The sequence below is a fragment of the Neodiprion pinetum genome, chromosome 1 (genome assembly GCF_021155775.2).
Source record: "Neodiprion pinetum isolate iyNeoPine1 chromosome 1, iyNeoPine1.2, whole genome shotgun sequence".
NCBI lineage: Eukaryota > Metazoa > Arthropoda > Insecta > Hymenoptera > Diprionidae > Neodiprion > Neodiprion pinetum.
Window position 1 is genome coordinate 19,720,460 of NC_060232.1, and position 144,179 is coordinate 19,864,638.

The 144,179-nt window shown below is 37.1% G+C and overlaps 3 protein-coding genes and 4 long non-coding RNA genes across 7 annotated transcripts; 5 read left to right on the forward strand and 2 right to left on the reverse strand.

Annotated features, from left to right (window-relative positions):
* Positions 1 to 37,780: 37,780 nt before the first annotated feature.
* Positions 37,781 to 40,324, forward strand: LOC124224765 (zinc finger MYM-type protein 1-like). Its single transcript, XM_046636969.1, has one exon. The coding sequence runs from the start codon at positions 37,781 to 37,783 to the stop codon at positions 40,322 to 40,324; it is 2,544 nt and encodes an 847-aa protein (XP_046492925.1).
* Positions 40,325 to 51,839: 11,515 nt separating this feature from the next.
* LOC124218947 (uncharacterized) lies at positions 51,840 to 55,121 on the forward strand. The gene is made up of 2 exons (XR_006883257.2): positions 51,840 to 52,187; positions 54,025 to 55,121. It is a non-coding gene; the product is annotated as an uncharacterized lncRNA (long non-coding RNA).
* On the reverse strand, positions 54,719 to 57,098 carry LOC124218765 (THAP domain-containing protein 5-like). Its single transcript, XM_046625575.2, has 6 exons — positions 56,953 to 57,098; positions 56,494 to 56,736; positions 56,251 to 56,426; positions 55,901 to 56,047; positions 55,686 to 55,808; positions 54,719 to 55,602 (listed from the first exon to the last, which is right to left on the reverse strand). Exons 1-6 carry the CDS (start codon positions 57,012 to 57,014, stop codon positions 55,202 to 55,204), a joined length of 1,152 nt encoding a protein of 383 aa, XP_046481531.1. The 5' UTR covers positions 57,015 to 57,098; the 3' UTR covers positions 54,719 to 55,201.
* Positions 57,099 to 62,234: 5,136 nt separating this feature from the next.
* On the reverse strand, positions 62,235 to 66,445 carry LOC124218912 (uncharacterized). Its single transcript, XR_006883239.2, has 2 exons — positions 65,221 to 66,445; positions 62,235 to 62,395 (listed from the first exon to the last, which is right to left on the reverse strand). It is a non-coding gene; the product is annotated as an uncharacterized lncRNA (long non-coding RNA).
* An 8,762-nt stretch (positions 66,446 to 75,207) lies between these two features.
* On the forward strand, positions 75,208 to 91,772 carry LOC124218903 (uncharacterized). Its single transcript, XR_006883236.2, has 6 exons — positions 75,208 to 76,348; positions 79,174 to 79,457; positions 82,283 to 82,566; positions 85,393 to 85,676; positions 88,502 to 88,785; positions 91,612 to 91,772. It is a non-coding gene; the product is annotated as an uncharacterized lncRNA (long non-coding RNA).
* Positions 91,773 to 96,252: 4,480 nt separating this feature from the next.
* On the forward strand, positions 96,253 to 98,247 carry LOC124218908 (uncharacterized). The gene is made up of 4 exons (XR_006883237.2): positions 96,253 to 96,585; positions 96,727 to 96,859; positions 97,067 to 97,406; positions 97,484 to 98,247. It is a non-coding gene; the product is annotated as an uncharacterized lncRNA (long non-coding RNA).
* Positions 98,248 to 99,092: 845 nt separating this feature from the next.
* LOC124218725 (leucine-rich repeat protein shoc-2) lies at positions 99,093 to 109,336 on the forward strand. Its single transcript, XM_046625464.2, has one exon. The coding sequence runs from the start codon at positions 99,312 to 99,314 to the stop codon at positions 101,145 to 101,147; it is 1,836 nt and encodes a 611-aa protein (XP_046481420.1). The 5' UTR covers positions 99,093 to 99,311; the 3' UTR covers positions 101,148 to 109,336.
* Positions 109,337 to 144,179: the final 34,843 nt, after the last annotated feature.

Here is a 144,179-nt window from a genome sequence, read left to right on the forward strand (position 1 = left end):
ATTAATTTAAACAAAGAGGTTGCTGTGACCAAACGTAATCGATATACGTTTGAAGAAAAAAAGAAAATTTTGGAAGAGTGTAAAACCCTGAACTCTCGAGAACTCTGTGCGAAATACGGCTTGAATAAAAGTGTTCTCAGCAAATGGAGATCCAATGAGGAGATAATAAAGAATGCCGTCAAAACGAGCCATTCAAAAACATTGAAAAAAGTTTCAGAAACAAATGAACGTGACGCCAAATTATTCATGTGGCTTTCTGATTGTCGTTGCAAAGGCATTGCAGTTTCTGGACCAATGCTATGCCGACAAGCTCTCGTGATAAACTCTCGAATCGGCGGACCAGAAAATTTCAAAGCAAGCCACGGGTGGCTAGAAAAATGGAAGAGACGAACCCACATTAAAAATTTAAAAATCACCGGTAAGTATTATCACAGGTCACAGGTGATTGGAAATATACGGGAGGAAAAAGATCGGAGCACCTAACAAAATATGTATAGTTTTGTGTTAGTAAAAACACTCTTTTACCTTATTTCCTCCTTTTTCCTCGTAATTAAGGAATATCTTTGTGTTTTACTCGAAATGTATTGCGAAAAATTGCGACTCTTGCATTTAGATTAGAAACCTGGCCTTTGTGAGGTTTATATGTTTCATTCTATGATTGTTTTTCGGGTTATTCAAAATAGAATTTTCATTATTCTACTTTTTACTTAATTTAGCTTTTTACTTGATTCTGAACTTTCTTTTACTCTCTTTGTTACTCTCTGTTTTTATGTTCCATGAAATCTTGTCAACGTCCACATATATCTGTCAAATAAATACAAAAAGATTCAAATAAACTTTTAAATTTTGTGTTACATTCACAAACGCACACACGCATACTCACGTACGCATCCACACATCAATTGACACCACAGCGTTCACTCGATTTCGCCAACATATTCCCTTTCGGGCTGGTTCCTTAACCAGAGGTTTCGCGCACAAAAATCTCGAGCTCGGAGTTCAAGTCGGAGTGGGGGAAGCGCTCGAGTGAGGAACTGGGGAAAGTTTCTTATTGCCGGGTTTCTTATTTGGAGGTCGGACTGTATCGTGATGCGGTTTTCTGCATTGTGTTCAGGAAGGTCCCAGGAAAAAAACCTATATCGTCTGGTGGGGCCATTTTTCGAAAAATGCATTCTGAGCCAATAAATGCATTTTGCAATTGCATAATTATTGCAATATTATGAGAACGACTGGGAACTCGGAAAAATCGCTCGGAAATCGTTAATCGGGGGTTTTTGGGGATGCTGAATTCAATTCTGGCGTTAGAATTATCCGGGGGCGTTCGGTGGTGGCTCTGCGGGGGCGCCCGGGGGGTGATTGAGGGGAAAATTGCAGCGTCCATGAAAACAGACAAAAATCGTTACTCGGGGGTTTTTGGGGATGCAAAATTCAACTCTGGCATCAGAATTATCCAGGGGTATAAATTATAAAAATTTTAATTTAATATTGAATCATCAAATCAAAGGCCCTCATTTTTTGCTTTTTACCCTAGAACCTCGATCCGTGGCACTTTGGCGATTTTTTGGCGATATTATCACACATATTGGAAGACTCTGTAATTTTTGCAGCAAAAAAAGGGTCCTTTTTGAATAAAAAAAAATAATTTCTTCCTTTTTTGGTAAAAAATCAGCGTTACCGGTGTTACGGGGTAGATTGCGTAGGCTCCGATGAGCGGTAATCGGAGCTTACTCCACGCCCAGCCAAGGTGTTATTTGGCTATTGTAGGGTCCGTTCACGTCGACTATGCACTCGCGTGCTACTACTCCCAATGCAGGAAGGGAATGGAATAGAAAGGGATCGGTATTAAGGGAAGGTAAACGATTTAAAGTATATGATTGTTTATTAGTGGTCAATGCAACGGAGTCGGTCAAGGGAAAAAGGGTATGGTCTTGGTTTAGAGGGATAGGTGTCTTGCTTGAGTGCTGGGATGGATCTGACTGGTTTTGCCGGATGTAGCAGGCAAGCTAGCCGCGAGTTACAGGAGAACCTGCTGACTCGCGAACGATAAGGGTAGACTACAGAGCGTAAGGTAACTAAGAGCGTGGGAAAGGAATATGAAGTCTGGAGGACGTAACACGCCCCCCCTTGGGGAAGAACATTCGGTGAGGGTACGAAATAGAATGTTCGGAAGGAAGCGGAAGGCCATGAAACGTAGTGACTCACTTACAGAATATTACAAAGAAAGGTCTTAAAATCTAGCGCCTAGATGTTAGTGCGCGTTTAAGTGGGTTAGTGTACATTTGAATAAAAAAAAATTTTTATAAATGACATCTTATCGTACTGAATCACTTACAGAATATTACAAAGAAGGGTCTTAAAATATAGCGCCTAGATGTTAGTGCGCGTTTAAGTGGGTTAGTATACATTTGAATAAAAAAAAAAAAATTTATAAATGACATCTTATCGTACTGAATCACTTACAGAATATTACAAAGAGGAGTCTTAAAATATAGCGCCTAGATGTTAGTGCGCGTTTAAGTGGGTTAGTATACATTTGAATAAAAAAAATTTATAAATGACATCTTATAAATGTGGTGGTATATATGATAGATATTGTGTATGTTTTAAACGAAACTTATGCAACGTGCTGATGATTATATTATGGCTGCAGATTATTATGGGCAGAATAAGGCAATGAAAGAATATAATTGCTAATAGCGGAGGGCTTAGCGCCAAACTTCGAGTGGTTCGGAGCTATCGTTAAGGCTTCGCTCGGGGAGCAATTTCCGCGGCTTAGGTATGCCTAGTTCCGTCATTTCAATTTCCGATTGGGTCCGGAGCAGCGACGAAGAGCGAGTAGGCAGGTCATCGGGAAATGGTATTATTTCTAGGTGCGGGTGGTGGATGGCATGGCGCGTAGGAATTTGGGGTTTTGTACAACGCGGGTGAGGGATATGTTTAAGGCTGGAAATAATTTGTTCTGGTGATAGAATTTTAGGCTGGACGATACCTTTTTGGGCTAAGGGGATAGCGTCTACTAAACTGGACAGGTCAAGTTCGTATTCGTTCAAGCGTCGGTCCAGGTCAATTAGTCGGTTAAGTGTGCCAATTTCAATTTATTGAAATGGACGATTTTAGTTTTTCGGGGGGTAATCCAAATTTCAGCGTTAATATTTTCAATTATACGTTTAATCGTATACACTCCTTTATAGTGGTCGTCGAATTTGGATCGGGTTTCGTTCAGTAGATAGACCTTTTGACTTGCTTCGAAATTTTGGCTGTTGACGTTACGGTCGTAATACGTCTTGGAACGATGCTTTGCTTGTTGTAGGTTGGACGCGGCGTGTTTTCGTATGCTGGATAGATTAGCGATTAAGTCTAGAAGGAAGGAATCGTAGGAACGAGTATACGCGCTGGCAGGGTTCGCGTCTGTTGGGAGTCTGGCTTGAGAGCCAAAAATTAGTTGGTGGGGGGTTAAGTTAGTACCTTCGTGCTTCGCGGTGTTATAACAAAAAATTGCAAAGCGGATGTAATCGTCCCAGTCTTTACCAGCATCCGTGTAGTGTTTGATGTGCTCAGTGAGAACAAGGTGACTGCGTTCTAGCGATCCGTTAGACTGTGGGCGGTAAGCTGTGGTTCGTATTTGCTTAATTTTGAAAAGTTTACAAAGATGTTTGATGACTGTGCTCATAAAATTCTGTCCTTGGTCTGTGAGTATTGCTCGAGGAGCACCGTAACGTGTAATGTATTCTTTTGCGAATGCTGCGCCTATAGTTTTGGCGGTGGCATCAGGTAAAGGGATGGCGTCCAGGAATTTTGTCAAATTGCATTGTATCGTCAAAAGATATTTGTTGTTCGATTTAGTAAGGGGTAGAGGTCCAACAATATCTAATGCCACTTTGTCGAATGCATCGGCAGGCGTGTCCGTTATCATCATTGGCAATTTGGTTTTTACTCTGACCAATTTTTTTCTTTGGCAACTCTCGCAAGTTCTTATGGAATCTTCGATTTGTTCTTTCATACGGGGCCAAAAATACTTTTGTCTAATGCGGTTATATATTTTAGTGACACCTTGATGACCGCCGATCAACGATTCGTGGCATTCTCTGATTATTTCTTTTCGTAAACATTCGTCTGGGATGACAGTCGTGTTTCGACAAAGGATGATTTGAATTTCTAAGTCTGCGAAAATATAGGATAGAAGTTTTCGGATAACGCGAGGATCGAGAGCGTCTAAACTGTCATCGGTTATCGGGAGGGCAAGAGACTTTAGGTTTGAATCGGCTGAAGCCGTTTTCAGTTTGGACAATAGCTTGAAGATATCGTATAGATTGCTTTTATCTGAGCCTTTTGTTTTCAATACTAGGGTGAAAATACGTCGACTATTGTGCTTAGATTCAATGATATCAAATTTTCGCGGACGAGGCCTCATTACTATTTTTGGGTCAACCATATTCTCGCCGGCAAGTTGGGCTGGTATACCTTTGATCCAAGCGCAGTCTGTCGATATGAAGTGCGCATAGTTGGTTTTGAGCATCAAAAGTCCATCATTGGTATCTTTGACATTGTCCGATACTGGTATGTCGTCCAAGTTGTCAATAAAATATGCGAAACCGTGAGGGTCATTAATTTGATCATCGTTAGTGTTGAGAGCACTGTCATGGTTATGGTCAGTAATTTCCATATGGGAGTCGAATTGTTGAGTGCACTTATAGTATTCAGCGTCCGTGAGCAAGTCGGAACTGTCGTCGTTATCAGAGGTGGGCGGGAGGGGCGAGGGGGGAGGGGAACAGGAGTGTAAGGAAGGGTTCGTCGGCCTGGAAGTAGCGGGGGGGTATCTCCTAGCGAGACGCGGAGGCCCGACAGGGGAGGGCATGATGACGTCAGTGGGTGGGGGTGGAGGTGGAATCGGACGAGGTGCTGCAGGTTTAGTCGGACGTTCCGATTCCTTTCGCAGATGGCGGCGGGGGGGTAATCCAGATGTGGAAGGGACAGGGTCAGGGAGGTTAGTATAAACGGGTGGGGGTGTAATGCAGGGGCGCGCGGTGGCAGGAAGCGGAGAGTCGAGGCGGCAAACGGTGATTCTTATTTTCGAATTTTTAAAAACGTAATGGATCATTCTGCGTACCGCGCTCCATTCTAATTTGTCGAGTCCGCAACCTATCAATGGTATCGAGACGGATGTTACGCCATCTTCTTGCAAGGTTTTCCTAAAGTTAACCATGGTGTCAAAAAAAACGTGGGGCAAAGGTTTGTCGCTGTATTTGGACTTTGTAACTAGGTTATAGATTTTCCGGTTTCCATGTACCACAGAAATAACGTCAGTCACAGTCGGGTCGAATTCTCGAAGTTGTTCGCGGTTTATGAATTTACGTTCTGTCAGTTCTGAAGCGATTCCTTTTGACATTTGGCAGTCAGCCGATATGCAATGAGCCAAGTTATCCTTTTGCTGTAATAGGTCAGCTTTTATTTCTTTGATACGTCTATTACGCATGAGAGGAAAAGTTTCGCTTTCTATGAGGAAATCGCTATAAGAAGGGCCCGGTAAATCGGTGGTTGGACAAAGGTCATCGGTTCCTGATTCAGTTTCTGGGGTCTGTAAGTCATCCGAGCTAAGGGAAGAATCTGAAAAATAGCTCAGGTATGGTCTTTTATGAGGCCCAGGATTTGTTGAAGAATTTGTTTCGCGATGGCGTTTAGGTTGGTGATGTACTGGGATCGGTGCCGGGGTAACGAGGGGGGGTTTGAGCAACGGAGTTTCTTTATCGCTGAACTCATCGTCGGAGAGATCAGAGGAATCAGAGGTATCAGAGGAGTATATCATCTTACAGGGTTGTGAGATTTTAGGGTGTTTCAGTGGAGCTGGGTTGGTGGACTCGTCTGTGGTTTGTCGAGGGCGTCTGGGGTACTGATGAGTCTTTTTAGTGCGTTTTTTTGGTTTATCGCTAGAGGCTTCAGTCGTTGGACGGGGGCGTTTTGCATCTATGGGAAGAATTTGAGCGGTGTCGGGCGGTGCGTTCCTGGACAGAGCATCAGCGTTGGTATTAGATTTTCCGGACTTGTATTTCGTATCGAAGTCGTACTCTGCTAGTTCTAAGCTCCATCGTAATAAACGGGAATTAGGCTTCTTGACGCTTTTTACCCATTTGAGTGGCTCGTGGTCTGTTATTAAGGTGAACTTCTGACCATAGATGTAGGGGCGGAAGTGATTCATACTCCAGTAGGCGGCTAAGAATTCTTTATCAGGTACCGAGTAGTTTAATTCAGCGGGCTTGAGGGCTCGGGATGCGTATGCTACCGGTAGGTCGGCACCGTCTTTATCTTGACTGAGAACTGCACCTATCGCGAATTTTGACGCGTCTGTAGTGAGCGTGAATGGTTTGTTGAAGTCCGGGTGTTGTAGAATTGGTTCTTTGCATAAACAATCGCGTAAGGTTTCAAAGGCAGACTGGTGTTCGGACGTCCAGATGAAAGGGGTATCCTTCTTCGTTAAATTGTTAAGGCATTTAGCAATTTTTCCAAAATTTGGAACAAATCTTCGGTAATAACCTAAAAGGCCAAGGAACTGTCTAACATTTTTGGGACTTTTGGGGACAGGATACTCTTTTACAGCTATTAATTTACCAGGGTCAGGTTTTACTCCTGACTCAGTTATAAGGTGTCCGAGGTAAACGACTTCCTTGCGCAAGAATTCGCACTTGTCTGGCTGTAGAGTTAAACCAGCAGCGGTTAGTCGCTTCATTAATTTCCGAAATTTAATTTCATGTTCTTGCAAGTTTCGAGCGTAAATAACTATGTCATCTAAATATACGAACATCTCGTTGCCTTGTAGGCCTAGAAGGACTTGGTCCATGAGCCTTTCAAACGTGGCGGGGGCGTTCTTTAGTCCGAAGGGCATACGAGAAAATTCATAATGGCCTCTAGGTGTCGAAAATGCAGTTTTCGTGCTGTGATCCGGATGCATGGGAATTTGGTGGAACCCGGAAGCAAGGTCGAATGTGGAAAAGTATTTAGCTGAGCCAAGCTGGTCAAGGATTTCCGTGATATCGGGCATGGGGTATGCGTCGCCGACTGTTTTTTCGTTAAGTTTTCTGTAGTCGATTACCATACGCCATCGTTTATTGCCGTCACTATCCGGTTTTTTTGGAACGATCCACACCGGGGAATTATACGGAGATGAGGAATGTTTAATAAGATTTTGTTTGAGTAGTTTATCAACTTGGGATTCGATTTCGTCTTTGTGAATTTTGGGAAAACGGTATTGTTTGGTATGAATAGGCGTATTGTCCATCGTGGGGATAGTGTGATGAGATAAATTGGTGTGGCCTAATTTATCACCTGGGAGGTAAAAGAGATGGTTAAATTCTGTTACGAGGTTAAATATAGATTGTTTTTCGGTCTCATTCAAATGATCAAGATGTAAGCTGTTCTTTAGGACGTCCAATCTTTCTGACCTACTGTCAGTCAAGAGCACTGTTGCGGCACCGGGACAGGGTGTACTGTCGTCAGGGATAGGAGGATCGGATTGCAGTTGCGCGAGGTCAGTGGACTGGATGGGGCAGGAGGGGGGATTATTAGTCGGTCGCGATGTACGCTTGGCGGCAGAAACAATTAATGAGTTGCTGAGGAGAGGGCCTGGGTGCGAAACGAGGGTTTTGGCGCGGGCATCGCTGTGGTGGTTACTCGATGCAGTGGGCGTAGCGTTGGGCATGACTGTACTCAGTGGCTCGTCGAACTCGTCTAGGGTTACTGTTGGGGGTCTTATCTCTACGGCAGATTCGTTACAATTGAACGCGTACGAGTAAGTGATGCCGTTCTGGTTTTCAACTAACGCTTCACCACATAGAACATTGTTGCCTAAATCGATGCGTTTAAGGTAACCTACTTTAGTGTCTGGGTTCGCAACTATTAGTGGGATGGCTTTCACGGTACGGGCCTGTATTGTAATTACGCGCGTTTTTTCGGGCGCGGACGAGGGTTCATCGAATTTACTAAAGTGGATTGGCAATGAGGATCCAAGCATCACCGAGTTTGAGTTGAAAGAAATAGTTGCTTTCTCTTTTCGTAAGAAGGGCTGGCCTAAGATGCCGTCGTGCGGAATCGGAAACGAGTCAGGGACCAAGTGAAAGGTATGGGATTTATTATTAAAACGTATTTCCGTTTTTGCGATAGTTTGCGTCTTTTTGTCTGTTATACCAGTCAGCGTCAAACGTTCGTCGGTTGTTCGTCGTACGAGGGGCCTAACGGAACTTTCTTTGACCAAGTTGACGTCTGCACCGGTGTCAATAATAAATGTAGATATTTTTATTAGCTCGGGGGTGTCGATCGAAATTAGTGGAGGGTCAGCTGAAGCTGTTATGAGGATATGACTTGAAGATCGGAACGCTAGTTGTTTGCATTGCTCGCGGGCGCGTTCTCCCCGCGGGCGATGTTCCCGTTTAAATGTTTATTTGAGCCTGCATTGCCTTGGTTATTACGCGGAAAGGATCTACATCGGTCTACTGTGTGGCCTCTGCGATTACAATTGTCGCAGTGCAGTTCTTGGTTTACGTTGCATTCATTGTGGAAGTGGCCCATTCTGCGACATTTGGTACAATATCTTTTACTTTGCAAACGGTGACATTCCGTGATGGAGTGACCCTGGTGGTTACAAAATTGACAAGTGCTGGGCAGAGCATTAACGTGGTCAGCAGAACTGTTGTTCGGATGGAGCGCTTGGGCGTAGGTTCCGGGTTCGGTACGAGGCGCTGGTTGATAAACGTAACTACGTGTGGGCAATGACATCAGGGGGGGGGATAGAGGAGGCCGCGGTGGGCACCTGAGACGGAGGAGCAGTATGGGGGGGTAACGGCAGACACATGGGTGTAGAGGGGGTAAAATAATGTGCAGAGAATTGCATCTGACGGTTAATTAGCTCGGCTTCTTCACCTTCGGCGATGCTGACGGCAGTTTCGAAGGTTGGTAATGGTCTGATAGTAGCGATTCTCCACTCCAATTCTGGCCGAAGCCCTCTAATAAACGATCTAGAGGTATCCTTCTTTAGATCGTTCAGTAGAAGCGTTGCTAAGTCTGGTGGGTGTTTGGCTATGATCGCTGTGCTTATTTCTTTTGATATTGCTCTTATTCTGCACGAGTAATCTATGATGCGCTCATATGGTTGTTGTGTAATTCTATCTAATTGAGCGGATAACTGGCGTATGGGGATATCCGGGCGGTATGCTCGGCTAAGGGCAGTTATGAGGTCCTCGACGTCATTACAGTTAATGCCTATTAAATATTGAGATGCGGGGCCTGTAACCTTTGATTGCGCAAATTTGGCGAAAGTCATTTTATCCGAAGCTTTTATAAGAGTCTCTACGTGACACAATTGTTCTACAAATGAGTCAAAGGGCATGTTGTGGCCGTCGAAAGGGGGGATTGTCGGCAAGACATCTTTTACTGACCAAAAATTTGAACCGGTTTCGTTAGTTGGTGCCATGTTGATTTAAGCAGGGTATTGCAAGTACAGGAATAAAAATATCAACTTAATACTAAGACTTAGAATAGACTTACAGGGCGAAGGTAAACGCAAAAACAGAGTACAGCATGGTTCTAGGCAGCTGGACGCAGGTGAAACTTGAAGAGGCGATACACGTCATGCGTCGGCACGAGGAGGGTATAGATGAGGTACTCCGTGGCGTGTTGATAAATAAGTGTGGTAATCCAGGTCTTAGGGCGCGTCACGTGCGGAGCGGTCTCGCACGCGACGACTTCACCCTCTTTGTTATTACCGAGGTTTATATTTAATTTTGGTGGATTCGGACGCGAACGTCCTCTACAGGGCGTTCCGTGGGAAATGGTTGGAGGATTTCAATTATGTGGTACCAATTTTGAATGGAAGCGAGTAGAAATATTTAATGAAAAACTAAAAGGCAGCAGGGTTATCGACAAGGAAGCTTACAGTATTTTCCTATACTACTCACGTTTTCTCTCTCTTTCTCTCTCTCTCTCTCTCTCTCAGTTGCTGCTTCGGCCTCGAAGGTGCCGAAGTTCCCTTCACTCACTCGCTTACGTACTACACTACTCTATAGAGTTCGTGGCTCGAGGTTCAACACTTATTACTACTTCAAGGACTAACGCCGCGACGCGAGATGCTTTGGAACACCGCTTATAGAATTAGAGGGGTTCCCACTCTAATCGTCGGTGAATCTAAGTCTGATACTCTTCACACAGCAGCTCTGAAGGAGCCCGGGTTCCGTAGATGTCGTTCTTAGCTGTCTCTAACGGGGACTGTCTTCGCTCGCTCGTCCGACACCCCTTGGAACGTCGGGCGGCGAGCGAGTTTTCGCTGACGTTTGCAATTTCGAACAAAGGCTCGCCTCGCAACGGTCATCCTCGAAACGCGTGATTTCGCGCTCGCCTCATCCCGGTGTTGATTACACCCGGGATCTGGCGGGCGCGAAGACGCTGACGTTGCTGGCTGTCCAACTACGCCGTTGCGCTTGGCTATACCACGAACTGATTATGATAAAATATTTTATATGTACTAACTAAACCTATGCTTCCTTGTCTCTAAAGATAATAATAATGAAAAATGATAATTGTTATGATCGGTAATATGTTACAATTTCGGGTAAATGTGCGGCGCTCGTGACAGGCGATGTCACTTTCGGGTCCAGGTTCTCGTCTTAACAGGGTTGCAGGAGTCCGAATGAGCGGGAAGGGTCCATTCAATATTTGTCGGTTCGAAGGGTGATGTGTTCAGATGCGGTGTGCGGCTTAACTTGGCTATCGCACTGAATTTCCACTCGCTACACAGTTATTCGACGTCGTACGTATCGATGAATTTCAATAGTACCAAAATGTGACGGAGTTATTGGAATTGGGGACTGTTTGCAGAGCCTGTGTCCGTGGCGAGTTGAATAGGTTCTGCATGCCTGTCACAGTACCTCGTGGGTTGGAGTTCGTTTGTAACACGGCTATCACTGATTGATACGGCGTTAGAAATTTTGAGCACTGAACACTTTCGTAGGAAACATGCAGCACTGCACTGACGGGTAGGTCGACGGGAAAAACCGCTGCCACCAAAATGTTACGGGGTAGATTGCGTAGGCTCCGATGAGCGGTAATCGGAGCTTACTCCACGCCCAGCCAAGGTGTTATTTGGCTATTGTAGGGTCCGTTCACGTCGACTATGCACTCGCGTGCTACTACTCCCAATGCAGGAAGGGAATGGAATAGAAAGGGATCGGTATTAAGGGAAGGTAAACGATTTAAAGTATATGATTGTTTATTAGTGGTCAATGCAACGGAGTCGGTCAAGGGAAAAAGGGTATGGTCTTGGTTTAGAGGGATAGGTGTCTTGCTTGAGTGCTGGGATGGATCTGACTGGTTTTGCCGGATGTAGCAGGCAAGCTAGCCGCGAGTTACAGGAGAACCTGCTGACTCGCGAACGATAAGGGTAGACTACAGAGCGTAAGGTAACTAAGAGCGTGGCAAAGGAATATGAAGTCTGGAGGACGTAACACCGGAACGTAAAAATTTTTTTAAAAATTCTTCTCGAATGCGAACAAAAAACTACAACTTTCATGTAAAGTCATTTTTTTTCAGTTACTTCCAGTTTCCGAGATACACTCATTTGAAAAAAAACGGCAATTTCTCAAATAATAAATTAAAAAATCTGAAAAAATTCACATAGAGTACCTTTTAGTAGTACTTTGATATAACCAATTATGGGGCAGATCTGAAATGAGCGAAAAAAAAGTGGCCGAGTTGACGGAGAATCCCTCATATGTGGATAACATAATTACATGCGTACACAATGATAATATTCAGCAATTAGTGTATGCATTTAATTTGTATCATCCACGTATCAAATTCACGCATGAATTAGAAGAAAATAATAGAATTAGCTTTCTTGATATGTGGGTAATTAATCATGAGGGAATATTGCAAACGGATTGATATCATAAACAAACCTGGTCTGCTAAATATACAAATTTCAACTCATACCATCCGCTACAATATAAAACAAGTGTTGCGATCGGTTTATTTGATAGAAGCATTACACTCTTGAATGGGCAGTTTAGAAAAAGAAATCTAAAACTAGTACGTGATATATTAAAGAAAAACGGCTATCCTGACAAATTGATTAGACATTTACAGGAACAAAGAATATATAAACATTACAATAGTTGTAATGATTGATAATTGTGATAACAACAAGCAAAAATGTTTAGGATCAATTCCCTTCATTGAAGGCTTGTCGCAGAACATAAAAAACACACTTCGCAAAGAAAACATCAATGTGTCATATAAAATCATCAACACGTTAAATAATTTATTTACATGTTTGGATTAAAAAACACCCGCGCTGGAACAAACTATTATTATCTATAAGATTAACTGTATAGATTGTGATAAATGCTACTTAGGCCAATCTTCGCAACATTTCAAAAAAAGGATCGCTAATCATAAATATGATATCAAAACACATAGTCCGGTCGAGAAGTGAGTTTACTGAGAAAAATCGTTAGAATGGTCTTAAAAATATGGCGATTGGTGCATTGGATTCAGAATTTAAAATGATGAAACCGGTATTTTTTAATTAATCCGCCATTAAAAATTTCAATAGTTATAAACAAAAAACGAAAAGAAAAAAAGGGAGTCTCCGTTTTATAGCTATAATTTCAAAGATATAAAAGATAAATGAATTTTGAAAAAAGATCCTAAAAGAGGAGGAAATTTCCGATGAAAAAGTCCGTACTCCCGGAATTCTAGCTTTATTATTTATAATTTTAATTTAACGTTGAAAATAGGGCTCCGCGCGGCCGTTTCGGTGCCTAGGCGTCACCGCCTAGCGAAGCATGCAACACGAAACAATTTTTTTATAACATTCAATATCAATTTAAAAATTTGAATAAATTATAGTGTTATCTAGACACTTGAAGGAATGTAGTCTTACCAAAAAAAAATTTTTAACTCGATTTTCGTTTAAGTTATTTCATTGTTAATTAACTCATTTTTCGTAGACTTGACTTTTCATAAAATCACTTGTAAAAGTTTAAAAAATGGGTCTATAAATTTTTTTTCTTTTGTGAGCTCTTCTTATATAAATAATAAACAAGATTCAGTGGTAAAAGTTTATAAAAGTTTTTTCATTTGTTTATAATGATTTTTCAAAGTTATCAAAAATGGAAAAATCCGGCTAATGTTATGAAAAAATTTTTTTTTCATAAATCTTGAATTTTGGTTGTTTTTAAATTAATATGTTGCGTTTATTAGCTTGGCTGAAAATTTTTTAACGTGTATTGTTTAAAAATTTATTATAAACAAATAGACAAGTTGAATATTTTTGAAAAATTTGTTTTGGTCATTTTATTGTCTTAGTGAAATAATGATTTTTAAAAAAAAAATTTTTTCTTAAAAAAATTATTTAATTGTTTATAACTGTTTTTTTTTCATTTATCCACCATTTAAATTATTTATTAAGAAATAATTTTTTTTCTAAAAATCATCATTTACAATTGTTAATATAATTATGAAAAAAATTTTTTTTTCTATTTGAATTTTCATTGTTTATTTTATACACAATTTGTTATAAACAAATTTATATTTTCATTTTATTTTTTTTCGTTGCTTTAAAAAATTACAAATACAGCCATGTGCATCAGATTTGTAAAAAAAATTTTTCTCTATTTATTATTGAATTTTAAAATACTTTACCCCAACAAAGTTGAAGCTGTCAACTATTTTATCAACTTATTAATTGTTATAACTTCCAAACTATTGATGATACGGTCTTTAACATTCAAGACGATCTTTTAGACAACTTATTGATTTACATAATAAATTTGTTATCTCCTCAATATCTACTATGGTTCTATTTTTATAAACATTTGTTTATAAAAAAAAGCATTACATCCATCTTTAAATGATGATATCTTGTAAACTATTGAAGTTACGGCTTTTGTGATCCAAGACAATTTTATAGAGTAATTATTGGACTGCTTAGAAATATTTTTTTTATATTTTTTATTCCATTTGTTTATCAGTTTTTTTTATTTATTCAAATTATTACACGGTTAAAGGTACATTTTTTGGATTTTTACGTCACATTTATATCCATTAGCCCCTGCAGAACTTTTAACTATAGTACATTGTTCTTGCGCCACTACTAGTTGTAGCAAGAATTGTGGATGCAAGAAAGCAGGGTTACGTTGCACCAGAGCTTGTAAACATTGCCGGGGCGAAACTTGCTTAAATTCTGCGGATATTGTTGTACCGGAAATTGATGAGTTAGAAGAAGAAACCGAATATGTGATTAAACCTGGCTATCTAGAAATTATGAAGAGCATTTACGGTACTTATAGTGATGACAGTGATGATGAAGTAAATGAGGACGATCATACGGGAGATCCACCTCACGAGGTTCCTGAAGAACTGCCAAGCCAGCCATCAACATCAGACGAGCAGCCAGCGAAAAAACGACGAATAAAAAAATAATTTTTAAAACGAAATAAAGAAAAATTCAATTTTAAACAATTGTATGCATTAAGATACACTTATTTTTTTGTTAATAATAAATACTTCTGAAAAAATCTTACTAAAGTACTCCTTTGAAATTCTTTATTTCCAAATTCCTCTCAAATTTTTACTTTTTAATTTTAAAATTGCAATTACTTTGAACTGCATGGGAAAATATTCTGTTCTACGCATATTTTTCAAAATTTAAACAACAGAATCTAGAATCATAGACGTAAGTGGCAAACACAAGTAAGTATTTGCATTCTTTTTTACGCAAGTCTGATTGGGAAATTGTGAAAAGTTCATTCAATTCTGTAAATTTTTGCCGGGCTGCACACTGGCAAAAATTTTGAGATTTTTCTTTGACAAACATTAAGTAAATTCAATATTCCAAAATTGAAACAAAACAGCAAGTGCAAAATAAATTATTGGCGTTAAGTAAGAAAAAAAGGACAATAAAATCCAAAAAATGTACCTTTAACCGTGTAATAATTTGAATAAATAAAAAAAACTGATAAACAAATGGAATAAAAAATATAAAAAAAATATTTCTAAGCAGTCCAATAATTACTCTATAAAATTGTCTTGGATCACAAAAGCCGTAACTTCAATAGTTTACAAGATATCATCATTTAAAGATGGATGTAATGCTTTTTTTTATAAACAAATGTTTATAAAAATAGAACCATAGTAGATATTGAGGAGATAACAAATTTATTATGTAAATCAATAAGTTGTCTAAAAGATCGTCTTGAATGTTAAAGACCGTATCATCAATAGTTTGGAAGTTATAACAATTAATAAGTTGATAAAATAGTTGACAGCTTCAACTTTGTTGGGGTAAAGTATTTTAAAATTCAATAATAAATAGAGAAAAATTTTTTTTACAAATCTGATGCACATGGCTGTATTTGTAATTTTTTAAAGCAACGAAAAAAAATAAAATGAAAATATAAATTTGTTTATAACAAATTGTGTATAAAATAAACAATGAAAATTCAAATAGAAAAAAAAATTTTTTTCATAATTATATTAACAATTGTAAATGATGATTTTTAGAAAAAAAATTATTTCTTAATAAATAATTTAAATGGTGGATAAATGAAAAAAAAACAGTTATAAACAATTAAATAATTTTTTTAAGAAAAAATTTTTTTTTTAAAAATCATTATTTCACTAAGACAATAAAATGACCAAAACAAATTTTTCAAAAATATTCAACTTGTCTATTTGTTTATAATAAATTTTTAAACAATACACGTTAAAAAATTTTCAGCCAAGCTAATAAACGCAACATATTAATTTAAAAACAACCAAAATTCAAGATTTATGAAAAAAAAATTTTTTCATAACATTAGCCGGATTTTTCCATTTTTGATAACTTTGAAAAATCATTATAAACAAATGAAAAAACTTTTATAAACTTTTACCACTGAATCTTGTTTATTATTTATATAAGAAGAGCTCACAAAAGAAAAAAAATTTATAGACCCATTTTTTAAACTTTTACAAGTGATTTTATGAAAAGTCAAGTCTACGAAAAATGAGTTAATTAACAATGAAATAACTTGAACGAAAATCGAGTTAAAAATTTTTTTTTGGTAAGACTACATTCCTTCAAGTGTCTAGATAACACTATAATTTATTCAAATTTTTAAATTGATATTGAATGTTATAAAAAAATTGTTTCGTGTTGCATGCTTCGCTAGGCGGTGACGCCTAGGCACCGAAACGGCCGCGCGGAGCCCTATTTTCAACGTTAAATTAAAATTATAAATAATAAAGCTAGAATTCCGGGAGTACGGACTTTTTCATCGGAAATTTCCTCCTCTTTTAGGATCTTTTTTCAAAATTCATTTATCTTTTATATCTTTGAAATTATAGCTATAAAACGGAGACTCCCTTTTTTTCTTTTCGTTTTTTGTTTATAACTATTGAAATTTTTAATGGCGGATTAATTAAAAAATACCGGTTTCATCATTTTAAATTCTGAATCCAATGCACCAATCGCCATATTTTTAAGACCATTCTAACGATTTTTCTCAGTAAACTCACTTCTCGACCGGACTAACATGATCCAGACAGATCGGCATTAGCGTATCACGCATTAGTTGAAGGACATAAGTTCAATTTTGAAAATGTAAAAATCTTAGAAAAAGAGGCAAACTGGCACAAAAGGATTGTAAAAGAAATCATACACATATCAAGAAATAATACTGTAAACAAAAGAACTGATATCCATAATCTAAGTCACCTTTACGCAGACATTTTATAAATCGCAAAAAGCATATGTGTTAAAGGTCATATAAACAAAGTGCCAGTACATCAATAATCACGTAGACAAATGTATGACATTCAAACATTGTTGTTATAATTAACATTAGGAGTGTCAAAATGACAGATAGTCACTTCCTTCTGAAACATCATGTAAGCGACATCGTTAAAGCTAAGGAATGTCTAAAAATGTAAGTTTGTAATATTTTATTTTCATACGACAACCTATTAATAATATTTAATTGTGGAATTTGTGTATAATAATGTAATTAACAGTTCTATTTGTAAAATTTGTTAATTGTTAAAATTTAAGAAGCCTGATGATGGCAGGCGGGGTCCTGCCGAAACGTCGAAATAAAAGCATCATCCTTTGTGAATTGCATCTTGTCATCAGTGACTGTTTCACCCAACGAAAATTAAATGATACTGCTAAATTTTATGCTGATAAAGCTACATGGACATGAAAATTTGCATTTCACAATTTCCCTACAAAAGCGCATTTACGAAATATGATGAAACGGCTAAAACACTCACATCACAAAACAGTAAAAGTACTGTAAGATTCAATGCATTGCCAAGAAAAATTTGTGATCAGCGACCCCAAGAATCCTACGATACCAATTTACATTCGAATCTGTTCAGCCGTTCACAAAATATCATTTTTATTTTAGTTTTTGGGAATTTTTGGGATATATATCTTCAGTCAACGCCGTACGTAAGTCCGTGGTTTTGGGCGACGCGCAAACCACGTGAACGATCCAAAGTGATTGAAACGCATTATTTCAGCTATTTACTGGGTGCTGATATTCAGCACCCTAACTTTGTTTGCATTTTTCTCAAAAATGAGTGAACGCGCAAACGAGAGCGGGTGATATTCGTCATATTCAAGCCACGCGCAAACGATCTAAACTATTTTCAGTCGATTATACCGACTTCGGGTGCCAGCTTTGCGAACCTCCAACGCGCACTGCAATGGTTACGCACAAGCCGAGAGAGATAGCAAATATAGTGTCGGGCTCCTGAAATATGCCTAATTTTCCTTGACAAAAATGACAAATTTTCGTGAGTGCATCCAATTTTAAACGCATCTCAAAAAAGAGTTGAAGACACGAAAATAATAAGCGGATACGAGAACTTTTTATTTTCATTACTCTAAATCATCAGGTCAACAATTGTTTTCTTCACAAATATCCCCTCAGAAAAATATCACAGAATGAACAAAAAGCGAATGGTTAATTATATTTACTTAAGACAATGTGAAAATCACCCGACGCCACGTCTCTTCGCTTGTTACCTTAACAATAAGTAACAAATGCTACTAAGCATAATGTGATGGTATCGTTATCAATTTTTTAAAAACTAAAGATGTTCATTAAAAATTCAGTATGTAAAATAATCAAGTATGTAATGTAACGTGACATATTTGGTGGCTCCCGGAACCCTGAGCGGAACCAAAATTAAGGGGTTTCCGAGATTGAGTAGCGAAACATTTATAAAAGAGCTCTAATCAGAGTCGAAACGTTGACGGTAAAATTTGTTGTTAATAAGAGACCTACATTTCCAAGATCCACCACAACACTTATACTACAAGGTCAAGATCATTTTCAAATATAATTGAGAATAACCATGGAGAAAGATGGGCTTTTTTCATAACATTTCTTTGATTTATGGCGTTACCACGACGAAATTACTCAGAAGATGGATGTCTGCTTCAAAGAAATTGACAAAAATGAAGAATAGAAGGATCTTTTTACTGACGTGTAAGAAAAAAGACCTTTTGCCTACACACTTAAAATTCTCAAAATCTAATCCTACTAGGTTAGGTTTAATTTCATCTATTTGTAAACATAAATTCAAACGCAATTTGCGTAGATTTCAACTAAGTATTTTAAATTTGGAAATAAGTGAAACTCACTCTACTATTATTAAAACACAAAGACTACTAAACAACCTAGATAATGCAATTAGAGAAAAATTACCTGTAGACATGATTAATGAGTTTTATAGTTCACAAAATCGCAGTTTAGAGAAACAATTTCTAAAAATGAAATCTTCTAACATTAAAAAGGTTGATAATCTTTTACATTCAAAATCAAACTCGGAAAGAAAATTAAACGGCTCTGACAAATCGAAATGGTTTGTAAACTTAACGAATGTCGCTATACCCCCACAAGTTATTGAAACTGTAAGTTTGGGACCAAAACATGGAATTTCCATAAAAAACAAGGCAATACCTACATCCAATCTCATAGCTGATTCTGAATCTTGCGCTCATAAAATTTCTTTCGAGTCACACAATCGAGCTAGAATTGATTTTTCTAATAAAATTACCAACTTTAAACACAATCCACGAATAACAGGTGAATTCAACACAAGAGCACTCAACGCTATTAAAGACTTCCGGGCTTCTCACCCTGGGTTGTTGTTCTTAAAAGCTGCAGACGAAGGTAACGCAACCGTTTGTATTATTCTCAATGACTATAGAATGAAAATGTCACAGCAGCTATCAGAGCGAAACACGTATAAAATTGTCAAACATGATCTTACTTACACCTTACAACAACTTGTTAATGCACTAATTAATGGTTGGCACAAAAAAACCTTCATTACCAGACAATTGAAACGTAGCATCTACACTAATAATAGTGTGCCACCTAGAGCTTATAGCTTACCCAAGATTCGTAAAACTGATGTCCTGTGAAAGTTATTGTGTCATTTTTAGATCGTCCAACTAATAAATTAGCCAAAATCTTAAATTCATGGATAAAATTGGGTTTGACAAGACCAGCTTCTTGGCTATTGATTCGATAAAAAATCATTGGCGTGAACTATCACCGAACTAGTCCAGTCATTTTAGTAGTTTCACTATGGAATTCCCAAAGGAAACGAGATATTTCCAAAAAATCGATTTTTGTGACCTTTGACCTTAATTTTTGACAGACGCGGACACCTCACAATATATAGGTTTTGAGACAAGTTTTAGGATGTCAAAATAAAAGTTTATACAAGTATACAGCTGGGTAGCTCGAATTCCGTAATTCTCACCTTATTTTGACTAAGATGACTGGACGAAACATCCACGTACCACTCGAACAATTTTTAGTAGCTTTAAACATCTGCTTTGATGCTTCTATATTCAAATTCGATGATAAGATATTTTCCCAAATCTTTGGATTATCAATGGGCTCTCCCTTATCTCCAATACGAGCAGACATGGTTATGGATGGCCTTGAAGGCTATTGCATAAAAAAACTGCCTTTCTTGTTACCTTTTCATTTTAGATATGTGGATGACATATTAAGGGGTTAGGTGGGTTTCAAAATTTCAAAAAATCGAATTTTTTTTTTTTTTGCTTATCTTATAATTGAATATGTTGAGAATATTCCTTTAAAATTTTAAAACGATCCGAGTCATATTCTAAGAGATATAGCCTTTGGATGTTTCACCCATCAGGCTATAACCGAGCGTGACGCAGGTATATGGAGGCAGGTATATCGAGGCAGCTGCTTAGCTATTGTTCGTTTATTTTTGTGATGCGAATACTAGGCTTAGGACTTGCCGGATGTAAAGAATTCTGTGGTTTGATGGATGTAAGTTCCTCATTCTTGAATGCGTCAACGTACAATTTTTATGTTGATAAAATACATGAGTGCGTCATAACTGTTGCCGAATCAATTTTGTTGTCTGCTGCAAATCAAGAAAAAAAATTAACGTATGATGAAAATAATGTTGAAGATACGACAGATGTTACCGTGCCAGGTGATGGCACGTGGAAAAAACGTGGGCTTGTATCATTATACGGTGTAAGTACGATTATTTACATGTTATTTGAATGTAAATCTTCAATCGCGTTTTTCTCGAAACTACATTTTTGAAATCGGTAGTCACGATTTCTCGAAAACTTATGAACCGATCTCTTTCAAATTTTGCACACTTCTTCAAAATAACATTATCTCGTGCTTGAACAAAGGAATTTTTTTTTTTCTATTCCAAGTAATTTTTCAAGGCCATGAAGGGTGCAAATTTTACTCAAAATAAGGGTTTTTTGTTTTCAACGCCGCCAAAGATGTAATTTTTGTTTTTTTTTTTTTCCTTCGTCCAAGCACGAGTTTTAAACATCTACTAACAGAAAATTTTTGGTTTTTGCATTTCAGATGAATCTGTCATGAGTTATCCTGACTATGCCGAGAGAACTTTTTTTTGTGGGCTCATAGCAGACGACGTGTCCACGCCTTAATTTTCAATATTTTTCAATGAAAATTTCACAAACTACTTATAAAATATCTATCTTTTATGTGTTAAATTGATTGAATGATATATTCTGTGGCGGACACCCGCCACTGGCGAAAAAAAACCGTTAAAATATTTCCATTTCCAACTAGCCTTCGAGTGTCCAGGCCTCGCCTCGCTAGCCGAGGGCTAAGGGTTTGACCGCGCCGGAAATTTCCCTACATGTGGCATTTTTGGCGCGACGCGACCCTTGGCCTCGACTCGGGGGCGAGCCTGCACTTTTTCTTTACACCAGTCTTCGCCGCGCTCTTGGCACATGAAGTACTAACCTACCGACAGCCCCACAATTTGTCTTTTACAGCTCCATGTTATATCCACTCTTTGTATTAATTGTTTCACCCCTCTGAAGTGATTGTAAGGTACATTGTATTAAATAAAAACACTACAAATTGGTGACCCCGACGTGATCTGGCGCGATCCGTACTCTTTCTCGTGTCAGGCTGTGTTAAATTTTTATTGTGAGTGCTAGTGTTAGTGAACTCATATTTTAGCTGTGAAATTTGAGTGGTATTGGTGACCGTATATAGACCCCAGATCGTGTAAGATGCCGGCAGACGCTGTAACCGACGTACGAGCTGCGCTAGACCGAGTCGCTGTGCGTATTCCGCCGTTTTGGCCCGCAGACCCGGAGATGTGGTTCACACAAGTCGAGAGTCAGTTCACCTTAGCGGGGGTGGTCGGAGACGAAACAAAATTTAGCTACGTCGCAGGCAATTTAGACGCGAAATACGCCGCGGAAGTGCGGGGCATTCTTACGCGGCCGCCCGCCAGCGGCAAGTATGAAAAATTAAAAACGGAACTAATCCGTCGTCTCAGCGCGTCGCAGGAACAGAAGACGCGGCGATTACTCGAGCACGAGGAGATGGGTGACCGCAAGCCCTCGCAATTTCTGCGGCATCTTCAGGCGCTAGCAGGCGTCGTTGTACCGGAGAGCCTTGTGCGCTCGCTGTGGCTCGGCAGGCTACCCTCGTCGATGCAGGCTATCCTTGCTACGCAAACGACCGCGAACCTCGATACGGTTGCCGAGTTAGCCGATGCCATCGCCGACGCAACTCCGCGCCACCAGGTCGCCGAGTACGCGGGGAGTGCGGGTAGGCTCGAAGCCTTGGTCGAGCAACTAACGGCAAGCCTGGCTACCGTCGTGGCCATGCAGAAACAGCACCAGCAGGACATCGCGGCAATCCAACGGAAGGTGGACGACCAGCCGAGCCGATCACGCACACGTTCGCGGCAGCGTTCGCAGACCAGGGATCGTCAGCGGGACCGAAGCCGCAACGGTGAGTGTTGGTACCACGCGCGATTCGGAGCCAACGCTACAAAGTGCACAACACCGTGCATCTACCGGTCGGGAAACGCGACGGGGGGGCGTTAGAAGCGGTAAACGACCCCTGCCCAAAATCGCGCCGCTTATACGTATTGGATCGGGCAACGAAGACGCGATTTCTTGTAGATACCGGGGCCGATTTGTGCGTGTTTCCGCGAACTCAGGTACGCGGCCCGCGCGCCAAAACGTCCTACGAACTATACGCGGCAAACGATACAACGATCGCAACATACGGATTCGTTACGCTCAACCTAAACTTCGGACTCCGTCGGGAGCTCACTTGGCGTTTCGTCGTCGCTGACGTCACGAAGCCGATTATCGGCGCGGATTTTCTCAGCCATTTCGGGCTACTCGTCGACATCCGCAATCAACGGCTCGTAGACGGGGTCACTTCTTTTAAGACACCCGGCAAGATCGCGGAGGACGGCCCTAGTATTAAAGTCATTTCCGGAGAATCGCAATACCATGCACTCCTCGCTACGTTTCCGGAGATTACGCGGCCAGCGGGGGCACACGTTGAGCCTTAGTACTCAACCTGCCACCACATCCGCACGACGCCCGGACCTCCAGTGACCAGTAGACCACGCCGTTTGGCACCCGAAAAACTACAGCTCGCGAAGAGAGAATTTAGAAATCTCCTGCAACTGGGAGTCGCTCGCCCTTCGGAGAGCAGTTGGGCATCACCGCTGCACATGGTACCCAAGAAAGGAGACGAGTGGCGACCTTGCGGAGATTACCGTGCTCTCAACGATCGGACCGTTCCGGATCGCTACCCGGTACCGCACATCGAGGATTTCTCCCAGAGCCTCCAGGGGAACAACATATTCTCCACAATAGATCTGGTGAGAGCGTATAACCAAATCCCCGTAGTACAAGAAGACGTTCCGAAAACAGCTATCACGACTCCATTTGGCCTGTACGAATTCCCATTCATGTCTTTCGGCCTACGCAACGCAGCACAGACGTTTCAACGTTTCATGGACGAGGTACTCCGCGGCTTGGAATTTTGCTACGTGTACATCGACGATATCCTCGTAGCCTCACGGACAGAAGAGGAGCATCTGCGACATCTGGGGGAACTCTTCAGGCGGTTGAAAAGCTACGGAGTGCTGGTAAATCTAGCAAAATGCATTTTCGGGGCAGTGGAAGTAAGATTCCTGGGCTATAGCGTGTCCGGCGAGGGCACTCGGCCGCTGGCGGAAAAGGTTGAAACCATCCGCACCTACCCAAAGCCCGTAACTACAAAACAGCTGCGACAATTCTTGGGTATGGTAAACTTCTATCGTCGTTTCATACCCAAGGCTGCATACCTGCAGGCACCCCTGAACGACCTTCTCCAGGGAAACGCTAAGGGACGAACCCCGGTAAAGTGGACCACGGAGGCTGAACAGGCTTTTGAAGCGTCAAAGGAAAGCCTAGCGCGAGCCACGTTGCTAGCTCATCCCGCAAGCGACGCCGAACTTGCAATCGTCTGCGACGCTTCAGATTTCACCGTGGGAGCAGCACTACAGCAACGCGTCGAGGGAGATTGGCAACCATTGGGTTTCTTTTCGAAGAAGCTCAGCACAGCCGAGCAGAAGTACGGAGCGTACGACCGAGAGTTATTAGCCATCTATTTAGCTGTGAAGAACTTCCGGCATATGGTCGAAGGCAAAGAATTTGTGATTTTCACCGACCATAAGCCGATTACATTCGCGTTTCGACAAAAGTCCGACAAGTGCTCACCACGCCAATTCAGACACCTGGATTTCATTGGGCAGTTCACCACGGACATTCGACATATTTCGGGGCAGGACAACGTTGTAGCCGATGCTTTGTCGAGGATCGACGAAGTAACAACACCGATCGACTATAACGCGTTAGCGCGATCGCAGGAAGGAGACGACGAACTGCGGACGTACCTACGTGGAGAGTCTGCCTTGCAGCTCAGGCAGGTGCAGATTCCGGGAACAGACGTAGCCGTCTACTGTGACGTTTCCACTCAAACGGCGCGTCCATTTGTGACAACGCCTTTCCGAAGAGCAACTTTCAACGCCGTACATCACCTCTCGCACCCTGGAATCAAAGCGATGGTCAAGCTCGTGACGCAACGCTACGTCTGGCCGTCGATTAAGGCGGATTGCCGGCACTGGGCACGCGGCTGCGTAGAATGCCAACGAGCAAAGGTTTCGCGACACACGTCCGCTCCGATCGGGAAATTTTCTCCACCATCTACGAGATTCGAGCATATCCACATCGATCTGGTAGGTCCTCTGCCGGTGTCGCAAGGGTTCAGGTACTGTCTCACCTGCGTGGACCGATTTACGCGCTGGCCTGAGGTATTTCCGGTCGAAGACATTGATGCTGCCACCGTCGCTCGTACCCTTTTCGCAGGTTGGATCGCGCGGTTTGGCACCCCGCTGAGGGTGACGACTGATCAAGGACGGCAATTCGAGTCGCAGCTGTTCAAACAACTAGCAGTTTTGGCAGGCGCGACCCACCTGAGGACAACCGCGTATCATCCAGCAGCCAATGGACTCGTGGAACGTTTCCACCGCCAGCTGAAAGCAGCAATTCGATGCCACACGACAGAGCGATGGACGGACATCTTGCCTACGATCTTGTTAGGAATCAGGTCTGCATGGCGCGAGGACCTTGGGGCAACAGCAGCGGAATTAGTGTACGGCGAACCATTGCGTTTACCCGGCGAATTCCTCGTATCACGTCGTTCTTCAAGCTGCGAGGACGCTGCCGAGTACATCAAGGAGCTCAGGCAACACTTCGCGGAGCTGCGCCCCATACCGGGAACAAGGCATGGCGAAAGGCGAATCTTCGTTTCGAAGGAGCTAGCGACGGCCAGCCATGTGTTCGTACGAGTGGACACGCAAAAAGGTTCCCTGCAGCAACCGTACGAGGGGCCTTTCCGAGTGGTCAGCAGGGGCGCCGGACACAAGACCTGCGTGGTCGAAGTCCGGGGGAAGCACGTCACGGTTTCAATCGACCGGGTAAAACCGGCGTACGTAATCTCCCCGGAGGAGAGGCCAACAGAGGGAACAGCCGAGGACGATGACATCGACCTGGCTCGGGACGAGCCAGCCACAGACAACCCCAACCCACGGAACACCACGCGATCGGGCAGACGCGTCCGATTTCCCGATCGCCTGCAAGGCGGCTTTGCCTGACTCCATCACTAGCAGGGGGGTGATGTGGCGGACACCCGCCACTGGCGAAAAAAAACCGTTAAAATATTTCCATTTCCAACTAGCCTTCGAGTGTCCAGGCCTCGCCTCGCTAGCCGAGGGCTAAGGGTTTGACCGCGCCGGAAATTTCCCTACATGTGGCATTTTTGGCGCGACGCGACCCTTGGCCTCGACTCGGGGGCGAGCCTGCGCTTTTTCTTTACACCAGTCTTCGCCGCGCTCTTGGCACATAAAGTACTAACCTACCGACAGCCCCACAATTTGTCTTTTACAGCTCCATGTTATATCCACTCTTTGTATTAATTGTTTCACTCCTCTGAAGTGATTGTAAGGTACATTGTATTAAATAAAAACACTACAATTCTGTTGATTAAATAAAAAAAAATTCATAAAAATGTACCTATTTTGAGCTTTTGGAACCCACCTAACCCCTTAAGGACGTTGCCTACCGAGCTCGCGCGGGAACTTTGGCTTTCCGCGCGACTCAAGCCAGGCGGCCAAGGGAAAGAGTGGGCGAGACTTAAGTCTATGCCCCTCGCGTGCTACGACCCCCCACTCTGCACTCCGTTCGGACCAGGCCGCTTGCACTTGAACGTTCTGAAGTTCTGACGTGCGAGGAATATAACTGGAAACCCGTATGAGTTTCGCGTGGTTGATGAGATTAGGATACGTTTATCCAAAGAGAGGTTCACACGTATCCATATTATTTCAAATATTTATTGCTTATGCAAATAATAATAAGTTACAGAAATCATTGAATAATCTTCGAGTTTTCAAGAGATCTATTGCATAACTCGTTGCAGTAAAGTGAAAAATATTACAAGAGAAATTACCCGAAACAGCAGTTAGCTAATTCATGACTAAATACTAGGATGGGCGATATTAAGCAAAAGATCGATTCTCAGAATCGATTCGAATTGATTTTGGAAAAATCGATTCATCCAAAAAATCGGATACAAAAGATTCATATTCAGAAGATTGATCGTTATTTTTACTTTTTAGTTTAACTGGAAACCGGTAGCTATATTGGAGATTCAAAATCGTGTCACAGAAACGGAGTACTTATTCAACAGTTTTGATATTTAACAATAGTTTGCTTTGTGTCGTATTTTTTTATCACAGCAATAGTTCTCATATACATATTACACAAATCCAGCCGACTAGGTGGGAAGCTTTTTTTATTAGTTGTGATACTAGATTTATTCAGCGCTAGAAATTGGTCGATTCTTTTGTATTCTCAAACCTATAATATTCATAAAATACAGAACACCAAAATAGACTTTCAAAACTTTTTTTAATTGAAGAACCTAATCCGATCCTTGCAGTCTTGGAATTGATTCTAGGAAAAATCGATTAGTAAAGTATCAATACAAAAGATCTATTTTCTCGACCCAAAAGTTCGATTCTTGAGTGAGTCGATCTAGAATCGCGCATCCCTACTAAATACATTGCTATCAATGACCCAGGTCTCACCACGTGGGGGTCGCTGCGATGAAGAGACCAACCCTATGCTGTTCCAACCTCTCAACCATGCCAGGAAAAATTAAAAGTCTTACACACATCGATAGATATTTAAAAGAAAATTATTAAATCAAAAAAATTGAGTTAGACACGCAGGAGTATATTAGAAATTGATAGATAAGGCGTATTGAAAAATCAGCAAATTCTATGGTACAAAACATAATCAAAAGTAATGGCGCGTCTATAAATATGTACATTCGATCGCGTGGAGTACCATACTTTTCGCTTTCCGTTATGACGTTTCTTTGGAATAACAAGTAATTATTATAGAAATAAAACGATTCCTCAAAATAAACTGTTTCAATGAATATTATGGAATGAAAGATGCAAACATTCAGCAAACGAATATGAAAGATCATTATTCGGAAATTCATTAATTTCTGAACTAGAAAACATAATGTGAAAACACGTTGTATCCGTGCAAATTTTCGAATGGGCTGTAACTGAAAAATGAAAAATTAACAAGCAGGATATACATGCAAGGGTTGATTTGTAATACAAAAAATAAAAAAATGGGCTACACACAAAGAAAACAATCCTTAAATCAAGAATTAAAATATTCTGGAATCAAGTGCTGAGTATTCTTCATTCCAGAATATGTGATATTTTTATTAAAAAAATAGCATACTCTTGATCCAAGAAATGAAATATTCTTGAATCAAGAATAGTTTTCTGTGTGTGACATTATTGTGAAATAGTTATAAATGAAAGGAAAAATATAGAAATATGTAAAAACGTTTGTATAGTTACTCGTTAGTACTGTCGGTTGTCGTTTTCTTTTTCTTACGGGTGGTAATTAGTCGTTGAGTGTTTTGATTTGACCGCAGAATTCCTAGCTTCAATTATTTGAGGAGGGTCGCGAATCGGAAGTTGTCGAGCACTTCTGGAGTCTACTTACTATTGCTGGCAAAAGGCAGAACTTTACGCTGCAACAATGTCTTCGATAGCACGTCATGTTTTCAATTCATTAGTGTATTCTGCATTGACCTTGGCAAGTAGATGTCAAATATCACAATCAAATAGTCAGTTAGTTAGATCAGTGTGCGGTAAAAGTCATCGGTAAGTTTGTAATCGTGAGTGGACGAAAGATGGAAAATGATTTTCGGAAGAATAGGTTGACAAAACACACATTGAGAAAGGGACGGTAAATAATAATTCGAAGAGATTGTTAGGAAAATACGGTGTTCTGAATTAATAAAACGTGCATGTTAGTCAGTCGGTCTGAAAATGAAAACAATCAAGTCTATGTAGGCAAACTTGATGCCATTCTATTGACCTCAACCACTCCCGCTGATAAACCGCCAAATTTTTCCAACCCTGGCCCTTTTTCTTACTTTTCCGTAACACTTTCCTTATCTTATTGTTAGTCATAGCTAATGACTGATGAACACTTATCAAGGAGTTTTAGATACTTTACTAATATTTATTCACGAAGAACACACCGAATAACGCTCACGGCTCGCGGGTTTAATTACGGGTTTGCACGTGTTAAATGCAGCTGCTGCTACGGCCGTTAGTTCGCACGACGGGCGGCTTAAGCCAGAGATGGCGCTAGCAAGCAATCGCTTTTCGCGGCGAAAATCCGCTGTTTCATGCTTCAGCTCGTGCAAGTTTTCTCGCAACTCTTGAGTTCGATTTTATTGCTCTTAGTCCTAAATTAAAGGTGAAGGATCTATCTGTGTCGTGTATTTCGTAGAATTATGAAAAAAAAATTCGTTCTTGTTTTATTACAACGAGAACTTTGCTCACTTTCAGTGCTGTTTTTTACGACTCTGAAAAAAAAATTGAAATTCGGAAAATACGCGACACAGATTGCTCCTTTGCCTTCAAAATGCTTCTAATAGAAGTTCGATATCTTTATAAATGACGGAGAAAACTTGCATCGCGTGAACGTCTGCAAGCAGCAGTTCCGCCGGGAGTAGGCAACGTTAAGGACAGCCATTCCTAAAGATTACATCCCACAACTATTAAAAAATTTCAATAGCTTTCACCCAAGATTGCAATTCACCATAGAAATTGAACCTAATAACAAAATCAACTTCTTGGATGTAACAATCATCAATAACTCATATATTATCGAAACTGATTGGTTCCAAAAAACCACGTGGTCTGAACCATATTTGAACCTTCATTCACATCATCCTAGATCCTATAAAATTGGTACGATAATTGACTTATTTGATAGGGGGATAAAATCAGCTAATAGTTGTTATCACGAAAGAAATCTCAAAATAATCAGAGACGTTTTAATTAAGAATGATTCTGAGATCTGAACCATATTTGAACCTTCATTCACGTCATCCTAGATCCTATAAAATTGGTACAATAATTAACTTATTTGATAGGGGGATAAAATCAGCTAACAGTTGTTATCACGAAAGAAATCTCAAAATAATCAGAGATGTTTTAATTAAGAATGATTACCCGCCGGGCCTGTTATATAGAATCATGAATCAAAGGTACAAAAAAATCCGAGAACAAGATAACAATAACTCCTTGATCCCAACAAATAAAGACGACTTGACCTTTATTTCTATTTCATACCCTAATGATTTGTTTGAATCGCTAAACAGAACGTTTAAAAAATACAACGTACAATTTGTGGGTAAAAATGTCAATAACTTACGCTTGTTATTTGATACAGGGAAAGATAGACTACCATTTGAAAAACGATCAAACTTACAATTAGTATACAAAATCTGTTGCAAGGATTGCAACAAGCCGTATATTGGACAAACTAGCCGTTGCTTAAATGTACGAATTAATGAGCATAAAAACAATTTCAAAGACTCAGACGACCATCATACGGCATTAACAAAACATGCATTGTCCTTAAACCACCAGTTTGATTTTGATAATGTTAGGATATTACATAAAGAACCTCGATATTATAATCGACTAGTTTTAGAAATGTGTAATATCGCCAATCATATTAGTTCGGCCAATCTTAGGCAAGACATAGAAAACTTAAGTGAAATTTATATTAAACTAATCACTGATATGAAGTCGTAGGCAGTTGAACGACCTTTTCATCTGTATGCTTAAGAACGACCTTCTCACTTATTTCACACTTTTTATGTCTCTAGTTACTCTCCTCTTCTTATCTATGTTCACTCGGTACAAGAAACAGATTACATTCTATTTACTCATTGTCCTCCGACTTTCTTTCGGTAACATTTTTATGACAGAGTGTTGTTGTATTCTGAAAATTTGACCTGTTAGTTGTTTTTAATCATCAATAAAGGTATTCGAACGACTTTCTCAATAGCGGGATGTGAACGACCTCTCACTTGTCTCACACTTTTTATATGCATTTGTTTACTTTCTTCTTCTTATCCGTGCTCACTCGCTACAAGAAATGGGTTTATATTCTACCCACCTGTTACGTGGGGGTGAGGGTGTACTGAGCGGTGGTAGTTAATGATTAATTGCATAATCAAGCTCCCACGTAACGACAATGAATAAATATTAAAACTAAGAAAAGACCTACCTTTCGATAAGCCGGTAATTTGTAGGATCGTGTTGCTATAGTCCTGTACAGGTCTGTAAGGTTTGTTTAAATTGTTGAGGCAATTTTATAATAATAAAAATGGGAAAAAGGTCGTTCAAAATAAATGGTTTAATATGATTTAACTGGTAAAAGATGAAGTATATTCTGTTTCGATTTGGTGATTGAAATGTCTGGTAACAATCAATGGTGATAATGATATAAGAGCCGAAAGTAACAATTTATAAAGTGTTCAAGTTTATAAAAATCGTGTATTATTCTATTCTAAAGGATATTATTGTTTGGTACCAGGAACATCTACTCTGAACGATGGTTATAACTAGCTGGTCGTGATTATTGTATTGTATCTCTCTTTTTAGATTATCTTAAATCAATTATATATATATACTATTGTTAAGTCTCGTTGGTAAATTCTTGGAATACAATAAGTACGATTTAATTGGGGGTAGTGAAGCTAGCCACCAATTCTAGACTTGCTTTTGAATGAATATTACTGAAGTAAATTTGGATTATAAAGGTGAAACAAGAATTCGTTCAATTTCGAAGATTAACACTCGGATTGACTTAGCTTTAGGTGAATCGGTTGACGAGATTGAGAGCCGTCGAATCGTGTCGGTCTGCGCCGGTAGAATTCTGGACCAGGGCCTCACCTCAAGTTCGGAAGAGTTGATGAATCGAACGATGTTGAACGTCGGTCACTTAGTCTTTGTAGATTTGGAATGATATCTTATTATCGAAAGCTTGAAAGTGTCAATTTTCTGATTTTGATGTATGTTAAAAATGATTGCAACGATTTTTTATTGAAAATGATAGTGTAATTATTATTATTATCACTTAAAATTACCTGATTCGGTTGAATCAGGGCCGAACTCAATTTGATTATGGAAAATGGAATGGCATAAAAATGTCTATTCTCGAAATGATGAGATTTAGTAAAGCACAGAAAAGATGGAAACGTAGAAGATAGTGAGTCTCTCTTGTTTTAACTTAAAAAGAGGGATATTTCCAGGCTGAGCGCTACTGATGCTAATTCAGCAGTCTCCTATCTCAGTTCTTGGTATCAGTTAAATAGAAGAAAGTTGAACCTTATACTAGGGATCATTGTTGGTCTCTACGTGACTTTTGCCAGGAGGGGTGGAACTCGCCGTTATTAGAATATGAGATTTTGATGAAATGATATCTGTGCATTGAAGAAATTAAAGAAATGAAATGAAATGGAATTTTGAAAAAGGTACGCCAAGGCGGTACGTCGGGGTGTAACATCCCTCCCCACTTAGAAACCATCAACGTCCCCGTTGATGAATAGTTAAAGGCTAATAGGTATATAAAAATTGAGAGTAATTAAAATGATAATGTATGTGTGTGTGTGACAGTGTGACAATGATAATGATGAATTAAGGTATTATATAGATATAAAAACAAATTTCAGGTCGGCGGGAGAGTAGCTCTCTGTGATCAGTAAAACTGGTCAGCCGGCCTTTACATTAAGGACAACTATATCTTAGGTTAACGTAAGGGAGTAATAACATGATTAAAGGTGGTATATCTTATAACATGGTGACAATCGTTGCTACCGCAATCTAGGATGTATGGTCGGCGGGAGAATAACTCTCTGTGATCAGTAAACTGGTCAGCCGGCCTTCACATTAAGGACAACTATAACTCAGGTTAACGTAAGGGAGTAATATCATGATTAGAGGTGGAATATCTTAGAACATTGTGACAATCGTTGCTACCGCAATTTAGGATGTAAGGTCGGCGGGAGAATAACTCTCTATGATCAGTGAGACTGGTCAGCCGAGTTCTTCATAGCGAAAATAACTTATGCGAAACGTTGGTGGAACGGCTAGTATGTTCTGCGTTGGTTGACATTTGGGTTTGGCGCTGCTGGACATCAGGTGTACCGTGTCCTCTGATTGGTGAACGAGATCTGGATGCTCGGCTAGCTGGAGAGCCTTACGCCTTGGTAGAGGCCGGATTCCGTGCATTTAGATCTTTGTGGTAGGCCCAGTATCATGTGACCCACTGAGAGTCGTAGTCGTATGTGTACCCTCGTAGCGGATACTCGTTAATAGGTTGACGAACAGGAATCCTGGCAGTACCTTTTAAGTGCTGCCTTGTTTTGGCATCTGGGTTCCTTTGGAGTAATGCATTCTGGACCCAAACAGCTCGTCGACTGCATTCAGCCACTCGAACTCGCCTTTTCTCCTGTTAGGTTTTGTAAAAGTTTTCACCAAATTGCCATTTGCCTTAAATAATTGCCGAAGTTCCAATGGTCATTTTTTTTTAATATACTGTAGCATTTTTAACGTTAATTTAGAATGAAAGAAATTTGAAAGAAAGGAAAGGTTTCAAGGTTAACATCACACTGAGTTGATCCATTCAGAAGCTTCTGAACAAACTCTAAGGGCAGATCAAGTTCATTGCTTAACTTCCATCTTAGGTGTTAGACTTCAAACTTAGAGCTAGTTACAGTTGGATATCCCTCGTTGCGGTTGGTCACGCCCCATCCGTTGACGTTAAGCTTAAAATTACTTAGAAATAAAGAATCATTTCCGTAGTGCTTTTCGTACTGCACTTGCTCCTGAGCAACCAATCTGCTTCCCTAAGTCTGATGCTATGTAACTTTTCATAGTATATCCCAGGATTGTTGGTAAATGATGTGATCATGTAGTCCTTCAAGTTCGTTTCCCTCAATATCCAAAATCCGATAATTAACAAGGTAAATTTCCTTAATGAATCCATATTCTTCCTCCTTATTTCCTCGAAAATGAATGTTCATTACTCCCAATCTCATATTTGTAGTCGCATCAATCAGTCTACAATGCGTTCCATCAGTAAGCCAATTCGAGTTTGTCTAAGTGTTTAACGAATCTTTCACCGTTGTTACCTGCTAATACTACATTATTATTTTCCAAGACTTTAACAATTCTATATGGACCCTGGTATCGCTTGCTAAATTTTCCTTTTCTAGCTTCTATTTGTACGCGTACCATGTATCCTGCTTTGCCTTTGAACGGATGTACTGTCCGATCGTAATACATTTTCGACCTCTCCTTCGCCTGCACTAAGTTGGTCGCAGCCAAGGCCTGCATTTCGCTTGATCTAATCATTAGGTCTTCAAGATACGAGTTATACGTTAAACGGTTCTCATCAATATCAAACGAAGTTGGACAACGCGCTATTCTTCCGAAAACTAGCTCATACGGCGTGAAGTTTGTGGCTTCATGAACTGCCGTATTGTATGAAAACATAGCAAATTGAACTAGTTCATCCCAATCGTCAAACTCATCAATATAATGTTTAATGTATTCTGTTAAAACTATATGACTACGTTCTAAAGCGCCATTTGATTGCGGTCGATAACTGGAAGTGGTAATATGTTTAATTTTGAAAAGTTTTGCTAATTCTTGTAATAGCTTATTTACGAAACTTGTTCCTCGATCTGTTAGAATGGTTTTAGGCGATCCAAATTGCAAAATCAGATGTTTTACCATTGCGTGAGCCACAGTTTCAGCTCTTATATCGGGAATAGGCACAGCAATACAAAATTTCGTCAAATTATCCTGCATAGTTAAGATATGTTTATTGCCACTAGGGGTCTGCGGAAGTGGACCTACTGTGTCTCGCGAAATTCTCTCAAACGGCTCAGATGGAGTGTCCGTTATTAGCATTGGCTCTCTAGTCTTTACGCGAATTAGCTTTTGTTTTTGACAGCTTTCGCATCTTCGAATGAAATTACTGATATCTTCTCTCATTCGCGGCCAATAAAATCTTTCGCAGATTCTTCGATATGTTTTAGTCACCCCTTTGTGTCCTCCTATTAGTCCACTATGCATTTCCGAAATTATGCCCAGTCGTATTTCTGATGGTGGTATCTCGGTTATACCTGAACAGATGGTAATGTCTATGTCTTCGTCCTCAAAAATATCTATTGATAAATTTGAGATATCTATTGATAGTTTGTCAGTCATATCCCCTAATTTTGAAATTCTAAATGTTTTTATTTTCAAATCTAGTAAAGTCGTTTTCAAATTTTCCAAGGCTACCTTGACGTTATGTAATTCAATTTTGTAAAAGTGTTTTCGTTTAACTACGAGGCTAAATATGCTATATTTCCCCCTTTTTGTAATAATGACTTGGCCTAGTTTTGGTTTTGCATCACGATGATCGTCTGCACTTATCAATTCTAAATCGTTTAATAATCTGCTGACTGGTGTAGAAAATTCTGAATCTATTGATATGAAATGAACATAATTGTCTTTTCTGTATGTTAAATTTTCTCGACTGAATGAAATTCTATTCCGTGAATGATAACCCGTTTTTGGAAATTTTAATGGCGATACTGTTTCTAAATCTGGTGGAATACCTTCCGTGATTTCAATTCGGGTTGGTAAATCTCGGACTTCTAGTTGCGGCTGTAAACGCCTTGGCGTTTTGCTGACCTTGCTTTTATCTGAAACGTCTCCCGCCTCATTCAACTCAGGTATCATATTCAAAGGATACGGGGTTGAGAGTGCTATTGGTCTGGGTGCGACTATAGATGTTGGTAATGCCGATTTCTGCAAAGGTCGACTAACTACTGACTCATTCAAATTAGTTTGATTGGTATTAGTCTGTCCAGCCTCGCTATTATTTCCTTGATTTCTCTTAACCTTTTCTAAAAATCTTTCAATTTTATTATTTAGTTCATCGTCATCCGTCTCATCATTTTCGTCGAGTACCTCACGAATGGTTTCGTCCAATTCTTCACCCTCTGATATATGACCTGGTATCTCTATTTCATCTGCATCCGAGTTACTGGAGTTGTCTAGAAGACTCCTCTCGTGCAAGGTCTTGTCAAAGCGTTCAAATGAATCTTGCAACTCCTTCGGATTCAGATTACTTCTTTCGCGCAAAGATTTATTAAAAAGGTCAAATGATTTCCTGAGTTCTTTAGGATCTATAGATAATTTAGCTTTACGACTCGCTTCTGCTTGCAAAAATACATCATCATCCGAATCGCTATCTATATCACGCGGTGATTTTAATTTCACAGTTATATTTTCAGGCTCAGAATCAGATTCATTGTCGTCGTCGGTTCGTGCGTCAGTCTGTAAGTCTGATTGTTCAGGTTGTCGTGTTCCCTGGGATGTAGTGGGTTGTTCAAGACCTAAATTCGGCAATACGCTTCTTTGCCTCCGGTAGGCCGGCGGTTCGGAAGATTCATCGTCGGATGAGTCTTCAGAAAGAGCTTGCCTACTTCCTGTTGTTGTCCTAGCTCTCGATCGAGTTCTTGTTGAGATCGCGTTCTCATCTGGCTCTACGGTAATCTTTGTTTTTGGACGGAACGTTTCGTCAGCTGATTTTCTTGTTGGAACTGAGTCTGATCTAGCTAATGGTCGATTTATTTTTGGAACAGGTAATTTTGAAATTTTTGAATCAATGGGTAATATCTTCCATTGGTTGCGTTTCGTCCTGACCTTCAAGTTTGACCAAGGGTTCATAATAGTAAATATCGTTTGGAGTTTTTGATTTTCTATTAGTTTTAAATTTGTACAAGCAAAAATTTTGATTCCCGTTCCTCCAAAAACAAATCGTAACATGGTTCTTACTTTGTTCCATGCTAATTTATCTAGACCACATCCCATTCTAGGTATTCTAACTGTTTTAACTGAGTCATCCTCTAAAATTTTCCGAAAATTGACCAGACTGAGGTACACGTCTTCATACTCTGGTTTGTCCCAAAGGTTTAATTTTGTCATAATATAATAAATTTTCTGATTTGGCAGTTCTAATTTAGCTACTGAATGCATATAGGCTTGACTGCGAAGGTGTTCCGGTACCCCATATTTTTTTCTAAAATCGCTTGCTATACCGGAACTCATTTCAAGATCTACAGAAACGGTATGCGCATAATTGTCAAATCTATCGAAAACGCTTTCGTGTACTTCGATAATGTTTGGATTTTCAATATCAGCTGTTCTAGTTATTTTCAAATAGTCTGAATATTTTGGAAATGAGTCTACAGATTTAATTATTAGATTGTCACTATCGTTTCCACTATCAGATGACTCCGACGGTGGTTAATGCTGTCGGTAACAGGGACTGGATTGCGCGACAATGCATCTGCGTTAATGTTCAGTCGTCCAGCCTTGTGTTTGAATTCATATTCGTAATCTCGTAACTTGAGCCTCCATCGTATTAGTCGCTGCACGGGATCTTTAATCGAGTCGATCCAGCGTAATGGCTCATGATCACTAACCAGTGTGAATTTCCGGCCATAAAGGTAAGGTCGAAAATGTAGTACGGCATATAGAGCTGCTAAACACTCTTTCTCAGTTGTCAAATAATTTTGTTCCGCTTTGCTCAGAGCACGAGACAGGTAGGCGACGGGCATGTCATAACCAGCGCCGGCGCTAGGTATGGGCTAACCGGGCAACCGCCCGGGGCCCTGTTCCCGAGGGGGCCCAAAGACTGAAGAAAATAAGAATTTTTTTCGGAATAAGGTTAACTGCGATAATACATTATCCTGTGTGTGAACATCGAGATGATAGGTGTAAGAAAAAAAATATGAAAAAAAATTATAAAATGAGGTTGAACGATTGGGCCCTTGTAGAAACATTGTACGGCTCACGCTGCTGTACTAGGTTACCGGCGAGCACGGACCGCGCGGGGTGTTGGCTGGACCGACGGCCCCCACCACAATTTGTTCGGCTGCAGCGCATGCGCCAGTTTATAGCTCAAACGTCAAGCTACGTCGTGCGGCGCGGCGTGCCCAGAGACTACTATCAGACCACGCTGCTTGTAACTTGTATGGACTGTGGATTCACTGCTACGCTCTGTGTAGCTGAACCGCTGTATTCGCATATTCCATAGGAACTCTTTCAACAACGTGAACATTTCTTGAAAATTTTCTCGCTACCTATTGTTGTTTCTTATTTTTTATTCACGATGCTCTTTTGAAATTACTAGTAATTTGCAAACTCTCGGATATCGACGAGACATTTATTCAGAAGCTGCCGACGTTCCGGTCAGGCAGCGGCCGATCACGTTTAGGGCACAATCTTTAATATAGGCATTTCTACGGATATTCATATTACTTAACATTAATTAACCGCGTTCAACTTGACTTACATTGCATAAATTACGATTTGATTGAATTTTTCTGAATTTATTTTTGTAATTGTTGGATTGCACAAGTCATAGTCGATAGTCATTATGAACAAGCCCAAAGACTTATCAGGGTCCCAAAAGCGGAAATTAAAAAAAGCTCGATGTGAAGCGGACAAAAAAAGTGTTGTTTTTTTTCAAGGCTATGTTAAGCGGTTGAGGTCTGATAATAAGGGTGGTGAATGTAGCCAAACCACGGATGATTTAGACCCCGCTTGTCCACCTTCCAAGGACGCCGTAGATTCTGATGGAAATTTGGACGCTCAGTCAGTGAATACCGAAGATATGACGATAGCTACAGATAGAAACAACTTGGCAGAAAAAGTTATAGAAAAAGATTCTACAGTATCAAATATTGATTGGCAAGATCCTGCTAAGTGGCCGAATAACATCAGCGACAGTTCACGCGTAGCATTGGTAAAGCTAGGGCCTACAAAAATAGATCGGAATACAATTTTTCCTTTTGATACAGATCGCCGGCGCTTCACCATAGAAAATTGTTATCGAACCCTGAAGAATGGCGAAAAAATGGAGAGATCCTGGTTAATTTATTCAGAGACTAAGGATTCCGTTTATTGTTTTTGCTGCAAATTGTTTGGCTTCCGCAACATTCCAACCCAATTGCAATCGACCGGATTTAGATCCTGGCGGCACTTGCAAGACAGTTTGAACTCGCATGAAAAATCCAAAATGCACGTTGAATGCATGACAGACTGGAAAGAACTCAAAGTCCGTTTAGATTGTAGAAAAACCATCGATGATGAGAATCAAAATTTAATCCAAAGAGAGGAAACCTATTGGAAACAAGTACTTGAAAGACTCGTTGCAATAATTAAGCATTTAGCTAAGCGGAATATGGCATTTCGAGGTACTGTCGATCGATTATACGAGCCGAATAACGGTAATTTCTTGAGCCAAGTTGAACTAATGGCGAAATTCGATCCTATTTTAAGCGAACATGTACGTCGAGTTCAAAGTGGGGACCTCCAGCGCGTTCACTATTTGGGAAAGGAAACTCAGAACGAATTCATTGACATACTGGGTAATGCAATTTTCAAAGAAATTAGCAGGCGAGTGGTAGCCGCGAAATATTACTCCATAATTTTAGACTGCACCTCCGATATTAGTCATGAAGAACAAATGACTGCCGTTGTTCGATTTGTCACTGTGTCTAAAAACACCGTGGAAATTTGCAAGCATTTCATTGGCTTCGTTGTTGTAGACGATACAACTGGTAAGGGATTGTATGAAACGTTGTTAGATATCTTGAAATCAAACAATCTTGAATTGAATAACTGTCGGGGTCAAGGGTATGACAATGGCAGTAATATGAAAGGTAAAAATAGTGGTGCTCAGGCCAGAATTTTGAAGGATAATAAAAGAGCGTTTTTCGTTTCCTGCAGTTGTCACAACCTCAACCTAGTAGTTTCAGATGCCGGACATTCGTCCGTCACAGCTGAACTATTCTTTGGTGTTCTTCAAAGGCTATTCGCAGTCTTCGCTGCTTCAACCCAGAGGTGGCAAATATTGAAGGAGCACGTTAATATCAGTCTGAAATCATTGCCTGAAACTCGCTGGGAAGGGAAAATAAATGCTGTAAAAGCTGTGAGGTTCCAAATAGCAGAAATCAGAGATGCGTTGCAGGAACTTTGTCGAATGTCGCAAGGTAAAGATGCAAAGCTGAGATCGGAACTGAGAGGCCTATGTTTCGAAATTGAGTCATTGTCTTTTCTGATTAGATTGGTAGTATGGTATGATGTACTGCAAGTGATCAACAAAATCAGTAAAGCTTTACAATGTCCGAAAGTTGATTTGCATACTGCGATGAACATGATTGATGGTGCTCTTCTTCAATTACAAACCTTTCGAGAATCCGGTTTCGAAACTTGCATAGCCACCGCTAAAAAAATGGCTGAGAAGTTAGATATTTCACAAACTTTACCCGAATCACGTACCCCACGAACACGACGATTCTTTGATTATGAGTCTCAGCACGACGAACGACCTAGCGATCCGATGAAAAGGTTAGAAATTGAATTTTTCAACAAATTATGCGATATAGCGATATCAAGCCTACGCGAACGTTTCGAAATGACCCAAAACGTTTGTGAACCATTTAGTATCATCCGAAACTCGGATAACTTTATGAGATTGGACAGAACCCAAATTTTGACTAAGTCCAAGGCTTTAGAAAATTATCTGACTGGTGAAGACGAGAACAGTGACATTGATGGTCGGGAGCTTGCCGAAGAACTGGAATCTTTAAAAGCTTACTTCGTAGCCGCTGGAATGACCGACTTGAGTGCACTCGTTATGATATCGCACATTATTGATAAAGGTCTGGATGAGATATATCCAAATTTCACTGTGACCTTAAGAATTTTCTTAACATTACCAGTAACCTCCGCGTCGGGTGAAAGGACCTTCTCAAAGCTAAAGCTCATCAAAACTTACCTGCGATCCACTATGTGCCAAGATCGACTGAATGGTTTAGCTGCGATGTCAATTGAGCATGGAATTTGCAACGAGTTGAATTTCAGCGATATTATAGCATCTTTTGCGAACAAAAAATCTCGCAAAGTCCCACTTTAAGACTTCAGTGGTCCAAAAATTTCTGATAAGGGGCCCGATTTTCAAGGCTCGCCCGGGACCAGCCGTGGGCTAGCGCCGGCACTGGTCATAACCGTCCACTTCCTGGCTCAAAACGGCTCCGATTGCATAGTCGGATGCGTCGGTAGTTAACGTGAATTGCTTCTTGAAATTTGGATACTGCAAGATAGGATATTGGCATAGATACTTCCTTAAAATTTTGAAACTTTTCTTTTGATCTTTTCCCCAAATGAATGGTGATTCCTTCTTTAATAAGTCTGTAAGAGGCCTAGCCTTCCCCGCAAAATCTTTAATAAAACGCCTGTAGTAACCGGCTAGTCCCAGAAATTGTCTAATGTTCTTAGGATTTTTAGGTTGTGGTAAATGTCGAACGGCGGTAATTTTCTTCGGGTCCGGTCTAACTCCTGATCTGCCAATAATATGGCCTAAATAAGCCACTTCTGTTTTTAGAAATTCACATTTGTCTGGTTGTAACGTTAATCTAGCGTCTTTTAATTTGTTAAATAACCGGCGGATTTTCTTGCCGTGTTCTTCTAAATTCTTTGCATAAACTACGATGTCGTCTAAATAAACGAAAACTTCGACACCTTGTAGTCCGCGTAATGTTTGATCCATTAATCTTTGAAATGTAGCGGGCGCGTTTTTAAGCCCTTCAGGCATTCTGAGATATTCGTAATGACCGTTTGGTGTTGTGAATGCGGTTTTTGCTCTATCTTGGGGGTCCATTTCAATTTGTTGGAAACCGCTGGCAAGATCGAAAGTTGAAAAATATCGCGCTTCACCGAGATGATCAAGAATGTCTGTAATGTTAGCTAATGGATACGCGTCCCCAATTGTCTTTTCATTCAATTTCCGAAAATCGATTACCATGCGCCATCGTTTTCTACCCGCAGAATCGGGTTTTTTGGGTACAATCCACACGGGTGAATTATACGGTGAATTTGAAGGAACTATTATTCCGTTGTCAATTTTAATTTTGATTTGGTTTTCAATCTCGGTTTTGTAAATTGGAGGGAACCGGTATTGTCGCGTATTAATCGGTATATCATCCTCGGTTGGTATACGATGCTGAATGCCAGGTGTAGATTTTAATTTATCTCCAGGTAAATGAAATAATTCTGGAAATTCCTCAATGATATCTAATACGTGGTCGCGTTCCTCTAAATTCAAATGATCTAAATGCAATTTTGATTGAATTTCTGTAAATCGATCAGTCACTACAGGTTCTAAATTTAAGTCTTCTGAACTTGAATCGTGATATTCATGCTCCTCCGGAAAGTTGTGATATTCAAAAGGTATCACTTCCTGTGGTGGAATCTCTATCTCAATATCTCTATCCAAGGTATTAATTGCAAGAACATGGCATACGCCATCTTGTACCGAGACTGCAGCCTCACCAATGTATACGCCGTCTATGGTTTCTACGCGTGGTAAATATGCTTCTTTTGTGCCACAACTGATTACGTCAATGCCAATGGCTTGCTTTGTGCGCGCACGAATTTTAAAGAATCGTTTTTGCGGTTTTGTTTCGGTATCGGAATGTTCTTCGTATCCAATAAATCGTATCGGTCTAATCGGGTCAGTTTTCGTTACTAAGGTGTTATGTGTAAAAGAGATCTCAGCCTTACGCTCGCGCAAATAATCTTTACCTAATATACCGTCGCAATTTAGCAAAAAGGTTGAACGTACGACGTGAAATTTACTTGGTTCGTTTTGTAAAGTCAAATTTGTTATTCCCAAAGTTTTAACTTTATCGGTTGTTATTCCCGTTATCGTAGAAATTTCGCCTACACTGATTAAAACGTCAGGATGTAAAACATTAGCTTTAATGAGACTGATATCTGCGCCGGTGTCTATTAGAAAAATAGCTGAGTGTTCTTTTAATTCAGGAGCTGTCATCCTGATCAGTGGCGATTCTCGATCTGGTCCGCACGTATCGATGCACCGGCCGGCGGTTCCGCGAAACGGACCGTCGGTTGACGCTCGGTTGTCGCGTACCTCGCCGTTGCGTCCGGACGACGAGTCGCGTTCAAGTTTAAAGATTCAGCTGTTTCGGAGGTTCTACGCGGAGATGGTGACCGTGTTCTGACGTTCGAATTATCAAACCTTGCTTGGTTAAAACCGGACTGCTGATTCGGGTTGTATGAACGGGTGTTTGAATTTGGCGAATTCGATCTGCCCGTATTTAAATTTGCTCCCGGCGATCCCGATCTCTGTGGAATCGATGCAGGATTTATTGAGGGCGGATATCCATAAGGTGGTAAATACGGATATGTCATCGGCGGATGATAATACGGGTGTTCTGGAAAATAAGGCGGATATTGATAACCACGCGGTTGCTGGTGCTGAAACTGTGAGTGAGCGGGCATGCCGTATGGGTAATAACCCCTCGGTTCGGGTGATCGTCGATCGGCGACGTTTGCCGTCGGGTGTCTGTACATTGCCGCGTTCGGCGACGGGCTTCTCGCGCGTGTCTCCGCTCCGTCTGAGATGCCATAATTCGAATACAATCGCGGCGCATTATTTTGGTTATAGTTCATTGGAGAGTTCGGTCGCGGAATTTGTACTCTCTGTGTTTCTCCGGAAGATATTATTCCCTGACGCATACGATTTTCTGTTTTTCGCGCTAACTTAAACGCTTCTTCCAATGTCTTTACACGTCCTTCAACATATCTTTCGATAGCTTCAAGTAGTCCTCGAATATAAGCATCCAACGCGTTCACTTGTAGTACTTTCATTACCGCGTCGACGTCAGTTTTTCCGTACTCGTCTTCTAAAGCTACGCGAGCTGCACTGACCAAGATTTTTAATCGATCGTAGAAATCGCTCACGTTTTCATCACGTTTCATCCGTATATTCGCGATCTCTTGTTGATAATACGGATAAGTCCTTTCAGCTGCAAATCGACTTTTCAGATGTTTTATTAATTCGTTGACCGTATTGAAAGTTTCGCCATATGTACTATCGCGAGCTGCTCCTTGCAATTTTCCCATAACGCACCTTACGTATGCGCCTTCCGAATTCGGCGGAACATACACTGAACCGTTTTGCACGTCTTGTAAGAAATCTTTCAAACGAATGTTTTTCCCGTCAAAATATGGAATATTTAATGTACTATGCTGCAACGCAAAGCACTCCGCCATTGACGTCATCATAGCGTTACTCGCGTCTAGGGAGGATACATTGGTTCGGTCCGCGCTCTGGTTTCCCGTTTCGTTAGGCATTTCAAAATCGAAAAAGGTTGTTTATGCACACAAAATAATTCAGGTCAATTTTGGGCAAATATTGGGAACACAGTTGATACACAAATGACCAGTGGAAAATTCGGCAATATACGATATCAGGATATTATGATATATACATACACATACACAAGTAATAAATCGCAGAGTTTCATGCACAATTTGTTGTTGATTATATAATTATTATCTAGAAAGAAAGATACCTTGTTTTTTCATGCGTTTGACCAGTTTTTCAATTTTAACACAAAAACTAGAAATTTTTTTTTTTTTTTCCTTTTTTATTTAAACAGATCTCACTTTTAGCAACAACATCCCACCGCTGCCACCAATTCTTGTGTTACGTGGGGGTGAGGGTGTACTGAGCGGTGGTAGTTAATGATTAATTGAATAATCAAGCTCCCACGTAACAACAATGAATAATTATTAAAACTAAGAAAAGACCTACCTTTCGATAAGCCGGTAATTTGTAGGATCGTGTTGCTATAGTCCTGTACAGGTCTGTGAGGTTTGCTTAAATTGTTGAGGCAATTTTATAATGATGAAAATGGGAAAAAGGTCGTTCAAAATAAATGGTTTAATATGATTTAACTGGTAAAAGATGAAGTATATTCTGTTTCGTTTGGTGATTGAAATGTCTGGTAACAATCAATGGTGATAATGATATAAGAGCCGAAAGTAACAATTTATAAAAAATCGTGTGTTATTCTATTCTAAAGGATATTATTGTTTGGTACCAGGAACATCTACTCTGAACGATGGTTATAACTAGCTGGTCGTGATTATTCGATATAGTATCTCTCTTTTTAGATTATCTTAAATCAATTATATATACTATTGTTAAGTCTTATTGGTTAATTCTTGGAAACAATAAGTATGATTTAATTGGCGGTAGTGAAGCTAGCCACCAATTCTAGACTTGCTTTTGAATGAATATTACTGAAGTAAATTTTGATTAAAAAGGTGAAACAAGAATTCGTTCAATTTCGAAGATTAACACTCGGATTGACTTAGCTTTAGGTGAATCGGTCGACGAGATTGAGAGCCGTCGGATCGTGTCGGTCTGCGTCGGTAGAATTCTGGACCAGGGGCCTCACCTCAAGTTTGGAAGAGTTGATCAATCGAACGATGTTGAACGTCGGTCACTTGGTCTTTGTGAATTTAGAATGATATCTTATTATCGCAAGCTTGAAAGTGTCAATTTCCTGATTTTGATGTATGTTAAAAATGATTCCAACGATTATTTATTCAAAATGATAGTGTAGTTACTATTATTATCACTTAAAATTACCTGATTCGATTGAATCAGGGCCGAACTCAATTTAATTATGGAAAATGGAATGGCATAAAAATGTCTATTCGCGAAATGATGAGATTTAGTAAAGCACAGAAAAGATGGAAACGTAGAAGATAGTGAGTCTCTTGCAGCTAACATAATAACTGAATGCTCGAATTTGACGAATTAGCGCGAGACTTTAGGCCGGTCACAACTAAGATTTTCCGAACGCTACTATTGCTCGAGAAGGGCTAATACGGGTTGACGTCCACGCACCTCGCGACTTGACAGACGAAAGACGCGGCTTCTTGGGCCCGAGGGTCCAAGGAGCTGCAATTGTAATAAGTTACAACGGTAATTAGCCAATGAGGTGCGAGGGCGACCTCCCGGTGCCCAAATCCACATGGTCAGCGTTACTTCACGCTCTTCGACGGTGTTCCGACGATTCTCAATCTCGTCGGTGACACATTGAAGATGTGAACAAAAGATATTTACACGCGATGTTCACACATTCATTCATATATCCTAATAAGTAGTCTATTTTAATTTGGTGGTTCCAAAGGTAGTGGTTTATCCTAGTGATTGATTATAGTTTTAACTTAAAAAGAGGGATATTTCCAGGCTGAGCGCTACTGATGCTAATTCAGCAGTCTCCTATCTCAGTTCTTGGTACCAGTTGAATAGAAGAAAGTTGAACCTTATACTAGGGATCATTGTTGGTCTCTACGTGACTTTTGCCAGGAGGGGTGGAACTCGCCGTTATGAGAATATGAGATTTTGATGAAATGATATCTGTGCATTGAAGAAATTAAAGAAATGAAATGAAATGGAATTTTGAAAAAGGTACGCCAAGGCGGTACGTCGGGGCGTAACACACCCATCCTCTTTAACTCTCTTTGTACATATAACGATCTTTAGACAGAGTGGTTGTGTTTGAAGAAAAAAACTTTTTTGACTAGTTCGCCATTTTAACCATCAATAAACCTAATGAAGCGATGGGAGATAAAAAAAATAAAAAAAGTGACAACCAACATCATAAACGTCTTATTTTATCGATTTACTTCTTACCGTTTTTAACATTTGATTACGTTCTATAAGGTTAGTTTCCTTTGTTTTTATATACATAGTTTATGTTTTATTTTGTTATTATCATTTCTACTTTTATTATATATTATTAAGGTTGTTCCGATTCGGCACCAACAATGTATTGTAAATAATTGTTTCCAATAGATGCATTAAATATGGCCTGAGGATGACTCTAATCAGAGTCGAAACGTTGACGGCAAAATTTGTTGTTAATAAAAGACCTACATTTCCAAGATCCACCACAACATTTATAAAAGAGCGCCAGAACTGGAGTCACGCATCCGAAATTCCGAGAGGGGACACTGTAGCGAATAGCGAATAGGATATTTCAGGTTTTTTGTTTCTTTTTTTTTCGAGTTTCAACGGCATCAAGCAGGAGGTCAGCAACGAATTCGAGGAAAATGCGGAGTGAGGGAATAGCAACGATTTTGATGATAGGATGTTGCGGCAGGTCGTCGATTTTGGTAATCACTCCAGTTCTGGCGGTCGTGCGAGGTAGTCGCCTTTTGGAGTTTCGCGAAGCAATGGAGCCGCCTAAAAATCACGAGGGGATTGGAGAATTTGTTGCGTGGGTGTAGAACGGCAAGCGCTGCTTATATCCTGACGACTGAATTTCGAGAGTCATTGAGTAAAGGCTTGCCGAATAACGGATGGCCATTTTGAATTTGCCTTGTCGAAAAGTACTCGAAATTCTTTTGCCGATTCTTTTGCTTGGTGACCGTAGCCGGAGTTGCGCGTGATGGAATAGAGTAAATTTTGAGTAATTGAGAATGTTGAATAGAGTTACGGTTTTGAGTTGCGTCTTTCTCGTTTTTGAAATTACGTACAGCCCGAATTCTGCTGTACCGGGTCGAGTCGAGTTATCGTGTTTTTCAGTGTCGCCTCTCGAGTAGGTCGAGAATTGCCGAAATGGGCTGTTGGAATTAGCGAACAACGTTTTTGAGGACTTCGAGAAAGTTTCAGTTCGGATGCCCCGCGATGGCGTTTAGTTGAGGTTACGTTTAGTCGCGCTTACGATTAGTTAAGTTTACGTTTAGTTAGGATTGTGTTTAGTTGAGTTGCGCTAAATTGAGATTACGTTTAGTCGAGATTACGTATAACTGAGATTGCCTTTAATTGAGATTGCATATAGTTCAGATTGCCTTTAATTGAGATTGCGTATAGTTGAGATTGCGTTTTCGTTGAGTATATTCAGGTAGCGATTGAGATGAGAAGTTTGTGTTATCGAGTTTTAGTTGCGTCCGAAATATGATGGCGCTTAAGAATTTGTTTATTTGAGTTTCATATAAACTTGAGTTCTGTGGAGTCGGGTAATATTGAGAACGCCGTCTGTTCAGTAGCCCGGCGGTGTACCGTCGAGAAATTAGTTATAGTTTCGGTTCCGAGCAATTATTGTTACGTTAACGTTTTTAGGTTTTGAATTGAGAATTGCGTGTTAAGGTTTTGTAAATATTGAGGTAGATTTTATTCAGGGAGATACGAGCTCAATAGATTGAGAAATAGCGTGGGTTACGAATAATTTTCTTCTGTGTGATTTTGAATCGCGAAGAGCCAATTTTAAATTAATTTTTTGTTTTTGTATCACCGCTATTGTAAAATACATTATTTTATTTTATTTTTTGTTAAATAGCGTGTTGTTGAGGAGTGTCACTCTCTCTCTCCAAAATTACCCCTCCCCTCTCCGTGGTATTGAACTACAGAGAATATTACCCGAGGCTTAGCGAAGATAAAGATTTCGAGGCGCGTTGACCACGCCAGGCGCCCAACAGAATCTCGCGATATCCTTTGTAAGATCAAATTTGTTTTCAGCTGACATCGCAGGCCGCCAAATTATTGTGCGCGCTATAAGTTCTCGGTCACTTCTCCGGGTGGGCGTGGTGCAGTAAAAATCAGCATCACACTACCAATGGTCTTTTACGATCGGTGTATTGAATTGGCGCATAACTTTTAAAATATCAATACTGGCGCACCTGTGGCACGAAACACACCCGTTCGGTTGACATTCACGATTGCATGATTTTATCCGCACTTTTTCACCATTTTTATAAATACATATTGTTTTTGCAAAGTATATATTATGTTTTAGGGCTGATTTGGGTAAAAGACAACGGCAACAGGGGTACTTGGAGCCCCCGAACTCTTAAGATTGGTAGGGGCAATATACATACGGTAGTGTCCGCACGATGTCCATGGAAACGAGACGCTGAGACTCTAAAAGTGATTGGCTAGAATTTATTAACGGATATGGAGTCATTAACGCCACGGTCTTACCCACGGCCTTACATACAGGTCTTGCAACGAACGTGGTGAGGGGTTATCAGTTCACGTCCGAAACAAAAGTACAACTTATGGCCACAAGAGCGGCGCTACGAGTTATTCATAAGCTTTTGGTATTATTTGGCAAAACCAGCCCCCTGACACACGCTGCTAAAAGTGGTTCGCAAAATGTCCCTCGATTCTGCCGCCAATCTCCACCACTAGTGGCGCTAGTAGTTGTCTGACTGTGGCGGTCTCGGAACTCCCACTCCATTTCTTGCTCGCGCTCGAGGCGCCCCAACGGGGATCAGTGAAATTATTTTATTATCTTTATTATCATTATTATTATTTCTGGTAACCTTGATTCTCCCTCTGGTTTTTCTCTCCCGCCTAACCGGCAAAACGTGATCTGCGTCATTTAATAAATAGCGTGATAAATCAACAGTAAATATCAGTGGATTATTTCCCTTTCCTTAAAGATATTGAAAATTGTAGCGACGCTCGCTATATGACAAGCTTGCGCGCGGTCAGCGAGGGCAGCAAGCGTGTCAAAAATTTACTAGCGCCACATAGAGGAATTATAAACGGGGACAAAACGCGTACAATTTTTTAGTATACGAGCATTGGTGAGTGTCAGGAGGCTGAGCGGAACCCTAACCAATCTTTTTGATACTCATACATAGATAACCTTACGTTGTGATGTCACTCATATGTCTGTGACATAGACTTATAAAGATAGACTGAGCGCTCTTATGAGCCGCTTGAAGCAAATATTTAAAGGACAGAAATATGCTGGGAGTACTCCTTTCTCTCTCTGACGATATTTGTAGCGGGGATCGAGACAGTAGAGGAGAATGAGCCGAAATTATGCTCCTATATCTATAGCTGTCACTCACTGATATAGCATATATATATACACTGGATTGATTTTACCGTATACTCTACGTGTAAGCTCGTGCGTCCAATTGAACAATTGAATTTCCGCCATCTTGTACAGAAAGTTGTCACAAAATGCGCGCTAGATTTGAACTGCGTAATATATGCTATTTAGATCTTACGATATATTCGTCACACAAAAAAGTTTTTGACGAGTAAAATAAAGTTTGATACATTGAATGAAGAACAAATCATTTTTTCGAAAGTATATTATTATTTACAATTATATGATGTAAAAGATCATTAAATAATATGACGAAAAACTTGTATTTAAGCATGATTTTTCTTTATGTTCAAAAGAAGTCGTCAATTCTGAGAAGTTTCCGTCCATTATCCTTTATCCTATGGTGGGCTGAATTCCATACGGATTATTCAAAAATTTGTATAACACTAATTCAACCGTTAGGGAATCCATTTACCATCCATTGATCATCAAAGTGGAGCTTAAGACATGTAAAAAAAGTTTTAAATTAAATTATATCGAATTGGGTGAGTAAAAACTTTATTCAAAAATATGGAGAATAAAACATTCCTTGCAAACGTTAAGGCATTTTTATAGAGTTGCGTGCGATAAACCACAACCGTAATATAATTAGTAGTATCAATCCACAATCCATTCACATGAAGAAAAAGTTACAACCACAATCAAAAGAAAATAGAAAAGATGTACATATCTGAGCATGCAAATCAGGTACAAATGTGTAGGTGACATATTGGCACCTGTCAAGATATGTACTACATACATGGTTATACAGATTAGATGTCATAAAAAAAAATGGGTGCGTGTACTTATGTACGCGCGTGCGAAGTTATACTTCTTTGGCATCATTAAAAAACAATAAAACAAATAACGAATGTCTTACATTATATTTAAATAATCTATTAAATTTTTGTCACGAACTTTTTATTAAATGTTCTATTAAATTTATTTCTTTATTTTGTAAATATTAAAAAACCAATAATAAATATTCAACATTGATAATTTAATAATATTTAGTATTAATTATATTGAATAATGATATTTTAATTTATATCAATAAATAATACATACGGATAACTAACCTCAATTATATCGGAGCACTTGAAAAAGTATTTTAGCACAATTTTTTCACTAATATTCACAAATAGTAAATAATATTAATCCAAATATTGAATTTAAATCACTACTGAATATATTTTATTGCCACATATATAATTCGCACTTGTATGAAAATAAAACACGTGTTGTGACTGTAAAAACTAAAACCATGTGGATAAATATTATAAATAAATATGAAAACAGTGATCAGAGGCGACAAGCGTACCAACATTAGCTTTTTTTCGAGACTTAATGAATTCGGTTGAGTGGGCAACTTCATCCTGTTAATTTTGTGTTACAGTGATGCGCGCGAATCTTGAAATTTCACTCTCGAATTCGGTTGAGTGGGCAACTTCATCCTGTTAATTTTGTGTTACAGTGATGCGCGCGCATCTTGAAATTTCACTCTCATCAGTTTTTCATAACGCGCCTAAAGAAGTATAACTTCAATAATAATCCATAAATAATATTTATTACAAATGAGTTAGAAGTGAAAATTCAAAATTTTGCATATTCAACGTCTCAGTCTAAGGATGCAAAATAAACTAGAAACCATGAAGCACATATTGGATCTCGTCAGGGGATATAAATGGTTATTGATTGGCCCATACGAGTTGCCGATTTGTGTAATGCCGTACATTCAATCCTGTTTGTCGCAAAGTAGCAATCTTGGTTAAAGCAAACATTCGTAATTCGATATACTCTTTGATGACAGATTTTGTGAGTTGATATACGTGATTAGAAAGCTCATCCGGCGCATCGTCCAAAATGTGAGCATCTAGCTCACTAAATATTAAATTTTCCAACGGATTCTGTAAAAGACTTTTTAAAATCTGCAAACACAAAATACCTGGAGACTGAGGCTCTACTGGAGGGAATCAGCTACACTTTGACTTAGCGTTTGAGCAGCTAATCTTACTTTCATTTTCATTTTAAAGTACTGTATATGACTGAGTCGCAATTTGTTACCTGCTCTCAAGCCCTGAATCTCTTGTAAATGCGCAAGCTCTGCGATAAATCTCCACTCGATTTTATTCCCAGCTTCATCGTATAGAATTTTAAAGTCACCCAAGCAATTTCTGATTAACTTAAGCATATGACAAGCGTCAAAAATTACGTGTATCTGATGTTTAGTTATGGGGTGTGGAAAGGAAGGCTGTGGATCAGCCATTTTGAAATTAGCACCTAACAATCGCACCAAGGCAAAGTGTTCACTAGGCCCATCTAAAGTTAGGGATACAACGTGAACGTTAATTTCATGCAATTTTATCAATGCATCAGTGACCAAAGTGTGCAATGCTTCTAATCCGATACCATTCAGGAGAAAATATCCAATTGGTAATTTCCAACGATTATTAATAGCAACTATCAACAAAACAAGGACATTTGTGGCTTCTTTTATCAGATCGTCATTCGACTCCAAAGTAGTACCAAAATCAACATGACCTCTAATAGTCCCATCTCTGTTTCGCTGAATTCCTTTTTTTATTCCCATTTCATTGAGTATCAGACCACAGAATACGTCTTTGTTATTAGTTCTTTCACTCTCTACTCTTATTTTTAAAGTAGTAAAACTTTCTGCAGTAAAGCCAGGTTCACAGTCAATGCTTTGATACCAGTATCGTAACACACGAGGATCAGGCGGAGCTAAATTAAATTTTTTTCTCACAAAATTATAAGCTTTTGCCGAATAGAAATGGAGTGTCAAAGTAAAAGAACGAAGTATATTGAAACGTTAACAAAAAATACGTTTTACATATAATTGACCGCTCACCAAGATTCAATAATATATTATCCACGAGGTCGAGAATTCTTACCCTTCATATTAAAATTGGATTACTTCTGAGAACATGGGCTATATTCACAACATCGAGCTTTCACATGGGAAAGCGACAGCTGACTACCTACGTCGTTGGATCCGCACAGCTGAAAAAATGTCGAGGATGAAGAACCACAGGATCTTTCTACTTCGATGTAAGAAACAAAGAATAATGCCCAAACATTTAAGTTTCTCAAAGACAACCTCTCATAGTATTAATTTCAACTTGTAAAGTTCTAAAACCAAAGCCAAACAACTAGCAACTAATTTCCAACTATCCTTACTCAACCTAGAAATTAATGACGTTCATACGCATATTATCAATTCCGAAAAGATTTTGACTAACTTAACCGAACAAATCAACCATAAACTGGGGAGTACTTCAGGAAAAAAGTTCTTTGATTCCCAACATTGGATGTTAAACAATAAGTTCATCGCAATCAAAAATCGTAACATTAAAAAATTCACCATGTTGCTTGCTCAAAAAAAACCTTCCAACAACCACAAAGATTCGCTCTCAAAAGGAAAAAATAATTGGTTAGTAAATCTAACGGATACTCTTATTCCTGACAACGTTGCTGAAATAGTACAACTTGGTCCTAAATTTGGACGTCCATATAATAATCGCGATCTTCCTGTTTTCAATCTCATCTCCAACTTTGAAGCAAAAATAACGAGTTTTCCAACCGACTCAAGAAACCAAGTAAGATCAGATTTCACTAACAGAGTTCTTAATTTCCCAAAGTACCCCAGAAATAACAACAATAATTTAGTCACAGACAAAAAAATCCGTGATACCATGTTATTTAAAAAAAACAACCCGAACATCATGTTTTTAAAAGCGGATAAAGGCAATACGTCAGTAGCCATGCTCAGAGATTCTTACAATAACAAAATGCGACAACAGCTTTCGGACACTAACACCTACAGAATTGCTAGATACGACCTTTGCAACTCCCTACAAACTAGGGTGAACAAACTCACTTTCAATTGGTTCAACTCCAAATTAATAAACAAAAACATACACAGAAGCATCTCTACCTACAATAGTGTCCCCCCACGTGCATATGGGCTACCTAAAATCCATAAAGAAGAAGTCCCATTACGAATTATAGTCTCTTTTGTCAATAGCCCGACTTACGCCTTATCCAAGTTAATCAATTCATGGCTCATCACAAATATCACCCCCCCCCACCTCCAGAGTCAAAGATAGCTTTACTTTAGTTGAAACAATAAAAAAATTGATTATTCCAGACAACTACATTTTAATATCGCGAGATGTAATATTTCTTTTCACCAATGTTCCGACAGACCTTGTTATGCACGCAGTAAATAACCGTTGGGCCTCTCTAGATAAAAAGATCCCAATTCCACTCAGTGAACTAGTTAAAGCCTTAAACATTTGTTTCGATTCGGCAATCTTTAAATTTAACAATGACACATATGCACAACAATTCGGGTTGCCCATGAGATCCCCTCTCTCTCCAATCCTGTCAGATCTTGTGATGGAAGACCTAGAAAGGTCATGCATTAGCAATCTAGATTTTGATTTACCCTTCTACTTCCGATATGTTGACGATATTCTAACTGCAGTCCCTAAAGAAAAAATAGATTACACACTGAATATTTTCAACCAATATCATCTACGACTATAATTCACCATTGAAATGGAAGATAATAACGCCATCAATTTCCTAGATTTATTGCTGATACACAACAACACTAAAATCAAAACAGATTGGTTCCACAAAAAAACCTGGTCTCAAAGATATTTGAATTTTAATTCCCACCACCCGATGTCCTACAAGATAGGTACCATCTTTAATCTTGTTGACCGAGCCATCAAACTTTCAAGAATTCCATGAAAAAAATCTGTCACTCATATATAATATATTAAGATGGAATGATTATCCTCACGGCCTATTACACAAACATATAAATGCTCCCATATAAACAACTTACTTGACAATAATATTGACTCTGCTCCCACAGACGATAGACCTACCTGTCAAGTTTGTGGGAAAAAATTCAAAAGACTTGCAAATAGTCTTTGATTCGGGAAAAGATAGGATCCCCATGGGCAAACGATCCAATGTTGTGTACAAAATACCTTACAATGATTGCAATCAAGTTTATATCGGACAAACTGGCCGCCATCTAAACACCAGAATTAAAGAACATCAACGCAATGTACATGAGAATGAAGAACGTCACACTGCTCTAACAAAACATGTGACCAATAAACAACATACTTTTAGCTATGACAATACAAACATCCTCTGTGAAGAACCTAATTATTATAAAAGGTTATTACTAGAAATGTGCAATATTGTAGGACACACTAATTCCGTTAACCTTAGACAAGATGTTGAACATCTTAGCAATATTTACAAACAGCTAATCTCCGCCCACATATCACACATTGTTTAACCTTAACTATACACATAAAATTATTGTACCCATGGCACAGTTTTTTTACATAATTTTTTTTTTTTGTTTTTTTTATATATGTTTATATCTGGTTCACCTTCACTCTGGATCATATTTGTTTCTCCCATCACTCGTTATTCACCAGTTGACCCAATCGGTTCAACAAAATTTTTGTTTGACATGGAGAACAGGGTCATAAAGATCCCAATACCACTTTCTTGGACATTGCGTAAACTAATTTAACTGCTATAAAAACTTTTCTTTAAAACTTTTTAATACATTGACATATAGACAGTGATGATACATAGTTTTTTTAATTAATTACCTCCAATTTGTAACTCCTACACTTTAAACAACCGGAGGAGCCGACAATGACTACCGTTACTCGAAGAACTTTGGCTCGACAAATTGTATTTTATGAATTCGACTTGTATCTTAATCCCCTTCCTATAAAAAGGTAAATTACTCTCTAAGCCTATCCTTTTTTTAACAATTAATCAATTTGTACTCACTAACCTATAATATACAATAGCCTTAAGAGTATTACATCTATAGTATTTAATGTCTGATTGTACTTTTCTTATAAAAAATTTATTTTGTTCTTGACAGTTAAATAAATAAATTAATCGTTCTGAGGAGGGCCCATATCCGGGCTGAAACGTTAACAAAAAATACGTTATACATATAATTGACCGCTCACCAAGATTCAATAATATATTATCCATGAGGTCGAGAATTCTTACCCTTCAAAAGAACGAAGTGCAGGCGGATAATTTTTTCTTGTAATACGTACTTTACCATTTTTAGCAGCACGTTCAATTAGTTCCGAAACACCTTCGTCCGGTATTGATTCCAAGGAACTCAATGCATTTTCAGATACCAACCTTTCATTTCGAAGTTCGGTAATGATATCTTGCAAAGATGTTACTCGTCTTTTTAAGCGACCTATGTATTCTCTTTGTGATTTTATAAGTTTTTTTTTCACATGCAGAATGGCCCTGGTTTGAAACAGTTTCTTTATAGTGGTCCTCGGACTATGTGTGTAGCAATGATCATGTGAGACTGCCTTCGAACTTCTCGGCGTATCAATGCATACGCTTGTTGGTGTCAACTTAGTACTCAGGTTATCCCTAGAGTCACCTAAAAATAATTTTTGAATTGAATTAAGATTCGTATTTCCTCCATGATTCTGTAACAAGTGGTATACTAATATTTTCACATACTATTACTTGAGCTGAGGAGGTTAGTACTCAAACTAAGACGATCACTATCAGTTTCTATGGCGTTGGCGTTCTGCTCTGTTACATCTACAGAGACAATGGCGTTGGCATTCTGGTCTGTTACATCTACGGAGACAATAAAATCTTGGATTCAATTTTACTGAACAGAAGACAAAAACATCGGTAAACCTAACAACATTTAAGAATAATACAATTACCTGAAAACAATAGGTTATTAACATCATGTACTTCGGTTGTATTTACTGTGGTAGACAATGGCTCATCAAGATCATGTAATTTGGTTACATTCACTGTGGTGGGCCGATCGGATTCATCCTGAAGTTCGGTCTGCTGCAAGTTTTCACCTACAGATAAGTTACTAATAAATAACGACAATGGAAATACACAGAAATGTGTCACATACGATTTTTCTGTAACAGAGCACTTTATAATCTGTAGGTAATTAATCGCTTCGACGGCATTGACGCAATAGTGCATCACATCAACGTATCTTGATGCACACTAAGTTTTCTCTGACCTAAAAGGGATTAATAGTTTCAGATCTTACCAAATAACGTTGGGATACTGCCTTTTCGTAAAGTTATATAATTTTTACTTTTCTTCTGAAAGCAAGAGGGTTCAAAGTGGTCGGAACACAGAAAGCTATCACTTGATGGAGACCACGGTCCAATGTTTATATTTGCGATCCACTGTTTCATAATATCAGGTTCATCCAATGGGAACCTACATAACAAGCAAAGTTTGAATTTATAAATTCACACGTTATATTGCATTGAGTAACGGTACTTACTTGAAGAATGAATAGCCACGTCCATATTCCCTTAATCGGTGACAAGATGAACACTCTGATTTTGGGTTGTCAAATATAGTTGGTACACTGTTCTTTTTCAATGTAATTAGGAATCCTGTCCTATCAAAGCAGTCATTTGTAAAATGAGCTGAACACAATGTGCTATTTCGGTTTGGCTTCCAGTCCTTCCTCTTCATTTCTTTTAACCACTGCTGAAGGCGCAACACATCTTTCACGGGAAATCTACATATCGAATTATAATTTAATCCCTGAGTCAATAATACCCGAGTTTTCAATTTCAATTATAATAAGATCGGTTCATAATTCAAATATTGTGAATTTTTACTGACACGATTCGTACGTTATAATACTCGTTAAATATAATTAGTAAATACTTCGTATGCTGACATAACCTCTGCAAGTTATCATTTGCAGAACGCTTCAGCGTTGTATACTCACTTGTGAAATGATCGCCCACAATATTTTGATTGCTTTGTTTTGCAAAAAACGCAGGTACTCATTGTTACCTCAATAATTGTTACTGTAATTTTCCATCGCAATCGATTATATACACATACATATATCACGTATATATATATATATATATATATATATATATATATATATGAAGTGACAAGAATCTGTACAAAATGACTACCGTTCAATTGGCGTGACGGCACCACGCTTAATCCAATCCAGTGTGGTCTTACATACAGGCCTGGTAACTTGTAAGGTGGAGGTGACTCAAATAGTATGGCAAAGCGTAGTGCTTATTTCCGCCACTTGGAGCAGTGCAACCTTGTGGTAAGCCACTGAATTAGAATGGGAAGAGGCAAGAGATGGTTTTAAATAGCTGTGTTATAACAGAACGTTAACAATATTATATTTTTAATCAATCAAAAATGAGTGCAATGCTCATCAAACCCTAATATTTCTCTTTACGAACGAAATATGCGTAGGATTATAATGAATATGTATTTGATATATGTACACGATCTTTTGCAGTAATAAATATCATGACATTTTCAGATGTCATAATTTTTTTATAGCTCAATTTTTGGCAAGAATAATTATTTTTTATCGTCAAAAGAAGTTGAGTTTATTAATTGTCAGACAAACTGTGAATCCTGAGCTGGGGTACACGACATTTGAGACACTAATACATGAATTTATATAGTATCGACTAGTAGTGCAGTGGAAGAGTGCTTGTCTCGCTCGTGGTCGACGCAGGTAACCCAATACCATTTTGTTTTAATAGTACTGTTAATTTTTCTGGCGTAATGTTTCGTCTGTAAATTTGTATTTTTTAACAATAGTTTTATTATGTGAATGTGAAAGTAGAGGAACAGAGGATAGATAGGAATACAAAAAGTAATGGACGCATTACATATGTACAAAATATATTATTCTTTTCTCAATTTAGCCACTTTATTCTGTACAACGAAACATTTTTGTTTCTTTTGATTCTCTTGATACGTGAGTTGACGCATTCTTAGCCGTATAATATAATAAAATATAGGGACGGAGAATATTTTAGAAGCATGCTTCATGCAGGGAAACGTAAAATTATAATTAGAAAGTATTTCAGCTAGTGTTAAATTAAAGACATTTTTATCGCGAGCGTGTTTAGCGAAGCAAGACTCAACAAACGTTATTAGCTTTACGAAATGTGTATTAGCGTGTATTAGTCGCCCTCGGGACTTCACGTCGACTAACTTTGATGTTGAAGACGAGTATTCGCTATTATTTTGGAGAACATTCCGACATTCCTCACACACATCATAACGTCGTAGAACTAGATTGCCTGCAACTGTATAGGGGGCTTTCCACGTCAGATCGACCTGCCCATAAGACTGACCCTCTTTGAATTTGTTTAAACTTCGTGAAAACTTTCTGTTACTTGTCGAGAGTGTTTGGGATTTTTTAAAGATTCTTACTCGACGACGCTTAGACGTTAGCATTCGGTATAATAGGTATGTGCGGAAATCGGAAACGTTCGAATTGTAATTAAGTATTGCTCAAAAACTATTGATTCCATGAAAAAAGTTGTAAATTATGCAAAAAGTTATCGGAGCTGCTGGAAACCCGTGAAAGCTCAAAGAATGTTAGATTTTCAGATTTCTCAAAAGCGGCATAATTTTTTTCAACAAAAATTTCAGAGGATGTTTCTTTCTTACTGTTCAAAAACTTGTATAATCTTCATCATGGGCCGTGATCTAGTTTCTAAGCTATGAATTTTTTTAAATTCTGAAAAAAAATCAGAAAATGTTCCTAGGAGCCCACCACTACCTGTGGGCTCTGACCACTTTCTGACAATTGCGATTGGTATCGCGTTGGCTGCTCAATCAGGTGGTAACTGTCAGCCAATAAAATTCAAACGACTTGACGCACGCGCATAAGGTGCGCACTTTCCTCATGGACGCACGGTATAATCATCGAGTGTATTTAATTCGGGCAATTGTTCAAAAATATGTTAAAACCCAATTATTTTATATTGGTAAAAATATGATAACTAATGTTAGTGATAGGCAGAACTTTAATAAACTTTTGCTTTTCAAAGGGCAATGACTTTGTAAACTCAAGTAATAAAAATTAGTACGTATTTTTATTCGTGATCCTAATGACTGTCCCTTTCCCAATTGAAATTGTATATATTATAATCGATAAATTGAAAATGAAAGGTTCGTCGAAGTTCCGGTCAGGAAGAAGAAGAAATTTAATAGTTGAAAAACGTGAATATACAAAATCTACGTTTCGGCCGGGCCCTGCCGACCATCCTCAGGAAATAAAATCTAAATAGTTAACAAAAAATAGGATGCTTCAACAAAACAAATCAGAGTTGAGAGCATGGAATATGTTTAACAATACAATATTTGTTGTTTTACAGAATTAAGTGAAAATTAAACAGTTTTAACGCAGCTGTCAAAGTGACAGTTTTAGGTTACGTGTCAAAATTTGAAGATAGGTTAATCAGATGAAAAATTGGTTTAAGAGAAATGAAAATTTGTCAGAAAAAAGCTTATTAATAATTTGGAACAAAGGAGATGGGAAAAGATTAAATTAATTTAGAAAAGATTACTCACAAAAAAATGACAACCGGTACATGCTTAGATGTTGTTAGTGGTACAGCATTTCGGACGGAAGTGAAGGTTAGCGGGGAACCATCCGTAAATCTATGTTGTTGATCACGTGTGAGATTTGAACTGTGCTCGAAAGTCATGGAGTACAAAGGCAGTGACCAATCAGGAGTGAGGGGCGTTACTGTTTTGAGAACCAACGATAATGTAGACTAGAGGATGTTGGAGTATAGGTGGCTAAGATTTTCGATATCTGTACGTTTGTTAACCGAGTTCCTTTTGTTCTTAGAGATATGTATCATTTCTTTGATAATGCGTTTGTACCAATTAGGTTCTGTAGCAAGGGTTATAGAGTTGTTAAACTCGAAATTGTGACCCAGGGTCAAAGCGTGATCTGCTAAAGCGCATCTTTCAGTGACATGGCATTTGATATTAGAACGATGACCAGAAATTCTATTTTTTAGGTGTTGTGACGTTTGTCCAATATAACTCATGCTACAGTCTCGACATGGTATTTTATATACACAGTTGATTTTCTCTAAATTAGGAGTAACAGATTTAAGATGAGAAAAAAGAGACAGTTTGGTAGTATTAGATATTTTAAAAGTAATTTCAATTCCCTCGTTCTTAAGAATTTTTTGGATTTGGCTAGATAGATTTTCTACATACGGTATAGAGATAGAGTTTTTAAATTTATCATTAACATCAGTTGGATTGTTGGAGTCTACATTCCAATCAATCGAGTTGTACATTTTTTCTATTCTATACTTTTTGATATCATTGATGAATTTGATAGGGTAGCCATTGGAAGTAAGAGTTATTTCTACAAGTTTTAAATTCTTTTTAAGGAATTGAGGGTTTGATATTTTAAGGCAGCGATCGAACAAGGATATGGCGACAGATTTTTTGTGTTTGATGGGATGATGTGAGTTGAAATGAATGTATCTCCCAGACCAGGTTGGTTTATGGTGCCAATCTAAGATTATGGTGTTATTGTGGTTGATTACCATAGTGTCTAAAAAACTGATTTTTCCATCTTTTTCCAACTCGAGAGTGAATTGGATACGTGGGTGAAAGCTGTTGAATTTATTAAGAAGGAGTTGTAGATTTTCGTTTTTAACACACGTTATAATATCATCGACGTAACGATAGTAAAAAGGTAGGCTGAAAGGAAGATTTGAAATGATTTTTTTTTCTAAGTGTTCAAGTACCAGATTCGCTACTACTGGGCTAATCGGTGAGCCCATTGCTACGCCAAAAATTTGTTGGTAGAAATTATCTTTGTAGGCGAAATAGCATGAATCTAGACACAGTTTGGTGGCGGCTAGAAATTCTTTTTTATTAATGTTAGTGTGACCTTTCAAATTGGGCCAGTTTTTACTGATGATCGATATCGCTAGTTTAGTTGGAATGTTGGTAAACAATGATTTGACATCTAGGGATACTAACAGGTGATTAGGCGGAATTGTTTTTCCCCTGATTTTGTTTACAAAGGACCAAGTGTCCTTGATGTGATAGTCTGATGTACCTGTTATGTTAGATAAGACACAAGAAAAAAATCTCGAGATTTTGTAGGTGGGGGAATTGATGTTAGAAACAATCGGTCTGAGTGGAACATTTTCTTTATGAATTTTTGGTAGAAAATAAATTTTAGGAGGAAGAGAGTTATATGTTTTGAGATGTTTAGCCGAGTTGGAATCTATAAATTTTTTTTCTGTTGCCATAGACTTATCATATCGTTGACTTGTTTTTGTACTTTTAAAGTGGGATCACGAGAGATAAGGTTATAGGTAGTCGAATCATTAAGGATATCTTGACATTTTTGTTCAAACTCCATCTTTTCCATGACGACTGTAATGTTACCTTTGTCGGCATCGGTGACAACTAGGTGGTTATTATGTTTTAAGAATTCCTTGGTATGTTTAACCTTGGAGGTTATTTCAAAGTGAGTAGTGGGAGGATTTTTGCCAAGTTTGTTGCTAATGAGTTGGCTAATATTAGATCTTACTTTGTCTTTGGTGATTCCACTTTTGTTAAAAAGAGCTAATTCTACGCTGCTTACAATATCATCAATAGGTAAATTAATATTATTAAATGGTAAACCGTGATTAGGACCGAGTGATAAGGTATCTTTAATTTCAGAAGGTAAATCTGTCTTAGATAGGTTAACTAACCAATTATTATTGTGAAACTCTTTAGGAGTATGTATAAATTTAAGTTTGTTGAATTTTCTAATATTATCTGTCTTAATAGCATTGAATAAACGATTGGCCTTATTTATATCCAAGTTGAAGTTTTTATAATCCAAATTTGTGAAATGGTTCGAGAAGAAAAGGTTGATATTATTATTAAGTTCTTGGATTAACTGCCTTTCTTGTCGATAACATGTTTTAATTTCAAGCGACAGACACTTTTGTTGAAAAACGCGTAATGCTTTGATGAAAGTTTTTTCACTTTTTAAATGTTGAAGGTTTTTGATTTTAAAATTTAGAAAATTTGGAATAATTCCAAATTGGCGGCATTTAAGGAGGAACACCTTACGGTTTTTGATGCGTGCTAGTTTTTGCCGGTAGTTCCAGATCTTCTTGGTTTGTGAGTGATTTGAAGTTCGGTATGACGTAGGATGACGGTGGTACGAGACGTCCACGAAGCCGTTTCGATGCATTGTGTTTAGGAAAGAAATTTGTGACCGGGAGGTAGATTGAAAATGAAAGGTTCGTCGAAGTTCCGGTCAGGAAGAAGAAGAAATTTAATAGTTGAAAAACGTGAATATACAAAATCTACGTTTCGGCCGGGCCCTGCCGACCATCCTCAGGAAATAAAATCTAAATAGTTAACAAAAAATAGGATGCTTCAACAAAACAAATCAGAGTTGAGAGCATGGAATATGTTTAACAATACAATATTTGTTGTTTTACAGAATTAAGTGAAAATTAAACAGTTTTAACGCAGCTGTCAAAGTGACAGTTTTAGGTTACGTGTCAAAATTTGAAGATAGGTTAATCAGATGAAAAATTGGTTTAAGAGAAATGAAAATTTGTCAGAAAAAAGCTTATTAATAATTTGGAACAAAGGAGATGGGAAAAGATTAAATTAATTTAGAAAAGATTACTCACAAAAAAATGACAACCGGTACATGCTTAGATGTTGTTAGTGGTACAGCATTTCGGACGGAAGTGAAGGTTAGCGGGGAACCATCCGTAAATCTATGTTGTTGATCACGTGTGAGATTTGAACTGTGCTCGAAAGTCATGGAGTACAAAGGCAGTGACCAATCAGGAGTGAGGGGCGTTACTGTTTTGAGAACCAACGATAATGTAGACTAGAGGATGTTGGAGTATAGGTGGCTAAGATTTTCGATATCTGTACGTTTGTTAACCGAGTTCCTTTTGTTCTTAGAGATATGTATCATTTCTTTGATAATGCGTTTGTACCAATTAGGTTCTGTAGCAAGGGTTATAGAGTTGTTAAACTCGAAATTGTGACCCAGGGTCAAAGCGTGATCTGCTAAAGCGCATCTTTCAGTGACATGGCATTTGATATTAGAACGATGACCAGAAATTCTATTTTTTAGGTGTTGTGACGTTTGTCCAATATAACTCATGCTACAGTCTCGACATGGTATTTTATATACACAGTTGATTTTCTCTAAATTAGGAGTAACAGATTTAAGATGAGAAAAAAGAGACAGTTTGGTAGTATTAGATATTTTAAAAGTAATTTCAATTCCCTCGTTCTTAAGAATTTTTTGGATTTGGCTAGATAGATTTTCTACATACGGTATAGAGATAGAGTTTTTAAATTTATCATTAACATCAGTTGGATTGTTGGAGTCTACATTCCAATCAATCGAGTTGTACATTTTTTCTATTCTATACTTTTTGATATCATTGATGAATTTGATAGGGTAGCCATTGGAAGTAAGAGTTATTTCTACAAGTTTTAAATTCTTTTTAAGGAATTGAGGGTTTGATATTTTAAGGCAGCGATCGAACAAGGATATGGCGACAGATTTTTTGTGTTTGATGGGATGATGTGAGTTGAAATGAATGTATCTCCCAGACCAGGTTGGTTTATGGTGCCAATCTAAGATTATGGTGTTATTGTGGTTGATTACCATAGTGTCTAAAAAACTGATTTTTCCATCTTTTTCCAACTCGAGAGTGAATTGGATACGTGGGTGAAAGCTGTTGAATTTATTAAGAAGGAGTTGTAGATTTTCGTTTTTAACACACGTTATAATATCATCGACGTAACGATAGTAAAAAGGTAGGCTGAAAGGAAGATTTGAAATGATTTTTTTTTCTAAGTGTTCAAGTACCAGATTCGCTACTACTGGGCTAATCGGTGAGCCCATTGCTACGCCAAAAATTTGTTGGTAGAAATTATCTTTGTAGGCGAAATAGCATGAATCTAGACACAGTTTGGTGGCGGCTAGAAATTCTTTTTTATTAATGTTAGTGTGACCTTTCAAATTGGGCCAGTTTTTACTGATGATCGATATCGCTAGTTTAGTTGGAATGTTGGTAAACAATGATTTGACATCTAGGGATACTAACAGGTGATTAGGCGGAATTGTTTTTCCCCTGATTTTGTTTACAAAGGACCAAGTGTCCTTGATGTGATAGTCTGATGTACCTGTTATGTTAGATAAGACACAAGAAAAAAATCTCGAGATTTTGTAGGTGGGGGAATTGATGTTAGAAACAATCGGTCTGAGTGGAACATTTTCTTTATGAATTTTTGGTAGAAAATAAATTTTAGGAGGAAGAGAGTTATATGTTTTGAGATGTTTAGCCGAGTTGGAATCTATAAATTTTTTTCTGTTGCCATAGACTTATCATATCGTTGACTTGTTTTTGTACTTTTAAAGTGGGATCACGAGAGATAAGGTTATAGGTAGTCGAATCATTAAGGATATCTTGACATTTTTGTTCAAACTCCATCTTTTCCATGACGACTGTAATGTTACCTTTGTCGGCATCGGTGACAACTAGGTGGTTATTATGTTTTAAGAATTCCTTGGTATGTTTAACCTTGGAGGTTATTTCAAAGTGAGTAGTGGGAGGATTTTTGCCAAGTTTGTTGCTAATGAGTTGGCTAATATTAGATCTTACTTTGTCTTTGGTGATTCCACTTTTGTTAAAAAGAGCTAATTCTACGCTGCTTACAATATCATCAATAGGTAAATTAATATTATTAAATGGTAAACCGTGATTAGGACCGAGTGATAAGGTATCTTTAATTTCAGAAGGTAAATCTGTCTTAGATAGGTTAACTAACCAATTATTATTGTGAAACTCTTTAGGAGTATGTATAAATTTAAGTTTGTTGAATTTTCTAATATTATCTGTCTTAATAGCATTGAATAAACGATTGGCCTTATTTATATCCAAGTTGAAGTTTTTATAATCCAAATTTGTGAAATGGTTCGAGAAGAAAAGGTTGATATTATTATTAAGTTCTTGGATTAACTGCCTTTCTTGTCGATAACATGTTTTAATTTCAAGCGACAGACACTTTTGTTGAAAAACGCGTAATGCTTTGATGAAAGTTTTTTCACTTTTTAAATGTTGAAGGTTTTTGATTTTAAAATTTAGAAAATTTGGAATAATTCCAAATTGGCGGCATTTAAGGAGGAACACCTTACGGTTTTTGATGCGTGCTAGTTTTTGCCGGTAGTTCCAGATCTTCTTGGTTTGTGAGTGATTTGAAGTTCGGTATGACGTAGGATGACGGTGGTACGAGACGTCCACGAAGCCGTTTCGATGCATTGTGTTTAGGAAAGAAATTTGTGACCGGGAGGTAGATTGAAAATGAAAGGTTCGTCGAAGTTCCGGTCAGGAAGAAGAAGAAATTTAATAGTTGAAAAACGTGAATATACAAAATCTACGTTTCGGCCGGGCCCTGCCGACCATCCTCAGGAAATAAAATCTAAATAGTTAACAAAAAATAGGATGCTTCAACAAAACAAATCAGAGTTGAGAGCATGGAATATGTTTAACAATACAATATTTGTTGTTTTACAGAATTAAGTGAAAATTAAACAGTTTTAACGCAGCTGTCAAAGTGACAGTTTTAGGTTACGTGTCAAAATTTGAAGATAGGTTAATCAGATGAAAAATTGGTTTAAGAGAAATGAAAATTTGTCAGAAAAAAGCTTATTAATAATTTGGAACAAAGGAGATGGGAAAAGATTAAATTAATTTAGAAAAGATTACTCACAAAAAAATGACAACCGGTACATGCTTAGATGTTGTTAGTGGTACAGCATTTCGGACGGAAGTGAAGGTTAGCGGGGAACCATCCGTAAATCTATGTTGTTGATCACGTGTGAGATTTGAACTGTGCTCGAAAGTCATGGAGTACAAAGGCAGTGACCAATCAGGAGTGAGGGGCGTTACTGTTTTGAGAACCAACGATAATGTAGACTAGAGGATGTTGGAGTATAGGTGGCTAAGATTTTCGATATCTGTACGTTTGTTAACCGAGTTCCTTTTGTTCTTAGAGATATGTATCATTTCTTTGATAATGCGTTTGTACCAATTAGGTTCTGTAGCAAGGGTTATAGAGTTGTTAAACTCGAAATTGTGACCCAGGGTCAAAGCGTGATCTGCTAAAGCGCATCTTTCAGTGACATGGCATTTGATATTAGAACGATGACCAGAAATTCTATTTTTTAGGTGTTGTGACGTTTGTCCAATATAACTCATGCTACAGTCTCGACATGGTATTTTATATACACAGTTGATTTTCTCTAAATTAGGAGTAACAGATTTAAGATGAGAAAAAAGAGACAGTTTGGTAGTATTAGATATTTTAAAAGTAATTTCAATTCCCTCGTTCTTAAGAATTTTTTGGATTTGGCTAGATAGATTTTCTACATACGGTATAGAGATAGAGTTTTTAAATTTATCATTAACATCAGTTGGATTGTTGGAGTCTACATTCCAATCAATCGAGTTGTACATTTTTTCTATTCTATACTTTTTGATATCATTGATGAATTTGATAGGGTAGCCATTGGAAGTAAGAGTTATTTCTACAAGTTTTAAATTCTTTTTAAGGAATTGAGGGTTTGATATTTTAAGGCAGCGATCGAACAAGGATATGGCGACAGATTTTTTGTGTTTGATGGGATGATGTGAGTTGAAATGAATGTATCTCCCAGACCAGGTTGGTTTATGGTGCCAATCTAAGATTATGGTGTTATTGTGGTTGATTACCATAGTGTCTAAAAAACTGATTTTTCCATCTTTTTCCAACTCGAGAGTGAATTGGATACGTGGGTGAAAGCTGTTGAATTTATTAAGAAGGAGTTGTAGATTTTCGTTTTTAACACACGTTATAATATCATCGACGTAACGATAGTAAAAAGGTAGGCTGAAAGGAAGATTTGAAATGATTTTTTTTTCTAAGTGTTCAAGTACCAGATTCGCTACTACTGGGCTAATCGGTGAGCCCATTGCTACGCCAAAAATTTGTTGGTAGAAATTATCTTTGTAGGCGAAATAGCATGAATCTAGACACAGTTTGGTGGCGGCTAGAAATTCTTTTTTATTAATGTTAGTGTGACCTTTCAAATTGGGCCAGTTTTTACTGATGATCGATATCGCTAGTTTAGTTGGAATGTTGGTAAACAATGATTTGACATCTAGGGATACTAACAGGTGATTAGGCGGAATTGTTTTTCCCCTGATTTTGTTTACAAAGGACCAAGTGTCCTTGATGTGATAGTCTGATGTACCTGTTATGTTAGATAAGACACAAGAAAAAAATCTCGAGATTTTGTAGGTGGGGGAATTGATGTTAGAAACAATCGGTCTGAGTGGAACATTTTCTTTATGAATTTTTGGTAGAAAATAAATTTTAGGAGGAAGAGAGTTATATGTTTTGAGATGTTTAGCCGAGTTGGAATCTATAAATTTTTTCTGTTGCCATAGACTTATCATATCGTTGACTTGTTTTTGTACTTTTAAAGTGGGATCACGAGAGATAAGGTTATAGGTAGTCGAATCATTAAGGATATCTTGACATTTTTGTTCAAACTCCATCTTTTCCATGACGACTGTAATGTTACCTTTGTCGGCATCGGTGACAACTAGGTGGTTATTATGTTTTAAGAATTCCTTGGTATGTTTAACCTTGGAGGTTATTTCAAAGTGAGTAGTGGGAGGATTTTTGCCAAGTTTGTTGCTAATGAGTTGGCTAATATTAGATCTTACTTTGTCTTTGGTGATTCCACTTTTGTTAAAAAGAGCTAATTCTACGCTGCTTACAATATCATCAATAGGTAAATTAATATTATTAAATGGTAAACCGTGATTAGGACCGAGTGATAAGGTATCTTTAATTTCAGAAGGTAAATCTGTCTTAGATAGGTTAACTAACCAATTATTATTGTGAAACTCTTTAGGAGTATGTATAAATTTAAGTTTGTTGAATTTTCTAATATTATCTGTCTTAATAGCATTGAATAAACGATTGGCCTTATTTATATCCAAGTTGAAGTTTTTATAATCCAAATTTGTGAAATGGTTCGAGAAGAAAAGGTTGATATTATTATTAAGTTCTTGGATTAACTGCCTTTCTTGTCGATAACATGTTTTAATTTCAAGCGACAGACACTTTTGTTGAAAAACGCGTAATGCTTTGATGAAAGTTTTTTCACTTTTTAAATGTTGAAGGTTTTTGATTTTAAAATTTAGAAAATTTGGAATAATTCCAAATTGGCGGCATTTAAGGAGGAACACCTTACGGTTTTTGATGCGTGCTAGTTTTTGCCGGTAGTTCCAGATCTTCTTGGTTTGTGAGTGATTTGAAGTTCGGTATGACGTAGGATGACGGTGGTACGAGACGTCCACGAAGCCGTTTCGATGCATTGTGTTTAGGAAAGAAATTTGTGACCGGGAGGTAGATTGAAAATGAAAGGTTCGTCGAAGTTCCGGTCAGGAAGAAGAAGAAATTTAATAGTTGAAAAACGTGAATATACAAAATCTACGTTTCGGCCGGGCCCTGCCGACCATCCTCAGGAAATAAAATCTAAATAGTTAACAAAAAATAGGATGCTTCAACAAAACAAATCAGAGTTGAGAGCATGGAATATGTTTAACAATACAATATTTGTTGTTTTACAGAATTAAGTGAAAATTAAACAGTTTTAACGCAGCTGTCAAAGTGACAGTTTTAGGTTACGTGTCAAAATTTGAAGATAGGTTAATCAGATGAAAAATTGGTTTAAGAGAAATGAAAATTTGTCAGAAAAAAGCTTATTAATAATTTGGAACAAAGGAGATGGGAAAAGATTAAATTAATTTAGAAAAGATTACTCACAAAAAAATGACAACCGGTACATGCTTAGATGTTGTTAGTGGTACAGCATTTCGGACGGAAGTGAAGGTTAGCGGGGAACCATCCGTAAATCTATGTTGTTGATCACGTGTGAGATTTGAACTGTGCTCGAAAGTCATGGAGTACAAAGGCAGTGACCAATCAGGAGTGAGGGGCGTTACTGTTTTGAGAACCAACGATAATGTAGACTAGAGGATGTTGGAGTATAGGTGGCTAAGATTTTCGATATCTGTACGTTTGTTAACCGAGTTCCTTTTGTTCTTAGAGATATGTATCATTTCTTTGATAATGCGTTTGTACCAATTAGGTTCTGTAGCAAGGGTTATAGAGTTGTTAAACTCGAAATTGTGACCCAGGGTCAAAGCGTGATCTGCTAAAGCGCATCTTTCAGTGACATGGCATTTGATATTAGAACGATGACCAGAAATTCTATTTTTTAGGTGTTGTGACGTTTGTCCAATATAACTCATGCTACAGTCTCGACATGGTATTTTATATACACAGTTGATTTTCTCTAAATTAGGAGTAACAGATTTAAGATGAGAAAAAAGAGACAGTTTGGTAGTATTAGATATTTTAAAAGTAATTTCAATTCCCTCGTTCTTAAGAATTTTTTGGATTTGGCTAGATAGATTTTCTACATACGGTATAGAGATAGAGTTTTTAAATTTATCATTAACATCAGTTGGATTGTTGGAGTCTACATTCCAATCAATCGAGTTGTACATTTTTTCTATTCTATACTTTTTGATATCATTGATGAATTTGATAGGGTAGCCATTGGAAGTAAGAGTTATTTCTACAAGTTTTAAATTCTTTTTAAGGAATTGAGGGTTTGATATTTTAAGGCAGCGATCGAACAAGGATATGGCGACAGATTTTTTGTGTTTGATGGGATGATGTGAGTTGAAATGAATGTATCTCCCAGACCAGGTTGGTTTATGGTGCCAATCTAAGATTATGGTGTTATTGTGGTTGATTACCATAGTGTCTAAAAAACTGATTTTTCCATCTTTTTCCAACTCGAGAGTGAATTGGATACGTGGGTGAAAGCTGTTGAATTTATTAAGAAGGAGTTGTAGATTTTCGTTTTTAACACACGTTATAATATCATCGACGTAACGATAGTAAAAAGGTAGGCTGAAAGGAAGATTTGAAATGATTTTTTTTTCTAAGTGTTCAAGTACCAGATTCGCTACTACTGGGCTAATCGGTGAGCCCATTGCTACGCCAAAAATTTGTTGGTAGAAATTATCTTTGTAGGCGAAATAGCATGAATCTAGACACAGTTTGGTGGCGGCTAGAAATTCTTTTTTATTAATGTTAGTGTGACCTTTCAAATTGGGCCAGTTTTTACTGATGATCGATATCGCTAGTTTAGTTGGAATGTTGGTAAACAATGATTTGACATCTAGGGATACTAACAGGTGATTAGGCGGAATTGTTTTTCCCCTGATTTTGTTTACAAAGGACCAAGTGTCCTTGATGTGATAGTCTGATGTACCTGTTATGTTAGATAAGACACAAGAAAAAAATCTCGAGATTTTGTAGGTGGGGGAATTGATGTTAGAAACAATCGGTCTGAGTGGAACATTTTCTTTATGAATTTTTGGTAGAAAATAAATTTTAGGAGGAAGAGAGTTATATGTTTTGAGATGTTTAGCCGAGTTGGAATCTATAAATTTTTTCTGTTGCCATAGACTTATCATATCGTTGACTTGTTTTTGTACTTTTAAAGTGGGATCACGAGAGATAAGGTTATAGGTAGTCGAATCATTAAGGATATCTTGACATTTTTGTTCAAACTCCATCTTTTCCATGACGACTGTAATGTTACCTTTGTCGGCATCGGTGACAACTAGGTGGTTATTATGTTTTAAGAATTCCTTGGTATGTTTAACCTTGGAGGTTATTTCAAAGTGAGTAGTGGGAGGATTTTTGCCAAGTTTGTTGCTAATGAGTTGGCTAATATTAGATCTTACTTTGTCTTTGGTGATTCCACTTTTGTTAAAAAGAGCTAATTCTACGCTGCTTACAATATCATCAATAGGTAAATTAATATTATTAAATGGTAAACCGTGATTAGGACCGAGTGATAAGGTATCTTTAATTTCAGAAGGTAAATCTGTCTTAGATAGGTTAACTAACCAATTATTATTGTGAAACTCTTTAGGAGTATGTATAAATTTAAGTTTGTTGAATTTTCTAATATTATCTGTCTTAATAGCATTGAATAAACGATTGGCCTTATTTATATCCAAGTTGAAGTTTTTATAATCCAAATTTGTGAAATGGTTCGAGAAGAAAAGGTTGATATTATTATTAAGTTCTTGGATTAACTGCCTTTCTTGTCGATAACATGTTTTAATTTCAAGCGACAGACACTTTTGTTGAAAAACGCGTAATGCTTTGATGAAAGTTTTTTCACGCCACCAAACTGTGTCTAGATTCATGCTATTTCGCCTACAAAGATAATTTCTACCAACAAATTTTTGGCGTAGCAATGGGCTCACCGATTAGCCCAGTAGTAGCGAATCTGGTACTTGAACACTTAGAAAAAAAAATCATTTCAAATCTTCCTTTCAGCCTACCTTTTTACTATCGTTACGTCGATGATATTATAACGTGTGTTAAAAACGAAAATCTACAACTCCTTCTTAATAAATTCAACAGCTTTCACCCACGTATCCAATTCACTCTCGAGTTGGAAAAAGATGGAAAAATCAGTTTTTTAGACACTATGGTAATCAACCACAATAACACCATAATCTTAGATTGGCACCATAAACCAACCTGGTCTGGGAGATACATTCATTTCAACTCACATCATCCCATCAAACACAAAAAATCTGTCGCCATATCCTTGTTCGATCGCTGCCTTAAAATATCAAACCCTCAATTCCTTAAAAAGAATTTAAAACTTGTAGAAATAACTCTTACTTCCAATGGCTACCCTATCAAATTCATCAATGATATCAAAAAGTATAGAATAGAAAAAATGTACAACTCGATTGATTGGAATGTAGACTCCAACAATCCAACTGATGTTAATGATAAATTTAAAAACTCTATCTCTATACCGTATGTAGAAAATCTATCTAGCCAAATCCAAAAAATTCTTAAGAACGAGGGAATTGAAATTACTTTTAAAATATCTAATACTACCAAACTGTCTCTTTTTTCTCATCTTAAATCTGTTACTCCTAATTTAGAGAAAATCAACTGTGTATATAAAATACCATGTCGAGACTGTAGCATGAGTTATATTGGACAAACGTCACAACACCTAAAAAATAGAATTTCTGGTCATCGTTCTAATATCAAATGCCATGTCACTGAAAGATGCGCTTTAGCAGATCACGCTTTGACCCTGGGTCACAATTTCGAGTTTAACAACTCTATAACCCTTGCTACAGAACCTAATTGGTACAAACGCATTATCAAAGAAATGATACATATCTCTAAGAACAAAAGGAACTCGGTTAACAAACGTACAGATATCGAAAATCTTAGCCACCTATACTCCAACATCCTCTAGTCTACATTATCGTTGGTTCTCAAAACAGTAACGCCCCTCACTCCTGATTGGTCACTGCCTTTGTACTCCATGACTTTCGAGCACAGTTCAAATCTCACACGTGATCAACAACATAGATTTACGGATGGTTCCCCGCTAACCTTCACTTCCGTCCGAAATGCTGTACCACTAACAACATCTAAGCATGTACCGGTTGTCATTTTTTTGTGAGTAATCTTTTCTAAATTAATTTAATCTTTTCCCATCTCCTTTGTTCCAAATTATTAATAAGCTTTTTTCTGACAAATTTTCATTTCTCTTAAACCAATTTTTCATCTGATTAACCTATCTTCAAATTTTGACACGTAACCTAAAACTGTCACTTTGACAGCTGCGTTAAAACTGTTTAATTTTCACTTAATTCTGTAAAACAACAAATATTGTATTGTTAAACATATTCCATGCTCTCAACTCTGATTTGTTTTGTTGAAGCATCCTATTTTTTGTTAACTATTTAGATTTTATTTCCTGAGGATGGTCGGCAGGGCCCGGCCGAAACGTAGATTTTGTATATTCACGTTTTTCAACTATTAAATTTCTTCTTCTTCCTGACCGGAACTTCGACGAACCTTTCATTTTCAATCTACCTCCCGGTCACAAATTTCTTTCCTAAACACAATGCATCGAAACGGCTTCGTGGACGTCTCGTACCACCGTCATCCTACGTCATACCGAACTTCAAATCACTCACAAACCAAGAAGATCTGGAACTACCGGCAAAAACTAGCACGCATCAAAAACCGTAAGGTGTTCCTCCTTAAATGCCGCCAATTTGGAATTATTCCAAATTTTCTAAATTTTAAAATCAAAAACCTTCAACATTTAAAAAGTGAAAAAACTTTCATCAAAGCATTACGCGTTTTTCAACAAAAGTGTCTGTCGCTTGAAATTAAAACATGTTATCGACAAGAAAGGCAGTTAATCCAAGAACTTAATAATAATATCAACCTTTTCTTCTCGAACCATTTCACAAATTTGGATTATAAAAACTTCAACTTGGATATAAATAAGGCCAATCGTTTATTCAATGCTATTAAGACAGATAATATTAGAAAATTCAACAAACTTAAATTTATACATACTCCTAAAGAGTTTCACAATAATAATTGGTTAGTTAACCTATCTAAGACAGATTTACCTTCTGAAATTAAAGATACCTTATCACTCGGTCCTAATCACGGTTTACCATTTAATAATATTAATTTACCTATTGATGATATTGTAAGCAGCGTAGAATTAGCTCTTTTTAACAAAAGTGGAATCACCAAAGACAAAGTAAGATCTAATATTAGCCAACTCATTAGCAACAAACTTGGCAAAAATCCTCCCACTACTCACTTTGAAATAACCTCCAAGGTTAAACATACCAAGGAATTCTTAAAACATAATAACCACCTAGTTGTCACCGATGCCGACAAAGGTAACATTACAGTCGTCATGGAAAAGATGGAGTTTGAACAAAAATGTCAAGATATCCTTAATGATTCGACTACCTATAACCTTATCTCTCGTGATCCCACTTTAAAAGTACAAAAACAAGTCAACGATATGATAAGTCTATGGCAACAGAAAAAATTTATAGATTCCAACTCGGCTAAACATCTCAAAACATATAACTCTCTTCCTCCTAAAATTTATTTTCTACCAAAAATTCATAAAGAAAATGTTCCACTCAGACCGATTGTTTCTAACATCAATTCCCCCACCTACAAAATCTCGAGATTTTTTTCTTGTGTCTTATCTAACATAACAGGTACATCAGACTATCACATCAAGGACACTTGGTCCTTTGTAAACAAAATCAGGGGAAAAACAATTCCGCCTAATCACCTGTTAGTATCCCTAGATGTCAAATCATTGTTTACCAACATTCCAACTAAACTAGCGATATCGATCATCAGTAAAAACTGGCCCAATTTGAAAGGTCACACTAACATTAATAAAAAAGAATTTCTAGCCGCCACCAAACTGTGTCTAGATTCATGCTATTTCGCCTACAAAGATAATTTCTACCAACAAATTTTTGGCGTAGCAATGGGCTCACCGATTAGCCCAGTAGTAGCGAATCTGGTACTTGAACACTTAGAAAAAAAAATCATTTCAAATCTTCCTTTCAGCCTACCTTTTTACTATCGTTACGTCGATGATATTATAACGTGTGTTAAAAACGAAAATCTACAACTCCTTCTTAATAAATTCAACAGCTTTCACCCACGTATCCAATTCACTCTCGAGTTGGAAAAAGATGGAAAAATCAGTTTTTTAGACACTATGGTAATCAACCACAATAACACCATAATCTTAGATTGGCACCATAAACCAACCTGGTCTGGGAGATACATTCATTTCAACTCACATCATCCCATCAAACACAAAAAATCTGTCGCCATATCCTTGTTCGATCGCTGCCTTAAAATATCAAACCCTCAATTCCTTAAAAAGAATTTAAAACTTGTAGAAATAACTCTTACTTCCAATGGCTACCCTATCAAATTCATCAATGATATCAAAAAGTATAGAATAGAAAAAATGTACAACTCGATTGATTGGAATGTAGACTCCAACAATCCAACTGATGTTAATGATAAATTTAAAAACTCTATCTCTATACCGTATGTAGAAAATCTATCTAGCCAAATCCAAAAAATTCTTAAGAACGAGGGAATTGAAATTACTTTTAAAATATCTAATACTACCAAACTGTCTCTTTTTTCTCATCTTAAATCTGTTACTCCTAATTTAGAGAAAATCAACTGTGTATATAAAATACCATGTCGAGACTGTAGCATGAGTTATATTGGACAAACGTCACAACACCTAAAAAATAGAATTTCTGGTCATCGTTCTAATATCAAATGCCATGTCACTGAAAGATGCGCTTTAGCAGATCACGCTTTGACCCTGGGTCACAATTTCGAGTTTAACAACTCTATAACCCTTGCTACAGAACCTAATTGGTACAAACGCATTATCAAAGAAATGATACATATCTCTAAGAACAAAAGGAACTCGGTTAACAAACGTACAGATATCGAAAATCTTAGCCACCTATACTCCAACATCCTCTAGTCTACATTATCGTTGGTTCTCAAAACAGTAACGCCCCTCACTCCTGATTGGTCACTGCCTTTGTACTCCATGACTTTCGAGCACAGTTCAAATCTCACACGTGATCAACAACATAGATTTACGGATGGTTCCCCGCTAACCTTCACTTCCGTCCGAAATGCTGTACCACTAACAACATCTAAGCATGTACCGGTTGTCATTTTTTTGTGAGTAATCTTTTCTAAATTAATTTAATCTTTTCCCATCTCCTTTGTTCCAAATTATTAATAAGCTTTTTTCTGACAAATTTTCATTTCTCTTAAACCAATTTTTCATCTGATTAACCTATCTTCAAATTTTGACACGTAACCTAAAACTGTCACTTTGACAGCTGCGTTAAAACTGTTTAATTTTCACTTAATTCTGTAAAACAACAAATATTGTATTGTTAAACATATTCCATGCTCTCAACTCTGATTTGTTTTGTTGAAGCATCCTATTTTTTGTTAACTATTTAGATTTTATTTCCTGAGGATGGTCGGCAGGGCCCGGCCGAAACGTAGATTTTGTATATTCACGTTTTTCAACTATTAAATTTCTTCTTCTTCCTGACCGGAACTTCGACGAACCTTTCATTTTCAATCTACCTCCCGGTCACAAATTTCTTTCCTAAACACAATGCATCGAAACGGCTTCGTGGACGTCTCGTACCACCGTCATCCTACGTCATACCGAACTTCAAATCACTCACAAACCAAGAAGATCTGGAACTACCGGCAAAAACTAGCACGCATCAAAAACCGTAAGGTGTTCCTCCTTAAATGCCGCCAATTTGGAATTATTCCAAATTTTCTAAATTTTAAAATCAAAAACCTTCAACATTTAAAAAGTGAAAAAACTTTCATCAAAGCATTACGCGTTTTTCAACAAAAGTGTCTGTCGCTTGAAATTAAAACATGTTATCGACAAGAAAGGCAGTTAATCCAAGAACTTAATAATAATATCAACCTTTTCTTCTCGAACCATTTCACAAATTTGGATTATAAAAACTTCAACTTGGATATAAATAAGGCCAATCGTTTATTCAATGCTATTAAGACAGATAATATTAGAAAATTCAACAAACTTAAATTTATACATACTCCTAAAGAGTTTCACAATAATAATTGGTTAGTTAACCTATCTAAGACAGATTTACCTTCTGAAATTAAAGATACCTTATCACTCGGTCCTAATCACGGTTTACCATTTAATAATATTAATTTACCTATTGATGATATTGTAAGCAGCGTAGAATTAGCTCTTTTTAACAAAAGTGGAATCACCAAAGACAAAGTAAGATCTAATATTAGCCAACTCATTAGCAACAAACTTGGCAAAAATCCTCCCACTACTCACTTTGAAATAACCTCCAAGGTTAAACATACCAAGGAATTCTTAAAACATAATAACCACCTAGTTGTCACCGATGCCGACAAAGGTAACATTACAGTCGTCATGGAAAAGATGGAGTTTGAACAAAAATGTCAAGATATCCTTAATGATTCGACTACCTATAACCTTATCTCTCGTGATCCCACTTTAAAAGTACAAAAACAAGTCAACGATATGATAAGTCTATGGCAACAGAAAAAAATTTATAGATTCCAACTCGGCTAAACATCTCAAAACATATAACTCTCTTCCTCCTAAAATTTATTTTCTACCAAAAATTCATAAAGAAAATGTTCCACTCAGACCGATTGTTTCTAACATCAATTCCCCCACCTACAAAATCTCGAGATTTTTTTCTTGTGTCTTATCTAACATAACAGGTACATCAGACTATCACATCAAGGACACTTGGTCCTTTGTAAACAAAATCAGGGGAAAAACAATTCCGCCTAATCACCTGTTAGTATCCCTAGATGTCAAATCATTGTTTACCAACATTCCAACTAAACTAGCGATATCGATCATCAGTAAAAACTGGCCCAATTTGAAAGGTCACACTAACATTAATAAAAAAGAATTTCTAGCCGCCACCAAACTGTGTCTAGATTCATGCTATTTCGCCTACAAAGATAATTTCTACCAACAAATTTTTGGCGTAGCAATGGGCTCACCGATTAGCCCAGTAGTAGCGAATCTGGTACTTGAACACTTAGAAAAAAAAATCATTTCAAATCTTCCTTTCAGCCTACCTTTTTACTATCGTTACGTCGATGATATTATAACGTGTGTTAAAAACGAAAATCTACAACTCCTTCTTAATAAATTCAACAGCTTTCACCCACGTATCCAATTCACTCTCGAGTTGGAAAAAGATGGAAAAATCAGTTTTTTAGACACTATGGTAATCAACCACAATAACACCATAATCTTAGATTGGCACCATAAACCAACCTGGTCTGGGAGATACATTCATTTCAACTCACATCATCCCATCAAACACAAAAAATCTGTCGCCATATCCTTGTTCGATCGCTGCCTTAAAATATCAAACCCTCAATTCCTTAAAAAGAATTTAAAACTTGTAGAAATAACTCTTACTTCCAATGGCTACCCTATCAAATTCATCAATGATATCAAAAAGTATAGAATAGAAAAAATGTACAACTCGATTGATTGGAATGTAGACTCCAACAATCCAACTGATGTTAATGATAAATTTAAAAACTCTATCTCTATACCGTATGTAGAAAATCTATCTAGCCAAATCCAAAAAATTCTTAAGAACGAGGGAATTGAAATTACTTTTAAAATATCTAATACTACCAAACTGTCTCTTTTTTCTCATCTTAAATCTGTTACTCCTAATTTAGAGAAAATCAACTGTGTATATAAAATACCATGTCGAGACTGTAGCATGAGTTATATTGGACAAACGTCACAACACCTAAAAAATAGAATTTCTGGTCATCGTTCTAATATCAAATGCCATGTCACTGAAAGATGCGCTTTAGCAGATCACGCTTTGACCCTGGGTCACAATTTCGAGTTTAACAACTCTATAACCCTTGCTACAGAACCTAATTGGTACAAACGCATTATCAAAGAAATGATACATATCTCTAAGAACAAAAGGAACTCGGTTAACAAACGTACAGATATCGAAAATCTTAGCCACCTATACTCCAACATCCTCTAGTCTACATTATCGTTGGTTCTCAAAACAGTAACGCCCCTCACTCCTGATTGGTCACTGCCTTTGTACTCCATGACTTTCGAGCACAGTTCAAATCTCACACGTGATCAACAACATAGATTTACGGATGGTTCCCCGCTAACCTTCACTTCCGTCCGAAATGCTGTACCACTAACAACATCTAAGCATGTACCGGTTGTCATTTTTTTGTGAGTAATCTTTTCTAAATTAATTTAATCTTTTCCCATCTCCTTTGTTCCAAATTATTAATAAGCTTTTTTCTGACAAATTTTCATTTCTCTTAAACCAATTTTTCATCTGATTAACCTATCTTCAAATTTTGACACGTAACCTAAAACTGTCACTTTGACAGCTGCGTTAAAACTGTTTAATTTTCACTTAATTCTGTAAAACAACAAATATTGTATTGTTAAACATATTCCATGCTCTCAACTCTGATTTGTTTTGTTGAAGCATCCTATTTTTTGTTAACTATTTAGATTTTATTTCCTGAGGATGGTCGGCAGGGCCCGGCCGAAACGTAGATTTTGTATATTCACGTTTTTCAACTATTAAATTTCTTCTTCTTCCTGACCGGAACTTCGACGAACCTTTCATTTTCAATCTACCTCCCGGTCACAAATTTCTTTCCTAAACACAATGCATCGAAACGGCTTCGTGGACGTCTCGTACCACCGTCATCCTACGTCATACCGAACTTCAAATCACTCACAAACCAAGAAGATCTGGAACTACCGGCAAAAACTAGCACGCATCAAAAACCGTAAGGTGTTCCTCCTTAAATGCCGCCAATTTGGAATTATTCCAAATTTTCTAAATTTTAAAATCAAAAACCTTCAACATTTAAAAAGTGAAAAAACTTTCATCAAAGCATTACGCGTTTTTCAACAAAAGTGTCTGTCGCTTGAAATTAAAACATGTTATCGACAAGAAAGGCAGTTAATCCAAGAACTTAATAATAATATCAACCTTTTCTTCTCGAACCATTTCACAAATTTGGATTATAAAAACTTCAACTTGGATATAAATAAGGCCAATCGTTTATTCAATGCTATTAAGACAGATAATATTAGAAAATTCAACAAACTTAAATTTATACATACTCCTAAAGAGTTTCACAATAATAATTGGTTAGTTAACCTATCTAAGACAGATTTACCTTCTGAAATTAAAGATACCTTATCACTCGGTCCTAATCACGGTTTACCATTTAATAATATTAATTTACCTATTGATGATATTGTAAGCAGCGTAGAATTAGCTCTTTTTAACAAAAGTGGAATCACCAAAGACAAAGTAAGATCTAATATTAGCCAACTCATTAGCAACAAACTTGGCAAAAATCCTCCCACTACTCACTTTGAAATAACCTCCAAGGTTAAACATACCAAGGAATTCTTAAAACATAATAACCACCTAGTTGTCACCGATGCCGACAAAGGTAACATTACAGTCGTCATGGAAAAGATGGAGTTTGAACAAAAATGTCAAGATATCCTTAATGATTCGACTACCTATAACCTTATCTCTCGTGATCCCACTTTAAAAGTACAAAAACAAGTCAACGATATGATAAGTCTATGGCAACAGAAAAAAATTTATAGATTCCAACTCGGCTAAACATCTCAAAACATATAACTCTCTTCCTCCTAAAATTTATTTTCTACCAAAAATTCATAAAGAAAATGTTCCACTCAGACCGATTGTTTCTAACATCAATTCCCCCACCTACAAAATCTCGAGATTTTTTTCTTGTGTCTTATCTAACATAACAGGTACATCAGACTATCACATCAAGGACACTTGGTCCTTTGTAAACAAAATCAGGGGAAAAACAATTCCGCCTAATCACCTGTTAGTATCCCTAGATGTCAAATCATTGTTTACCAACATTCCAACTAAACTAGCGATATCGATCATCAGTAAAAACTGGCCCAATTTGAAAGGTCACACTAACATTAATAAAAAAGAATTTCTAGCCGCCACCAAACTGTGTCTAGATTCATGCTATTTCGCCTACAAAGATAATTTCTACCAACAAATTTTTGGCGTAGCAATGGGCTCACCGATTAGCCCAGTAGTAGCGAATCTGGTACTTGAACACTTAGAAAAAAAAATCATTTCAAATCTTCCTTTCAGCCTACCTTTTTACTATCGTTACGTCGATGATATTATAACGTGTGTTAAAAACGAAAATCTACAACTCCTTCTTAATAAATTCAACAGCTTTCACCCACGTATCCAATTCACTCTCGAGTTGGAAAAAGATGGAAAAATCAGTTTTTTAGACACTATGGTAATCAACCACAATAACACCATAATCTTAGATTGGCACCATAAACCAACCTGGTCTGGGAGATACATTCATTTCAACTCACATCATCCCATCAAACACAAAAAATCTGTCGCCATATCCTTGTTCGATCGCTGCCTTAAAATATCAAACCCTCAATTCCTTAAAAAGAATTTAAAACTTGTAGAAATAACTCTTACTTCCAATGGCTACCCTATCAAATTCATCAATGATATCAAAAAGTATAGAATAGAAAAAATGTACAACTCGATTGATTGGAATGTAGACTCCAACAATCCAACTGATGTTAATGATAAATTTAAAAACTCTATCTCTATACCGTATGTAGAAAATCTATCTAGCCAAATCCAAAAAATTCTTAAGAACGAGGGAATTGAAATTACTTTTAAAATATCTAATACTACCAAACTGTCTCTTTTTTCTCATCTTAAATCTGTTACTCCTAATTTAGAGAAAATCAACTGTGTATATAAAATACCATGTCGAGACTGTAGCATGAGTTATATTGGACAAACGTCACAACACCTAAAAAATAGAATTTCTGGTCATCGTTCTAATATCAAATGCCATGTCACTGAAAGATGCGCTTTAGCAGATCACGCTTTGACCCTGGGTCACAATTTCGAGTTTAACAACTCTATAACCCTTGCTACAGAACCTAATTGGTACAAACGCATTATCAAAGAAATGATACATATCTCTAAGAACAAAAGGAACTCGGTTAACAAACGTACAGATATCGAAAATCTTAGCCACCTATACTCCAACATCCTCTAGTCTACATTATCGTTGGTTCTCAAAACAGTAACGCCCCTCACTCCTGATTGGTCACTGCCTTTGTACTCCATGACTTTCGAGCACAGTTCAAATCTCACACGTGATCAACAACATAGATTTACGGATGGTTCCCCGCTAACCTTCACTTCCGTCCGAAATGCTGTACCACTAACAACATCTAAGCATGTACCGGTTGTCATTTTTTTGTGAGTAATCTTTTCTAAATTAATTTAATCTTTTCCCATCTCCTTTGTTCCAAATTATTAATAAGCTTTTTTCTGACAAATTTTCATTTCTCTTAAACCAATTTTTCATCTGATTAACCTATCTTCAAATTTTGACACGTAACCTAAAACTGTCACTTTGACAGCTGCGTTAAAACTGTTTAATTTTCACTTAATTCTGTAAAACAACAAATATTGTATTGTTAAACATATTCCATGCTCTCAACTCTGATTTGTTTTGTTGAAGCATCCTATTTTTTGTTAACTATTTAGATTTTATTTCCTGAGGATGGTCGGCAGGGCCCGGCCGAAACGTAGATTTTGTATATTCACGTTTTTCAACTATTAAATTTCTTCTTCTTCCTGACCGGAACTTCGACGAACCTTTCATTTTCAATCTACCTCCCGGTCACAAATTTCTTTCCTAAACACAATGCATCGAAACGGCTTCGTGGACGTCTCGTACCACCGTCATCCTACGTCATACCGAACTTCAAATCACTCACAAACCAAGAAGATCTGGAACTACCGGCAAAAACTAGCACGCATCAAAAACCGTAAGGTGTTCCTCCTTAAATGCCGCCAATTTGGAATTATTCCAAATTTTCTAAATTTTAAAATCAAAAACCTTCAACATTTAAAAAGTGAAAAAACTTTCATCAAAGCATTACGCGTTTTTCAACAAAAGTGTCTGTCGCTTGAAATTAAAACATGTTATCGACAAGAAAGGCAGTTAATCCAAGAACTTAATAATAATATCAACCTTTTCTTCTCGAACCATTTCACAAATTTGGATTATAAAAACTTCAACTTGGATATAAATAAGGCCAATCGTTTATTCAATGCTATTAAGACAGATAATATTAGAAAATTCAACAAACTTAAATTTATACATACTCCTAAAGAGTTTCACAATAATAATTGGTTAGTTAACCTATCTAAGACAGATTTACCTTCTGAAATTAAAGATACCTTATCACTCGGTCCTAATCACGGTTTACCATTTAATAATATTAATTTACCTATTGATGATATTGTAAGCAGCGTAGAATTAGCTCTTTTTAACAAAAGTGGAATCACCAAAGACAAAGTAAGATCTAATATTAGCCAACTCATTAGCAACAAACTTGGCAAAAATCCTCCCACTACTCACTTTGAAATAACCTCCAAGGTTAAACATACCAAGGAATTCTTAAAACATAATAACCACCTAGTTGTCACCGATGCCGACAAAGGTAACATTACAGTCGTCATGGAAAAGATGGAGTTTGAACAAAAATGTCAAGATATCCTTAATGATTCGACTACCTATAACCTTATCTCTCGTGATCCCACTTTAAAAGTACAAAAACAAGTCAACGATATGATAAGTCTATGGCAACAGAAAAAAAATTTATAGATTCCAACTCGGCTAAACATCTCAAAACATATAACTCTCTTCCTCCTAAAATTTATTTTCTACCAAAAATTCATAAAGAAAATGTTCCACTCAGACCGATTGTTTCTAACATCAATTCCCCCACCTACAAAATCTCGAGATTTTTTTCTTGTGTCTTATCTAACATAACAGGTACATCAGACTATCACATCAAGGACACTTGGTCCTTTGTAAACAAAATCAGGGGAAAAACAATTCCGCCTAATCACCTGTTAGTATCCCTAGATGTCAAATCATTGTTTACCAACATTCCAACTAAACTAGCGATATCGATCATCAGTAAAAACTGGCCCAATTTGAAAGGTCACACTAACATTAATAAAAAAGAATTTCTAGCCGCCACCAAACTGTGTCTAGATTCATGCTATTTCGCCTACAAAGATAATTTCTACCAACAAATTTTTGGCGTAGCAATGGGCTCACCGATTAGCCCAGTAGTAGCGAATCTGGTACTTGAACACTTAGAAAAAAAAATCATTTCAAATCTTCCTTTCAGCCTACCTTTTTACTATCGTTACGTCGATGATATTATAACGTGTGTTAAAAACGAAAATCTACAACTCCTTCTTAATAAATTCAACAGCTTTCACCCACGTATCCAATTCACTCTCGAGTTGGAAAAAGATGGAAAAATCAGTTTTTTAGACACTATGGTAATCAACCACAATAACACCATAATCTTAGATTGGCACCATAAACCAACCTGGTCTGGGAGATACATTCATTTCAACTCACATCATCCCATCAAACACAAAAAATCTGTCGCCATATCCTTGTTCGATCGCTGCCTTAAAATATCAAACCCTCAATTCCTTAAAAAGAATTTAAAACTTGTAGAAATAACTCTTACTTCCAATGGCTACCCTATCAAATTCATCAATGATATCAAAAAGTATAGAATAGAAAAAATGTACAACTCGATTGATTGGAATGTAGACTCCAACAATCCAACTGATGTTAATGATAAATTTAAAAACTCTATCTCTATACCGTATGTAGAAAATCTATCTAGCCAAATCCAAAAAATTCTTAAGAACGAGGGAATTGAAATTACTTTTAAAATATCTAATACTACCAAACTGTCTCTTTTTTCTCATCTTAAATCTGTTACTCCTAATTTAGAGAAAATCAACTGTGTATATAAAATACCATGTCGAGACTGTAGCATGAGTTATATTGGACAAACGTCACAACACCTAAAAAATAGAATTTCTGGTCATCGTTCTAATATCAAATGCCATGTCACTGAAAGATGCGCTTTAGCAGATCACGCTTTGACCCTGGGTCACAATTTCGAGTTTAACAACTCTATAACCCTTGCTACAGAACCTAATTGGTACAAACGCATTATCAAAGAAATGATACATATCTCTAAGAACAAAAGGAACTCGGTTAACAAACGTACAGATATCGAAAATCTTAGCCACCTATACTCCAACATCCTCTAGTCTACATTATCGTTGGTTCTCAAAACAGTAACGCCCCTCACTCCTGATTGGTCACTGCCTTTGTACTCCATGACTTTCGAGCACAGTTCAAATCTCACACGTGATCAACAACATAGATTTACGGATGGTTCCCCGCTAACCTTCACTTCCGTCCGAAATGCTGTACCACTAACAACATCTAAGCATGTACCGGTTGTCATTTTTTTGTGAGTAATCTTTTCTAAATTAATTTAATCTTTTCCCATCTCCTTTGTTCCAAATTATTAATAAGCTTTTTTCTGACAAATTTTCATTTCTCTTAAACCAATTTTTCATCTGATTAACCTATCTTCAAATTTTGACACGTAACCTAAAACTGTCACTTTGACAGCTGCGTTAAAACTGTTTAATTTTCACTTAATTCTGTAAAACAACAAATATTGTATTGTTAAACATATTCCATGCTCTCAACTCTGATTTGTTTTGTTGAAGCATCCTATTTTTTGTTAACTATTTAGATTTTATTTCCTGAGGATGGTCGGCAGGGCCCGGCCGAAACGTAGATTTTGTATATTCACGTTTTTCAACTATTAAATTTCTTCTTCTTCCTGACCGGAACTTCGACGAACCTTTCATTTTCAATCTACCTCCCGGTCACAAATTTCTTTCCTAAACACAATGCATCGAAACGGCTTCGTGGACGTCTCGTACCACCGTCATCCTACGTCATACCGAACTTCAAATCACTCACAAACCAAGAAGATCTGGAACTACCGGCAAAAACTAGCACGCATCAAAAACCGTAAGGTGTTCCTCCTTAAATGCCGCCAATTTGGAATTATTCCAAATTTTCTAAATTTTAAAATCAAAAACCTTCAACATTTAAAAAGTGAAAAAACTTTCATCAAAGCATTACGCGTTTTTCAACAAAAGTGTCTGTCGCTTGAAATTAAAACATGTTATCGACAAGAAAGGCAGTTAATCCAAGAACTTAATAATAATATCAACCTTTTCTTCTCGAACCATTTCACAAATTTGGATTATAAAAACTTCAACTTGGATATAAATAAGGCCAATCGTTTATTCAATGCTATTAAGACAGATAATATTAGAAAATTCAACAAACTTAAATTTATACATACTCCTAAAGAGTTTCACAATAATAATTGGTTAGTTAACCTATCTAAGACAGATTTACCTTCTGAAATTAAAGATACCTTATCACTCGGTCCTAATCACGGTTTACCATTTAATAATATTAATTTACCTATTGATGATATTGTAAGCAGCGTAGAATTAGCTCTTTTTAACAAAAGTGGAATCACCAAAGACAAAGTAAGATCTAATATTAGCCAACTCATTAGCAACAAACTTGGCAAAAATCCTCCCACTACTCACTTTGAAATAACCTCCAAGGTTAAACATACCAAGGAATTCTTAAAACATAATAACCACCTAGTTGTCACCGATGCCGACAAAGGTAACATTACAGTCGTCATGGAAAAGATGGAGTTTGAACAAAAATGTCAAGATATCCTTAATGATTCGACTACCTATAACCTTATCTCTCGTGATCCCACTTTAAAAGTACAAAAACAAGTCAACGATATGATAAGTCTATGGCAACAGAAAAAAATTTATAGATTCCAACTCGGCTAAACATCTCAAAACATATAACTCTCTTCCTCCTAAAATTTATTTTCTACCAAAAATTCATAAAGAAAATGTTCCACTCAGACCGATTGTTTCTAACATCAATTCCCCCACCTACAAAATCTCGAGATTTTTTTCTTGTGTCTTATCTAACATAACAGGTACATCAGACTATCACATCAAGGACACTTGGTCCTTTGTAAACAAAATCAGGGGAAAAACAATTCCGCCTAATCACCTGTTAGTATCCCTAGATGTCAAATCATTGTTTACCAACATTCCAACTAAACTAGCGATATCGATCATCAGTAAAAACTGGCCCAATTTGAAAGGTCACACTAACATTAATAAAAAAGAATTTCTAGCCGCCACCAAACTGTGTCTAGATTCATGCTATTTCGCCTACAAAGATAATTTCTACCAACAAATTTTTGGCGTAGCAATGGGCTCACCGATTAGCCCAGTAGTAGCGAATCTGGTACTTGAACACTTAGAAAAAAAAATCATTTCAAATCTTCCTTTCAGCCTACCTTTTTACTATCGTTACGTCGATGATATTATAACGTGTGTTAAAAACGAAAATCTACAACTCCTTCTTAATAAATTCAACAGCTTTCACCCACGTATCCAATTCACTCTCGAGTTGGAAAAAGATGGAAAAATCAGTTTTTTAGACACTATGGTAATCAACCACAATAACACCATAATCTTAGATTGGCACCATAAACCAACCTGGTCTGGGAGATACATTCATTTCAACTCACATCATCCCATCAAACACAAAAAATCTGTCGCCATATCCTTGTTCGATCGCTGCCTTAAAATATCAAACCCTCAATTCCTTAAAAAGAATTTAAAACTTGTAGAAATAACTCTTACTTCCAATGGCTACCCTATCAAATTCATCAATGATATCAAAAAGTATAGAATAGAAAAAATGTACAACTCGATTGATTGGAATGTAGACTCCAACAATCCAACTGATGTTAATGATAAATTTAAAAACTCTATCTCTATACCGTATGTAGAAAATCTATCTAGCCAAATCCAAAAAATTCTTAAGAACGAGGGAATTGAAATTACTTTTAAAATATCTAATACTACCAAACTGTCTCTTTTTTCTCATCTTAAATCTGTTACTCCTAATTTAGAGAAAATCAACTGTGTATATAAAATACCATGTCGAGACTGTAGCATGAGTTATATTGGACAAACGTCACAACACCTAAAAAATAGAATTTCTGGTCATCGTTCTAATATCAAATGCCATGTCACTGAAAGATGCGCTTTAGCAGATCACGCTTTGACCCTGGGTCACAATTTCGAGTTTAACAACTCTATAACCCTTGCTACAGAACCTAATTGGTACAAACGCATTATCAAAGAAATGATACATATCTCTAAGAACAAAAGGAACTCGGTTAACAAACGTACAGATATCGAAAATCTTAGCCACCTATACTCCAACATCCTCTAGTCTACATTATCGTTGGTTCTCAAAACAGTAACGCCCCTCACTCCTGATTGGTCACTGCCTTTGTACTCCATGACTTTCGAGCACAGTTCAAATCTCACACGTGATCAACAACATAGATTTACGGATGGTTCCCCGCTAACCTTCACTTCCGTCCGAAATGCTGTACCACTAACAACATCTAAGCATGTACCGGTTGTCATTTTTTTGTGAGTAATCTTTTCTAAATTAATTTAATCTTTTCCCATCTCCTTTGTTCCAAATTATTAATAAGCTTTTTTCTGACAAATTTTCATTTCTCTTAAACCAATTTTTCATCTGATTAACCTATCTTCAAATTTTGACACGTAACCTAAAACTGTCACTTTGACAGCTGCGTTAAAACTGTTTAATTTTCACTTAATTCTGTAAAACAACAAATATTGTATTGTTAAACATATTCCATGCTCTCAACTCTGATTTGTTTTGTTGAAGCATCCTATTTTTTGTTAACTATTTAGATTTTATTTCCTGAGGATGGTCGGCAGGGCCCGGCCGAAACGTAGATTTTGTATATTCACGTTTTTCAACTATTAAATTTCTTCTTCTTCCTGACCGGAACTTCGACGAACCTTTCATTTTCAATCTACCTCCCGGTCACAAATTTCTTTCCTAAACACAATGCATCGAAACGGCTTCGTGGACGTCTCGTACCACCGTCATCCTACGTCATACCGAACTTCAAATCACTCACAAACCAAGAAGATCTGGAACTACCGGCAAAAACTAGCACGCATCAAAAACCGTAAGGTGTTCCTCCTTAAATGCCGCCAATTTGGAATTATTCCAAATTTTCTAAATTTTAAAATCAAAAACCTTCAACATTTAAAAAGTGAAAAAACTTTCATCAAAGCATTACGCGTTTTTCAACAAAAGTGTCTGTCGCTTGAAATTAAAACATGTTATCGACAAGAAAGGCAGTTAATCCAAGAACTTAATAATAATATCAACCTTTTCTTCTCGAACCATTTCACAAATTTGGATTATAAAAACTTCAACTTGGATATAAATAAGGCCAATCGTTTATTCAATGCTATTAAGACAGATAATATTAGAAAATTCAACAAACTTAAATTTATACATACTCCTAAAGAGTTTCACAATAATAATTGGTTAGTTAACCTATCTAAGACAGATTTACCTTCTGAAATTAAAGATACCTTATCACTCGGTCCTAATCACGGTTTACCATTTAATAATATTAATTTACCTATTGATGATATTGTAAGCAGCGTAGAATTAGCTCTTTTTAACAAAAGTGGAATCACCAAAGACAAAGTAAGATCTAATATTAGCCAACTCATTAGCAACAAACTTGGCAAAAATCCTCCCACTACTCACTTTGAAATAACCTCCAAGGTTAAACATACCAAGGAATTCTTAAAACATAATAACCACCTAGTTGTCACCGATGCCGACAAAGGTAACATTACAGTCGTCATGGAAAAGATGGAGTTTGAACAAAAATGTCAAGATATCCTTAATGATTCGACTACCTATAACCTTATCTCTCGTGATCCCACTTTAAAAGTACAAAAACAAGTCAACGATATGATAAGTCTATGGCAACAGAAAAAAAATTTATAGATTCCAACTCGGCTAAACATCTCAAAACATATAACTCTCTTCCTCCTAAAATTTATTTTCTACCAAAAATTCATAAAGAAAATGTTCCACTCAGACCGATTGTTTCTAACATCAATTCCCCCACCTACAAAATCTCGAGATTTTTTTCTTGTGTCTTATCTAACATAACAGGTACATCAGACTATCACATCAAGGACACTTGGTCCTTTGTAAACAAAATCAGGGGAAAAACAATTCCGCCTAATCACCTGTTAGTATCCCTAGATGTCAAATCATTGTTTACCAACATTCCAACTAAACTAGCGATATCGATCATCAGTAAAAACTGGCCCAATTTGAAAGGTCACACTAACATTAATAAAAAAGAATTTCTAGCCGCCACCAAACTGTGTCTAGATTCATGCTATTTCGCCTACAAAGATAATTTCTACCAACAAATTTTTGGCGTAGCAATGGGCTCACCGATTAGCCCAGTAGTAGCGAATCTGGTACTTGAACACTTAGAAAAAAAAATCATTTCAAATCTTCCTTTCAGCCTACCTTTTTACTATCGTTACGTCGATGATATTATAACGTGTGTTAAAAACGAAAATCTACAACTCCTTCTTAATAAATTCAACAGCTTTCACCCACGTATCCAATTCACTCTCGAGTTGGAAAAAGATGGAAAAATCAGTTTTTTAGACACTATGGTAATCAACCACAATAACACCATAATCTTAGATTGGCACCATAAACCAACCTGGTCTGGGAGATACATTCATTTCAACTCACATCATCCCATCAAACACAAAAAATCTGTCGCCATATCCTTGTTCGATCGCTGCCTTAAAATATCAAACCCTCAATTCCTTAAAAAGAATTTAAAACTTGTAGAAATAACTCTTACTTCCAATGGCTACCCTATCAAATTCATCAATGATATCAAAAAGTATAGAATAGAAAAAATGTACAACTCGATTGATTGGAATGTAGACTCCAACAATCCAACTGATGTTAATGATAAATTTAAAAACTCTATCTCTATACCGTATGTAGAAAATCTATCTAGCCAAATCCAAAAAATTCTTAAGAACGAGGGAATTGAAATTACTTTTAAAATATCTAATACTACCAAACTGTCTCTTTTTTCTCATCTTAAATCTGTTACTCCTAATTTAGAGAAAATCAACTGTGTATATAAAATACCATGTCGAGACTGTAGCATGAGTTATATTGGACAAACGTCACAACACCTAAAAAATAGAATTTCTGGTCATCGTTCTAATATCAAATGCCATGTCACTGAAAGATGCGCTTTAGCAGATCACGCTTTGACCCTGGGTCACAATTTCGAGTTTAACAACTCTATAACCCTTGCTACAGAACCTAATTGGTACAAACGCATTATCAAAGAAATGATACATATCTCTAAGAACAAAAGGAACTCGGTTAACAAACGTACAGATATCGAAAATCTTAGCCACCTATACTCCAACATCCTCTAGTCTACATTATCGTTGGTTCTCAAAACAGTAACGCCCCTCACTCCTGATTGGTCACTGCCTTTGTACTCCATGACTTTCGAGCACAGTTCAAATCTCACACGTGATCAACAACATAGATTTACGGATGGTTCCCCGCTAACCTTCACTTCCGTCCGAAATGCTGTACCACTAACAACATCTAAGCATGTACCGGTTGTCATTTTTTTGTGAGTAATCTTTTCTAAATTAATTTAATCTTTTCCCATCTCCTTTGTTCCAAATTATTAATAAGCTTTTTTCTGACAAATTTTCATTTCTCTTAAACCAATTTTTCATCTGATTAACCTATCTTCAAATTTTGACACGTAACCTAAAACTGTCACTTTGACAGCTGCGTTAAAACTGTTTAATTTTCACTTAATTCTGTAAAACAACAAATATTGTATTGTTAAACATATTCCATGCTCTCAACTCTGATTTGTTTTGTTGAAGCATCCTATTTTTTGTTAACTATTTAGATTTTATTTCCTGAGGATGGTCGGCAGGGCCCGGCCGAAACGTAGATTTTGTATATTCACGTTTTTCAACTATTAAATTTCTTCTTCTTCCTGACCGGAACTTCGACGAACCTTTCATTTTCAATCTACCTCCCGGTCACAAATTTCTTTCCTAAATATAATCGATAAATTTCATAAGTTATAGCAATCGATTATTGTCTCGTATTCCATTGAAACTTCAAATTTTGTTCGACAGATGGCACTGTGAGTGGGGTGGTCAAGATGGCGGAACCTATAAGATTATTTGAAAATTAAAAATTATTCGAAATCAATATTAAAAATCTTTTATAAACTATGAGTAGTAAAGTGAAAATTTTAATTTATTTATAAATATATCCACACATGAGCCGTCATTAGGTTTAAAATTCATTCATTCATCCATTCCACAATTCATTCATTCCAGGTGTATATGGTTTAAAACAGTGTATATGGTTAAAATTGGTGGATATGCTTGAGATTATAAATAATTGTCAATAACCGTCTTTCGTCAAGGCACTATATTTGTTTATTGCACTTTTATTATTTCTCGTTCTATATCGTGTGACGTTGCACCTGGAGTGCAAGTCACAACAAACCCCAAACCCGCGGGGAAGAGCCGAACGGGTGAGTCCCGTCCCGTCGGGAAACACCCGAAGTTAACCGAAGCCCACCGACGCTCGGCTGAGCCGAGCGCCAGCCACCAGTACGACAGCGACCTACGAAGAAGTAACACGCCTACGAAGAAGTAACACGCGAGAAGTAAAAAGGAAGAGAGAGAGAGAGAGAGAGAGAGAGAGAGAGAGAGAGGGAGGGAGGGAGGGAGGGAGGGAGGGAGGGAGGGAGGGAGGGAGGGAGGGAGGGAGGGAGGGAGGGAGGGAGGGAGGGAGGGAGGGAGGGAGGGAGGGAGGGAGAGAGAGAGAGAGAGAACGACGAACCTAGGAGACCCGAGACCCCAGACGCTTCCCCCTCAACACCGCTACACCGACACTCCGACATCAGGTTAGCCTGCAATCTACCGCCGATCTGCAATCCCCCCCCCCCCCCCCCCGCAATACCAACCCTCGCTACCTCACACTCCCCGTCACCCTACACCACCTCCCCCCGCAATACCGACCCTTCCTACCTCACACTCCCCGTCACCCTACACACCCCCCCCCCCCGCGCGCGTACCTGTAAGTTAGAATTAAGTGACGCTAAGGGTTGAGGCGTGATCAGCCACCGTTGATGTCTACAACCCCTTTGTATCTTTAGTAGTTTTAAGTCGACTCCCCCCCCCCCCGATCGCAATACATGTACCCTCCTCACTAATATAAACACAAAGTTTTACCTATTCTATCAGCCCCGACTTTCTCGCCCCGTCTCTAATTGTTCCTCCCTTCCACATAATTAGTGCGGACTCAAAACCCGTCACAATCGTCTCGTTTTAAATTTGGGCTTGTGTTTTGGAGTGTTTAATTTTTAATTCAATAGGTATGTCCTCGTAGTTTAGATTTACTTTATTATTTTTAAATGCTCGATTTTGGATCGATTAGGAGTTCTTTTCAGAGAGGAAAACCTCCGCACCTCCTTCCTCCTGGAGAGACGTAGACCAAGCCTCATAATTTTCTCCTTAAATTTGCGACCAGGTGCCCCACTCCCTGGGTCTAACCTCATCCGATCGTGCCGTGTACAATGAGCAGTTATATTTGAATCATTACAAACCCTGTCACCCCTTTTCGTCTTACGCATGGCGACTAGAGGTAAGGAGTCCGAACGCAATGCTAGCCAAATGGTCGGTGAAAGTGATGAACGATCCGCGGATTGTATCCGCCTGGCAGCGCTACCACTGCGGGCTCAGTCAGCGTATCCTATTCGTAACGAGGCGCGGGTATCGCTTGCGAATACATCCCAAACTACAAGATCTTTCATCACTTTCACGAACCACTTTTCGACGATTCCGCCATATGCGTTCGGACTCCTTTACTCTAGTCTCCATGGTCTTACGGCTCGGCCCCGCACGGCATGTATGCTCCGTCCCGTTAAGACCATAGACTTATAAAGATAGACTGAGCGCTATTATGAGCCGCTTGAAACAAACATTTAAAGGACAGAAATATGCCGGGAGTACTTCTTTCTCTCTCTGACGATATTTGTGGCGGGGATCGAGGCGGTAGAGGAGAATGAGGTGAAATCATGCGCCTTTACCTATAGCTGTTCCACTTCCACTGCTTCGTTGTCTTCCACCATGTCGCCGATTGAAAAGAGAGAGTAGTACTCCCGGTATATCTCTGTCCCTTACATGTAATTGTCAGTGCCTCTTATAGGGGCGCTCAGTCTATCTTTATGAGTCTATGGTTAAGACCGTGGTCCCTGTGACGTCGAACGGTACCCGGTGGAAATTTCCAGATGTTAGACACCGCAATCGTTCACACAGCTACAGTTACACTCACATCAGTAGTTTGGGTCACCAATTACCGATAAAGTATTGAAATACACCGGACAACGGGCATTCTGTCGCTCTAATCGAACGAACCGAGGAAGGAGTAATTATTGGATAAAAGATTTAATTAATTGGCTTACCTTTTGAGAATAATCTGGATATGATGACTTGCAGCGTAGATTGGTGAGAGGATTTAACGGAATGATTGATTTTAATATATTTGGATACTTTGATTAACTTGGATTTATTTTATAAGTTCAATATTTCAAGTCACAAAAACAGAGTTACTTAGTGTAAGATCTTAAATTAATATGACAAAATGGAGCTGAAAGCTCGCTGGACTTTTGGGCAGAGTAACGTTGTATGAAAAGTTTAAATGCAAAAGGCAAAAGGATTTTACCGCGAGACTGTACCGGAACAAGATGAGGAATCTGGTGGTAGAAACCAAGAGGACGATCCGATGATCGGTCGCCGTTTTTATAGGTGTCGATCGTTGCGCAGAACGATCGCAGCACGACATCTTCGCCGCATGCACGCCTGTGATCTTAGTTCTTTAGCTATTACTATATTGCAAGCTTTTACATATGGTATAACGCTGCGCTGGTGCGGTGGTGTAGGTGCGGGGTCGTTGTTCTGTAATTTTCCATTCTGCGTGGGATTTGTTGTTGGGACGCAAGCCCCTCTTGGCCCCTCGGCTACCGTGCTTCTTCCCCCCTGTGGCGTGCTTTCAGCAGCTATTTCCTAATATGGTAATCGCAGTGCGTATGCGCTAGTGGTGACCCATGCTTCGTGGTGTATGTTGCATTTTCGGGGTCACGATGCGCTGAATTCTAGTTCCTGTTTACTTCTTAAATATTCCTACTATCCTGTTCGTTACAAAGTCTATATATTAAGATTGTCATATTGGTTACTCGTCGTTTGTTAGTTTTATAGCGTGTAACTATATAAAATTGCGTATGTATTATAATTGATTACTGTCGTTATTCACCTGGAGTACAATAGCGATTGTTTATGAGACATAGTTGCTATTTGCTTAACATTATTAGAATCGCGCTGCTGCGAATATTCTTAGGTGTTTGTGCTATAACTATCTTAACAGATTTAGGGTATTTAACAATTTGATAATTCATAGTTTTAGAGCAGGTTCACATGTGTGCTTTCGTATATAATTCTCTTCTGCAATTATTAATTCTTATATTGATATAAATCGGCTTGGAAGCTTCTAGAATGTTTTTCTTATGTTTGTTGGTTGCCTGTTACTGGGCGTTGCCACGTATGTATCTTTGAGTTTATTGCGAGTTGATTTACCTTCGATCGTTTCGTCGGTAAGTTTCCTAATGTGTTCTTTAGATGAAGCTCTGTATGGCTTCACATTGGAGATTTGTATTGCCTTCAAAACGTTGCGCGTGTTGCCTACAATACGGCGTTACGGAGGAGAGTATAATTCATGCTGGATAATTAGTATTCCCGGTTTTAAAGGTTTTGCACTCTCTGGTTTTATGGATTATTGCAGCAGTGCTATCTTTACATTATATTGGTTATATATTTATCTATGGTTTTACAGTCTTCTATACACCAGGCTATATGGTATAGCGTAAGTTGCTTATAGTATAGCTCTCAGCTCCGAATGCACAAATGGCATTGTCGAGTGTTATATAATAATTGGATATAATCGTGTTAGTTAATTATGGTGTTAATATGATAGTGGTATATAATAATGTATAATAATATTATAGCTCTTTGTAGTGCGAAGATCTCGTAACATGGTTTTTAAGCTTTGGTTAGTGAATGTCATAGTTCTTTCCATCTAGGGACATTCCAAATAATTAGACCGTTGTTTTAATTCCTTATGGTTACAAGGTTCTCGTACTTCGAGTTTGGTTAGTTGATAAAAGTAACATCCAGTAATAATAGTCGATAAAACATACGGACGTTCCGGTCGGATGTTACAGTTCCGATAATACTAGGGCCCGTATTCATAGTCAGGTCTCAAGGCGGTGCTTAAGACCGTCTTGGCGAAGATCGTCTTGTTCGTTCAAGACCGTCTTGAGATGCTATGAAATGTTGCGTGCTCCAGACAATGCTTATTTCAAATAAGACTGGACTGTGCAACCTTGTAAGTTACGCTTCGAATAAGACCGACTTGATGAAGACCGTCTTGTTTGACGTCTATGAAACCAAACGCCATCTTAAGGCCTCGTATAAGACCGTCTTATTCGAGTCCGGTCTTTAAGCACCGACCTTGAATACCGGCCTAGGTCCATGCATCTGACCATGGAGCCTACAGTAAAGGAGCCCGAACGCCTGCAGGAAAAGTATTATAAACGTGGACCCTGAAAGTGAGGAAAGGTTGGGTTCGAAATGCAGCCACGGGAAGCGCTAGTGCTTCAAAGAGAGGAGATGGGTTTGCATTTACACGACATTCTTGGCTTTTCGTCTTTGCGCGTATAAACGGGTTTTCTAAAGATTTTTTTATTGTGATAAAAATCAGCATCGTAAGGTGTAGTGACTGATTACCCTACATTAAATCTAAGCAGGTGAGAAAATGGTATTTTTTAAATACATATGCTATTTTCAATACTTTATTAAACTGTAATTTACGGATTGAATAAAACGAGCATGAAAGTGAGGTTAAAATTCATATATTGTCATGTGTAATCACAAATTTTCATTTTCAGTTTATTTCTGGTAGCAGAGTGCACAATGGAGAAATATTGTTCTTACCCAGGCTGCCGAACTGGGCGAGATGCCAGCAGAGCAAACTGCAAGCGCTTAGGACGATGGCAGCTGTCTGTCTTCAAGGTGCCAAAGGTAAATCTCCAGTCACAATTTTTTCTCTTTGTTAAATGAGTCAACGCAGATAATTTGTTGACGAAATATTAAGTTATTGCATACCAATTTTTGCCGATAGAAAAAAATATGTTTGTTCAATGACTTGACTTATGTAAAATTTTGACCCGCTTTGTTTTTACCTGTATCTTCGTATTAATTACAATAAAATTTTTGTTTTGTCTGTAGAATATGCAACAGCGATGGAGCGAATTCCTTGGACAGTGTCTCTCTCACATTGATTTTCTGTGCGAACTTCACTTTTCCAATGACTAAGATGGGCGAGTTTCTTATCGATCAGCGGTGGTCGAACGGGATGTTTTCGAGAGCATGTCGCAGTTGTTTGAAAGCTTAACTGATCGGAATGTCGTCTCGAGCAGTATACCGAGTGTATGGAAATCGACTAATCATCTGTACATTCTGTGATGCAACCAATTGGTCCAGATGAACCTTCGGACGCTTTTTGACACCTAATATCACTTACAACTCGGAACAGAAAATTCGTGCCCTCGATTGTTATTTCCAAAGTGTAAGTTGATAGTTGAGAATTTTTAGGGATTCTTCACAAGCTTGTACAATCGTAACGTGATGTTACAATGTTTCCAGCGTATATTCGAAAAAAACGTCGTCCATACGAGGACAAGACGAAATTCGAGCCCGGAAGCGAGTGGATCGAAGACATCATTAGACAATACACTTGGAGTCGGAAAGCCGCTTTTCAATTAGAACATGTCATTGATTGAATTAGGTTTCATAGATTTTTTCAAAGAATTGTCACTCGATAACGGGATGGAAAAACAAAATGTAAAAAAAATATAGTAGCCTCTACTAATGTGAGTGAACGACATACAAAATTTCGAGTCGAATCGAAAAGGGTGAGAGTCGGAGCCTGGTCGAATTCGGGTGGAATGCTCCATATAAATTATTCACTGAGGAAACATTAGTTTCATCGTGTCGGCTAGAAGAACATTTGAGTTCGTCGGGCCATCCGGAGTTGGACAATTTATGATAATGCGGTAATTGTCGAGGGTCTGCGATGAAAATTTCGCTCTCGGATGACCTTCGATTTAGGTAAAAATCGATTTATTTCCACACGTAGTTTATCGCATTATTAATATTATTTATTGTTACAAAATGTTTGTTTTACTGACTGAAAATGTCTATGTTTCTTATCTATACGAAAAAACACATTCCTATTGTGCACTAAATAATAAATATTCGCACTTTTTGTTGTTTTTTAATTCGTTTGGATTTGACGCGTTTTATCAATAAATATTTCTAGAGCGTAGGTCAACTCGACTTTGAATTATGCCCAAAAATATTATCTAGTTAACGGCCACGAAAAAATCTTGGACTCGACGAAACAGACGCCAAAAGTGTCTGTTCGTGGCAATTTGTGAAATTCTTGGCAAAGGCATTCATCAGCCGGAATCATTGTTTTCACGCCGTTCACGGAGCGGCGTCAACATAGCCAAATCACACCCCACGATATTGCGCGCATTGGGTATGCAATATCGACTGAGAAACTGGGTATACCAGAAAAATTGATCGACTTATTTATCGTGTTTTTGTGATAAAACAATTATTTCGCAAATTATTTCAACCTTATATACGCGTTTCCCAAATGATTTCCAGTTGATTCGGGGGAAAAAAATTTAATATCCAATCATTTTCTGCTAACTATATGCTGAACAGATTTTTATTTGTTATTAACGAAATATAATGTCATAAATTATAATAATAGTGGCATTAAATTACGTAAATAATTCCCTAAATATAACAACTATAAAAAATAATAATTGTTATATTTATCTGCTAACTATACGGAACTGTCAGCGAGGGCAGCGAGCGTGTCAGAAGTCTACTAGCACCAAGTATAGGAACTAAAAAACGGGGACAAACGCGTACAATTTTTTAGTATACGAGCAGTGGCGAGTGTCAGGGGGCTGGCTTCGCCTCTGTCCTAGGGAGTTTTTAGCGTTGCCAGCTAGTTTCGGAACGCATAAGCATGGAACACGTGCCAAAATTGGCTAGCAGCGCTAAAAACTCCCTAGGACAGAGGCAGAGCTAACTACGAACTCAGCAGTGCAAATAAGATAAAAGATAGTTGACAGCACTGGAAGCTAATATCGGAACGCACCTATGGTTGGCGCACTACCTCTCGTACTCCCCCCAAGCTTTATACCGCTCGGTAATAAATATAGCTTGCGGAGCGTCCATGAATCTGTGAAGACCACTGGTGAAGACAGCCTATATGTAAGGCGACTCATGCGCTTGCGCACAAAAGTGCAAGCATTGTCGAAAATGTCAATACTTGTGAAGAAAAAGAATTTCAAAAATATGTGATGTGGTAAAAAAAAAGAGTGAAGAAAGTTTCGTGTTAAAGTTGGCCCCTAATAAAAACACTAATAAGTCGGCACGCTGTCACCGCAAAATGAAAAAGTCAAATAAACATCGATCGGGCGTGAGTAACATTTCCTCGGTTTGTTTGGCCGAAGGAAAAAGTGACGTTGCTGACATACAAGAGCAACTAACAACTTCTTATACGAAGGAACAAGATATCCCTGAATATTTGGAGGGCTGTGGTTTGAACACATGCTCGGCGGGTGACACGCCAGATACTGTCGAGCCATTGTCCCGAGATACCAAGGAACATTCTAAGGAGAAGAAGCTTTCAACAGCCTCCATATCTGGTACAGATACAAAGAAAACCGTTACAGTGAAACACCCGGAGTCGAATAAACCAAAACCAACAGCCAAGAAAGGTAAACCCATACAAGCCGACCTGGATGTTTCTAAGGAGTTCATCAGATGCAGAGACGAGTGCGTCACTCGTTTGGATCTCAGCAAATCGAGCATTACAAATCTTCCAAACACCGTGCGTGACCTTACGCATCTCGTCGAGTTTTATCTCTATGGCAATAAATTGGTCACTTTGCCGCCAGAGATTGGTTGCCTTACCAATATCAAGACACTGGCGCTGAGTGAGAACTCGCTTACAAGCTTACCAGACACATTGGCGAATCTAAAGTCTCTTAAAGTTCTGGATTTGAGGCATAACAAGCTCAGTGAAATACCGGACGTTGTGTACGAGTTGACGTCATTGACTACCTTATTTTTGCGATTTAATCGTGTCAGGGTTGTCAGTGAGAGCATCAGGAACCTGACCAATTTAACGATGCTAAGTTTGCGAGAGAACAAAATCAGGGAACTCCCAGCTGGTATTGGTAAATTAGTTTATTTGATCACCTTTGACGTATCGCACAATCACTTGGAGCATTTACCTGAAGAAATAGGTAATTGCGTTCAGTTGTCTACATTGGATTTGCAGCACAATGAGCTACTTGACATACCAGAAACCATTGGGAATCTTACCGCTGTTACCAGACTCGGGTTGAGGTACAACAGATTGTCTAGCATACCAAAGTCACTTGCCAACTGCAAACTGATGGACGAATTCAGCGTCGAAGGTAACCAAGTATCACAACTGCCCGAAGGCCTGTTGTCAAGCCTGTCAGACTTGACTACGATCACGCTGTCTCGGAATGCGTTCACTGCTTATCCATCTGGAGGTCCGTCCCAGTTCACAAACGTTCATTCGATCAACTTGGAGCACAATCAGATCGACAAAATACCGTACGGTATTTTTTCCAGGGCTAAGAATCTTACCAAACTGAACATGAAGGAAAATCAGTTGACTGCTCTGCCCTTGGATATTGGTACTTGGACTAATATGGTCGAGTTGAACCTGGGGACAAATCAACTTACAAAAATTCCTGACGACATCCAGTGTTTGCAGAGCTTGGAAATTCTTATCCTGTCGAATAATTTGCTGAAGCGAATTCCTGCGAGTATAGCCAATCTACGGAAACTTCGTATACTGGATCTTGAGGAAAATAAAATAGAATCTCTTCCTAATGAAATTGGGTTTCTTCGAGATCTTCAGAAATTAATATTACAGTCTAATCAGGTAACTTGCTTGCCTAGAGCTATCGGACATCTAACTAATCTGACTCATTTGAGTGTAGGGGAAAATAATTTAAATTACCTTCCGGAAGAAATTGGAACCTTGGAGAATTTGGATTCCTTGTATGTTAATGACAATGCCAATTTACATAATTTACCATTCGAACTGGCGCTGTGCACAAACCTCAGTATTATGTCAATTGAGAATTGTCCACTTTCACAAATTCCAGCCGAAATTGTTGCCGGAGGTCCGTCGCTAGTTATACAATTTCTAAAAATGCAAGGACCATACAGATCAATGTAACAAGACTTAGGTATGCATATTGATGATTGTGTTATCTGATGTATCACATATTGTTCCAATGGGTGAAATTAATTTTTTCCATCACGGAAAAAGTTACTTTGTATGAATTTGTATTGATTGTCCTACGTAACGTGCCGATTAAATTGGACAATTACTTTGTAAATTATTTTCTATCGCCAGCTACAATATAAATCTGTGGATATAAAGATATTTTATTATTTACTTCTAACTATGATGTAACGACACGCTTGCAGCATTGTTCACTTCCTGTAACTTATGATTTCTTTTTCTCGTAAAATCATAATTTATTCACATTTTCTAAGGGTATCTACTGACTGAAGTTAGGGAAAGTTAGGAAAATTAAAGATGGTTAAAAATTGTGCAGGTTTTTCAAAAGAAAGACTAAACACTTCTATATGCAATGGTGTATTATAATTATTTTTTCAGATCATATTTTGCAACAGTTGCTAATGGAAAGTCTGTAAATTTCACATCAATTTATTTTTGGCGGTTCAGGCGGACTTTAATTTATCCCATAAAAAAGGTGAAGGTCGATAAGAAATTATCATATCGAAGTTAGTAATGTTATTGTAACGGTTCATGCTGAGAAAAAACCGTTATTTCACGATTTTGAAATAGTGTGAAACTCAGTAAACCGTAATAAAACAAAACATACTATATTTCGAAATCTTACTTCCTCCAAAATCGTTATAATATTCAAAAAATAGTGACCTTTGCCCCAATGTTTCGTTGCGATAACTTTACTAACTTCGACCTCGTCAGAAATTCACGTAAACATATTGATATAAAACTTGCTTACGCCAAAGATTTGACGAAATTTCGCTACAAATGTTTCTTGAAAATTCGTACATAGTTTTACGTAAAAGAATTGATGTACAAATAAATCTGTACGGCTTTTTGAATCTGTTTGAAAACACTTGCCTCCATAAAAATGTACATACATCTAAGGTATGTATGTGGATTTTCCAAAATGTGCCAATGTTATCATTGCTAAACTTCATCAACTTTCTATATTGTAACGATCAAGCTATAATAAGAAACAAAAAAATCTTAGGAAGAATTCAGCAAAAAATGTATGTATGAAAATACCAATGAAGTAGCCAAAAATCGAAATAATTTAAGATCAGTTTTTCCACTTTTGGAAAAATGAACAATGACAAATGAGAGGGTACAAATCAAACAAATAGTAGCCATTTCAGACATTTCATGCATGTTCCTGAAATTTGGATCAATCGAGTTTGATCGAAAACTCAAGTGCCCCTAATTTTGATATAGTTAAAAAAAATTTGGGGGTACCTAAATGAATTTTAATATTGAATTAGCTTCAATATTTTACTGACCTATGTTATAGATTTACATTGCAACTTTATATTGCCGATTTAAGTTCTTGACCAAGCTAAAATAATCAATTGAAACTTTACGTACTATTCTCATGCACGGCTGTTTCCCTATTTTCAAATGTCAATGCCTTACCTTGAAAGACAATAAATAGAACATTCATATGAATGAAAACTGTCGTTTTATTATTATCTGCATATTAAGCACAAACAAAACAAAAAAAAAAAAAAAACGCTGAAAGGCCCAATACAGAATAGAGACGACATCCTTTTCCGCGAATACAATAGCAAATGTGTTTCATTGTAAGGCGAGTGTTCAAATCAGTCATATTCTGTAGCACAATCTTTCAATTGTCAAGGCGAACTGGCCAAATTTAATTTTTTGTTATTTTACAAACAGATCGTGTAATTAGAAATTCTTGAACTGTTGTCCACGATTTACAATATTGTAAAAGGAAGTTAGGTCAGATTATTGGGGCTGCTGTTAATGACTTATTAATAAAGGTACGTTACGTAGGATTCCCCATTTTCTCTGTATACAAACACGTGGTTGCGCACGAGAATAGTCTAATTCCTCAATCCGTGACTATCCAGTCAGATTTGAATCCCTCAGTTATTAATTTTCCTTATACTCAAGTTGTTTGTCTTGTAAATCGATTTTTCATATAATTATAAAATCGCAATACCTATCTATTTATTGCGCAAAATGCTATTATCGAATGATTTCTACAATCAATTTCAGTTATTATGCGTGGGGCATTTTTTGTGAAATCAGACAAGACTTTGAGGTTTGTTGTTGTTGTTGCTGTTGTTGTTGTTGTTGTTGTTGTTGTTGTTGTTGTTGATGTTGATCTTCTTCTTCTTCTTCTTCTTCTTCTTCTTCTTCTTATTATTATTATTATTTTTCACTTTACTTTACTGCTATTTTGCCATTCAAAAGGAGCATTCATGATGTATTCGAATTTTTTGCCTTACTTTCTTATACAGTGATTTATTTTCATAAATTCACCTTTTTCAACTGTTCAAACGAATATAACTCGAAAACGAAGGGATATTGCAGAAAGTCAAGATATTCTTTTTTCGTCTTGACCATTAGTTGACACATTTCCCCAGTATAAGACAGCTGGCATACGTGGGACGCCCAACCACTAAAATTCATATCGCGACTAAACTATTGGTTATTTTTAATTGCAAAAATGATCAGAGTGTCCTTAAACTATTTTTCAAAAGATAATACAGGTTATTTTGGAGAAAAGAATTTAAAACTCCAAAGAAATAGAAACAAATTTGGTTTTAATATTTTTGAAATATTTTTTTGTCCATTTTCATTGATTTAAAACAAGTACGAGCAAGAGTGGGGCGTTTAGTAGCCCGTCGTGCCAGCCGAGGATTAATCATAAATTCATAAAAAATATGAAAAATTAAATAGTATATTTCCTCAAAATTACCAACTTTTTCCAATTATGTACGAAGAAATTGTTTCACCACGATGGTCTCGTTTTATTTTTTTGCGAAAAACAACCTGAAAAGTATTTGGTTTGTCGTGAATTTTAAGCCACGTATCATTATGAGTCGAATAATGGTCGTTACACATTCATTATTTGTTTAAATTTGAATTTAATCGATTCTACAAAAAGTTTAAAAGTGGTGTCCCATTTTTGGTTGCCAAAATGATTTTTTTTTGTCATATAAAAAATTTGGAACTGCAACCAATTACATCCAAACCTTCAGCGACGTTTGAGGTTTTCAAAAAAACTATTGACAATGTTTTTTTTGGACACCACAAATATAAATCAACATGCAATAAAGATTTGGAAATGACTGATTGCACAGTTAAATTTTTTTTTAATCGAAAAAAATTTCCTTAAACTCTGTAATATTTGTATTTAAGTAAGTAATAAAATGAAAACAAATGATCGGCCCATAATGACGTTTGTCTTGAAATTCGAGAAAAACACACATTTTCAGGATATTTTTCGCCAAAAAATGAAAACAGAGCATCATGATAAAAAACGATTTTTTTTGTTTATAATTCAAAATTTGATGATTTTGAGGAGATATTACTTATTCATATGTTTTTTTTTTGAATCTATGGTTGAAGACTGCTTTAAATTTCTTCGTTTTCGAGTTGCATTCATTTGAAAACTTGCAGCAAGTCGTCTTTTGAAAATTTGCAATTGAAGAATAAACTGAGATAAAAATTTCGACAAAATCACAAGTATTCTTTTCGATGGGAAGAATGGAATAAACCAAATAAAACAAGTCAAAAAATTTGATCACAAAATCTTGTTTGATTTCACCATAAATTCTTCATGCATTATATTTATAGATATAGGTAAATATGTAGATGTATATATGTTATCTATAATATCAAATATAAATATGAAATTGTATATTACTATTCTTGACCGATACACCATGAGTACACATCTCGTTCGTATTTTATATGTCGTATAAATATGTTGATATTTTTTTTTATTATTTGCTGATTTGTCATTTCCGTATTGAAAAATTATAGTTATAAACAACTTTTCTCTGTGACAATTATCTTTGTTGCTGGAATTTTTACGGGTATTTAAATTACTCGCTTTTAAATAGCTGCAGTCAGTTCGTTCTGTTTTTGTTTTCTTTTTGTCACACTTTGTAATAACCTGTAACAGGCACGTAATACCCAAGAAAAAATAAAGACGTCATTTTTTATCCATCCGTCTTTCTAATTATACTGATTATTGAACAACGAAATAGTATATTATGCAACAAGTGTGAAACATGCAATTTTACGCACGTATTTCATTCGATATTTTTTTGATATAGTATGCGTAAAATAATTCGATTTTCAGCACTGTTATTAGTGCGTAAAAGTCAATTTCACCCATTTAGTCGAATAGTGCCATTTGACGCACTAATAACAGTGCATAAAATCGAATTTGACGCATACGATGTCTGAAATACGTTAATCGACAGGGGGATAAATAAATCAAAAAAACGAAAAAATACAACGTGATGTTCAAAAGACCAAGTAAAGTATCACCCTTATTTGAGAACTTTATTGTACGAGATTTATGTGTCATTTATAGCGTTGAATATGATAATAGAAAAAGAAGAAGTGTGTTGAATGTTATCAAATTTGCTATATTGAATATGTATTAAATCCCTCGTATTGACTGAAACCCTCTCGCGTTAACTGTAGCGAGCAAGTCGACATGAATACGAGTGTAGAGATTATGAAATTATATCAAATTGACGAGTATTAAGGTATGTTAATACTCTTCGAGAGATGGTGTAAAATTATTGAAAATATTGACTATTACCGTTTGGTCTGAACTTATGTTCAATACTGTGTATTAGCCAGCTGGCCTACATGTCGCGACCAGCTTATATAAATAATATATACGGGTATGATAAAATATGAAATCAAGATGGACATATTAAATGTTTACTACCGAAGTGTTCCACATTTGTACTTGCATATGCATTATGAACGTATATGTATGATGTGCGTATGATACGATATACTGTTAAATTTTATTCCATGTTATACTGCTAGGATCATTATACATTATACGGATATATAACGGATGTAATGTATTAGCTTTATTATCATCTTCAACTGGACCCTTAATTGGAATAACGAGTTGAAAATGAAGGCTTGAAATTCGTAGAAAAATTGTCGCTGCAATTGACTGCATGTGTAAAAATAAGAGAATTATTGAAGGTATTTATATACCTACGGAATAATGTATATGATAACGTCCAATCGTAAAATGTATGAGAATTTTACGTGATTTATGTATTATTCAAATTTTAATGTTACATCCCATCACTTGAGTTGATGTTTTTCCCCATCTTAAACCGATTCATTCTTACGTAATCAACTTAACGTAATAATCCTACTTATGTGTAGTTATTTTCAATATCGTCATATGCCAGTATTTATCAGGAATACAAGGAGTGTTTCAACCAAGCGATTGACGTATGTATCATTCGAAATCATATCGTATTTCCGAAATCACTTCGTAACCTCTGAAATCGCACTGAAATCAGTAATATTAAAATAAAATTCTGCATTAATAATCGTCGAGGTAATCATTGGTAGTCATGAGAAATTATTTAGGATTACAACAATTTCTTTGTAACCTCAAGAAATCATGTAATCAAAGTAAAATTTATTTGTTAAGTAATCTCTCTTAATCACTGTATAAAGTAAGTACATAATCACCAAATACGTAATCATGGTGTCGTGTTTGCTTCGGTGAAACATCCCTTGAAAGAATATATATGTATATCGTTACAGCCTATTTGTCATCTTTATCTGTGTCTCTGTAATATGTTTTAGCTTTCTCTATTTTTGACGACATCCCAAACTCTGTACTATATCGTGTATAAGAAGTTGGCACGCTTACAAAAATATTTTAGATTATTGTTTGCAATGATAAGCTGTATAATGATCGCATACTTTCCTAAACAAATTGTAAATGATTACGAAAAGAACAAATCCCGAATTCCATTGTTTGAATGCCAACTTCACGTATAAAAAAAAATCAGGATGGAATGCCCGGGTAAAAGTTTGAATCAAAAGTAATGAAGCCAATTGTATAAAAAAAAACTCTTTAAATTAAGTAAGCGCTTACGTCCTATTTTTATGCACTAAACATTGGAGACACAACCACATGTAATATTTATTTGTTTTAATCTGAATTTTTTTTTGTGCGTCGTTATTATTGCTTAATCATTAATAGATGTTGCCGCGTCGTCCATATAAAGCCAATGTTTCAAAATCAAATTTGTACGATATTAGAATAGGACTTGAAAAAGTTTTTACGTAAATATGCGAACTATGCAAGATGTAAAACTCATCTTACGTTTATATTGTGGTAAATAGTAACACTTACATTTTCAACCGAGCTTTAGGAATTACACTTAATTTTTTTGTTCTCGGTCCCTTCTTAAGTAGATCAACGTAAGAGAACCACTCGCAAATAATTCTAGATTTTTTCAATAAATTGTTGAGCTATGAGTTTTTGAAATGTTGCAGTTTTTATTTATATAATTGTGTGCTTTCACGTAAAACATAATATTTATGAATATTTTTAAAATACTTGATAATTACTGAATAACTCGAATTCTTTGATTGGATTAATTAGTATTAATATGTCTAATACATATTAGAATTATTCATTAATATTGTTGTTATACTGTTATTATAATTTATGTTGTATTTACTGTATATAATGTATGATTGTGTGTAAACTGCACATACACTGTAAGTATATACAGGTATTATGTGGCAATCCAACAATATGGCAACAATATTCATGCATGAGAACTCCGTCAAGGCAATATCATAAGGATTTGGTTAAAAAAACAGGTAATTTTTTTACTTTTTTGTACATGGGTATTAGAAGTACAAAATCCGATTTTTATACGCAATACAATATTTTATAAGCTTTCTTTTTTTTTATTGAAAAATAATACGTACTTAATATTAATACAAAAACGATATTCGGTCGCGGTGTGATCGAACGGCGTGGATCAAATCTCAAAATATATTTGTCCGAACGACTTAAAAATTGGACAGATCATTGATGATAACATTAAAATTGGGAAAATGGTGACCTAGTGAAAAATTTCGGCGTAAAAACGACCTTAATCGTTGGTTATAAGGAACATTTTTTAAAACTATTCGATCACCCTATAGAAAATCTTATAATCAAGAATCTGTAGAAATTTTAAGTCCATCGGGTGAACATATTTCGAGATTTGATCTAAGCCGTTGGACTACATCGTGGCCGAAAATCTTATCTGTATTAAAAATAAATCTGTTGTCAAATAATATTTTTCAATTAAAAATAAACTGCAACTTCAGAAAAGCTTGTACTAACTCTCTATGAAAATCCGACCTGGTTTTTTTAATATCCCAGTAAAAAAAATTTTGAAACTCAATATGTTGTTTGTACCGAATCCTTATTATAGTGCCTTAATTAGCTTAGGTAATTATCTCAAGCATTGAAAGCACGTTTCGTGAATTGTCGTATGCTTAAATCGATGGCGCCTAATAAAATTCATTCAATTTTAATGAGGCTGATTATAGATGATCTGACTTTGGCGTGACGATTAGAATCCAAGTAATGTTGAAATTTTTCTCGACCTTATCTCATTAGTAATAGAAAGATTTTTGTATAATCCAAGTAACTCTACAGACACCTATCATAAAACAGTCAACTCCTGTGTATAAGCACAAAAAATAATTGTTTTATCATCGGGGTCCGTAGAGTTACGTGGATTATAATCGTCACACCGAAGTTAGGCCTTTTATAATCAATCTCTGATGTTGAGTGAATTTTATTAGGGGCCATCGGATTAGCAATTTTTCCTGTGATTTTAGGTGTATCACTTTGAAAATACTATTAAAATGATCATTCTAGCATGCAGAAAATTCAATCAAAGCTTCACACAAATCTGTCGCACTTCACCGAACGAAAGACGCATACGGGCATTTCCACCTCAAATCGGTTGATTTTGGGTGTTTTTTGACCTTGCATTTTTTAAATCAATATAATCTTTTTTAACGTGAAATGTACGTAGCAAAAGGAGATCCATATTTTTCGATGGTCCAAAAAATCTGTGTACTCTAGTTATGAATTATTGCATTTTATTGTAAAAGTAGAGTGTGGGCCGCTGTGAGAATTAATATCTCGGGTCCTATCTACCGTAGAGAATGTTCAAAAACACATTTTGAAGGTAATGAAACACACTTTTCGAGAAAAATTTGCAAGTTCTGACGAAATGTAGTTTTGTTGTGTTTAAGAATAATTAAAATGTTGAATTTTTTTTGAAGTTATATTTCTTCACCTTGGTTATGATGAAAGGGGAATTCGTGGACATGAAGGTCGTGTAATGTGAGTTAATTGTGACTTTCCAGCCCGAGTAGGGGCCCTGCTCAGAACGAGTGTATTTTTTGAATTAATTTACATCTGCCACACAAAAATAGAACAATATAGACGTAAAAAAAAACTAAATACAAAATCAAAATTAAATGCAACTGCTTTAAAAGTAACCTCAAAAATCTTTATCTTGGGTTACGTTGTGTGATGCTTAAATTTTAAAGAAGGACGTAGAAGAAAAACAAAAACTGAAAAGATGGATCAGCCACCCAGGATCAAGACAAAAAGAGCTATACCTTAACAATCTACCGCAAGTGTTAAAATAGTGAAGATATTCAAAGGGATAGATGGTGTAATCCTCGATGAGTGACTATCGGAATACACTCTACGCCCAGCCAAAGTGTTATTTGGCTATTTTAGGGTCCGTACACGTCGATTACACACTTACGTGCCAGTCCCAATGCAGGAAATGATAAAAGAAGGAAGGGATCGGATCAAAGGGAAGTAGACGATAGTTGATACAGTTTATTTATTATCAATGATTAAGTAATTGATTTATAACAGTGGTCAATGTAATGGAATCGGCTTGAGGCAAAGGCTTGGATTGGCACGGAGAGACATGATTAGAAGTGACTTGTGCGAAAGCTAGGATGAAAGTGAATAGCTTAGGGAATGTAGGAGACTCGCTAGTTGTAGTACAGATCGAGATCAACCTGCTGACTTGGTGTGGGAACCGAGGCAGCTGGGTGAATATAACGAGAGGATGCAGGGTGTAAAGTGACGCAGACTGTGGGAAAGAAATATAAGATCAGTAGGACATAATACGCTCTTGGGGAAGAACATTCGGTGAGGGTACGGAATCGAATGTTTGCAAAGAGGCTGGAAGTTAGGGAAATATACCGATTCACTTACAAAATTTTACAATGGATGGTGTCTTAAAAATCTAGCACATAGATGTTAATGCGCGTTTAAGCGGGTTAGTATACCTTTTCAATATACAGTTTTAAAAGTAACATCTTATAAATGTGGTGACACACACACACACACACATATATATATATGTGTAGTATAAATTGGGAAATCCCCAATAATTATATATGTAGAATTCAACTTCTATATATATATTATTTGCCATAGTGTTTTGTGGTTTTATCCACACACTTTTGCCTCTTTTATGCCAAAATGCCTCCTTTTGACCAATTTGCCAACGGTTTTTGGTATTTACAGTGGTTTGCTGACGTGGGTGTACCACGCTCAGCTTTACTACCTATTGCTCGACGCCTCGGGCGTTTTCCCTTGGTCAAGAATGCCTTGGGACATTTATATAACTATGTTCATAATTTAAATATTCCATTAAGCGGGTATGTTGTTAAACCCGGTTTTGTTGTTCATGTTTCTAGGATGTATCCTAGAACTAATTATATTACCCTACTTCAACATTTCACCATGCTTGACTGGCGTGTTGGAGGCGATAAGACCTTAGCCTCTAACAATCGCGATCTCTGTAGTGCTATGTATAATATGCTTGGTTTGGATATTAAGCAAGCTACACGGGATGTAATTATTTCGGAATCAAAGAAACCTGAATCGAGTGCCCGACCTAATTTGATCGGAATGGTTGAAGGGAAATTGCGTGACGGTCTTAGTCAACGCCGTCCTAGAGAAATAATACCTTATTCTCTTAATCCCTTGGAACAGACGGAACTGGAAAATGCTTTTCCAGAATTAATGTTGGATTTCAAAAACTCACAGAGTCATCCTCATGCTTTTTCTGCTGCATCGCGTAAATGTCAGCATAAAATTTGTCTTCAAAATTTGAATTATGATTCTAGAAAGAAACCTCCCACTGGTTACGTCGCTCTTGTGAAAGACGTGGGAGGAAATTTCGTTAGACACTTGGAAACAGGAAGAACTAACATCCACACATGTTCTCCGATTCTAGATGCTAGAGATGCTCACAGATATTCCTCTCGAAATATTTCTATAATGAATCTTGATTCAAAATCGCAATGTGAAGCTTGAGCGATCTGTTCAGATCCAAAAGAACATAGAATGTCCTATAACAGCTTCAAGTCTGATGTTTGTTCACTCGACTTATGACATATCACCTGTTGGAATTGCTGACGCTATGGATTCAGCCAGAGCTTATCGAGGATATGGTTGTTTCGCTTTTTCTAGTGAAATTATTATGGGAAAGAAATCTGGTATGATCCCATTTGAAAATAGTGTGTGGGATATAACCGTAGATCCTGCCACTAAGACGGAGAAGATAAAATTTTCTTTTCAGAACGACTCTTCCTGGGACTATACTCACGATTTAAAAACCTATCTATCATTAATTTCAACTAATTTGATAATGAGCTCTAAAGGTCAGGTTTATTTCATTGAATTCAAATCTCAACGAGTAGGTTGTGTTTTCTTTGAGATAATTAAAAACATGGCACCTACAATTCCTAAATCTCTGATATCTCATCGGATTTGGTTTGAGAACAAAAACCAACAGTGTGTCAAATACTACACCTGGAAATTGCGTGGAAATTTGGATAATCCTTCTGTATGTATGATTCCAAATAAGTTCCTTGCGCCTAGACTTATGATAGAGAAGGGAAAACTTTTTGCTTTTTCCCAAAATGGCACAAAATTCACGGTTCAAACAATACTTGAGTATTTGAGATCGATAAACGGCACAATTACTGTCAATGGACAATCCATTGTCAAGACTGGTGACACTACAGATGCTGACGATCTCATGCGATTAGCAACTGCTTTATATATCCATGCTTACAAGCGTAGATGGGAAGAAGGGAAAATTCTTTCTGCTTTAGTAGAGGATATAAGAGAGACAAGGGAATCTCGTAGTCTTTTTTCAAAATTTGTTCGATGGTTGGTTCACGGTAATCCTCGTAAGGATTCCGAAGGGAGTATTATCCCTAACGATTCTTTTTTGATTAAATTACATACATGGTTAGAAGTTTCAGAAAAATTTCCAATTGCCATAGAAGACATGGTAAAATTTCAGGATTATATTGATACTTCAGATCTAACAATAAGTCCTTTGATCACATATGACAGTAACATAAACGAAGTTCTCGAAAATATGGACTTGACGGAAGAAGACATTTTCGCTCCTGGGGTTTTTACAGACGTTGCCGAAGAATTAATTGACCGAGTTGTTGGAGTCAATCTCAATGGTTCTTCGGAATCATTAATACCTATCAAAGATGATTCTTACACTTGTAATACCCCCTTGGATTTGGTTGAGATCTCTCCGGATGGAAATGGTCTTTATAATTCTTTAATTAAAGCTGCTAATCTCAACTTAGATCAGTCTCAGTTGCGTGTCGTGCTTGATAACGACTCACTACTTGAAAAATTAGTCCAACCCGAAGATACTGCTAACATCTTGAGATCAGGTGATAGAGGCGATGCTGATGTAATTCAACTATTCGCATGGACTTATGAACACGACGTCTGCGTACATTCTGGAAAAACGCAGCAAATTCAAAAAATAAAGAGTGGGTGTGATGATTCACTAACTATACATCTGGCCTTTTCTAACGAAAATGGTGGTCACTATGATGCACTGCTTCCCATTCAGAGAAGTGTAACATCGCTTCTAAATGAACAATACTATCTACAACATGCCGATGATGTTTCAGAAATGGAGCGTCTTAAACTTGAGATACTTACAGAAAAAGAGAAACTTGATAGCTATGATCAGATCCAGTTTAAGTCTGCTCGTGACAGAAGTGAGAAGTACATACTTCCAAAGAATGAATATCCATCTCGTTCTTCTATAAAATTACTAGAAGTCATGAAGAACTTTCCGATCTTAAGTAAAGCTTCTTTTGCCGTAGATTTATGCGGAGCTCCAGGCGGCTTTCTTCATGTGTTGGCGAGTAAACAAATTCCGGTGATACTATCTACCACCTTAAAAACAGGACCTTCTTATCAATTGAGAGGAATTTCACAAGATACATCTGTTATTCGTATTGAATTTCCACGGGACGGAAATTTACTTGACAGCGATGTTGTTAACGAGTTTGTATCTACGATTAACTTCTTGGGGAGTCCTGAGCTAATCGTAGCTGATGGGGCTATTCCAAGTGATGATGCTTATGAAGAGCAAGAAACACGTAACTATCCGCTAATACGTGCGGAAATTAATATCGCGCTTAAAACCTTGCGAATTGGTGGAAATTTTGTGATAAAATTCTTTGATACTTTTGAAGTAGAATCGCAAGATCTAATTGATTCTCTTCTTTCGAACTTTAAGAAGGTGCATGTTTTTACACCGAAGAGTACTCGCTTGACATCTGCCGAAAAATATATAGTCTGTTTGAATATGCTGAGTTTTGAAAACTTTGATTACGATGCTACAGAAACGTACATGGCATTACGACAACGCACAGAACAACAATTCGCTGCGTTAAGATTGCTAAATCAGACAGCTAATAATCCGCAGTTCTCTATAGAGAAGGAATTAATTTCGATCGATTTACCAGTTGTGGGTAAAAGATTAGTTACTGAACCTGATATGCAAGAAAATGGTATCACAATTGACAATTGTGAAATTATATATGAGGAAATTGCTGCACACCTCGAAATTGACCATTCAAGTATATATAATCTTAATCCCGCAATCGAAATCGAGCAGGAATCTGATTCAGCAAGTTCTATACAAGACGCTCATATTGGAATGACATCTTCCTTAGTCTCGGAACTACAACCATTCGTTGAAACACCTGATTCCGAGTCTATTACCACCGAAAATTTCATGGAGCAAATGCATATTGCTCGAGTTGTTAACGAAATCCATAAAGACTGTGATATTATCTCTGAAAGAGATGAGATTCATTCGTATAATCCTGAAAAACACGAACTAACGAATGCTTTCTTTGCACATACTATTGCTGATGATATGATTGATGAATACCGTAATATACCAGCGGGCGATTTATCATGTGGGAGTGCTGCCGTATTGGACATTGACTATGAACAGTTGCAGCAATCAGATTCTTCTGTACTTGGTAGTAGTCATATAAATATGACTTCTTCACAAGACAAGGAAAGGACTGTAGAAAAATCATCGTGTTCACAGGCTAAAGATACTCGACAGAAGTCGAATATTATTTTAGAATGTGAAGACCAGATGCGTTCTAGCGATACAACTTCCATCAGTCAGTCGTCTAATTCCGAATGTGAGTAATGTATTCAAGATCGCGAAGAACTTAAACAACCACCTGAAAAGAAAACAATTGTTCAGAAAATTAAAAATTTCTTCGCTAAGAAACCAGCTGAACCCTTGGAGATTGATTCTCCTGAAGCTGACGCTCAATTCTTGAGAAAGCAAATCGCTGGTGGTCGCTTCCTCGTAAGATCAAGTATGGGAAAAACCGACGATATGAGTAGAGTGTGCAATGTGACCAGAAAAATGGATAATTTCTTGTTCAGTTATGAAGAAGCAACCAATCAAGCCGTTGGTACTGTAATTAATACTAACTGTATTAAATTTAAAACACCCCGTTTACCCTTGCCTTCTATTCCTGTTCCAAGACCATTACGGAAGAGACCAGTAAAAACAACTAAATTAGATGAGATTGACCAAGCTCTTTTGGATATAGCGCGTCAAGAAAAACCCCGACAAAAACAACAACAACAACAACAACAAGTTCAAAAACCGGTTGGCATTGCACGTTCCGGAAAGAACAAAATATTATCACAACCGGAAAGAATTTGTTTGGAAGATCAGAAACAACTTAATAAATTACCGTTTACTAGCTTTTCACAACCTAATACACCTATTGTTTCGCTTATTAACTCGGATATACCCGAAAATTCTAAGATCGTACTTCACATGATACATGACGGAACAACAGATAAGAACTCGAAGCTCCGTGGTTATAAAGGCTTCGCAGCTATGATCATGAGAGATCATATTGGTAATTATGTTGAAGATGTTTATAAGCGTAAACAATCTAATGATTTATCATTAGGAAATGTTTGTATTACAAAGGGAAATAAATTCCCTTGTGTTATAAATGTTGTTTCTAACAAAGCCAATTGTATTTCGGACTTGAAAACGATTTTACCTAAATTACCTAAACTGACTTCTACACCCCTTATCATTAATATGCCTGCATTATGTACAGGTTTATGGGAAAGACCAATCGAACATGTCTTGGAAGTCTTTAAAAATATTGACATTAAAACATACCCCTTCAGGTTCTTTATGTACATACCTGAAAAAGACAAATACGAAAGAGCAAAGGAGTATTTGCAACGTACACGTAAGTTGATAACACCTATCGGTAGTAAAGATCAAGATCTTCACAATTATTGGGATAAACACCGCGAAAGTGCAGTAGAATTTAACCCAATTCGATTGAAAGAAACAACACCAACAGCTTACGCTATCAATGCTATGTTAGAACAAAAAGAACTCTGGCGGGTGAAATCAAAATTTTTGAAAGAACAGTATCAACGAGTATATAATCAGATCCCTACTGTTATACCAGATAACATTAGGATAAAGATTCAAGATTCAAGTGAAGGTTATTATTATTATTATTATTATATATATATATATATATATTGTGACGGGACGCCTGGCTGGCGTACCGACACCTGGGGTTCGGCGCGTGCCCCCTAATATTTTGCTTGGTAAACCCAAGCCCAAATCTCACTGTCCACTCGATAACCCCGCCACATACCGGGAATACAATCAAATCGCACGATTTACCGTACCCCTTCTTCAGGGGACGCGACCAATCTCTATCCCCGAAAACGGCGTAACTAGACAGTAAGAGTATATAAGCCGAGCGCAAATGCGGATCTAGCTATCTATCACCTATTGAGCAACCGCCCGGATAGATCTTCGAAGTCTTCTACGCGAAGACCCATCCGTGATCATACTCACGGAACTTCTCATATCCACGAGGAGCCGGATACCAAGGACCCACGATCAGGAGACGTGGAGTACCCGTTCTAGGAATCCTCAACACCACTTCCCATCAAAGGAGGGCATTCAGCGTACTAATAATTTTTATTTGTTTTCAATAAAAAACTCCTTAGGTACTAGGGAGCCGTGTCTGAGTGAAGAACAGCATTGCGTCTGACCTCATAGCTCAGATACGGTGATCGTCTCACAATCCCCTGACCCATAGGTAGGACACCTGAACCCGTAGAGAGTCACGGTCATTGCGACTGAATGTCTTAATACAGGTGAAGGTACGTTTGCGTAGAATTCCCTTGCCTTTAACTACCACGCTAGTAATATTCACTCTTGCCATACCCAAACTGAACTACTATCAAAGTCCTTCTGACTACTATGCTATCACACAAGTAATATTCTGTTTCAGTACTATCTAAACGAATAATTATAATATCGAAATCAACTGTCAGCGACGATTCCTCATTATCGAATACCGTCCCTCTGACGACCAGGCTATCACATAAATAATATTCAGTCTAGCCATAGGTGAACCGAACTATCATCTAAGTCCTTCCGACTACCATGCTATCACACAAACAATATTCTGTCTTAGTTCCCACTAAACGAATTATTATCAATCACAAAACCGACTATTCAACGACGATCCAGCACAATCAAATACCGTCCCTCTGACCAACATGCTATCACGCAATTAATAGTCAGTCTTGCCGCAGGCAAACCTAATTAATATCAGAGTAAATAAGGAAGAACTATTCTTTCCTAAATTATCAGAAATCTCTTATAGATCACCAGAAGAATAAATTCAAAACCTTTCATCCTGTCTCTTATCCCGCCTTACGGGAACAAAACATTCACGTATCATTGCAATATTTCCTTTCCGGAAATAAATATTTCGCATCACGAGTCAACCTCTCAGAGCGATCGATCTGTGCGTGCTTCACACTCGCAGATCAAGTTTGACCCTCAACCGTTTTACACGGCCTATGATGATGGGTTTATTCCACTCATGCCTTTGCACATGAGGGTAAGGAAACAAATTCTGAGGCTATCTCAAAAAACCAAGTTGAAGCGGTCAAACTGTTCAAGCTTTTCCAAGAGTTAATCACACAATCAACAAGTAATCATTCTCCACCTTCCTTCCGAGTCCAGAGACCGAATCCTGCAGCTCTATCCAGGAGACAGGAAATTCTCAAAATAAATATATCATTCGAGTATGCGCTAAATATCACACATCGCGTATAAAGTTCTGGCGAAACAAAGCCCGCGAACAAACTCGAAACGTTTCAATTGGCGACCGTGACAGGACCTGAACGTTTCATTGGCGACAGCGTGCAAACTTGAAACGTTTCAAAAAATATATATATATATATATATGTATACACCGGGTGTCCCATTTTAAAGTACCACCTGATTTATTTCGAAAAAGACTGCTCTGATCGAAAATTGACTCAAGTGAAACTTCTAGGGTTCGAAGGGGGACGTTCGAAAAAAAAATTGTTATATATATATAATGACAGTACATTGTGAATACGTAGCCGATTATGCAATTACACGGTGTATGTGGTAAGTATACGAGTGTGATTGGCTATATTTTAAATCGGTATTATAAGTATTATTACGGCGATTATGTTATCTGATCGCTCATATTACAGGTAGTTGAGACAGTAGTTGTGGGTAATTGCATGGAGATATTGAAAAAATTATGACATCGGATCTTATAGCTTAGTTTATACGCATAGTTTTTTTCACAATACTATATGCATTTGAATACAATTTATTGAGTATTTCATAACCAACAATAGCAATAAATGTGTCATACTATGGGGTTGGTTAATGTAATGAGGAATAGTCGAGAAAGCACAGAATACCGTTTTTAGAGAATAGTGATGTAATGTGCAGATAATTCATATTATGGCTGTAAATTACTACAGCAGAATAAAGCAATGAAAGAATATTTGACATATAAGCATAATAAAATATAGTTGATTACTGATATGGTGGAGGGCTTATAGGTGAAGAGAGTCGGGACTGGCCATTGGGGTTCTAGTCAAGGGGCAGCTTGCGCAATGGCTGTTGCGTTCGGAGAAGAGCACTGTGAGAGATCTTCGATTCACTCCATGATTCATTGTCAGATTTATAGTAGAACTCCTATAAATTCGAACCACTTAAATTCGATTTCCCCTACTTTGGAGGAGAAGTTGCTTCTCCTACTCTTTCCTCTTTTCAGTTCGCCTACTTTACTGCGCAATACGTAGAGCATGCGCAGACAGCGACAGAGTATGTATTTAGAATTCTATATCTTAGAATTCTTAACCCCGTAACTTTGATTATATGGGAGTTCTACTGTACTTAAATTGGATTCACAAACAATGCGATTTTCATGCGTGCGAATTCTGATATTCGATTCGTTCTGGATTCTCGTTCAGCGCGTCGTATCTGCAAATTCGGCTATTTTAGGTCGTGCCAACTACCACTAAATGCGTGATGATAATATTTTTTTTTATGCAACACTTTGATTTCAAATGCCCATTTATTAACAAATAACAAGTTTTTCTCAATCAATTCTTAGCATTAAGTTTTAACAAAGTCTTATACACTTGTAAAATTATTTAATTATGGTTGCAGTAGCAATAGTTAGGTTCGGAGTTTCTGAATCTAAGAGTTATTTAATGTTTTGACTTCTTTGATCTGAACGTGAATTTGGAATAGGTTCTAATTGTGTTCTGTACTCTTAGATGTTAAATTTCGTTGTTTGTCAGATGTCTAATTATTTTGTTTTCTGTCTTACGATATTACTGAAAAGATGGAAGTAGGAGTTTGAGAAGGAGCTCCTCATTTGTGAGCTAGGTGCTTTAGTAAGTGGGCACAAGACGATTGGTGTATGAGGGCCAATCGGTGTGTGCTGACCGGACATCTTGTTTATTCGTGTATCTAGGAATAAAGGATGCGTGAAATGCATATGAATTTCCTGTATCACGCGTTTCTCATTTTATATTGCAGGTTCACCTTATTTGTCTTATTGTGTCTCAAATCTGTTGCAAGAGTCTATTATTCCAAACCTGAGACTACGCATTTTGTGTGCAGGCTAATATTGAAAGATGTGCTGTTCATACCGCGTGCACAACAATTCGGCGTCCACGATGTACCATGGATCTAAAAACAATACCGCGAAGTTTGTTGGGCGCCTGGCGTGATAAACACGCCTCCAAATCGTCAACGCGCTATGCCGCGACAATATACTCGGTGGCTCAGTACCGCAGAGAGGGGAGGGGTAATTTTTGGCTAGAGAAAGAGATGCGAAGTATGCAACACCAACACGTTATTTTACCAAGTTAACATCAAATCAAAATAATATATTTCCAGCCAGCGGTAATACAAAAAAAAATAATAATCCTCACGTCGCTCTTCGCGAATCAAAAGACAAAACGATAGAAATAATAATTCACAGTTCGCTCTTCGCAGTTCAAAATCAAATACTTAGATTTAACAACAAAAAAAAAAAAACAATAATAAAACAGGAAGAAAAACGAAATGACCGAATATAGACGGCTTCTAATGCCCGTGTGCGCTAGTCGCTGCCTTAACGATGAACAATAATAAAAAAAAAAAAACAAAACTTGACTCGACGCGCTAACTGCGACCGTCCTCTACTATCCACAGCGCTAATCGCCACGTAACAATAAACCACTAGATCAAAAACAATAGGACCAACATAATACTCGATGCGCTATTCGCTATCGTCCTCTACGAAAGACAGCGTTAATCGTCAGGCTGCAATGCGCATCCACAAGAACAATAACTAAGACCAATCCTGATTCGACACGCTAATCGCATCTCTAGCGGCTAGTTTTAATTACGCCGGTACCCACGGTACTCGTACGGCTATTATCGAAACGCATCCGAACTCAATTCGTACGCGCAATTCCCGAAAAGTTCACAAACCGCCTCGCTAATCCGAGCGTCGACGCACGATCATACGCGGCTTACACGAGAGGTGACCCTTTCACCTAAGCTGACTCCACTGGAATCCAGGCAGCGGAGTTTGGCTGCACTCAATTTCGAAGCACAAACGACTCTACGCGTTATCGCGAGAACTCAGCCTACGGCCATCAACAAGGAGATCGGCAAACAAATTTCGAGTGCTACTCTATCTCAACAAGGGATTGACCAAACGTTGACGTTGCGAAATGCGTTCGCAAAGAATTAATAGCGCTTATTGCTTCGCAACCCTACCAAGAATTCGCATAACTCCCCTTTCGGCCATGACACTCAGAATTAGGTAACTTTTCTTTGCTTTTTCGAAATTCAACCACCTCGAACTGTCGCCAGGACTCAAGTGTCGAGCTCCGCTGATCGGAGCCGCGATTCGAACATGCCTCGAACATAGGCGCTATCCGTCGTGGAAAACTCTCCTGCTCTCATTGGTGTTTTCTTTCCGAAATTCTTATAGCCTAACTTATCGTTATAGTTGGTGCCCGCTGTGGCGGGGTGCTGATTGGCTGTCCAGTCTCCGATATTCCGTAGTTTGACAGTGGCGTGGTGACGACTTCGCGAGGTTGCCTGACGTCAGCGTGGTGAGGGGAGGCTACGGCTCGCCGGCCACCAACGGGAATCTCGTCCGCCTTGGGTTCCCTCGCGGCAGAGCTCTACGTTGACGCTTTCTCCGTAGCCTCGTGAGAGGCCCTCCTTTCGTCGCGATCCGTCGCGACCGTGAACCGATAAGGCTTTTCGAATTTGCCGCTGATCCCGTGTACGATGTCGCATTTACTCGAACCAAAAAAAAATGAACAAAAATCCTGAAAAAGTCGTATTCGCTAAACCGAAAATGGTCCCCTCTCAGAGTCTCGGATGCGTGACCTTTGTCCTGGCGCTCTTTTTTTTTAAATGATTAGCGGTCCGATCCGCGGGATCCCTAATTTCGAGCCTCACCTAGGTTTCGGGGAGCCGTTTGGAACGCGCGTCGAAAATGCCATGTTACAACATCTACTATGCATTATAAAAGTTTTTATTTAATGATGGATTGTAGTTCTTACTTCTAATGATACCTGTAGTATTGCATTGTAAATTAGTTTCATCGTTCAATTGACTAGAAAAGTTCTAAGAAGGTACATGAAGAAGTTGGATTTCATCCAAGCAAGTACAATTTCCATCATCCGATCCTTCAATATCGGCATATATCAAGAGTGATCGGAATATTGGTTCGAACTGATAGCATGTCGTATTGTTGCTATATCCGCCTCTACTTGGAATACTACTAAAAAAGATCTCCATATGGTCTTGCGATAATTTATATGTTAATAAACAACTATTCGCAACTTCATAATAATTAACACATATATCCAAGATACTCTGCAACATTATAATCGTACCAATAAAACTAAAAATTTTGCGATATTTAATCATGAGATTACCATCAGAATCTGTTAGATTTTCAATGTACAAAATGATTTATGCAACTTTCGCTCGAATTTCATTGATATTTTCCTTAGATATACCATTTTGAGCAGGATTTTTATTATGAAATCGACGGTTTGTTTCACACAATAATCTAGTACTTATCGAGACATTTTTTCGGTATCTTGCATGGTTCTTTTTTTTCATTATAAGTACTGAACAATTGTCTGGTCAAAAATCGCCTGTTGTGTTCCAGAGACTGCTATGCTCAGAAAAAATTGAATTTTTAAATTCCGGCTACTAGTACCAGTTTTATCTATCTACTTACAATTTGTTTTTTCAGATAAAAAATGGGGAAGACATGTCTGGTACTGTAAACGCTATCAACAAAAACACGTTCCAGAAAAACGACTGCAACTTTTTTCCTGTTTGAAATTTTCCAATCAAATTTTTACACTATATAGATAAAATGTCATACTTTAAAAGCTATATAATGATTGTTCAATAAAACGTGAAAAAATATTCAATCATAACCCTAGGTTTAGCCGCCCCATGTCTGTTTAGCTTGCATGTCTGATCAAGAAATTGTATTTCTATCGGCGTTGAATAAATCTAATTCTCTTAGCGCATTCTCAATCAATTTTAGAACAAGACAGCCATCGTAAATAATAGAAAATTTTATTCCTGTAAAGGGATATTCAATCCATTGAGAATATGATTGAGTTACATCCATAGATGCACCTAAATTTTTGCACATATTCGAGTGTAACTCATCGAAAGTTAAATTTTTGATTATAATTCCGGTATCATCAAGAGCTATTTTTCCTGTATGTTTCCTTCACAATATCAACTTTTTCTTCCCAGTCAGAGAATTCACAAAAGAATAGGAAACTGCAATCTTCCAATTTCCATTTTCACAGACAACACGTTTTCTGCTTTTGGAAGATCCTTTTCTCTAATACCTTCAACGATATCAATAAAACCGTATTCTTTATCATCCATGATTTCAATGCCTTGCTTCACTTTCATTTCATCCATTACAAGATTTTCCAAAACAATTTTATTATAATTTCCAAATAATATATTATCCTCTGCCAGAAACCTTAACACACACAATTCACTTCCACCTAGGATTTATTTCTTACCTAAAATTCGCGAAGTAAAAATTCCCCTTTCACCTATTGTCTCTAATGTTAATGCCCCAACGTATAAACTTGCAAAGGTTCTAGCGAATATTTTATCCAACGTAACTGGTAAATCTGACAGGCACGTAAAAGACACTTGGTCCTTTGCCGAACACATCAAAGGTATAACTATACCTGCAGACCATGTATTATTATCTCTTGATGTTAAATCTTTGTTCACTAACGTTCCCACTAAATTGGTCATCGCATTAGTAACAAAAAAGTGGGCTGAGATAAAACCATACACCACCATCTCCAAAAAAGAATTCATAAAAGCCCTCAGACTTTGTTTAGAATCAATCTACTTTGTCCACGATGACGTTACTCATAAATAAAAATTTGGGGTTGCCATGGGTTCTCCTATCAGACCTGTGGCAGCTGATTTAGTTATGGAACATTTAGAAAACAATGTAATCGGTAGTTTACCTTTTAACTTATTTTGTTTCTCAGATATATTGATGACATAATTCCTTGAACACTTAAAGAGAACATCAACCTATTTTTGGAGAAGTTTAATAGCTTTCATCCACGTTTGCAATTCACCCATGAAATAGAACATAACAAACAGATCAACTTTCTAAACGTCTTAATAATTAATGATCAAAATAAGATAATTTTAAACTGGTTTCACAAGGACACTTGGTCAGGAAGGTATATTTAATTTGAGTCTGAGCATCCTCTGCAATTTAAAAAATCTTTGGCGATATGGTTATTTGATAGATGTTAGAATTTTTCTCATCTTAAATTTAGAGCAAACAATTTAAAATCAGTAGAATCCACTCCTACAAAATGGTTATCCTAAGAAATTGATCAATGACATTAGAGACGATCGTATACATAAATTTTACAATAGTATCAAGTGGAATACCAACATTAGTAAAGATAGGGAAAAAATTACATGTGCCATTCCTTATGTTAGAGGATCTCGCCTAACATAAATGTATCCTTAGAGAAGTAGGCATTAATGTTACCTATAAGATCAACAATAACACCAACTTCTTGTTTATACAGCTTAAATCAAGAACGTCCATTATGGACAAGATTAAAACTGTTTACCGTATTGATTGTTTGGATTGCGACAACATTTACATTGGACAATCTAGTCAACGTCTAAAAAACCGTATATCATAACATAAATCCAACATTAAGAATCATGCGCCTTGGCAATGCATGCTCTCGACCTAGGTCATCAGTTCAATTTTGACAATCCCGCAATTCTAGCCACTGAACATGATTGGTTAGATATATAAAAGAAATGATTCATATAACTAAACATAAAAAAAAAAAAACTTGTAATCGCAGAAGAGACATTCAAAATTTAAGTCACCTTTATCACGACATCATCTCTGATTTGTAATTTCCCACCTATCTAGTCAAAATTCCAACCCTAATTTTAGATTAACGTATCACTTTTGAAAAACATCACTTCTTTCATGAAGGCGACTGTAACAACATCTTAGCCTGAAGGATGTCACATTATAAGTAAGTTATCTGGTTGAGTCTGTCTTAATTTTATTAAACATGCCTGTATTGTTAATTTAGCTTCTTCTGTACAACTTCGCATATGTTATTCTTATTGATATTTTTAGTATTAGAGTCTTTAATTCAGTACCATATAAACGTAACCTCGAATGAGGTACCATATAATGTAAGACAATTATTGCATTCGCATCTGAAACAATGTTAGTTATTATTGAAACAGATGGTGTAAAAAAAAATTGTAAAAAAGCAATTTCTCTATGTAAAATTGTTATTTTACAGCCTAATGATGTTAGGCTGCAGTCTTAGCGAAACGTCGCTACAATAAAATTTTTCTTCTAACAATGACCTAACTTTGACGAAATCGTCCCATTATCAAACAATTTTATTGTGGTTCAATGCTGTTTCCATTTCAACTTTTGTTGCAATAGCTCTCATACAAACTGTGTTTCCTAATTCTTTTGGGATGTGTTTAACTTTTGGTAAAGTGTTTCTTACAATATTATATGTTTTAGGTGAGTAAAAATGTAAATTTGCTGTAAATGTTATCAAAGCAGCTGGAAATGGTGTTTTTTTTATGATTTGAGCATCTGTTTAAATAAAAAATAAGTATCCCTCACGGAAAAAACCCTCAATTTTTGGGGGTGAGCCTCAAAATTTAGGGCTTTACCCTGAAAGTTGAGGATAAACGCTTAAATTTAGGGGTTTACCCCCAAAAATTTAAGGTAAACCATCATTAATGGAGGGTTTATCTCCAACAGTTGGAGATTAACCTCGACAATTGAAGGTTCATCGCCAAGAGTTGAAGGTGAACCCTCGCCGTTGAAAGTGAAGCCTCAACGTTGAAGGTACACTTCCAACGTTGAAGGTAAATCCTTAACGATAAAGGTTAATTCCTAACAATTGAAAGTTCAATCCCCAAGACACGAAGGTGAACTCTCGACGTTGAAGGTACACCTTCAACGATGAGGGTAATTCATATCCCCGAAATTTAACTGATGGTAAATGTGAGGGTGAACTACCAACATTGCGGGGATTGTCCCCTGCAACCCCAAGGGATACACCTAATTCTTCTGGAGGGTAAACTCTAAAATTTGGGTGTCAACGCGAAACATAATATGTAAAAGATTGGTGGTGAACTCTTGATTCCATTGCAGGGTAACATAACACGTGAATTTTCCAAGGTAAGTCTTATGATATTCGTTGATGTTCTATTATTCTCAATAACATCTGAAATGATCTATCTATTTATTATTTATAGCAAAACCAATGATTCAATTTGAATTCAACTTTCGAGCAGCTCGCTGGAATTAAGCCATCGCATCATATAGTATAAGGATCACTATTGATATTGCATTTTACTTACCGTGCATGCCATTATGCAACGCTCCAAAAGAATACTACTTAGTTTTTTCAGGGCTGAAATTAGAAATCATAAACTACATTATATATGGGGATTCCCACCTCAACTCGGTGAATCAAAAACACATCATCACACACCCTCTTCGATTTTCTCAGTGATTTTTTATATGATAGTTCTTGGAAATTATCTGAAAATTATCGAATCTGAATATTTTATATGTACGCATACATCTTCATTATAATATAATAATGAATGGAATGTATTGGGTATAGATAATTCTTCATGGTTATATGAATTATACATACGTACATTAAATTTTATTTACGATTATTTTTCTGCGTGGGGATACATCATACCTTCCTTCTATATTAAACGCGAATTCGTATAGATATACAAGAATTCAATAATGTTAATGTAAGTTTCTATTGTAGAAACTTAACAATAATGATTGTTGGGCAGGTTGAGATAACCAACACGTGTTGTTGCAGTGAATAATCGCTATAATTAAAGGAATATTCAGTACAATATATATATATATAACTATGACTAACTTATACCACTATACGGATCTTACCTAAATCAACACAAATTGTTGGTATTCTATAAGTTAGAAATGAGTACGACTATGACGCAGCATAGTTTATCCACGACTGCTCCTTTCGAGTCCAGTCGTTCGTAACGCCCACGCTAAGCCGATCAGTCCTAGGACTCACGCATGTAAACAACCAACAATAAGTTTGGAGGCCGTCAAACTTACATCCCCCCTCTCAAGATACACGTGCAGGTGTGGAGGATGGGAAGTAAGGGATTAGTTTACTAGTGTGGAAAATGTTGGATTCCTTTTTTTTTCCACTATCAATGATAAATATCCGATCTGATATTTTCTTTTTGATTTCGTATGGGCCTATTCTAATGGGATCTAATTTCCCTCTATTTAATTTGTTGCTATTCTGTATATATACTAAATCTCCTTCCTCATATTTCATTGCTACTGAATTTTTATCATAGTATTTTTTATTTTGTTCATGTATTTTTTTCGAATTTTCATATGCTATTTTTCTATTATTTTCTAGATTGTTTTTATTGTTTTCGTTTAGTTCTTTCGGTAGCATAAAATCGTCTATCCCGGTTAGTAGGTATTTTGGAGTAAAACCCGTCGAGCTGTGAATTGTGTTATTGTATTCCTTTACACTTTCTTGTGCTAATAAGGACCATGGTCGGTTTCTTTCGTTATAAATTTTACATCTTATTCTATTTATCAAAGTTTGGTTTGATCTCTCATTCAAACCATTAGAGAAAGCACAATCAACTGCGGTGAAAATCAAATTTATGTTTTCTGATTTTAAATATTGTTTGAATTCTCTCGAGTTTATACCTCCATATTGGTCTGTTAACAGCGTTCCTACATCGTGTTTATTTTTTATCGATTTTACCAATTTTATGAAATCTCTGGCACTTTGCGTTTCCGAAGTTTCAATGAACGCATACCTTGTGAAGTGATCAACAATTAGATGTAAGTATTTTTTTGTACTTCTATTTCCTGCAAAACCTCCTACTGTGTCCAGAGAAATTATTTCCAATGGTTTTTTCGCGGGTCCTAATTGTGAAAGCGGAGCTTTGTAATTCGCAATTCTGGATTTATTTTTTGTACATCTCTCACATGTGCGACATGTTATTTTTATATGTTTATGCGTATTCTTAAAATAAAATTTTCTTGTTATTGTTAGTGTTAATTGTTTTACTCCCACATGACCCTGTTTTTCATGCACGGTTTTTATCAACTCAATGCCGAATTCTTCGGTTATCTAAATTTTCATCTTATTATTTAAAGTTCTGTAAATTATGTTATTCTGAATATTACACTTTTTGTCTATTTTCAGTTGCATTTGGTTATTGATTATATCGGTTACGTTAATAAAATTTACAAGTTTGATTATCGAATGTTCACGGCTGCTTTCCCGTTCCTGTAGGACTGGATTTCTAGATAGGCAGTCTGCTTCCAGATTTTCTTTACCTGGGTTATATATAATTTCAAAATCAAATTGTGATATGTAATTCAAGATTTCTCGTAATTCCGGATCTTTACAATTATTAATATTAAAGTGTTCTAATGGTTTGTGGTCCGTATAAATGATAAATTTATGACCCATTAGGTAATATTGCCAGTACAAGATGGCTTCTTTGATTGCTAAGCATTCTATGTAGATAGCTTTTTTCGTTTTTTGTCGTTCTGTTAATTTTCGAGAGAAATAGAATACAGGTCTTAATGTTTTGTCTGCTTGCGGTTGTTTCAAAATTGCACCTACACCTTGTAAGCTACCATCAGTGTAAATATAAATCTGACTATCCGAATCAAATATAGCTAAAATTGGTTCCGAGCACAACCAGTTTTTTACTTTCTCAAAATTTTCCTGGCAAGTTTCTGACCATTTAAATTCCACGTTTTTACTCAGTAGATTATGGAATGGTTCTAGTACTATTGAAGCTTTAGGGATATATTGTAAATAAAAGTTTACTTTCCCCAAAAATTGTCTGATGTTTTTTTTTTCTCAGGTGTAGCAAAGTTTTTTTTATCGCGATCACGTTATTGTTCAGGGGCTTTATACAATTAAACCCTATTTCGTGTCCCAAATATATAATTATATCTTGTGCGAACAAACATTTCGGTAAATTTAACTTGAAACCATTATTTAATAACATTTTCAAAACCAATTCAATATGCCTCAGATGATCTTCGTAATTTTCTGAATAAATCAAAATATCATCTATGTAGTTTACAGCGAATGTCTCTAAGTTGTTTCTTCTTATCATACTAGATAGGATCCGCTGAAATATAGCCGGTGAAATTTTAAGCCCAAACGGTAAACAGCACCATTGCCAGTGACCGTGATGTGTCACAAAGGCTGTTTTGTATTTATCTTTGCTCCGTAGCGGGATCGACCGGAAGGCTGAGTTTACGTCAAGTTTCGTGAAATATCTACAATTTCTTGCTCGTAACACTAACTCATCAATTCGTGGGAAAGGTTGACTCTCTGGCACGACTATTTTGTTTAATTCTCGATAATCAATACATAATCTGGATTTTTTTCCTTCCTCTTTTTTAAAGGCTAATGTTACAGGTGCTGCATTAGGGCTGCTCGACTCCTCGATTAAGCCTGTTTTCAATAATTCTGCGATTTGTTTTTCTATTTCGGCTTTATCTTGTAACGAAAATCTATATGGCTATATATTTGTTTTCTGTGAGTTTTACTGTGGCTTCGTAATTTTTTACTGTGCCAACATCAAATTTACCTTTTGCAAATATCTGATCGTATTTATTTTTTATTTTGATTATAGGATCAATTCTTTTTAATGTATTGAAATTTGATGTTGGTGTGTCTTGGGTGCAATTTATTTTCGGTTTTTGATATTTCTGGCTTATTTTCAAATTTTCGTCTTGACGTAATTCAAATTCTTTGATACTATTCAGTCCTAATAATAAATCATCTTTAAATGATTCGCTTTTTATAATGAAGAGATCAAAATTTTTCGTTATGTCAAGAATTTTCATTTCTACCGAGACCGTACCTTCCGATGTCGAAGTTCCCGATAATGTTTTTATATTCCCCCCACCTATTTTTTTCTCTATATCCAGCCTCTTCCAAAAATCATAATTAATTAGTGATACATTCGCTCCAGAGTCATGAATCGCAATAGCTGGGTTATTATTTATTAGTATTTTTACTTTTATAAGTGGGGTAACATTTAGTTTTTTGCCTCTTCGGTGGAAGAGATTAAATCCTGCAGTTCGGTGTTATTCACTATTTTAATTTTTTCATTTTTCTGTTTGTTTTTGTTATTTAATTTCGTTCGACATAAATTTTCGGGATGGTATCTATTTGGATAACCTATGCTTTCACAATACGCGCAAGGAGAGTTATTGTTTACCCATCGTTCAGTTGATTTGTTTTGTTTTGATTTTTCGTTGTCTCCAATTCCTGGATTCTTGAGCTTATTGATCATAGGCTCAATTTTCTTTAATTGCGCCATTAAATTTTCGATTGTTTCTATTTTACCATTTAATCTTGCTCTCACATAATACGGCAAAGCTATTACTATTAAATTTATTTGAGAATTTATTGTTAATTCAGTATCTACATCGATCAATAAATTCCGTTTTTTCAGTGCAAATTCAAAATATGCCCCATTCAAATATTTATACGTGTATGCATATTCAATCTCAGACCATGATTTTTGACCGAAAGTTTCAATAAAAGAATTATTCCAAAACTCCCATGAGTGTGTTAATGAGTTTGTTTTCCTAAATATCGCATGCCACTCTAGTGCACTATCTTCCAAAAATAATCTCATAATTTCCGCGTATTTTCCTTCGTGTATATTAAGACGATTACATTCACTTATAAATGTTTCCAGCCAAGCTCCCGCGTTAAAGTTTTTTCCATTAAATCTTTCCAAGACCATATTTTTCGCTACGGAATGCGTAGGTTTTTCAGATGAAAAATTTTGTAATGGGAGGGATGGGGGAAAAGAGACATCCATGTCGACTTCCAAATAGTATTCGTTAAAAACAACGTTACCCTCGTCGTCCACATATTCGTCTCGGAGTCCGTCCTGCGATAGAGTAATGACCACATTTCGAAATTTGTTTCGTTCCTTCAGACTTTTGACTACTCCTTTTACCACTGAATGTTCAAAAAGTTTTGTGTGATGGGCGCTCGTTTGTTGATCGGCCGGGAATTTGAAAACTTCTGGCTGGTCCGTCAGTTGAATCGTTTTTACCTTGACCACTGTTGTTTTGGAGTTTAATGCTTCTGATACGAAGTGAAATGTTGCTTTGAGGTCATCCATGATTTGTGTTGATTTGTAAGTTTCTATTGTAGAAACTTAACAATAATGATTGTTGGGCAGGTTGAGATAACCAACACGTGTTGTTGCAGTGAATAATCGCTATAATTAAAGGAATATTCAGTACAATATATATATATATAACTATGACTAACTTATACCACTATACGGATCTTACCTAAATCAACACAAATTGTTGGTATTCTATAAGTTAGAAATGAGTACGACTATGACGCAGCATAGTTTATCCACGACTGCTCCTTTCGAGTCCAGTCGTTCGTAACGCCCACGCTAAGCCGATCAGTCCTAGGACTCACGCATGTAAACAACCAACAATAAGTTTGGAGGCCGTCAAACTTACATTAATATATAATTTTCGTGGCATTTTATGATAAAAATGAATATCCAAATGCATATATAATATATGTATATGATTGCCTCAAGATATCAAATGAGAAATAACCAGACAACTTCTTGATTAGTCAGTTTCTATTGTATTTACTAATGGTGTGTAATGCACTTTTGTAATACCGTTACATCTACAATCCCAATAAAATGATATAATAAGTTCTTGGCTCGAGAATTTTTTCAAAGTGAATCCTCGATTGGGGGGTTCACCCTGAATTTGGAGGTGAACCCTTGACTTGGTGGTTAACCCTCACTTAAGAAGTAAGCCCTCAACTTGGGAGTAAATCCTCGTCTTGGGAGTAGACCCTCGACTTGACAGTAAACCCTCAACTTGGGAGTAAACCCTTGACTTGGGCGTAGACCCTCGACTTGAAAGTAAACCCTCAACTTGGGAGTAAACCCTCGACTTGGGAGTAAACTTTCGACTTCATGTATGTGAAACTAGCATCTCATTCACTAGCATCCCACAAAAACGATAGTGTTCTTATCGCATCCGCTCGAGTTCTACAGTTCCTGATAAATCATATCAATAGTTCTGCAAAATGCACCTTCAAAAAACGAAATCAAAGAAATGAGATGCTAACGACTGGAAGTTAGCATCCGCTATACGAAATTCGTTTTTCTTCGTACCTGAGATAGAAGAACTAAAAGTTTTATGAAAGTTCTCGGTGATTCGGAATATTAGGCGAAGAGTTCTTCGCATGCAGAATATTTACTGCCAATTGTTGACAAAGATATGGTCCGATACAGCAGCGAAGATTTAATATGGCGTAGAATACGACGGTCAATCGTAGGACTAGTAATATTCCGACAGTTCTCGAGTTTTCCAGGTGAGTGACGAAGAGTTCCGCGATTCAAAACTATTCCGACTAATTATTTATCACAAAACAGCCTGCCGATGTGGGATGCTGGCCTCCAGAACCATGAAAAATAAAAGTCCGAGTAGTATTCCGACAGTTCTCGAGTTCTCCAGGTGAGTGACGAAGAGTTCCGCCATTGAAAATTGTCCCGACCAGTTGTTTGTAATTGATAAAATCAAATTTCGTTTATTTTTTGTATTCATGTTTTCTTTGTTTCACGTGGAAATTGGTATCCAGAGTAATTTGTTGGACAGTCAGTAAATTGGTTGCGCGGGTGTGTTCTCACTTTTAGTATCACCAGAACCAACGACGAGGACGTAGTGAGAAATGGCTCCATTTTTCTTTTTTCTTTTGTAAATTTTCTTGAATTTTTTTTTTTGTATATTTCTTGTATTTTCTTTTCTACCTCCATTTTCCTAGGATATTTTCGTATCTTCTCTCTTCTGATCCATTTACTTAAATCACGAGCTCTCGTTAGGTTTGCATTAAATATTATTGTTTCCCTTTTTCGTCAGAAAATTTTCATCCATCATCGATACGTCAGAAAATAGTTAATGTTAATTTATCATGCAAGTAAATAATTCGAGGTAGTGGATCAAATACAAAATATTATTGGAGATATAAATTTGAAAAACTGGTGATTTCGGAAAATTAACGACGGAGCCAGGAATCGAACCTTGTATCTAGAGATGCTTGACCGGAGCCTTACTCCACTAGACCACCTAGCCGCCCTGACTCTGTTGTCGTTAAATTCTCTCATCACCAGTAAGTTCAAATTTGTTTTCTTGTGCTTTTTATGTGTGAATAGAAAAATTTCGTCTCTGGAGCACCTGATGTAAGAATGTATGTAGATGAATGTTTACATGTTGGAATCTTACGCTTCTGATGGGAAGCACGCAAGACGGTCAAAGCCGTCTAATAAATGATATGCGGATATGCAGTATCATTAGTTACGAGAAAATTCATTGTTGGAGATGTAAATTTGAAAAACTGGTGATTTCGAAAACTAATATTATTGTGTCAAATAAAAAATCAATTTATTGAGATTTCAATACATTATTTTTAGTTAATAAGTACCTCGTCCTGCAGTACGTCGTACAATATTTACATTTATTCTTGAAAATTTGTGAGATTCCAACCTCTCCTGAAGAATTGTAAGCAAAGCAATTCTCATTGTGTCAAAAAAAAAAACGGTTGTACAAATTTTTAAACGAAAAATACTATACATATTAAAAGTGAATGTAAATATTGTGAGACGTAATGCAGAACGAGGTGTTTATTAAATAATAATAATGTATTAAAATCTTGGTAAATTAATTTTTTATTTGCCACAATAATATTTTTTATTTTATTATTTTTTTGTTAAATTTTTTATAAAGTCTTATATGCTAATAAATAATATTATTCAATCAAAAATATAGAGTAATCATTTATATTACAGAGGAAAACGATGCGAGGCAAGATGATGAGGCGTGCAATGGAACTCGCGCGCCGATGTGACGTGCCGCGCTAGATAAATTAATTCTTTTCCTCCAGTAATAATAATTTCTCAATCAATTCAAAATACGTTATGGATCAAAAGTTTAACGTAGAATACGATGGTTGTGCTAAGAACTCGCTACGAGGTTGGGGCAATTGTTAAAGATCGATTAAAACATATTAATTGTTTATAACAGTATAAATTTCGGAATAATCGTTAATGAAAGAATTGCTGTAATAAAATTCATTTTATCAGCTTTGAGATGAAAAAAACGAACTTTCCAGCTCAAATAGAACCGGCGTTATGAATTTTTGAAAGTGAGTCTTCCAAGCCAAACAACACCAAATTATCAAATTTTCGATCCCCTCTATTTTACGAAATATGTGAAATAAAAAATCCTCGAATACGTATCCCTATTTTTTCGGTATAGAAACCGTCAAAAAAAATTTCAGCTGAATCAAAAATGTGTCGGTCACAAAGGTGTTCGGTTCTAAAAGAATGTCCCATATACATTAAAACATATCACGCACTATTAGTTTTATACAGCACGAAGTATTTTCAAAATGATTTCATAAATATCACCATTCACCATTTGTAGATAATTGGAAATATGTTCGAAAAATACGATTGAAACAAAACGGGTACGAATCGTTGTGGTCTCGTTTTATGAAGCATCGCTACGACCTTGCATGACTATTCTTCGACATAGGTATCGAAATCATTCTGAAATTGTACATCGCTTGTTACACACAACTCTACTGACAATAATGAAATAATTTTATGTTCGAAGCTATTTTACTAGTGAAAAGGGTTTCAAAAAATGATTATATATAATATTGGAACACTTTATTCATGTTACTATGGATATATGAAACAATTATTGACATCGACGTTGAGGATTATTTTTATACCCTCTGAAATATTAAATACAAGGAAATAGTATCCGAGATTCGAGGTAACTATGAAGCTGCGGGTTGTGCGAAACAGTTCCTTCTCCCGGTTGATAGGAGTTTCTAACATCCTTTGCGAAGTAATATAATTTGAACATAGTTCACCACTCCATGAAGATATCCTCGCGGCATGTCGATCTGCATGTGACATTGCGACCGTCCAACGGTTACGATGGATTATCCTGTAAAATATAAGCGTGTTCATTTGGTTGTTTCGACTTTTCAACGCAGAATCCATAACATGATTAGTACTTGTCGATAAAAATATACTTCGGCACACAATTCGTGCCCTCCCCTCCCTATCATATAAGGACTCATACAAATACATGGGTCCTTTTCTGTTCTCTTACAACCATGTGTCGGCGCCATCTCACTATACACAAAAATGTTAAAAGTGAATGGTCGAATCTGATGGAATGGAATAGTGTGATTAAAAATTTTGATCATCTTGAATGGTCCGAAAAGTTGAGATAATTCTGTTTCCGGATAAACCAAAGTTTTTACGAAAGCTTATCCTCTCTGCTCGCGAATGCGCTGTGAATCATTTTTTTTACGTCAAATAGAACCGGAGATGAGATATTGATTCTTCAAGTTTACTGCGGCTCATTTTGCAACAAAACTGAATGACTCGTCGCTTCCGGAAAAAAATCGTAGAAATAGGTTTTGACTTTTTATGCTCACATTTCACTTCGAAAAAGCTTTCATTGTTTTGGAAAATACGCGGCCATTTTTTGTCAGGATGATATTTCTGACTCAAGAACCTAAATTTCGTCCCAACTGACTTTTTATGGCTTATATGATGAAATAATAACAGTCGTAATATTTATTTTCCTCAAGATTTGAAATTTCTCGCATATTTGCATCGTACTTAGGCTATATGTCAACACGTGTGAATTTCTCCAATTATCGGAAAAGAAAATTACCGTACGATTACAATAATTGAACTCTCCGAGCATTCGAATCTAGGCTCCGATAAAATTGTGGTATTCGCAACGAAGCATTCAGCAATTCTTATGTTCTGCACACTCCTAACGAAAAATCAAAATGATTATACATGAAGAGAACAGAGAAAAAAAATTTGAAACACGTATACAATTTGGTTACTCAATATTTTGAAAAATGTATAACAAAACGACGATCGAAACAAATGTCAACAAAACGACGATCTTTCGAAAACCACTCTTTCGAAGCAAACGTAAACAAGACGATTTGTTTTCTACATTTTTTTTCTATACTATGAAAATGCTGGAAGTCCCTCCTCACTCCTCATCGGTATACATTTTCGTAGAAATACAATGAGCATCATGAGTACAATAAGAACACTCTGGGGCGAGTGTTTCCATACTTATGAACGGTAGTGTATATTCATTTGAAATAAAAACGGCAATTTCTCAAATAATGAATTGAAAAATCTGAAAATATTCACACAGAGTACCTTTTAGTAGTACTTTGTTGTAACCAATTATGGGGCAGATCTGAGATGGTCGAAAAAAAAGTGGCCGAGTTGACGGAGAATCGTTCCTTTTCGGGTTAAATTCCGAAAATATCGATTTTTGGAAGAGAAGGTAGGAACCGAAGTTGTTCAGAATTTGAGTCTCAACAAGTTTGTTGCTATTCATTTATGCTATTAACTTGAAAATAAACGAGATAATGAAAATATTTCGAATTTGTCGCTTTTTTCAGGTTTAATTCCAAAAATCTTGATCCTAGAAGAAAAACTGGAGGAACTAAACTTGTGGAGAATCAAAATTTATACAACTTTTGTTGTCATGGTTTTTCTGTAAAATCAAAACCGGCCGAGTTATTCAAGAAAAACCATTTTAACCTGAAAAACCATTTTTCGAATATACGCATAAGCATGATTTGGTCGCCATTTTGAATTTACACTCCCAGTGACCCCCCCAAGACAGCTGTGAAAAAAAAATTTTCGTAAAAATTATTTACAAATCAACCGGGGAATTTCGATATCAATTCTGACGCTGATCCAAGAAATTTAAAAGGTTGATCGAAAAAGAAATCCGAAAAAATTAAATTTCCGTTTTTTTGAATGAAAAAAGGCGTTTTCCCGAAAAATTTCTTAGGAACTTTCGACTCCAATTTTGACAAGGATTCGCCCTGTCAAGTATTTGCTGTGAATTACGAATCACCCTGCATAGCATGTGCAGATTTTGCAGGATTCTTGTAAATGATATCTATAATTGCATAACAGAAATTTGCAGTATAAAACAATTACCATTGCAACGAACGATTCGTTCGTCGGCGCGTCAAATTTAACCTTTTTCCGGTTCAGCCGTGCGACGTAACTTATCCATTGTTGCACTCACAAGATTATTGTTGTTTGTAACAAATATATGTATACACACTGGCCGCGTGAAAATTTGCACGTGATTAGAACTTGTGACACGGCAAATTACCAAAACACTCGCGTTTGCTTCGTTCGCCGCGAAAAGTGGATGTGGACGGTACGCGAGGAAACGCAGAAGTGACGGCCGCGCGGATAGTGGGGACAGTGGCGTGTGAGGGATAGTACTCGGAATCCGAAGAAGTTGATTCCTTCGAGAGTTCCAAATTTCTGTGAAATCTTATAGGATTGTGCCGGATTCGATGTACAACAGTAACACATACTCTGACTTTTCGTAGGTCGTATACGATGCAGAAACCAACCCAAAACTCGCTAGCGTGTCCGTAGCGTATACCATCTACGAGAAGTCACGGTATGTAGTTTTATAACGATTTCCACCTAATGAGTAACTTTCAGGTAGTTCGTCTAATGTAAAAAAAAATTTTGGTAGCATCATTCAGAACTAGGCGTAATTGACAAATGAAACGAAGCAAATAAAGTATGAAATCCTTATTTGTTGAGAATTAAAAACAGAAAAAATTGCCACGCAAATTCTTCATCAGAATTTTAACAAGGATCGGCCCTGTAAAATATTTGCCACGAATCTTGAACCGTTGTGTGCAGTAATTGTATGTATGTACAATGACATAGATTTTTTGCGGGATGTATTTCTAGTATTGTTAAACACATCCGGTTCAGAAACAATTTCGCGTATGTATTAGGGTAATCTGTAAAACAGGCTCGGACGATTATCAACCGGCCCCCCCACCCCCAAATTTGCTATAAATAAATAAATAATGGTCTGTTCAAGAGCACAATTTTTTATCTCAATCCTAAACCGTCACGCCTATACATGCGTGTTTCCTGCAATTTCGGTATTTATTTTACTGCCGCATCTAATCTTTCGGTCAATAATCTGTATGACAATTTTGCGGACATTGATGCTACTATTAGATGAGGATATCCGGAACGTGTATGGGGCATTCTATGTCAATTATTCGCCATTTATATCTGCTTTTTCGACAAACAGGAATTAATGGATAGGTATCTTCGTTTTTGTTAATGATTTTCTATCAAATCGATGAAAAAAGGCAGATTTAAGTGGTGCGCACTCGATGTAGAATGCCCCAAAACCCTTCAATAAAATGATAAAGAATAATTTTCTTTGCGGAACTACGACTCAAAACGAGAAAAGAAACAGTATGTTATTTTAATATCGGGTTTTGGAAAAGCCATGAGCATTTAAAAAAAAAATTGTGCGAAATTTTGATAAATTTAAGGTGTTTGGATGGGTTGAGACAAACATCTAAAATATTTCAGAAAGACTGCTTTTGGCAGGTACAAGAAAGTGTAAACTTTTCAATAGAATCGAAATTGGTCGGGGTCACGGGTTGGTCGGTTTCGCATGGAATGCCCCATTCACATACAGTCGGGCTACGTGCGATTACGAATAGTTACTGCGATTGTGAACTGATGTTACAATTTCCAAACGATGCCTTATAATATGCACGAATTTCAAAATCTAGCGGTTATTCTGAGTGAGTTATACATTTTTTCGTATCCACCTAAAAGCCTATGCTCTCGTCGGCACTGCAGATTGTTGCTTTAGCAGAAACATACGACGTGTGCGTATTACCATGTGGTGTTACCATCTGGTACCGTTTCGGTCGACTACAGCGCTTCTGGAGGTTCAACGTTGAACTCAATTACAGACTTATCGTGCATCATAACGGGTTCCTATCACCGGAAAATCATCCGCACAAATCGTGCCATATTTACGGAAAACTGACTGGTGCTATAGGTTTTCCCGGATTACGTGTGTGTTTTTGTACGTCGGTATCTCCCTGGCAAAAGTTAAAGAAATTCTGATATCGTACAAGCGGTGAATATTCAACAAGTCGCTAGCCCGATCGGCCATGTTTCACGAGATGTGATTTTATTGAGTTCATCATTATTTTTATTAGACGTTATCAGTGATCTGCGATAGTAGCGACTGAGATACAGACGTACAATTTTATTCAAGCTATGTTTTGAAAATTTTCCCAGTCAGATTCGTACCCCCGTTTTATCAGGATTTGTGCGGGCGATTTCCCCGCTTCTGACGTCACGAAATATATATAGGACATGCCAGGTCAGCGGCACCTTAATGCTTTTCCGTAACAAAGACGAAGATTAATCCTTTCAACTTTATACAGTTACTTGTGACAACATTTCAAGCGATGAATATTGCTCAAACACCCATAAGTAATGAGGAAATACAGTCAAAAAATCATTTTGAAACTATATTGTTAAATGCAATGAAAGAATACATTGGCGTTGAGATGGAGGAAAAAAGTTCCCTGTACTTTGCAGAACCGTACAAAAATTTGTAATGGAAATAGTAGAGGATGAAGAATGGGCATCTGCAATTTATGAACCAAACTCGCCTCCAGACGCATGCACTAGCAATGACGAAAACTTGCCATACCAATATAAGTCAAGAGCAGTTGGTTACTGGAGGTCTGGTAAGAAAAAAAAAATTTGAACATTGAAAGTGTCCGCCAGAAGTTCAAAAAAATAAAATCTGTTCGCCAATTACGTCGCTGGGCTCACTATTCAAATAAGGGCGGAATATACAAGGAAAAAATAGCTAGAATTTGTGACTACACATGGCGGAACTTGAAATTCGCTTTAGATGCTGGATCATCAATGCACGATAATGATTTACGAATGTGGGCGCTATAACCCAAAGAGAAATAGGCCATGTAGACTTTCGGTTTAAAACATCTGGACATTGGGTGAATTCATTCAAAATTGTCCATCGTATTGTATCGAGGAAAATTAAAAAATTCATCACCAAAAAAACGATTGAAAATGCCGAAAGTTTAAGAGAACAAGCTGAACAATTCCTACAAGGTGGAAAGCAAAATATAAAAATACACGGTTTATCGAATGTGTATAATTCAGATCAAAGTGGTTTTAAATTGGAGATGCATTCTGGAAGAACTTTAGCAGTCGAAGGAGAAAAGAAGGTGGAATGTCTAGTGCAGTCAGTTGCTTCTACTACACACAGTTACACAATTCAGCCAACTATATCAGCTGAAGGAATACTTCTGTCGCCACTTTTTTTGGTCCTAAAAGAACCAAGTGGTATGTTCGGTCCAATTGTACAACAGCCATTGTTTCGACCAGATCATGTGTACATAGAAGTATCGAAGTCCGGTAAACTTACTTCAGGTATAAGCGGGTCATAAATTCCCTGATTATTTGGTTATGGAAATGAAAAAGTAGTATGTACAGTAGTAAATGTCATATTATTATATTTTCAGAACATTTTAAAACTTGGTTGCAAAATGTTTTTGTCCGCAACGTTGGTTAAAAAGTGTACTATTGATTGATTCATGGAGTGGCCAGTGCCCTGCAGCTGTAAGTGAAGTAACACCTTCGAATAGAGACGTTACATTGAAAATTATCCCTAAAGGAGGAACCGGAAAGATTCAACCCTTTGACGTTTATGATTTTAGGGCGTGGAAAAATTTTGTTAGACATTTCTCTGACAGAGTTTTATTGATGAATTATGATCTAAATTTGCATCTGAGAAATAACATTATTGAATTGCAATCCCTGACTCACAATCAATTATTATCTCCACGATGTGTCAAACTTTTCAAGTATTGTTGGTTTAAAAGTGGTTACACAGAAGTGAAGCCAGAAAGATTCGAAAATCCTGTAGACTTCGGTTTTGGAGATACTTGGTACTCACATTGCAAAATTCCAGGATACGATAATATTGCGATTATTCGTTATGCCTGGTGCAAGGAGTCCTTATGTTTTTATCATTTTTTCGACGATTACCATTATTGCAGTACTTATAATGAGTAATGTAATGCATATTCCTCCGAATACGGAAATTATGTGACAGCAAATAACTGATTATTGTTGTAATTCAATATGTTGTAGAGCTCGTAGTAAGTCGAGATTTGTATTCATCGGTGTACAATAATGTACACTTGACGGTCGACGGATAGCGAAGAAATTAACAGACCGGAAAAAGAGAAAGAGAATTAGACTATAGACTTAGAGCTAAACTGACATGTTCGGATTAATTAAAATAAAATACATCCCGATTTCCCTCAGTCATTGTATTCGTTTCATAAATCTAACAATATCATATTTCTATAATTTGTGCCATCTACTATGTGATGATTCTAAAATTACAAGGTCGGAATGAATAATATCAATTGATGCTTGGCTGCACATAATGTCTGCATCTATTGGACTGGCCGCCCGAAATTCAGGATCAAGTTTAAACAGCTGCGAGAGTGGTCGGGACAAGCTATTTGAATTTATTGACCTCTAATGTTTTTTCTACAACAGTGGAGCGAAACCATCCGCAAACGGGGATGGAAACCAGCCGATTGCATCGACCCTCGTTTGCGGATGGAAACTCGCTGGTTTCGCTCCGCTGTTGTAAAAAATAGTATGGTCACTTGGGAGAAAACGGTCGTTTGCCTCGTATGAAGTTGAGAACACCTCGGCTTCGCCTCGGTGCTCAACTTCATACCCGGCGGGCCGACGACCATTTTCTCGATCGGTAGAGAATGTGCTATTACGGGTCAGTCAACCAGAAAAACTAATTTATTTTTTTCGTATGTCTCGCATGATACGTCGCAACAGGCAGATAAAATTAGAATATTGCTGAAATAAAATGTAATTGTTCTGGTACTTTTGCGTTAAAAAATAACTTTTATTTCTTCAATAGCATACAAGCCATTCCATGTTAACTTTCCGATTTCTTTCAATGTGTTGCGTCCGTGAATGGGGTTTACTCCCGAGCGGTAGAAATAAACCGGTTTGGCCTCACTTTTACGTACTAGGACAACCGGAAATCAGTATGAGAGTTGAATAACGTAGGGTTTGTTTGAAATATTAATTATGTACTTATTGCGAAGAAGCTGAGATAGCGGTAAGAACGAAGTGTGCTGTACGAAGATATGTAAGAGGTCTAGATGTGACGTTGTTGACAGTTAGAATAGGAGTGTCTTTACAGACAGGACGTAAGGATGCAGGAAAGGCGTGAGAATGCTGAAGGAAGACAATGGAATCAGCTGAGTAAGGACGATACTGAGTAGCGTGAGGCTAGATACAGGTAAGAAGATAGGGCAGAGACCATGGTATTAATATAAGAAATGTGGAAGAGTTAGCGACTAGAAAAAATAGACGGGACGTGGTACGCCGAAAGTAACCGCCTCGTCAGAGGGAGCATAGTGGTAGATATGGTCTTCAATATAAAAAGCAAGGAGGTGAAGATGTCATATAACATAAGTGAAACATGATTTCAATTTGAATGTGCTTAAAATTAGTTTTACAATTTTACTTAGACTATGTAGTATACGGTATCGATAATCTGAATATATTATGTTGAGACCCTGAATAAAACATAAAAGTTGCATGGTTATTGATATGTGAATATGAAGGAAATATGTTTATTATAACATAGTTCGAAATATGACAATGCAGGTAATTGGCAAGTAATTCGTCATTGATACATATGAATATAATAATGGGTGCGTGCTTACAAGTATGTAGTCGCAGTGTGAATGTAGTTTGAATATAAATCGGAGTGTTTAGCAACAATAGTTGGATATTTGATGAAAAGTGTTGGTAATGGTAAGTTTATATTTGGGATAGTATGGTTCAGGTTCTCGATTGCGTATGAGCGTAAGGCATATAATTATAATAATATGGTTACAGAATATTTTTTAATGTTAGCCGCCTAGGGTTAATGCGCATGGAAGCGGGTTAGTATACTTAATATTAATTTACAATGTTTTCTTTGACTTGATAGGTCGCAAGTATTATTATCATTTTTTTTTTTCTGAAGAGGTTATGATTTATAGAACATATAGAGTCTGATCTATTCATACAATCGTATCGGTTATAAGTGGAGGTATATTTTAGGCTAAACTAAGGTTATAGGATCGTAATTGCAATTATTTTAATACAGTAGTGTAAACAAGCATAGGTCAGCAGATTAGCTCTCATCTTACATGTGTATATTTATTTTATATATGTGTTTTTGGTAGCGCAATAGCAGATCTTCGTAGCAAATATGGTAGTTGCCTATTTGTAGTACGGTTTTCGCATGGTTTTAAGTACTGGTGGGTTTAAAGGAATTAAAGGTGGTGTGTAAGGTACAGCATCACGAGTCTTTACCGCGTCGGCAATTGGTGAGATTTTACTATAGTGTGCGATTTTGAGTTTGTTGAGATGGACTATTTTAGTTTTGTTAAGCGTGAGGTATATTTCGGCGTTAACGTCATCTATTATGCGCTTGATTACATATGGGCCTTTATAGTAATCTTGGAATTTTGATTTTGTTTCGTTCAATAGGTAGACCGCTTGGCCTACTTTAAACCGTTGTGGGTTAATCGTTCTGTCATAGTGTTCTTTACTTTTCTGTTTTGCTTGGTTCAGGTTCAACGCGGCGCGTTTACGGATGTCTGTGAGATTCGCTATTAGATCAAGCAGGAATGTGTCGTATGTATGCGTGGATGTGTTGCCTAGTGTCGCATTTGTCGGTAGTTTAGCTTCCGAGTCAAAGATTAGCTGGTGAGGTGAATAACGCGTATTCTCGTGTTTTGCTGTATTATAGCAGAAAATAGCGAAACGTATGAATTCGTCTCAATCTTTACCTGCCTTGGTGTAATGTTTGATGTATTCGGTAATTACAAGGGACTTCTTTCTAATGAACCGTTTGATTGCGGTCTATAGGCGGTTGTTCGTAGTTGTTCGATCTTGAAGAGCCTGCATATTTTTTTGAAAGCGGTACTTATGAAGTTTCGTCCCTGGTCAGTGAGTATAGTTCGCGGAGAACCATAGCGCGTGATGTATTCTTTAGCAAATGCTGTCCCTATCGTCTTTGCAGTAGCATCGAGAATTGGAATGGTGTCTAAGAACTTGGTCCGATTGCACTGGACCGTCAAAAGGTAGCTGTTATTCGATTTCGTAATAGGGAGTGGACCAACTAAATCTAGGGCTACTTTGTCAAAGGCCTCTGTGGGCGTGTAAGTGATTGACATGGGTAATCTCGTTTTGATCCTGACTAGATTTTTCTTTAGCAACTGCCGCAAGATCTGATGAAATTTTGAATTTGCTTTTTCATATTTGGCCAAAAATATTTTTCTCTTATTTCATTGAAAATTTTCGTAACGCCTTGGTGCCCACAAATCAGTGACTCGTGGTACTCCTTGACCAGGTCTTCGCGTAATCGATCGTCTGGTATAATTGTAGTATTTCGACCAAGTGTTACTCGAATGTCTGAATTAGCACAAATGTGATAAATGAGTTTTTTGAAGATAGATCGTAGAATATCATCTACTCCTGGTCCTGACATAGGGAAAGATATGGATCGAATATCTAGTCCGGTCAAGATAATTCTCAAGTTAACTAACGTGTAAAAAATGTCAAGTCTGCTCGGGTCTGATTGGTGTGATTTTACTACATGGGTATAAATGTGTTTGTTGTTTTTCAACTTGGTTTTAATTACATG

What these genes read in the sequence shown, in the direction of transcription:
- LOC124224765 (XM_046636969.1), top strand. Translation starts at nt 37,781, where the DNA reads ATGAACAAGCCCAAAGACTTATCAGGGTCCCAAAAGCGGAAATTAAAA.
- LOC124218765 (XM_046625575.2), bottom strand. Translation starts at nt 57,014, where the DNA reads ATGAGTACCTGCGTTTTTTGCAAAACAAAGCAATCAAAATATTGTGGG. An exon ending in CGTGGCTATTCATTCTTCAA is followed by an intron (nt 56,427 to 56,493) that starts GTAAGTACCGTT and finishes CTTGTTATGTAG; the next exon opens with GTTCCCATTGGATGAACCTG. An exon ending in TAATAACCTATTGTTTTCAG is followed by an intron (nt 55,809 to 55,900) that starts GTAATTGTATTA and finishes TTGTCTCCGTAG; the next exon opens with ATGTAACAGACCAGAATGCC.
- LOC124218725 (XM_046625464.2), top strand. Translation starts at nt 99,312, where the DNA reads ATGAAAAAGTCAAATAAACATCGATCGGGCGTGAGTAACATTTCCTCG.